Here is a 144,179-nt window from a genome sequence, read left to right on the forward strand (position 1 = left end):
TGAATGTGAGAACGCAAATTTCTGAGTGAGCGCCTCCAGACTTTCTCTGTTGTATCTTTGGCCGGCCTCCGAGTAAAAACCGATGGGAAAATGATGTGAAAACACAGCAGGAGGTGCTCCACAGGATTCATCAGCAGCAACTGGGTGTGTTTCGACGTTTCAAACACGTGACAGACTCAAAAATTAAAAAAGACCCAAAAAGAACACAAATATTTCAGGAGGAAAAAAGTGATGAAGACACAAATGAAGATATGGTGGAAACAAAATTACATTATTTCTATGTTGTAAATACGTAAATGCAGAAAATCTCCTTGTGTCGTGTGTGAAAGCCAAGACAAACCCCAGAGAAGGTCTGGACCCAATTGTGTGGCCATCCTCTAAAGTTCATGTCTGAACATGGATAAAGATAGCATTGCCTCCCTTGAATCCAACTCAGCAGTGATCCCTCACACAGAAATGTCGAGCTGCTCTGTATGTTATGTCCGTTGTTTCATCACAGGCTCCAGAGCAAGATATGAATGTCTCGTAGAGTCCTACAATGATGTTTCAATACTTTGTGCTTTGTTAGTTTTCCACAGGCCTTCCTCATTCCATCATGTTTTTGTGATTCTGACATCGATTTCATAAATCAGAGGTTGCTCTTCCATTCATATTTTTGAATTCATCACTGTAACAAATGTTATCACGGCCTCTGTGAATAAAATATCAAAGTAATGAAAACGTGCTGAACCAAAAGCTTCCTCTGTGTTTCTTGAAGTGAGTTCATGCTGAATTTTGAGGGTTCTGCCTTGGATCATTCCATCCCTCCCTCTATCGGTCCACATTTCCTGTGGCACTGGCTGGTACGAGACCCCGAAGCAGAATATTTCCACCCCCACATTGAACAGTCAGCACACTGTTCTTGTCATCAAACACGGCTGCTGTTTTTTTTTTTTCTTCAAACACATCTTTGCTGATTTTCAGTCAGAAAGCTCAATTTTAACCTCATCTGTCCACGGAACTTGTTTGTACAACATTTCCTCTCATCCAGATGTTTCTTTGCAGACTCCTTATGAATTTTATGATGAGGTGGCAGGTAACGTTTCCCTCTGATGTCTGTTCCGTGCTGTTTATGCATCGCTGCTGTACAAAGGAAAGGTGCACCGCTGCTCCTGTATCAGCCAAACCTTTCAGCAGCCGTTCGCTTTGCCTGTCGGTCCAACTTTGTCTTGATCTTCTAGGTATCGTCTTGACTTTCCTTTAATTACCACATCTTTGCACGTTGAACAGTGGAATTTTGAAGCTGGAAACACTGATATATTTTTGTTGCATTGTTGTATATATGTGTAGGCATTGTTCAGCTTCATTTCCACACCTGACAGTCAGTTTCTTCTTCCTGTGGATGTTGAGGGGTTTCACAAGTCTGAGAATTTATCAAACTCTGAAATTGAAAGTTCCAAATTTCTATTCTTGACCTGTCTACCAAGTCTTAATGAATCAAGTAAGGCCTCAGGAGTGTTTCACGAGTAGAAGGGTGTCCAAACTTTTTGCATCTCAGCACTTGAAGTGATCAGTGAAGGAAAAGTAGATGAAGAGAAAGACTCTCAGCTGGCTAATGTGTTTTCAAGCAGTGATAACTTTCAGAGAGGCCCGGCCACTAAGTTCTAACTTCATCAGGTTGTTTTTCTGACTTTATAAAATAAAAAGTTACAGTGCATTATCACATCTGTGTCCCTTTGCTGCAGCGCTGGTGTTTACTTCTTCTCACCTCAAGGAAAAATATGCAAACCTGCCCAGCAGTGCCTCCAAAATGTTTGCAGTCAACTGTTTTTGGACAGAAGAAATGTGAAGACGGTGGGATTGAACATAAAAATAAAATCTGTAGCTGAACATCTGAAGCTTGTGCATGTTGCTATGAAGCAAAGAGACCTGATATATTCAAATACTGTTGATTGAAAGCTTGAAAAAGGCGTGCAGTGTGTGTGTGTGTGTGTGTGTGTGTGTGTGTAGTTTGAATAAACACACAGTTGAACTGAATATGGAGTGTATTGTTACTGTCATGACAGTTTGTGATAAAGGTAACATTAATCCAGATTAATTCAATCATTACTTATACATTGTTTCAAGGGCAAAAAGGATTAGTCACAATTTGCATCATAAATGGGCCAAATAAACAAACAAACGAAAAACAGAACAAAAAGCCGCGCTAAACAAACCTTGAAGTGAAGTCCTTGTCTGCTTCTGTCTGTTTTATGTACACTCTTTATTAATCAATATTTGTTGGCCATAATTACAGCTGCTTCGCCTGTTTCTGAGGTAATGGAGATTAATTAGTGACCTGCAACAAACGCTGTACGCAGAAAGGGCTAATGAGCTCTGCTCTATGCTTTAATTTTAAGTGATATGCCAAGTCATCTGAGAAAGCAGGGAATTAACTGCAGACTCTTTAATTGTATTTTTTTTTTTTTCTCTGTTTATCTGTGTATGTTATTTAAGACCCCTGGCGGGTCCATCGTTATGGTCAGAGTCTCTCGAGCAGCAGAGCAATGATGAATCAGGTCCAGTCGTGTGAATGGCCTGTCTCAGTGGGACTTTCCATAACTTAAGGTGACCTTCCTCCGATAAAACAAACAGGATGAGGTGTCTCTGTCTGAAATCATGTTGTATATCAGACGCCAGGAGCTGAACGAAGAGGCTTTTACACAAAACTCCATAACGAGTCGTTTATAATTATACTTAATTCGCTTGTTTTAATAATGAATGCAGTCATTCTGAGGCTCCATGTTGTATTTCTACCTTCTTCACATTCACCTGCTCTGTAGATTAAAGTAATAGTTAAAGAGGTAGTTTTTCTTTCAACTGCTTCTTTTCACTGGTGGAGGAACCATTCCCAGCTACACACACACACACACACACACACACACACACACACACTCACACACACACTCACACATACACGCACGCACACACTTAATCTGTGCAAATGCAAACTCTTCAGTGAGAAGCAGTGTTGCAAAAATGCAAAATGTTAAAATATAATGGTGAAAAGTAAGTGTATTCACTCAAATACAGAACTTGGAGTATTTTGAGATACTTGTTCTACATTTGAGTGGATCCCACTGTACTTCAGAGGGAGAGATTGTACTTCTCCCTGACAACCGTTGTTACTGGTTACATTTCAAATGCATAATATGTAACTGAACTTTAAAATAACAGCCTCTAAATCATTGTGATGGTACAGTGACTTGTAACAGGGAGAACGGTGCCTGTGCCATCCCCACTCTGTGCCCTGGAAGGCCTGTTCTTGAACTGTGTTGGGCACGATCTCCTGGGAGAAGTGTCTAACTGAGGTTTAGTCAGCAGCTTAAACAGCTCCAATCAAGCCCAGCAGGTTCAAGCTAAACACTGAGGAATAGATAAGTTAAAAGAGTGTGAAGTCATTTAAAAACAACAGTGTCCATGTCCAATATTTATCAAGGAGGCTTTTAAAGTAGGCTATCAATACTTACTGTTTGAGTTTGGTGCGTTTGTAACTGTGAACACATCCGGCTCAGAAAGCTGGAGATCATGAGTACCTGCTTGGACTCTGCAGAAATTTCCACTGTGCTGAATTAAGTTTACAATGGAAATAAACAAATACAATTCAAGACACTATTAAACATTCCTTTGTTCATGTAACTGAGTTGTTTGCAGTTCCACCGAAGAGATATGTCACAATAAAAATACAAAACAACAGCAATACACAATTAACCACCAACGAAACGGACGAGCCGGCTCATATGCAGAACATTAATTGTAACAAGAAGAGAACAATAGAGACGAGGTGGGTTAAGGCAGTGGCATCAGTAGTGTGCATGTGGATGTGTGTGGAGAATGTAGTGCAATGTGTTATGCTGTGAAAAATAAGGTAAAGACTGAACAAAAGCAGTGGCTGGCTGGGGCGGGAGTGGACCGCAATTGTTTAATATTTCACAGCAGAGCAAAGATTAGAGAAAAGAAAAACTCATTTGTGGAGCAGGATTTTTTTTTTTCCCCTCTCCTCCTCTCACATGAATCATCTCGTGCCCCCTCAGATTTACCTGGCGACAGTTTGGAGGGGGTGTAAACCAGCTGAGTGGATATGAAGCAGTGAAAATGAGCTGCACACAGTAAAACTGCTGCTTACACATCACTGTTTACAATCTAATAAAGTCCCATACACAGCGTCAGTGACTGGCTACATTCTACATTAAGTTATTTAATGTTTATGACCGTGAGAACATTTTGCTGATATCACATGAAGTAGGATTTTGAGTCATGGGTTTTTGTTTTTAATATAAGTTTTACTTTCACTAAAGGACATAAATGCACTCACTTCAAATAAAGGCTTCGGTTTTCACTGGCTGCTCATCACATCTCTGGAACATGATGAACGAGGTTGTGGAGATCATGTTTCTGTTTTTGTCTTGATGGTACAGATGTCTGTTTGAAATAATCAAAGCCAGTTTTCTACTAATTATCAGTTGCCATTTGAATGTGTTGTTGGTATCCAGAAGTGCTGCCTCGGCTCGGATTCACAGGTTGGCCTCTGCCATCAACTCCCTCCTCCTCCTCCTCCTCCCTCCCTCCCTCCCTCCTCCCACTAGGGGAAAAATCTGTCATTTACACAATGCAGAATTTAAAAAGGGTCACTGATTTTTTTTAAACATAAAGTATGTGAGAAAAATATAATACTAAATATAAGACGATATGAATCTCTGCTGGAAATGGAAAATGCATTTCAACTGGTGTCTCTCATGGGGTTGTGCGTCTGTTGCGAAAGACACACAACTCTTCAACTCCTGACAGAGATGGGGAGGTGAGATGGACTTCTGGGCATGAGGCTGCACAAAATACCAACCCACATACAGACTGTCACTGGCTATATCAACCCAATATTAGCCTAAAAAGCTATTTGACATTTGATATTATGTTTAGAATTGTTACTCTGATCCTTATTTAACACTGTCCTCCTCTGTCTGCACACATTTGATATAATCTATCCACCTATCTGTCTGCGTGTCTGTGTCTCTGTCTGTCTAATGATAGACGGATGAACTTTTATTTTACAGGGGTGACATGACAGGAAAATAATCGTTTGTCTGTGGAGCTGTTTCACACATCTCTGCTGCTGTGTGTGTGTGTGTGTGCGTACTGGAGCATCTCTTGGCCTTTTCCTGGAGAAAACCAAAAATATGTGATCCAAGTTGTGACAACACTTCCTCCGCCGTAACCCCCCCCCCCTAGCTCCTGCCTCCCACCCTCCGCGCCCAGTGGCTCTTCGCCTCCGTGACGTCTCCTCCTCCGGGCTGCCATTGGCCCGTCTCTCCGCCTGTGCCAGTGACTGACATGAGCGGAGCCACAGTCTCCTCCCAGCGGCAGCAGACGCTATTTGAGTGGAGCACTAGCGGGCTGTTGTACACAGAGCCGGGCTTGGTGTCGTCAATGGGAAGCGTGCGAGACAGTGGCAAAGCGAGTTACGGTCTAGAGTGAAATCCGCAGGCTGCACCATGCTCTCCAGGTCCATCCCGTGCGTGTGGATTACAGTTTGCCTTCATCTATGCTGTTACGTTTACAGCGGGGACGCACAGAACGCGAAAGAAGGTAAGTTCCCTAAAGTTTAGGACTCTCCTCCATCCCAGCGCGTTTGGAAGACATGCGTCAGAAACGACAAGAGACGTGTCCAAATCCAGAAGACAGTGTCCGCGTTTCCTTTGATTTCATCATTTATATTTGAATCCCAAGTAAATGTAACAAACCACAAATGTGGATGTCTGTTCCGTGCCGGGATGAGGCCGGTGTGCGCGGGGATGACAGCGCTGTGTTGTCTGTTCGCGGGCTGTTTGTCAGCGACCTCTCCGTGTTTTTACGCACCGCAATTAGCAGCCGTAGGAACACGGGGGCAGACGCAGGAGCTGCTGTTTTAATTTCACCCCGGTGCCAGCGGTGAGCTGTGGGGATAACTAGCCTGTTGGTTATAGATTAACAATCTATTACTGCAAACCAAGGGAATATCAGCGGATCGATCGCTCCGGCAGCCTGGAAATGAGTGTGCCGCGTCCGAGCTTGGACGCAGTTTCGTGGTGGTTTACTTCCTCCCGGCCAGTCCCGTTCAATGGACGCATTAAATACAGCAAGGCTGACGCGGGGTCGTTAACTGCTTCGGACGCTCAAGTTGGCAAGAAAACAATAAAAACACCGTTGAATTAAAAACTCCAAAAATGACACTTTTAATTAGTCGGATTTTGGCTTAAAAATCAATGTCACGCCATGCGTAAAATCCGAAAAACACGATAAGTATTTTCTCACCAATAAAACTACAGTAGCCTGCATTGATAAATATAATGCTAATATTAATAATAGTAAAAATAAGGGAGCGCGGTCAGGATGTGATTGCGGATATGAAGTGAAAAGCCTCGGTGTTAGGGGGGTTTCCGCAGACCTCCATATCAGACAGTCACCTGTAAGACATTATTTTTTACGGCGTTGCGTCCTGACTCCTGCACCCCCTCCTCTCTCTCTCTCTCTCTCTCATAATATTACACACAATTAAAGACAACTTCATTTTAAAGCCGCCGCTGCGGTGCCGCTTTGCGCTCTCGCTCGCTTCCAGAACATAAAACAGACTGGTGTTATCCCCCCCCCCCTCCCCGAAAAAAAATATCTTTAGCTGATTCAAACCGCAGAAACATGCCGCCTGTTAACATAATTTCACTGTAATTTTTATGGCCGCTTTGAGCCGAAAATACACTCGCCCGTGTTCTGCAGCCAGTATGCGCTATGGAAGCAGCTGCTGTGGCGTTAACGCACAGCAACTTCCACGCTTCTCCCTTAAAATGAGTTTTAATAAAACTGTTGCGCAAAATAAACGAACAGTAGGTAGATTCAATTCGAGCAAATCTTGTGCGTAATCCTTTCCACCACATTCCTATACGTGTGTTACGCTTTATTCTTAATTTCTTCTTAATGCGCACTGTCGTTGTCTTTTTTTCCAAAAAGTTCCCTCCGCAGACAGCGCTGCAGTGTTTGTATATTCTTATGTCTTTTTTTTTTTTTTTTGCTTTAGCTGCTACTGCTAGAAATTAGGTCATGCATATATGCGCTATAGATATAGATGTGTGGCCTGTCACTAACACCCAGCCCCGGTGCCCCGGTGAGATTTAACCACCTGCCTCTTGGTTTCCTGTCACTAGTGATTCTGCTGGACTCCAAGGCACAGCAGACAGAACTGGAGTGGATCTCCTATCCTCCCAACGGGGTAAGTTTGCAGAATCTGCACGCCACAGGCACACAGATGTACTCCTTATCTATATTTATATATATATTTCTAGCTTACTCTGATGTCCCACATCAGTTATAGGAATAATAATATTTAAAGAAGGTTTGAAATGAATACATAACATCCCCATATTTCTTTGCTCACAGAATTCCTTCCCTGAGCACGAGATAAAGAATACAGGTGGAAGTTTCTGCCACTAAACTCTCCGGGCTTTTGACATTCAGAGCACAGAGGCCTGAAGCAAAGCGCTTCCAACCTGCTAGTCTGATTAAAAGCAGGCTGGGAGAAACTTTTTAAATAAATTATGTGTGCAGAGGAAGATAAACTGAGCACAGTCGTCCTCTGAAGATGTGTTTGTGTGATAAAGATGCGACCACTAATCTCCCTTAATTCACTGCAGTGTATTGTATAGAGCACTGCCTGAAATGACTGTATTTCATATACCTTTGTCATTTTCATTGCGGAGTAATCATCTCCCGTTGGGTTTGATTGCTGATCATTAGACTTTTATGCTATGATGGATAGACGTCTCTTACGTTTGAATGCAACATGGTGAAGCCTGCTGATGGATGTATTCATCAAATTGTATGTTTTCTTCTCACAGTGGGAAGAAATCAGCGGCTTGGATGAGAACTACACACCTATTCGCACGTACCAGGTTTGCCAAGTCATGGAGCCCAATCAGAATAACTGGCTTCGGACTAACTGGATAGAGAAGGGCGATGCTCAGAGAATTTTTGTAGAACTGAAGTTCACCCTGAGGGATTGTAACAGCTTACCCGGTGTGGTGGGCACTTGCAAGGAGACGTTCAACTTGTATTACCAGGAAACGGATTCAGAAGTGGGCAGGAGCTTACGGGAGAACCAGTACGTCAAAATTGATACGATCGCTGCAGACGAAAGCTTCACACAGGGTGACCTGGGCGAGAGGAAGATGAAGCTGAACACAGAGGTGCGCATAATCGGCCCCCTGTCCAGGCGGGGCTTCTACCTGGCCTTCCAGGATGTAGGGGCGTGCATCGCCCTGGTGTCTGTCAAAGTTTACTACAAGAAGTGTTGGTCTATCATCGAGAACCTGGCCACATTCCCCGACACCGTGACGGGATCAGAGTTTTCCTCACTGGTGGAGGTCGAGGGCATGTGCGTGAGCGACGCCGAGGAGGAGGCCGACAACTCTCCCAAGATGCACTGCAGCGCCGAGGGGGAATGGCTGGTGCCCATTGGGAAATGTATATGCAAGGCTGGATTTCATCAGAAGGGAGATGCGTGTGAACGTGAGTGCCTTTTTATTTGCATGATCAGAAAGGAACATATTTTTAGTAGTACTTTAATTTACTCATTAGCATTCCCAGAGTTGTTTTTCGTGCTGAATTAACTTCTGGCAATCTGTCAGGGGATTCCTGGATTTCACACAACAACAACAAAAACAAAAAAAACAGGCGAGTTTGTACGATTTGATAATGCAAAGCAGGGAAATGACAGTAAAGGCAAAGCTGACTGAATAGATGTGTTGGCAAATGGGATTAAAGAAGCTGATGTGACAGCAGTAAAGATGGATAAGTATTCAGGACAAACATCCTGATTATTATAATTGGAATCCGTGATAATTGATTACGAGGCTCTTAATTTATAGCCATGATTCTGTTGACACTGGGATTAAATAATAACTGGAGTTTAGCTGCTTGGCGCAAACACTGCTCTGTTTCTTACTGGCAGGGGGCCAAGACAATCACTAGCAGAATACACTGGTCCTGAGGACGTCCAGCCGGCCAGTCAGTCAGTATCTGACTGCCCCAGCCAAATGACCAGGACAGGGAGGGGAACAAATAGTTGCCGTGCTTTGGCATTTAGGCCTCAGGATATTTATGAAGGAGCCTAACAGGAAGGTCAAACGCAGCCTCGCCGTGGCTCATTTATACGACGTTGTGTAGCTGTTTTGTGCAACTGCCACTAACAATAACATGCTTTCTGTCACTCTGAACGCTCAGAGGATTATTTTTTAGTGGCCACCTGATTTCAAAGATAAAAATCACTATGGATTAAAAGGAGGTGACTTAGGTCACAGAACTTAAGTGGCCTGCCTTGTCAGCGAAGCAAAGCTGTTTTTTTTTTTTTTTTGCTGCAAAGAGGGCAGCCTCATTCTAAGCAGCTTATAGGGAGCAGCAGCCAGTAATAATTGAACGGAATGCGTCTAAGAACAAATTAGTGTCCCTGGCAGACAAGCTTTTATGCCACGCTGTCTTCCATTAGAGACCCCTCTGAGGGAGGTGTGTTAATGAAATATATTAGGCCATGTAATTTAGAGCAACACAGCCCACCTCAAGTTGTGCTATGTCTCCGGTGTTAGCATGCTATCGCTGATTTAACCCCATGGAGCTGCTTTATTGTTCTTGTTGTTTTAATATGCATAGATGTAAGATCCAGTTGTGCCCCTAGGTGGAAAGAAAGCCCCGTGATTTATTTCCACAGGGAGACTGATGCAGTGTAACAGCAAACAGCTCCGGCTTGTCAAAGTAATTTTAACTACCTTTTCTAATTATGTCTTAATGCAAAACCCTCAGAACAGAAGACTGTTGCGTGTCTCTATTAACTAATCAGTTCACGTGTCAATTAAAACAAATGCCTGCAGATATAATGATCCTACCTTTCTGTTGTTTAAAGCCTGAGGAACATGGTTCCTTTATGTGTATGTGGATGAAGTTCCGGTCTTGATGCTGCACCTTTATGAGCTTTATCTCCACTGAGGCATGAGAAGCCTTTGTATTAAGGGGTAGTTAATCTAAATAAAATGAGAATCACGGTGCACCATCAGCACTTCTTCCAGCAGCTCCACTGACATTAAATTGTCCATTCAGTAGTTTCTCCCAGAACAATCTAAAAGCTATTCAGACTATATCTACCAGCTGAACAGAAGAGCAATAAGTCCAAGTGGCTGTGACCATTAAAAATGTGAGATCCACGCTTTTGGACAATGGGCTGACTTGTCTCAGTGCTGTAAAAGCCCATCATCTTTCAGCTAAGGGGATTTTGTCTAATGGCATGTCATGGTGCATGATGCCGCACCTTCACTGTAGAGGGTTCAGCCTGCTTCCAACACACTAGGCTGTACAAAGTGTCGTCCAAACATGTCTGAAGGCAAAGATATTTATACTGATTCCGAATGGTCAAACTGGGAAGAATAATGATAAACACTTTTCAAAAGCATTTGTGTTGTTGCACTAAAAAGGAAGAGGTTTAGTTTTGTGACAAAAAAAAAAAAAAAAACGATCGAAAAATCCCAGCTGATTCTCACACCCAGCCACCTGGCAACGGCTGCGTGAAATGGACATGCTTGTTGGATTGTTGGTTTCAGGAAGTAACAAATATTTTCCCTAATCCCCTGATTCCGATGCTGGAATGAGGATTTTAGATCCTGTTAGAGGATCCGACAGGCACTTTGTTTGAAGCATACAGTACTGCGGCTTTTAGGGATTAGTGCCACATTCGTTTAACTTTTCAAACAAATTTTCTGTTGCAGTGTTCTCCACGACCTCATGTATAAAAACAACTTTCCAGATGGAGGCGGAATGTAGCCTCACTAGTTCATGATATCCAAAAAGTTTACTTGAAATGCAGTTCAGCAAATTTGATAAACGACTCCACTAGACAGTCCTTAACCAGCCCATTATTTATTGTTGGCAGTTTGCTGTGGTTGTTAAAATGGTCACCAAATGAAATATTCAGAGGGTGGGTGGAGGTGGAGTAAGCATGTAGATGTGTCTGTCATGACATTTGAGGAGCTGCCTATGAGGATGCAAAGGCCTCCTCTGAAATGTGTTGTGATCCACTCATTCATCACCGTCAACGAAGAGGGACCCCTTGTCTTTCACCCCTATGCCCCTCACTCCCCCTGTCCCCCTTTAACTCTTTGTGTGGCAATCTGTGGCAGTAAATGTCACTCATCCTCTCTGCCTGCTGTGTTCGGCGGGCCTCAGCGCAATGGGTGCTGAAAAAGGCCAGTTGAAGTGTCCCCGCATTCTGCGCAGGCTTCATTTTGCGAAGAAGTGCGTGTTGTGAAAATAGTGTCCATTCATTCGCTGGTCCTGTTTAGCGCTGGCCACTGGTTGCAATGGAGCCACAGAGTCGTTAAGACAGAGAGAGGGCCCTTGTGGGAGGACACTGGTCTCTTTGTGCCGCTCAATCCCGGGAATGTATGTTGTCCGATTTTTGACACATCAGAGCATTGTGGTGCTAAATAACCAGTGCCTGTGACATGATTAACTATTGACCCTCACCCCAAAAAAGGGAGAGGCCTGTGTCCAGGGTGGAAAACAGATAAAACAGGCCAAATCGTGCAGCTATCATTGCATGCTAACAAGAAAATTAATGAGAGGATACAGCATCCTGTAGAAGCTGGCACCATCCATCTTGGCTGTCAGGGAGCTGGACAGAAGTTAGTTGGAGACTGATTGATGATCGAGCCCCCGAAGGGAAGGGGCCGGGCAGTAAGGGTCTGACTGTGGCAGCTAACGTGCTTGGAAGCCACCAGGCGGCTACCAGGCCCAGCGGCGGGCTGGAGACAGAAAGCTGAATTTAGCATTTCAAATGAAGCCAGGAGTCAGGAGGTCCTCATACATCCTGACGCTCCCTTGATTGATAAGGTGTGAATTTAATACACCAAATGGCTGTCTTTTACAACAGCTCCAGAGCTCAATTATGCAAATGACAGGTGTGCACGGAATCCACAGGAGACCCAAATGGACTTAAATCAGTCAAGACTGAAATAAAGTGTTGATGAATGGGAGCTCTTCCTGTCACTGCCAGTGTCTGCTTCCTGTGAATGGTAGCATTCTTCCACAGCCCACGGCTTTTCCTCCTTGTTGTCTTGGCCTGGCAGGTAGCAGTCGGGCACAAAGATGAGCCATTCTCTGCTCAGGATGTTGCTACCAATGCAGCTGACAGGCTCCTGAAATTGATCGCTCAGGGGAGGACTTGAGACATGAGATTGGGAGGGACTGAAATGCTTAGTGCGAAGATGATTAATGGATTGATCGTTTAAGTCATTCGTCTAAGTAAAATGCCAAACACTCACTGGTTCCTGTGTCTCAACAGTAGGATTTACTGCTCTTCTCTCTTGTTTTATTGGAACTGGAATATCTTTGGAATATCAGGTGGCCAGACAAAACACATTTCATATTTGATAACATCACCTTAGGCTTCTTATAGTCTGAGATAACATCTTCAGATGTCTTGTTTTGCCCAACCACTAGTCCAAACCCGGCAGATATTAAATATATTATCACAGAAATCCAAGAAAAAACTTTGCACTTGATTGTCTGGTACCTGTCTTTTTTCTTATTTTAAAATTACTTGAATTATCAAATGATTAACAAATTGTTACAGAATAAGTTAACCAAGTAATTAGCTTAACTTAATATATATTGTATATATATATATTGCTTATATTTGAACATGCTACAATTGTTTTAAAAAAATAGGGTTCCAACTTTTTAATTTTTATGTTAGATTTCTGCATTTCACAATTGAGCTTATCTCTTTACTTCCTCCAATCACCTTTTGTAGTTATTTCCTGGATTGAAAGAGTTTTAGTATCAGACCTGCCCCCCAACAAACTGTCAAAAATAATAATTATACTACTACTACTAATAATAATGATTGCATGGTAGGTTTCTGCTGGAGAGAACAATTGCTGTTGAAATTACAAAAAAATTGGGCCAATCAGAAGGGTGTTACATTTCAATGGAAGTACCACTGAGATCAGATGCAGACTTTTCTTCATGAGTGTAAGATTATTACTGTATTCCTGTGCAGATCCTTTGCTCTATCTGGTTCCCTCTCATTAGTGGAGACTAAACCACAGCTGCTCCCTCGGAGGATGAAGAGAAAGGCACAATGTTTGAAATCGTGATTTGGCAAGCTGCGAGGATGAACATTTATTTTACTTCCACATCCAATGACCCGATTCAAACATACACATCCATATAGGAGGCAAAAAGCAAGAAGTTGTTTCCCGGGATACGCTCACTTGAACTGGTGCCAGCAGTGCTTTCTGCGGGATCCAGCTGCCCTGTCAACACGTCAAATTAAGTACAAATAGCTCATTTTGCTTAAGAAAAACATGCACTGGGAGGCTCATTCACAAAGCCGTTGGGTTTGGTGAATATTTGTCTCAAAGTTATACTCATAGGAACTTCACTTATTCACATGGTGAAGCAAAGGAAACAAAAGGGCTGTCATTGCTAATTATTTGCTCTCGCTGGTTTTCTGCATTTGTAGATGTCACACTGAGGGAAAGATGGATCTAAAACCATCTTCTAAGCACAGAGGGTTCAAACTTAGAGAAGGACTGGAGGCTGCTGGGGTCTGGTCACTGGTAATGGGGTTTGTCTTTCCCCTCTGCTAATAGACTTCAGCAACTGACTCATGCATACATGAATATCAAGCAGGTAATGGGAAAGCTAGAATCCACTCAACTGTTGGAGGCGCACAAACCTTGTTCAGAAAACTCTACTGTGAACATCTATACTAAAAAAACATCCTTTTGGAGTTTCCAAATACAAGCATCCCCATGTTTCTTTACTCTTAACTTTTGAACATTTTTGCTCATTTCCTGAACTCTATTTCCAGGCAGACTTTATTTATGGTATAATCACAAGTTGTCTTTACCAGGCATTCCATAAACTACTGCTATTTGTGTACTCATTTAGCACACTCAGACACAACAGCAGTTGGCATGCCAGTGTGACAATAATTTTTTTTTTTTTCAGAAGGAATACAAGTGATACAAAAACAAAAGGTTTGCATCCCAGGACCAACATCTGTTTATTAAGGGACAGAGGAGAGTGATAGAAGAACATGTTGATAGGACTTTTAATGCCTTAAACCTGCTAACACTATGGACGTTCAGACAAAAAATAACTGGATTTGTTTTGATACTAAGTAAAAAGGTTATGGTTTCTGAACAGAGGTATCGACAGTTACCAAATTAGGGACACTGATATCTCCAAATATGTTGAGTCCAGGAGGAGGTTCACACAAGTAGAAGAAAAGCTGTGATTTAAGATGCAAATTGCACCAAGTAGCTATTTACTGCTGTTTCAAGACAGCACACAGATCATTGTTAAGGGCTTGGAATCTGACCTGCCAGTCCAAATTTGAGACCCTACGTTGCATCATTTGAAAAGACAGAATCCAAGTCAGAATCCCTATGTCTCATGCAAACAATGCCATATGGTCAGTTGCACTGGTACGGGACTTTGTTGACCCCCTAAAAGGGAGACCTTTGTGACTTTGTGTCAGATAGTGTTATTTCCAAGGTGACATCAGGGTCCACATTAGAGGTCAGTGAATATTAACTTCATTTACACATGGCTGCAGACCAGTGCAGCGCCACAATAGAGCCCTGCCTCTTGTGTTTAGTAACGTGAGCGCCCGGGCTGACAGGACACTGTCAAGACGGAAGATGGATGATTGCAGCAGTTGACCCTTGATCGCCAGTGGAGTCACCTCTCCGCCCCCCCCCCCCCTCTCTCTGCATGACAAAAGAGCCCTCCCCATGGTGCAGCGGCCCTCGTCTCCACTTGCACTAACAGGTTCAGACATCTCCATCGATCCCTGCTTCCACGTCTCTTGCAGTTCTAAGCTTTTGCCCTTTTTAACTACCCAAACTGTGGCACAGATGTCTTTTTTTGTAATTGTGTGCCAGCTGACTGCTTGAGAGGGATGTGATCAGACAGGCGAACTCCCCGTCACATCAGAAGACAATGCCGGCGGTGTTCTGTGTGGTGTCCCCGTGGTAGGAGGGTGAAAGTGATATGTGAGCGGGGGTCCAGGGTCTCGCCACCTAAAGAGGCAGCAGGGAGGGCCCTGTTGTCAGTGGAGCTGCTCCTCTGGGAGGCCTCAGACCACTGGTTCTGTCCTTCAATCTTCCTTTAAGAGGAAAATCAATAACCTGTTACATAACTCCAATTTCTTTCTCCACCACTTAAATCTGATGCAAAAGGAAGCAGAACTTAGAATGTGTTTCAGATGGCTCAGCTGGCAGGAATTCTAATGTTGCATCCAGAGAGAGGAGTTAAAATGAATCATTCACTGCAGGACAGGAATGCCAACGTGTTAGAATAAATAACTTTAGGGTTGGGGTTATTACTCTCCTTTACTGACTTATCTGATGATGATGTTCTAGATTGATGAATTGTTTCGGTGCATAAAATTTAAGAAAAACGAGAAGATGAGAAATTCCCATGACAAGTTCACATTAAAAAAATGACACGCTGAACTCTCTATATTTTCAATTAGGCTTGACACCATTTTTCATTTCGTAATTTGGATGGACTGAACCTTTAACATGAGTGCAGATTAGCGCCAGCTCTCATGGTCATCAGTGGCCAAATGTCAAAGTGTCTTTTGTCAGCAGTGCTGTGTGGCAGGTTCGACATTGTTCTATCTCTTTCTGTCACAGCTCTGCAACTGGAGAGGCCGTGGTGGATTTCAATGGGCGGGGGCTGGGTCAGGAGGGTTTGGTAGGAGTTGGCACAATTCGGAGATAATGCTCAGTTGCTGACTGGGGACATTTTCAGTGCCGATTTTGCTTGGGCTGCAGGGGGCTGTGGATCGGTCAGACCTTTGGACCCCGTGCTTTCATCCCCAGAATGTAGAGCCCTTGCTTCATCTGCAGCGTCTTTTAGCACCGCTCCCTTTCAGAGCTGACCACCTCATCCATTAAAGGAAGGTTGCTGCCTGGCTGGCCTTAAGGGCCATCTCTCCTGTTTCCATGTGAGTTAAATGAACTAAACAAAAGACGATTAGGCAGGGACATTTTCCATGTCACAGAGAATCCATTTCAGAATGCTCACTCTGCATGATAAGAAGCAGAGGCCTCTTAGTGCACAGACTTAAGATACAGCTCAAGCGGAGTGAGAGGCCGTAAATTCTCTGATGTAATGAGTTTAATCTTAAAATGCCCTTCATTTTCCACCTCCAAATCCATGCAGTAAATCAGCAGGAGAGCTAAAAGCGAGAACAGGTGTTCGCGTTTGTTGTTTGCAATTTGTATCGCTGTCAGCGCCGACTCTAATGCAGCTGACGCAGTTGTCTTCTGTGAGATCATGTTACCTCCTGCTTTATATTTCACTCATAACCTTATTAGATGCGTTTGTTTGATGGTCCTAAGTATTAAAGTTTGCAGGATTACGCTGAGGTCGTTGCATATTTTTCCTGTCAACACCACATTTAATCTCTCTTACAATACTGTGAATTCACTATTTCTGTGGTGCTCAGCTCGAAGCTCATTAGTTCCCACTAAGATGAAAATAAATCATTAAAGATGGGTCATAAATAAATTCTTTAAATTCTTAAAAAAGGGCTCATAAATTTCCAAAAAAACGCAGCACGTGGCAGTTTTTAGCAAGCATTGCTCATGCAGCAATAAATAGTGCATTTGTGGGGCATCGTTAATACACATTTGTTTCTCTAGCGAGTAGTTACAAAAGCAAGATGGTGTACGAGTAGGACGGCCTGGGGTTTTAGTCTTAAATAGGATTTGTTGTCAATAAAGGTTGATTATCTCCAGCCATATTCTTTATAGAGTCAGTCCACCCAATTACAAAAGAAATTCTTCATTCATATCTTATATCGAACCGTGCAAATAGTGTTGGGTTTTATTTCTTCTGAAGATTTTGGCCTCCCTGACTGAATATCTGTTGCACTCAAATTGAAAGAGGATGTAAAAAAAAAAGTAATAATGATTTCTTTTTCCTTTAACATTGAAATGATTATTCTCTGAAATCCACAGAAGAACCACAAAGTTGAAACCTAGTTCATCAGTATTCAGTTATTCCTTCACTGTATCATGTTGGAGGCAGAAATCGTACTGGAAATTGAAACTGAAGTAATGTGATAAAGGGGGTGAACTGACCCCTTCAAAGTGACTGTGCTCATTAACAGTTACTCGTTTCATAAAGAAGGCGATCAGAAACAAATAGCCTGTAAATGATTAGTGCATGTGACAGTAATCTTGATTTTGGAGCTGATCGCTGGTTTGCTGTTTAATTCCAAACTGTCCCACTTAGAGGGTAAACCTACCGGACTGGCTGCAGCATTGCTCTTAGCACCACAGCAGGAGCATTAGCTTCAACTGGAGTATAACTTAATCAGTGTGGGGCTTTGATCTTTGCTGTGTACTGCCAAGCAGGCATTTCCTTCAGGTTTTCCCTGCTTAGAGGGCAAAGCTGCATGCCCTCCAACATGGTGTAAGGGAATGCTAATCTTCTCTTTGTTTCTCATGGAAAGCTACTTATCTCCTGCTAAGCACAGGTACCTCAGCTGAATAGGCCGATTGTCTGCATGTGTAGGGTGCAGCAGCAGCAGCCAGACAGTCATTCCAAATATGTGTGGGGTGGAGGGAGGATCCAGCACAATATGACATCAGACTCTTGAACTGGTCAAACTTATGTTTCAGTGGTGCTCGTCTTTAGCCTCATTGTAACCATGTCCGAGCTTCCCTCTTCCTCTCTAAGCCCCGCTGGAGGTGTTGGCTTTGCAAATGTTTGGGATTGAGAAACTCTATCTCCGTCCTGTGAACAGATTTGCTGCACCACCTCAGTTCTTTTTTTCTTTTCTTTGTGTGTACTGCCACTGTATCCCAGAGCAAGGTAGGCGCCGATGCTTCTCATAAGTGGAAGATAAACATGTCTGCAGGCGAAAACTCAGCTTCTCTATTTTTACAAAGGAGAAAAAAATCGATTAGTGCAATGTGCTCAGAGCAAGATGGAAAAAACAAACCAAACACCTGCTGCTACCTTCGTTACTCCAGTGATCAGGCTGAAAAACAAAACATGTTGCAATGTGAAAACTTAAAAGTATACAGACCAAGATTCTTTTTTCAGCACGCTATTAGAATACCCTGAATACACTTTGGATGATGCAAAGGTACAAGTAAAATGTTAAGCAAGCACTGCAGTAGGGTTAAGAAATAAATTCAAGGTGGATTTCTTTAAAACCCGTTGCAAGCTAGAAGAGTCCACACATCACCCGCAAGATGAGATCAGTTGAGCTGTCCTTTGGCTTTTCAAGCAGAAGAAATATACTCAGCTAGAAATTTTCCCAGGTCTGCCTGCCCGTGTTGCTCTGAAATTACTCACAAGATGTACTGCCTCTTACATTGCTGGGGAAAACACCACAGGCTCTAGTCCGTAAAAAGCGATGCAGCCATAGTTCAGCATGCATAAAATGCCAGTAAACACAGCCTGATGAATGTCCACACCAGGCCCTATTTATTGAGGCAAAGAACATAAGTCACATCTAATAAAAGCAACACACGCAGGCCTGCGGCTACATTAATGCATAAGAACTAAGCTCTGTGTGAGCTATTGACATCCTTCTCTATAATCGTAACACACGGTCATGGTCCTAATCGTATGCCCTGAAAGTAAAACTGAGAAACACAACACAGGAGCTGGGTTTTTAAATAGTATTTCATGGTTGTCTGAACATCCAGCGAGACACAGAGCATCTTGAAATAGCAGACAGAGAATGTTTATTGCAGTATTAACGTTGAATTGCAGAGTAATAGAAGTGAGCAGACACGTTAAAGGGAGAAAATGTCTTCTTTTTTTTCCCCAAAGCTAGCACTGGATAGCAGGGATATTTATTTTGGTACCAACGAAAGTGTTTCCTCTGCTCTATTGGTTCTTATTAATGTTTCCTGTCATCACGTTGTTGCTCACTAAAATCCAATCATTTCCATTTAGGACACTGTATTATTTAAGCACATTTACATTTGGAGCTGGTTGTGTTTAGACAATTTTAACAATCGACCCTGGTTTATAACAAGGAGCACTCTCTGCCCACCCTCTGGGCTGGAATACTACCTGGCCACTGCAGCTTTAATGTACTACAGTTTGACACTTTTCATGTCAGGCTTCAACAAAGAAGACCCACTTTAAGGCCACTTTATGGTCCATATTCTCAAATTAGCACATCGAGCTGACACACATGAAGACTTTCAGGGCCCCTGGAGTTTTGAGGGCCTGGGGCACTTGTCCCCTCTGCATGGTTGGTAATCCAGCCCTGCATTGGAAAAGTTTCACTTCTTTTGTTAAATGAAAAAGAAAATCTATATTGTAACATAGTCTGAAGTCAAGGTTCATCAGTCGTCTTTGTCCAGATCTTTTGGACTCATCCGAATACCAAACCTTAGGAGGACAGTTCTGCACTGGGTGTCAGTATCAGACAGCGTCACAGGAAATAGACTTAGAGGAAACATATTTAAAAACACACAGATGAATGGCTCTTCATGGTACCAGACCATTGTTTACAGTTGATACATACAATGACATGCTTCTATCGGACTAGCAGCGACCATTGCAAGCGTTTTATTGCAAGCAATGATGTTTTTTTGGAAATAAGAAAATAAACTGTTTCCTTTATCACGCTTGACCCGTTCCACCTGGCATTCATCAGCGACTGGGCCTGCATGTTGGTCCTGTCGGCTGCTCTCCTCCCTCTGCCTCTTTTATCACTCTAATGGGGTGCTATCTCCAGGCTGCTCTCTCCGGGTTTCCGCAGCCGCAGCTCGGCTCCCGTCAGCGCGCATTCTTTCCACATCCATCCAGACACATGGGCGGATTTAACACATAATCAGGCTGGACGGGAGGGCAGTGGGGGGGTGGCTGGCCCTGACAGGACTCATCATGCTAGGACTGTGGAGACAGAAAGGCCTACACAAGTCAGTATCACTCTGGCAGTGGTAAAAAACGTAGCGAATCTCCCACATTCCCTAACTGCAGCTCACATTGACCCTCCCGTCTGCGGCAATATTGAGACAGATGGGGAGAAACTCAATATCAAAGCTGCCCTACTTGGACAAGCCAGTCCCCTCCATGCTGAGTCGTAATAGGGATTGCAACCTTGATTGGATTTGTAGGTTGTAAGCGGGCTAAGACACCCAGTCTCCAGGTTCTCGAAAGACAGTAGTCATCAGAAGCTTTTTGACACGGTTTTATGAAAACAACACTTTACCTTTACCTTACCTTTCTTTGTGATAACTGAAGCTCAGACCATACATTCTAGATAATCGTTGCCTCAAGGGTCTATAAGAGAATGATGCCGGGCAGAAACTCAATATCACCGTTGTAATAAGGATTTCAACCTTGATGGGGTTTGTGGGTCACAAGCGTACGAGGACACAAAGTCTCCAGTTTTACCAGGACAGGTTATCATCATCAAAATGTTTTTTGATACCAAGGACATTCGATACCCCAAGGACTGTCCATTCCAGTATCAACATATGTGCAGGGTGATCCGATCACAAGTGGACAGCTCTGAGTTAGTCAGTTCACACTCGACATTAGAATGCGTCTCCACATGTGTCTCCAGTGGCCACTAGTGATTGGATCTCACTACCTCGCTCTATATGCAAATAAACATGTAGCTACATAATTTGTGTTGTAGTTAGTCTGACTATGAATGGTCTGATGTTTGTGTTAGTGTGTGTGTGTTTGTGTGTGTGTGTGTGTGTGTGTGTGTGTGTGTGTGTGTGTGTGTGTGTGTGTGAGAGATAAAGAGCGATAACTGGGCTGCACACCACTCTACAATCAACAAAAAAAAAAAAAATCTAAAATCAATAGTTGAAGGTCAGCGTTGATACTGTGGAAGTGGCCACGTATAAATCAATGTATGTGAAACATTGAGACATGTCAAAATATTTTCTGTTTTTTGTGAAACGGGTCAGAGGACGTCAGATGAGTAAGTGGTCTTCCCGCGTCCCATACAACAGAATGCTTCCTCAGCATGCATCTCAGGTGCATCAGTTTCTGGACCAATAACAAAATGACAATTAACTTACTTATGATTAAGCTTAAATCTTTTTCAAATACTTTGCAAATCGGCATTGGCACAAGAGAAAATGTTGTCATGTGTCGCCATCCATGGCTGCACGCACCCAATGTAGCATAAAGCAAATAACATGAGAAATGTCAGAGTAGCAGTTAGATCCTGACCCAGTACTCTCGGTCAGGTTCGATAGTTTAATCTTGACAGTTGATGCGATGGAAACCTCAACTTTTTTCGAGGTCCACCGACATCCGTCAGCTAAGGCACAGGATTAAGATGAAGTTTGGTGCACAGGGAGAGAGTAACTGTGATCAGATTTGTGGGTTGTAAGCAAGGAAGTTTGGTTTTCAGTGTCTTTGATATTTTTTAAAAGCTCAATATATACTCATCTGTACTTCTACTAAGATGTTGAGCGTTCCTATGGACAGACCCTCGGTTGACTCTTTTCTTTATTAACCAGCCCCGGGATATACATAGAAAACTGGAACACTACACAGAGAGCGAAAAGGGCACATTTGGAATCCGAGGGCACAAGATTAACTGAGGGAAAAAAAAAAAGAAGTGCCACGGCGTCAGCTTCAGACAAGGAAAATAATTATTTTCTATTTTGGCCAGGAAGGGATATGTCAGGCTGTCGCATAAGGAGTCATCGCCGCCCTCCCCCTCCCTCTCTGTCCCTCACCCACAGTGTCATGACACTGCCAAAGCGTGAGAGAAATTGGATGTAATTCAAGAATGTTAAGAAGCTCAGCTCGGAGGAAAAAGAAATAAACCAAGATCTTACAAAAATACAGAAATCCGTTTCACCCCTTTTTTTTGTGTGTGTGTGTGTGTGTGTGTGTGCATGTGTGTCTGCATAAGATAAGGAGACTTTGTTTTACTCTCCGGGCCAGTGTGTGTGCTGTGATTGAGACACGACAGTCACAGTTTTGATTATCTCTATCCCACTACTCTGAGGTTCTCTTTCTCAGGCTCCTCTTCCTCTTTCTGTATAAAATTGCTGACTGCAGCTTGAACCCCCCCCCCCTGGAAGCGTTTGACCACTAGAAGGGAAATTACAGATGCTGGTTCTGTAGCCTTTGCAAAGAACTGGCTGGAATAAAAAAGACTTGTGTTTTTTCGTCTTCTCTCTTTTGTCTCTGCTTAACCTCAACCCATTTCTCTAAGGACTGACTAATTTCTCAGTGTCGTAAATACGCCGGCTGTTGTGTCTGTGACTGAGCTTTGTTAACAGGCCCATGTCAACAAGCACAAGCCATTAGTCGCTCGTTATCTGTGCCTGAAGAAGACCAGACTTACACAAACGAGATCTTTTTTTTAAGGAGTCACACTTGTACCCTTCATCCTTTCAAATGCAATTACACATTGGACTGTAAGTTCCCTTGTTAAAGTAGGCTGCAGAGAGTCTTGGGTTTTGTTCAATCTTTCAACATGTTTGTGTGTCAGTGTTTGTCAGTGAGGTGTCAGTCATGCTGTCAGCTAAAAGGCTACTGGATAAACGGACTCGGTGTAATTGCTTTGTAGATATTTCCACTCAGATGGGAAGTGTTGCTGCAGGGACAGGCGACAAAGAGCCTCTCACTCACCATCGTTCCCATCTCAGTGTCTCAGACTGAGAGCATGTCTTTGGCATCTGGTGCCAGGGACGCGATCTCGCCAGCAGCGAGTCAATGTGCAGTCGCTGGGACAGGAATGCCGGGGCCCAAGTATAGAAGGCTGTGTTTGTACTTGTCACTCACTGCACTGCCAGTTGTGGGGAGAGCTGCAGAAACACTGAAGTGCCCATGTCATACAGGCATTCCAGTTTTGAGGCCTCATTTGCCGCCTTGTTGCTTCTGTAAACATTTCCAGGTGCCAATGGCAGTCGGACGCGCTGATAAACACATGAGCTGTAACTGAAAAATGAACTGCGCTTTGCTCGTGAACATGGAGGAGAAGAGTTTATTAGAGCAGGGGCCTTTTGGTCATCATGGATTATGATAACACTGAAATTACCAAAGTAATTAGTCCGACTGGTGGATGTGGCATCATGGCGACAGGCCATTTGAGCAGAAATTACAGGCAGTCATTCAACTTACAAAAGCCAACAGTTACATTAGCATCGGTGCTACTACAGAGCATCAGGTGTTCTTTCCTGTCCATTTGTTATTTAATATTGATTAATAAAGATACTATAGACAATGCCACTTCCTGCATTAACATCTAAAACATGTCTAACTGCCCAGTAACTGCAGATGAAGATACTTTAGTAGCTAGGTAGTAGTTGTAATAAAATAGTTTTTCTATATTTAGATTAACATATTGTAGGGACAATGCCCTGAAACATTAAAGGGTTTTATTATGTCCAAAATATTTCATATATTTCAAGGGAAATGGATCAGTAAACAAAGACTGTCATTGCATCTTATTTATGATGAAATTCTTGGCATCAGCATGAGCGAAACCTTTTTCCAAGTGCCGGATCTGTACATTGTGGTGGTATTGGAAACTAAATGTATGTTACTTGTCCGTATTGCAATGTCAAAAAAGCACTAGACCTATTTTATATAGTTTGGAGAGTTGTGTACTCATCCAATCATCCAAAATGTTTGTAGCAGTTTCCAAACCAAGAGAAATCTGTAATCACATCACAGTAACATTTAGTTGTATTTCAGTGGCTTCATATTGTCAGTGTTTGCCTGCCAGAAGAGTAGAAATTAACTTTTCATCCAGTTTTAAGTTGCATTTTTACAAGACACATTTTAGTTTAGGTTTTTCACTGTATGTGATGAAAGTATTTAGTCATTGGACGTATACATTTTAAGAAGTAAGAAAAACAAGATGAGCAAACGATGGTGCCGACTCAGTTTGCAGCTCTTCCCAAACATCCTGTGCCCATCAAACAAGAAACACAGATTTTTAACATGAATCTCATTTAGTTGTTTTACCAGATTGAATTCATTGTTTTGGAGAGGAGGAGATGTCTGAGCATAATTTGGCTCCTGAGCGATACAGAACATTCAAACCGGTAGAGGCTGACTGCAATCACAACAATGGTGGTAGAGGCAATAATTTCCATGATCTCACGCTAGTTTACCAAACCAAGTCTTTTGTTCTTGTTTTGATTTGAGGTTTTGAGTTTTTGAGTTTTTGATTGGCCGGGGGAGGGGCTTGTAAAGGGAGGAAAAGCAACCTTAACCAATACAAATCCTTACAAGGTCGTCGCCCTCCCAGGCTTTGTGCTCATCTAAATCTTCACTGTGGATTCTCTGGTTTGCTGGAGTGGAGGATGCGGTGAAGATAGCCCAGGACCCTGCCAGGCTGTCCCCCTCCGCACACTGGCCACCCAGCAGATGAGCTCGGAGAAACCCAAAGGCAAACAGACTGGCTGGCTTATCAGAATGTTTAAACAGCACGGCATGGTGGGAGAAAGCAGTGTCTTAAACGGGATCTAGCCAATCTTTAACCTGCTGGAGATAGCCCTGCAGTGTCATTATCAACATCCATGGGGGGAGTGCTTACTCAAGTATCACGTACTGGGAATAGACATGGTTTTCTTCACTGATCAGTCCAACATTATCGCTCATCGGAATTGTACATAGAGTCCAAAGCAAAGAGATATAATGAGTAAGCACTTGTAGAATGAGTGCTTCGCCTGGTCAGCATTCAAGTGTGCAGCTCTCGCAGCCTCCTCTTGGCTCTGTTTTCAATTACTAGTTCAAAAAGGCAAAGAAAGATTAGAGATAAAATCTTGTTTTTCAACTTTTTTCCTCTTGGGGGGGGGGGGTGAGTTGTTGCAGGGCCATGAATGTAGAGTGACAGGGCTTTCTTGTAGCTGAGGTGGGGATACCCTGATCCTCAGCTTCCTCATCATGCTGCCCTGGAAGTGTTAAAATGAGAAAATCTGTGCTTTTCATTCCTGACCTGTCACAAGAGATGGTGGTCAAATTACCTAAAGAAAAAAAAGTGCAGAGCAGAGCGGAGAGCTGGAATGGCAGGAACCCAGTGTGAAAACCAATGCTCCTCTTCCCAAGTGGCTCGTGAAAAATGCACGTGTCAGTTTGTATGAACAGCTATTTAGTGTTTTAGAAATCATTGCAGTTCTGCAGCAGTTTTGCTGAGGTGCCGCTGCTCTGCTCGGCACACACAGCCGGTCAGTGCGAATTAACTGACTTCAAGGCTAAAATAGACAGACCCAGAATAGACATTTTACTCCCCGCTCGTATTTAATCATTAACTCGACAAACAGATGTGATTCACACTGAGGTTGTTCTGTCTTTGTCTTTACGTGCGTTCACGGCCCTTTTGGGAATTTGCAATCAATAGTAACTTCATAAAAATAACAATTGTGCTAACTAGTTGTTTGTAATTGTAAATCTGAATTTATAGCGATGGGTCTTTCTTGATCAGTCGTTGCAGTCTCAGGTTTGCTGAACATTGTTTGTTAAAGGTTAAATGCTGAAATGATCCATGCACATGCCTTCGATAGGTGCACTTATCTCTGGGCTCGGCAGAAGAATGTTTCCTCTCAGAGACAGGACTGGTTGTTCTAAACATGCCAGAGCCCATTTGCTGACCTGAGAATTCATCGGAATAAAAATAGCCTTGTTATTTTCCCTCTCAAAGCCTCAACGTGATGCCATTTCACGGCTTTGATGAGGGGGCATCTTCATTCAAATGCTGGCTGCTTCATGATGTGAAACATGGGTCGTGCTGTCGTGCCCTCCTCGTGATGGGAATACAGGAACGACTTTTTTCAAAATGTGTTTGCACGAGACTAATATCACCCCGACACACCGTGATTGGTTGTAACTGCTGAAGTCACCAGTGGATAAAGTCCTGTTTGATCCAGAGTTAACTGAACAAAAAAAATGCTGTTAGAATTGCAGGTGCCTGTTGAATTTGGCGGTGATGACTTTTGAAAAGATTTGTTTATAGCATGGTGGTAATAACACATTAGAGAGCCCACGGATGAAAAACATGAGTTGTATCGGCCCCGCTGACTGCTACACCCCCCTGGACATTTTGGCTGCCACTATTTTGATTAAACATTGAGTTTAATGAACAAAATAAAAATAAAAGATGGTTTTATTATTATTTTGGCTGTAACAATTATTCAGAGAAGTTTTAGCAGGGAATTCGCACTTCACTGGAGCTGAAGTTTCATTATGCAGAGATTTTGTGGTTCACTGATAAGTTGCATGAGATCCCCACATTATTCGCTTTGTGCAAACAGGGTTTATAACTGTGTTTTTGTTTTTGTTCTCTTTTTCCTGGGGCCTGATTCTTATGTTTTTTTTTTTCTTCTTTTCCTTTTTCTTCTTTCCACAGCATGCGGTCGTGGTTTCTACAAGTCTTCCTCCCAGGACCTTCAGTGCTCTCGCTGTCCAGCGCACAGCTTCAACGACCGCGAGGGCTCCTGGCGCTGCGACTGCGAGGACGGTTACTACCGAGCACTCTCTGACCCTCCGTCTGTGGCCTGCACAAGTAAGTCTGCCATGCCGTTGCTAGGTAAACACAGCGCACACCACTTGCTGGGATCTGAATTTAAACAGTCACACATGCGAGGGAAGAAAAAAAAAAACACACACACCCTGGTCCCCCCCCAGGCCAGTCCTGCTTAGTCAGTCTGCAGTGGCCTCATGAAAGCCCCAGATGTGTTCCATAGCAGTTCGTCTGCCTCCCAGTATGTCATTATAATTATGTTTGCAGGCTTGGATGTCTGTTTTCTGTCTTAGCTGGTTGCTAATGATGAGAGGAGCAATTTGCCATTTCCCGTCTGAAAGATTGCAATTACAGTCAGCGGCGGCAGCCCAGGCAGCACCCTGTGTCTTCATTTGTCCTGGCCAGTGTAACAGCTTTGTGACAGCATCGATGGCTTACTTACGCAGTCGGACGGCTGGTGCTCATTTGCTTCTTAATCCAGGTTCAAACATATATTTTTTTAAATTAATTTCAAGGTGCTTCAGATTTTTTTTTTTGTTCCGTTTGCCTACGTGCACAGGGTGTGGCACAACCCAGCAGGGCAATGTTAGCTCCCTGCTTTATCTGGAGGTAGACAGCACCCCTAAACAGGATCTCGGCACCTTATCTGTGTGCCTTCATTCTGCTGATAATGTGTCAGAATCCTGGATAAACCTACTGGCTTCTGGCTGCGTGATAAACCCTTTCTGTCATCCTTGTTTTGATATATCTATTAAGAAAAGCAGATAAATTAACCTTTGGGGATTCCGGTCATATATTTTGTAGCATTTTTCTGCTGATTAAAAAAACAACAAAAACACATATGCACATGGGGGAGAATCAGCAGGCCTGGTTCACATCCAGAGCAGTGCCGCTTTTTTCCCCCTGAACACCCAAAGTAGGCCAAGTCAGAATCTCTAATGTCTGAGTTGGTGTGTGTGTGTGTGTGTGTGTGTGTGTGTGTGTGTGTGTGTGTGTGTGTGTGTGTGTGTGTGTGTGTGTGTGTGACAGGGAGAGCTGGTGAGATATTATGCTAATATTATAATTTTATAGGGCTGCATTGGCTTGTTGTCTGTGCATTAAATCAGAGTATCAGAGAGGATTATATGGATTTGAGTTTGGATTTGATGTTGTGAATTTCATGTAGAAAAAATGTTTGTCATTTGTCTCCAAAGCAGAGTGTTGAGCAACGTCTCTGTCTCTGCCTGCCCCACAGCTCTCTCCATTTATTACAGCACATTCTCAGTGCACAGGTGTGTTTATGCTGCCAGGCGTGTGTGAGCATAGGTCATGAATTATTTGGCAGACGCCTCAAATGTTAATATAAAGATTTTTTAATTCCACTCTTGTGGAAGAAAAATATTCCTGGGGGTTCTGGGCTTATGATGTAAGTGATTACATATTAAGAGGAAACATATATTAATTAAAACACAGGGTGAGATAGAGGTTTGCCAGAAAAAAAAAAACTTGAAAATTGCAACTCGGATAAGCAAGTTATCTGCCTCTCTTTATTAATGAGCTGATTTTCCACAACCATCATCTGTCTTCAAAACATCAGCCTTCTGTTTTTACTTTTCAGTCGGCTGTTTCTCGCTATCATGTTGAACAGATAAGTAATGGGTATGTCTCCAACTTCAGCGAGTGACCTGTCCAGAGAGTCCGACATTTTCTTTTTGTCCTGGTGCTAAAATGTTTAAAGTGGGCTGGATTTACGCTCTAAACATAGATCGTGCCGAACTGACAAAGATAAATACAACATAAAATCCTGGCATCCATTAAAATTGATTTCTGGTATCCTCATCCAGTCATATCGTGTTAGAATATAGACGAGAATCATGTAGAAAACAGGAAGTACATTGGGACATAACAACGTCTTGCCATCCCCTTTCATGATTGACTTCGATAATTTTCAACAAGCAAGAAATGCCTGTTTTTAAAAGCTTTTTAAAGTTATTGAGCTCAACTCGAACCTGTAAAAGTTCTTAACCAAGCTCAGATTTATCTGTTGAAATCCATTCCTGTTGTTGTCTGAAACAAACAAGGACATAACTCAGGCTAAGCAAATCTAAGGTCGGCCAGCGACCACAAACCACCATCCAACCATACAGATCTTGTTCTAAAAGACAGGTCCATTACTCTCTTCTCCAACCATCCTAATCGGATGTTAACACTACACTCCAACATCTCCCACTGATCAAGGGCAGTGGATAGAACCGGAGAAAGTTCCCACTTCTTTGCAGTGTCCTCTGACTGTTCCCTTCTGGGTAATCACCTTGGCCAAGTACTGCAATAATTACTGAAGCTGGATAATGCACACTTTCCATTATTCATTTTCATTAACTTGGGGTCTACACTTGATGACCCCATTATATGTAAATATGTATTTTTAACTTATGAATAGCTCCGCCATCCTCCTCATTCACCCGTTGCAATTTTTCTAAAGCTTTCTGTACGTGCATTTCCTCATTCATCACTGGATTAAGTCAGTGTGACCAATAGTCACTGTGATTTCCTTATTCAAGCCTTATCCAGACCAGGAAAGAATAGTAATTGAAAATGAATTTGCACTGCCTGAACAAATAGCTTGATTGACAGATTTTTTTTAATAGGGGTTTGTAAAGCTACCATATTGGAGGCCTTAGCAAAACAGTGAGAGGGATCTCTGCCACACAGAGATTAAGAATGTGTCTATGAGGATTTGAGAGGAAATGAGATGAAGATGTAATGTAGAGACATGAAAAGTCAAATCCACGCTGAATAAAGATGAGGGAAGAAGTTCCAAAAACATAATTCCAAATACATTGTTTCCCGAGTGATATGTGTTGAGAGGGGGTGGAAAGAAAAAAATGAGAAGTGCTTTTGTCTGACAAATATTTGTCCAGGCCATTCATATGCAAAGTTGTGAGAAAATTAGATATACAGGGACGACTGTGGGGCCGCGTTTTCACCAGGGCCGAGGCACAGACTGGAGCTGTTGACAGGCTCGGGAGCGGACATCAATCATGCAACAGCTGTGAGCAGTGCTGGAGCAAGCAGGGGGCTGAAAGCAGCAGTCGCAAGTGGTTGCCCCCTCCTCCCAGACCCGGCCGCTAACCCCCCCCCCTAAAAATGTGCCACCTCAACAAGTTGATATCCGTCAGAGGGCTCATCGTGCCTGGAGTGGTTGTGACAGGGCTGAAGAATGTAGGAGCTAGTGTTGCCAACAGATCACAACTCGTGCTAAGCTCATTATCTAAAAAACAATTTTTTTTGCTTCAGTTGCTTTTGCCAAAGCCAGATTTACCAGCAAGGTGGCCCTGGGTCAGAAAAAGAGCTGTGGGCACCTTTTTTTTTGGTTATACTTTAATTGAAAGCAGCCTAATAATGGAATGTAATATGCATTGGATATTAATCTAGATTGGCCATGGGGCTGATCAAAACATATTTCTTGATTCCCTGATTAAGAGACAAGGCCATGAGATAAGGCCATTCAAAGGGACTGAGATACCGACAACTCGGAAAGATTCGGTCATTGTTCTCTCATTGGCTGAATGTTTCACTGCCTGGCAGCTTGTAGCATATATTTCCTCTGTGAAATCTCAGACCTCTTAGCTTAAGCAGCTGAGGTGCACAAACGTGTGTGCATTGTTTGAACACAGTTTCTTTAATCTTTTATTCCCATCCATGTGCCATCGTACACCCTCCAGAGAGTGAGGCTGAAATGGAATTTCAGCCTGCGGCCCGCATTTTGTGCGAGTTGCAAATCCAATATTGAATTCACTGTGGTGTTGAAGTAGTCTTGAAATTTTAGTTATCATGACAACAGCAGTCAGAAGCCCTTCAGCTAAAAAACAAAACAACTCTTCTTCAAGCCCTCCTCTTCAGCCTCATACAGGTTCTGCTGCAGCCACATCATTAGAGGCTAGGTCACGGGGGCACAACACACATTTGTAGAGTGAGGATTACCTCATGGGCGATTTGAATACCACTCACCCCTGCTGCCCTTCTCCCCATAGTCCCCCCCAATTAGAGCACAGTCGGCTAATAGGCTGTGGAGGGTTAAGGCAGCCCTGAGCGCATCTCAAGGCCGATAAGCGCTGGATTCTTCTCTCCTAAGCTTGGATTTAGTCAGGTCTCACAACTCTGCACAGAGTAGAGATAGGCTTTGAATAATGACCTAAAAACGACTGGTATGTTTCCTATATGGTAGATTATTAGATTTAGTGGTTACCTCTTTTTTTTCACCACTTTTACACATGCAAGTTCTTTTTCACAGATTCAGAGTTCAAACGGAACCATACAAATGATGCAACATGAACCATCAGCTGCATGTACATATTCCATATGTATGCACAACAACAAAAATACCAACACACACATGCTCACTCATGCTTGGTCACAGCGGCAGTGTTGGGAGGAAGCTAGCAAGTGATTGAGACGTTTCAGGCTGTGGGGGCTGGCTGGCTAATCCGTGAAATGAAACTCGACTGGGAGGAGGGGTGAGAGGAGCGAACACGAAAGATAAGACAGAGTGGGTAATGGGGGGGGGGGGGGGGGGGGGGGGGGGGGGTGAGGTAGGAAAAAGAAGAGGGAGAACGACAAGCCCTTGAGCTATAAGAATGAGCAGACAGACAGTGGAGGGCTCAGGATGCGGCGCAAATCTGTGCTGCAGGTGAATTGGGGGCAGAAGAGTTTCCTATTCCGGAGTTCAGACAGAGGCTGTTTGGAGAAACAAAGAGGCGCCAAGGCAGACGACGAAGAAGAGAGAGAACTGAAGGACTCAGTGTACTTCAAACAAACTGGGTTGTATGATATGTCATATTTTTTGAAGGGAAAAGAGTGTATACCTCTTTGTGGGCACACTTGTGGCTGGGTAGAAGACCTACTTTCTCCCATTCCCTTTATCTCTCTCCAAGACGTTTGTGTCTTTTAGGTTTATAGTCTTCACATAGTCTCCAACAGCAAGTCGTCTATCTCTACAGCCCTGGAGAATGGACTGGCTACACCCATTGTCATTCTGTGACAGGAGAATAAACTATTCACGATCATCTTGGGTGGCGCTAAACCCAGGATGCAGTGACTGTGCCGCCGCAAATCAGTGAACGAGGGTGAACTTGTATTGAGCTGCTTTCAGACACGCACTGAATCTCCTGACACTCGTGCCAGCCCCATAATAAAAACTCTAGATAATGTCAGAGAGAGCTCATGTGAGAAAACAGCAGGAGATCTTAGAGGTTTTAATGCGAGCGAGTGGGCGCGTTGGTGTCGTTCCTAACATGTAACAACTGAAAATAACAAGAATATAAATCTATCAGGACAAAAGAGTTGCCATACACAAAGAAGATATTGCAAAGATGTCAACTTAGAAAGACAGACAGATTTGAGGGGTTCAGCAATAAGGGTCGTCGCGTTGATGTGCTGCAAACAAAAAAACGCAGTGGAATTTTTACATTTCATCCCACCTCTGCCTGATGCACCCCCTTCCCCTGAACTTGCAGGGTATAGTGTTCATCTGAAAACAAGAGAAAAGACAAAGGTTACACAGATCAAGGAACTGTCTAATCTAATTTCTTTTTGTCTCTTGTTGCTGTGAAATCACTGCTGTGATCTTTGGCACCTGAGACCTAAACGTGAGTGGCACAAGAAATTGATGCTATCATCACTAACTGTGGCCATAGAGATGGCAGAATAAAAGATCCCTGAGGCTTGGATTTGAGGTGTGTGTCTAAGTATGTGTTATGGGCACACCTATTGTCTGTGACAAAGAGTGTCAATGCCAAGGCTGAAGTCGAGTGGCGCTATCGGCAGTCACTCTTCTCCACTTCACCTGCCACAGGTGGCTCTTTCATCTTCCCCGTCCACAGTCTGTCTCTTATCTTACCCGATAATCATGAATATGGATGTCTCCATCGAGCCCTCACTTCCAATAGGGGGGGGGAACAAGGAAAAACAACCAAGTGTTGCATTAATGAATATTGTGATAGCAGCTTTGGCTCTGTGCATATGCATGACCTGTTTTGTTAGTTAATGTGACAAATTTAATGAGTTGAGACGGCCCTTCCCAGAGATTCCCTCAAAGAATATTTCCTGAGAAAACAGAACAATTTCAATGAATCTCCCAGAGAACAAAACCAAGATGTTCTTCACAACCTTCATAAACAAAGAATACAAGTCATATAATCTTTACTGTGTTAGAGGGAGTTTATTTATATCAACATATGGGTCATAAAAGCCAACAGCCTGGAATTTTGAAAGATCTAAGCAGCAATTTGTTATTCATCGTTTTACGAGATGAGCTAATCTCCCTGCCGTTACGTTTACAGGCAAATGGTCCGTGCGGTCGTGTTCACGTTCGATGCCGTAGCGCTGGTTGTTTTTGTATGTCAAGCGAAACTGTATATGGCAGTTACAGGACGGCGATCATCCAGGTTTAAATCCCATGCATAAATTCTGCGGATCAGGCACTTCTTTTTTTGGGAGGCATTCATTTTAAGTGTCCTGCTGTCAACATGATATACAGTACCTTTCCAAAGAAAACCAGCAAAGCCCCTTCCTCCAGCTGGGGGATAGTTGTATATTTTTGGAGGACAGGAAGAATTCGAGAGTGACTGTCTGTGGCTTCTGATTCCCTGCGAAGCATTTGTCTGACCGTGTAACCGTGTCTCAGTCATTTCCACAGCAGCTGCAGATTTTATGCTGTTAACAGGCACTATGTAAGCAAAGCCTTTATAATCTATCTGGATGAATCACCAGCTAAGTTTGCATGTGCGAGGGCACTGTTAAAACACATAAGGTTGCTTCCAAATCGAAATATGAAGCTGCTCTAATCATTATTTTTATATTAATGATAGCTCTTGTTAACATGACAGGAAAATTATAGCAACCATCAGCTCTATAGAGCTATTGGTTCACTCTCACTGCTCTCATAATAATTATAGATAATATGTACAATTGAATTCCTTGATCCATCTATCTATCTATCTATCTATCATAGACAGTTACATAAAAACTACTCTGACTATTAAAGTTATTCTCCCTTTGAAACTCTGGGCTCCACTGCTTGATTTCACACCCTTCTTTGCACTGACCTTGGTGTCTGCCAGAGCCGGTTTCCTCTCTGTGTACCTGCACCTCTTTTTTTCTGGATCTGAGTCTTATTATAATTGAGTGTCAGTGTTTGGCTCTAGGGCTGAAGCTGGCATGTCCCGTACTGTTTTTTTTTTTTTTTTCTTCTTACAGAGAACAGAGAAAACACAGATCCAGTCAATGCACAGTCTTGGCTGTCACTTTCCTTGGCACTCAGTTATTTAATTCTGGTTTCCTCCGTGTCCACCTCTGACAGGACCTCCCTCGGCGCCACAGAACCTGGTCTACAACATCAACCAGACCACTGTTAGCCTGGAGTGGAGCCCGCCGGCCGACACAGGCGGTCGCAATGATGTCAGCTACAGGGTAATATGCCGGCGATGCAGCTGGGAACCCGAGGAGTGTGTTCCATGCGGGCCGAATGTGGGATATTCTCCTGCACAGTCAGGATTAGTGGACACTTACGTGACCATCATGGACCTGCTTGCCCACGCCAACTACACTTTCGAGGTGGAGGCTGTCAATGGGGTCTCGGACTTGAGCCGCACACAGAGGCTGTTTGCAGCAGTGAGCATCGCTACTGGTCAAGCAGGTAAGGCATGTTTATTGAAAATTACAATATCGAGGATGACAATTTCTCTCCAATGTTCTTGTGTGGGGTAAAAGCACTTATTCATTGAAACAAAGTTTCTTTTAGTTTTTGTAAATTCATATTTTTGTCTCAACCACTGTCAACACTAGAATGGCACTCGGTATAGCACATTAACACATTTTAATAATCCTGGATTCCGTTCCTTTTATCCCTGCACCGAAATCGAATGGGTTCTTCGGTGGCCTGTGTTGTATCCTTCTACCAACTTTGGTGCAAATCAGTTCAGGATCTTTTGCATAATGCTGCTGATAAATAAACTAATAAACCAACAAACAGACACAGAGAAATCATAAACTCCTTGGCAGAGGTAATAAAAAGATTATATTATGAGAAGGTCCTCCAGGTCCCTAATACTGCTTACCCAGATTCCAATAAGTTTTTGTTGTTGGGCATTGAATTGTTTCTTTCATTTTGAAGAGATAGTTTAACATTTGGGAAATATACTTATTCACTTTCTTTCCAAGACTTAGCTAATAAGATTGATAACGATCTCATGTGAGCTTATTATAAGTACTAAGGTGGAGCCAAGTATCAGTCAGCCTGGCAATAATTTAAAGTCTGGAAATGAGAAGACACAACCAAGTTTTGAATGTTATACACTTCTAAAGAATTATAAATTAACGCTGTATCATGTGTGTTTAACCTATACATGCACAGAAACAAAACGACAATTAGAAGTGTGAAAACTGCCTTGAAACAATATCAGTATAGTCAAAGTTACCTTTTTTGAAATCTAGAAATAATTACTTCCCCAAAACCTTAATCTGTTTTTAATTTCCATTTGATGGATTAACCAACAAGGCGAGTCATGTTGATAAGTGAGCTTTAGAGGTATTAGCTACTAAACTAACCATGTCCTGATGTCAGTTTAGTATATTATACAGACTCTAGACATTCAATATTTCCTTGGGTGTCTCCTCAAAGCTGAAGTTGACACCATGGACACCAGTCTCTGTTCACTTTACAGTTTATAGAGGATGCTGCATGATAGCATGGGGCTCAACCTTTGCTCCAGCTGAGAGATTATTAGGCATTAGCAACATGGTGGTTTCATTTTGAAAACCTCTCCATTAGCATTAATAACCACAGTCTGAAATGAGCCATAATATTTCCAGTATGCATATCACCCAGATTAATTTAATGTATATATCACAGTGGTAAACATTATTAGCTCGGCAATGATGCAGACTCCCAGTGGCACCTTAAGAGCCAAGGCTGTATTTGCAGCTCAGTCTCGAGGGCATCTACCCTAATTAAAATGGCTAATTTGCAAAACCTTTTGTTGTTCAGTATTTCTATGGATCCACCCAACAAGAGTCCTTTATCATGCTCCAGCATCCATAACACAGTTAAAGAAAAGAAAGCTACAAACAGATCATTAGCTGGATGTATAACTTCTCTTTCACTTTCTGCTAACTACACCTGTCCTGCACCATGTAATGGTTAATTATGTCACAGACAAGTATTCCTACATCTTCCTCATGGTGTAGTCATTGACATTCCTGTCATTTTAATCGTGTAACAGTAGAGGAAAGGTGCTCACGTGCCAATTTTCTCTTCAGCAACAATAGGTTGTTGATTGTTAGCAAGAACAGTTTATGACGCAATAAATATGTCAGTGTATTCCCCGTGTGCGTCTGTGGGAGGGACAGATAGAGAGAAAGAGGTGCACTGTTGAATAAATGTGTGTGGGATACAGTGTTAAGGATGATTTATTTCTCAAAGCTCGGTTCATGACAGTGACGTGAGCTGGAATGTGCCGAAGGGTTTCCCAGCCAAGGACACGAGGACATTTGCAGGAGGATGACCTGCAGGAAAAAAAAACAAAAAAAACAATTAACACATGCTCTTTTAGAGTCAGTCATAATTATACTTGTCATGACAACAGCCAATTACCCTGTTAACCCAGCGGAATATTTAGTCCTTAGTTTTTTTGAATGAGAGTAGCATGCCCTGCCAAGACTGTCATGTTTATCATTTGAAGTAAGTACCATTTAAATTGCTATACCACTATAATCAGTGTAATTGACCCAGAAGGAACAGGTTGCTTATAATTTTGTTTATCGATTTCATTAAGTTTTGATACATTATAAATTATGCAGTCATCAATACATTGGATCATTGTCATTTAATTAATTGGGAACATGTCTTGATTTTTTGGAATTATTTTGTGGTAAAAGGGTGGAAACGGCTCCGAAACAGTATTTAGAGCATGATGCAAAACTAAAACTCCTCTTTGAGACCCAGGCTAATTAAATTCCTTTAGGGTTAGCAGCTCTTCAAGTCAGGGCAACCCAATCCATCTGTTCAATGGGACAGAATAATACATTTAAATGAAGGCTGAAAGTTCAGACCGCATTAAAAAGAATAAATTGAATATGCTGAAAGAGAATCAGCATTGGTACATAATGCTTTTTTATGCATGCCATAACTGAGTTTATCTGTACCGTAGCTAATGCCAAATAGCAATTAAACCCTGAGGGATTCATTAATTTTTTACTGGTATGTACCACATTTCTGTCCAAAAGGTTAGCTTGTATGAGAAGCATGGAGAAGAATTACTCAGTTTCTAATATAAAATAATTTTAATCTGGGTTATACCACTTCATGGTATTTGAATGATGAACTTAATGACATTTTGGTTAGGTTTCAGAACACAATGATTTGGTTGGGCCTTCACTCAAGGAATACTTACTCTCTTTCTCCAGAGCTTTTAGATCATATCACACAAAAATGCCTGATGATGTGAGCTGAATATTTATCAGTCATCTCATGAGGTCAGGAAGGACTTGCTTTTGATCGGGGTCGGGGAAAAGTCAGGATTTGGGTTAAAATAAATGCTTCAATAAAGTTAGAAAGCACTTGTCGTCATGGTTAAGTGGTTAAAAGTTGAGGGAACATTTGCAGCCATAGTTTAAAACAACTAGTGTTTACATTCAGTTGGCTTAGCTGATCCATCCATCCCAGCATTCTGTACATGAAGCTCTGTGGCAGGTCAATAACCAGCAATTTGATGCTGGTTAACGTGACGGCGTTTTGATCGTCATTACATTGACGCTGACGTCTATGTGATGGTCTCTCTTATTTCCCATGTTGAGCAGACATTGGCAGGGCCCATTGTCCCGCTCACTGGACCATCATTGCGTCCAGCGCTCTCTGGTTGTTATGGAATGCTCGAGCGCTTTGTAATTGGTAGGTCGGTTCGTCCTAAAACAAACGTTTCTTCGTGAGTAAGATTGCAGGACCACTCATTTGAAAAAGACTGCATTATTAAAGCTTTTATGGCTCATCATTCAGAATTGATTAACCTTTGTGTGGCGAGGCACTGGAGCCCCATTGCACTGAGAGAACCTTAAAAGAGAGAAGCCCTCTCCTCCTTCCCTCCCATCTTCACCTCACGCATGATAATCAGCATGAACGTAGGGCTTGTAGCTGGAGACTGAAGGAATGAACATGCACTGTGTGAATGCAGATGGTGCTCTATCTAATGAGGAATCCACACCTCCCCTAATTACACTAAAGGAAATGTCTGGAGCGAGGCTGCAGCTTCACAAGGTGCTGAGTGCTTATTGTTCCCAGAAACCTAATTACGCCTCAGCTCTGTTTTAAATGACTTTAAGTAGAGGCTGCGAGTTCGCAAGCTTGATTTCTCCATCCTCACTGCGTTTGAATAGAACTCCGTCACGTTGAGGATTTTTGCTGTTTTCGCCAATGCCATGCATTGGAAGTTAAGAGCGCGTTTCAGTCAGCACTCCATTGTGAGTCAACAGTGCCACATAGCCACCCTCCGAAGGGCCCTCCCCGCTTTAGCTTTCCTCAAGCACACTTGTAAACAAGGCCTTTTGTTCTTGCGGCACACTTGTGAGTGGGCACCGCTCGTAGAATAACCATTAATATTTATTCAAGCGGGTGTTCACATCTCTGAGCCAGAAGAAATCGCTGTGGAGAAGGGCACAGAAATAGGATTTGAAATTGGTTATGGGAAAGGCTAGAAGACCCGTGTGTGTTTGCGTGTGCACATGCTGTGTGCGCACATTCAACTTGAGACCAGAGGAATGGGGTTTAGGTGCAATCAGCAAGAGGTACAAACAATGAGTGAAAGGAAGAGTCTGTGGAAATTGATTTTAATGTTAACTGCTTGTATTGGCCCGCAGCACAAAGCCTGTTACACTCAGATAGCAACTTTTACAAAAGTTAGGCTAGGCTGTGAAATATTCCAGAGCAAAAAAAAAAAGGGGAATGTAGCCAGATGTCGCTCTTTAGATTGTGGCGGGTTTGACTACAAACGTCTTGGAATGCCAAAAATGCCATGACTGTCATTTGAAAAATAGATCTGGTAATATAGACACCATTTCAAGTTTCAGATTATATTTCTGACTATATCTATTTGTTACAAATATTTAAGGGTTTAATAAAAATGGCTGAAATATTCCACTGAAACCTTCTACCTACTTTTCAAAAAATCTATTGGTCACATGGGAAAAAGCATAATAACTCAAGCTTCAAGCATTAGAAAGTTGGATGGATGAGGATGGAGCTTCCTCATGCAGATACGTTAGCTGGCTGTTTTTAAATCAGGTGTTATGTTGTCTTTGTTGAGCTGTGATACACAAACTGCTGTTTGCAAAGTGTCCGCTCAAATGTTTTTCACCCACTTTAAGAGATGCAGCTCGAAGAGACTTCTTCACCATGGTGTCACTTTGTTTGGAGTCGAATCAAAGTAAATGTTAAGAAAGTAAAAACCTTGCAGTCCTCATTAGGTTGAGCAAATTGAAAGTAGTAGTGGAAGTCGCCGCCAAAATTAATGGATTATTCCTGGAAGGCTATTGATGTAGTTCTTTCCTCCTTAAGCATGTTACACCAGCAATTGTCTGTCCAATGACAATTTGTTTCTGTTTGTTATCCACAATTTAAATGTCACTAAGAGGCATTTATGGAAAGAGCCAGACATCTAGTAGGTATAAAAACTATATTATGACAGTATATTTGCTGATAAAATAATTACTTTACTTCCTGTTCTAGCTATAACACCTCCCCTTCACCAATTAAAAAAAAGCATTTGACCCGCCAGCACTGTGCGACACAGACACTCCAACCCCCCTCACAGCTCCGCTTGTTGCTCCATTGTCTGAACTGATGCATTTCAGAGATAACATTTGATTGTCATTCGAACCTATAGAATCTTAGTTATGTATGCAGCAGCTTATCAGCTGGTTTTTAATTTCACTCATTCGCCTGAGGCATCTTTTATTAACTTCAGACGCTGAGAGCAACATGTAAAAACTGCCATCGCACTCACATAACGGGAGGGGTGTCTGGAAAGAGCGGTGACATTGACTGGATTCTCTCTGAATGCCAGGTCATCAATCCAAACCATCTGATAAGACACAATATGGAATTTTGAATCAGCCTTTGTGTGAGATACAAGCGTCACACAATTGACACTGGCGGAATGTGGGAATCAGCAAACGGAGTTATCTTCTGTTTTTATTTTTAGCAATTCTTTGCCTCATTTGTTGTGCTACACCGACTGCAGAATGCAGGGTGGTGTTACAGTCCCCCTCAAGTACAAACCTACTTACACATTCAAAGAGAACAACAGGATATTCCCTTTGGTTCAATCTCTCAGTTTTTATGGAAGAGAAGAAAAAAAAACACAAGAATGTAAGCTAAGCATTTGACTTTGATGTGAAAACCCTCGGTGCCCTCACATTGCATGAGAAGCGAATAGTTTCCCTGCCTCAGTCAAAGTCTGCTCCGCTGTCCTCCAGCAGTTTATTGTCTGGAGTTCAAACAGAAGGAGAGCTGAGCGAGATCTTTAGTCGCATGGTTTGATGAGTATTTACTTCAACAAGGGAGCAACTCATGAAGATATTAATAGATCTTTGGTGTAAATTGATCACCCAGCTCCTTAGTAGTAATCGATACGGCCACTTTATTGACACCTTATCGTCACTAAATGGATATTATTCATTACATTTGTGAAAGTAACACTTGGGGAACAATAAGGCCATTGATTATCCCTTTTTGTGTTCTGATCTGCCATGGTGGCCCTAAACAGAGGGATTGATTGATTCCGAGGAGTCCCCAGTGACCAGTGGCAGCCAGTGTAATTTTCTAGTTAAGCGGATCCTCCTTTGTAGCATTTGTCCCCCGGTTTTACGTTACCTGGGAGCCCATTCTTTTCACCGCAGCCACTCCACCACCACCCACCACCCGCTCCACATGCTCGCAGTAATTTGATGAGAGCCGGGCAAAGCAGTGAGATTCAACAGCTGCAATAAAACTGTGGTGGTCTCAGAGCAGCAGCTCGGAGCACTTAACCTGTAGCTTTTTCGTAAATGCCTCCTGATTTGTCTGTCACCCAATCCGTCAGCAATGAATAATTTTCATGGAAGGTGCACTTTAATTACTTTCCCATTTAAATGGCATTATCATGGCCTATCTAGGTAATTAATCTCACCAAGTATCCTGTTTCAGCCTTTTATTGCTGGCAGACGAGCTCCCTAAATCCCCCTGAATCTGCCGCGCTTGAATGAGTCCTCCCTCATAGAAGCCGGTGTTGTCTCTTTCCCCTTCACTTGGTCCCTATCGCAGCCGTTGGACAGTCCTTTTCTCTCGGCGCAGGGAAGCCTGTCAGAGCAATGGGCTGTTTCACCACCTTGGAAAAGGACACAGCCAGACACATCCATGCAGGGTTGTAGTCAAGAATAGACCTCGACTAATACGGGTTTAGAGGGCTGATAGCTGCTGATATGCTGGTGATATTCTGCTTTTCTTACTGTCAACAAGTCTCATAAAGGAAGTGCACCAACAATAAAACAAGTATTGTGTTACCATCCAAAGTTTTGTAGGAGTGTGCAGTTATACTCTTTTTAAAATGAAAGTATACCATGGATTTGTGAGCCATTTAAAAAGCTTGGCATAGTCATAGGATTTGTTGATGTTGTAGAAAAATATATGATGAAACCAGCCTCGTACCTAAAGATAAGCGTTTTTATACCTTAAGAATTCCGTGTGCGCATGCTTGATTTTATTCCAGCCAGTCCCATAAATGTCATTAATGAGAACTCTTTAAGTTGTTAAAGTTGATATTTTAGTGTGACAGCATCATTAGAGGAAAGGTCAAAGATTCTCTTTACCATTGACCATGAATGTGATTAGTGAATTTTAGAGGAATCTGCAGTGGGACTGTAATGGTTCTTTTATTGTGTAGTTGGACATTTTGTGCATTTGGAAAAAAACATGCAGCCATCTTAAATAAGTAAATGACAGTGGACAAAACAAACCTTTATCTAAAACAAAAAAACTAGGGTTGAAATATATATGTCTGTACTCACATCAGGGCCCAGATCTAGTTTCCCCCAGCAGAACAAATTGAGTCTAATTATTTACCTTTTGGGTAAATAATGGAAAATAGCTAATGCAGATGTGTCAATAAATATAACGGAGGACCTGGACCAGTTGTGGACCAAAAGGAAAAACACAACATTAGCAATAATAATGAATTGAAAATCTGCAGTTCACATACACACAAACAGCATGTGCTTATTTCTTTGTTCCATTGTCTCCTGAATAACAGAAAGTTGGTTGTGTTCCAAACTTAAAGCAGGTCAAATAATCCCATAAATAATGTGACTGTTATAAAAGTATTCATACATATATCATTGCCTACTGTAGATGGATATTCATAATTATCATTGTTATTGTTATTATTATTATTATTATTATTATTATTCATGGAACCACTGTTAATACAAGAATTCCATTTACTGGATTTTGTGTTTATCTGTGCCTCGTCCGTGTGTTTGTGTCTGTCTCCAGAATCCTGTCTCCAGTCCTGTTTATTGGTGTTTGGATGCAGTGTTATTAATTTGAAACATTTGTAGCGAGCGGTATTATTTCATAGTGAAGACTGTCAGAGCAAGTTGCAACATTGTGATGTTTTTGGCTCGGCTGGGAATATGTGGAAGTTGAAAAGGGAGCGCTGATTCTCATTCAGCCTCATCCTATAGGCAATGTTCCCCCAGAACAGACACAGACACGGCTTTAATTATTCAGACCTCTGCGAGGCAGCAGAAAGAGACTCAGGCAACATTTTTTTTTTCTTTCTTTTTTTGTGGTTTGGCAGTCAATCTGGTGTTTACCTTGCACATAACAGCTCAACTTTTCAGTCAGAGCTTCACCTTTCTGAAATCATTACTTTTTCTCTCACAAACGTCAGCCGATCTCATTTTTCCGCCCAGACATTTGACAACTCATTCTTTCCAGAAGTTGGCCGCTAAACAAGTTTCCCCGAGCTTTGTTGCACTTATCAACATTTTAGGATATTAAATTGGTTGTGTTTGTGTGTGTCTGTGTCTGTGTGTGTGTGTGTGTTCATGACATCTTAAACTGCTCTATAAACAAACAAGGAGTCTCTGTTGGAACAAACCAGGAAGCTGAGACATTGAAGAACGCTGACTCCACTGCAAGTTTACATGTTGGTGACCCGGCGGTGCGAGTTATGTGGGTGACAGCCCAAACGTGGCCCTGAAGTCACCTCACAGAGCCGTCTGTTAATCTGCCGCATAAAGTGAGGAGCCAAATGCATTAAATGTCCCAAGTTATCAATGTGTCAGCAAGTCGGAGATTATTACGATCCCTCTATTAGTAAATCTCTCTTTACGAGGAAGCTAAATTCAACTCTGTGAGAGGGAACGCTACAGCTGAGCATGTGTCACTCTCTGCTCCGGACTCTTCATGTTACTCAATGATATAGTTGTGAAAATGCAATTAAATGCTCCAGCACACAGGTTTTTAGTTTTGCTTTGTCACTTTATGTGAATTAAAACTTATAACAGATACTAGAAATGTTCTTAGTAAGAAGGTTGTGTTAGCAAGTATGTTAAAGGGACAATTCACTCAAATTGGGGCCCATATAGTGTTGGTTTTATGTGTCTTTAAGATTTCTGTTCCTTTGACACAATTCAAGTGTGTTTTTTCAGTTTTAGTGTTGAATGCATTTCATCATTAAAATGTCAAAAATAAGATTAAAAATAACATGATGACAAAAGTCATACCTGCTTTATGGTAGAACTGATGAAAGATGTAGACAGCAGATCTTATACATCTGTTATTTTTATTATACATTTTCTAAACTTTGAACATAATCAAACAAATTCCATTAGCTTTCATTGTATGGGGGCTGAGGTGCATATGAATATACCAAACCATTGTGACACAATATGTTATTTGTTTTTATAGTCTGGGTGAACCAGCCTTTAATATATTTAAATTAGCCTGCAGTGTAAAGAAGCATCAGCTAACCATGCTGCTGTCTGCATTAGGATTGTATTCTCCATATATGAGGGAGCAGCACATGAGCAGATTAAGGTATGAGTGCATGAGCCCTCCCCACACCGCCACCACAGGGTGACAGATCACGGGCAGAGAGTAGTCGCTCAGTGAAATTACAGACCTGAGGGGAAGTTGATGAGAAATGTCACTGTCGACAAAAATGGAACTCTAATATATTCCATCTCAGGTTTGTTGGACACTTATTAATGTCTCCCCGTGAGTGCCACTAATTGAGGTAGTCAGTCTGGTGCAGCAGATGAAGCGTGGGACAAATAACAGTGCGACCTGCAGAACAAAAGAGCTGCATTGAGGATGCACATATTTAGCAGCGCTGCGAAGCACTCGGAGCACACAGTGTTCTCAGGTTGAGCAACAAAGACCACATTGTAGCACCGGGATGCTCCTGATTAGTCATCACGGCTCCTTAAATGAGATTGTGTTTTTTTCACCACTTGCGAGCGACTTTGAACAATAATAGAAAAATTCAGTGAGTCGATGAAGCTGCTATATTTAGTGTTTGACATTGTAAATCAGAAAAATGCATCAGCTGCAAAGCAAACCAAAAACACAGAATGTTAACACTCTGTTTGTTTAATATCCCCTGGGAACTAGGAAGGAACCTTGTGTATTTCAAGCACAGGGACGAAGTTCTGGGGAAATCTTTTTACCCCCCGATAAGTCCCTGCTGGGAGGGTACGACTATAAAGGAACCTTTGGGGTGGGGCTTGCAGCAAGGAAGATGCCTGATTGGTTGAGGACTGCCACTTTTATATGTAGCAGGTCAATCTTCTCGATAGCTCACAAATCCTGTTTCCTGAGAGTAGGTGTCGCATTTCCAATGATTTGAAAAAGCTTTTTCATTCGTGCTTCCAGGTTAACTTTCTATGGAAAATTACTGTGTAAGTTCCATGATTTTATAAATTATCTGTACTTGTGCTAAATTTTGTAAAGATCTTTAATACAAAAGATAATTCAGTAATGCAGTTTATTACTTTGTATGTCGCATTAATTATTTCTTGTGTATTTAATACATAACACAAGTGTGTATCACCATGTTGTGATTATATAATACATCTACAATGACTGTGGGAAATAACCTTATTGTTTTGATCTTGAAAATATTCAGTTTGCTTTGGAAACAGTAGCTTGACAAAAAAAAAAAGACTTAAGGTCCAGATAGAGGTTTTTATTGGTGCTCAAACTTTACCAAGTCATAGTGAACCTGCTGAAATAGCCAGTGAAGCAAATACGTGATCATCAGAAAATGATTGCTATTGATTTGGATAGTATATTTGTCATTGAAGGAAACAAAATTCCAAACATTCATTAGGTTAAGCTGCTCAGTTGTGTTGATTTTCTGCTTTTGTCTGTTGCCTGTTGAATATCTTGTGACTGCTTATCACACAAAACCACCAATGTGAAGATGTCACCCTGACTGAACTTGTTCATTATACTTTTTTACTATTTGCTTTATAGAATAAATAATTAATGAAGTAATCAGGGAAGTGATCAACAGTTACTCGATAATATAAGAAATCTTTACTTATAGTCCTGCAGCGCCCGATAAATCACAGGAAACTCAACAGTCATCGCCCTTCCTCTCCTCTCCGACACGTTGAAAATGAAAAGCACACTTCAGCATCCATTTTAAAAGTCGCAGTGTGTGTTTTCAAGTGTTGACCGGTCAGTGAACGCAGCTGGCTTTATGTTGGGAATGCAGCAGCTCTCCGTTTTCAGCCCATGGGTGAATGTAAGGCCTCAATAAACACCAAAATACTTTCTTTCCTTCTCCCTCTTTATCTACTCACTCGCTTGCCCTCCGTCTCTTCTCTCATGCACATTCATGCAGACGCACACCCACATACCACACTCACCCTGTCAGCGTGCACCTGTGACTCCCACAGCCTCTCTTGATATGGAACACATGCTCGGGAATCTCGCGGCCCCGGCTGCAAATGGCCCCGGCACTTTGCAATAGGGCCATTCGAGTGTTTCATTTCCTGCCCAAGGAGTTAAAAGGACTTCCAAGGGTAATAAAAAGTTGAGCGAGGTTGCATTCCGTAGATGCACGAGAGCAGCGAATTTCCCCTACTGGACAAAACACACACACACACACACACACACACACACACACACACACACACACACACACACACAAATCCCAAGTCAATAGCTAAACTTTGATCGCTGTTTCCTGCAGGCAGTGGTGTTTTGTCTGGTGGTGCAGATGTATTGTTTGTAGCCCAGACAGTGTTAGCGTGGGCACGTGTCTCTTATCACACACAGGAAAGCAGCAACATCAACTGCATGCTGGTCATGGTCATTGGTGTCTGAGCATCGGAGGTGATACATCACCATTATTCAAAGTTATGGTTTTGCAGCCCCACTTTTAAAAAAAATAAAAAAGTTCTGGGTGTGTGGGTGATGGTATCTGAGCAGCCTTCATCACAGGTCATTTTGCCGTTTTCAGCAACTGACCTTTTGATCGATCGGAGCAGACTGACAGAAAGACGGACACATACTCAATGAGCAGTAGAAAGTGACTTACTTCAGTCTGTACAGACTGAATTTCACTTCTTTGGATATCTTTTATATTTAGATTTGAAGATGCATCATTCCATTTAATGATCTCTGCTTTCATCCAGCAGCTCCGTGCTGAGCTTTCACTTATTTTCTCATTTTCTCATAAGAGTAAATGGTGCAAATCAACTGCAAGGGCTGGTTTCACATTGAGTCCTCGACTGAAATCACCCGTAAGTCTCTTTCTGAGTTGTACACTAAAATCATACAATCACAAATTAAATAATAGGCTTTTGGCTTTATGATTATTTGTTTATGTGAGTTGGTAAATGGCTCTCAAAGCGCTTTACAGTAAAGTTTCGCCTATCATTCTTAGTCACACGGAATGAGGGAGACTGGGATCAAACTGTTTTTCCTGACTCTTTTCAAGATCTGACGACAGAGGATGTTGTAAATACATTTGATTGATTGATTAATTGAAGCACCAACCATCTGGTTAGCGGACGACCCACTCTACCTCCTGTGCCACAGCCACCCCATGACATTGCTACTACAACAACTAGTGATGCTATGAGAGCAGCTGCTGCTAGAACCTGTGTAAAATAAACAGGTGGCACTGGAGTAAAGTTGTTATGAGGCCATTACATTTAAACAATCTATACTTTTAACAGTTGTTAGACTGTGAAGAGGCTTTGTAAGTTTTGAAAATATCAACCCTCAGGTTTAATATTGTGTAAGTGTAAGCAAAATTCTCGGATAAATCCACAGGTAGAAATAAATATCTATTTTATCTGTCAATAGGACACAATTACCAGTAGAAATAAACACTAATGTTGCTTGGTGTCTGTTTAATGTGAAAATAGGGAGCATGTTCACTTTAACCATTCTTCAACTTATTTAGGGGACGCTACGTTGTGTTGCCGGTGTTGAGTTGTCAGTTTGTTCAGCTGCCCACAAGTGGCCTGAAAAATCAATTACTTCATTTAAAAGAGCTTCTCCGAGTTTCAAACCTGGCGTCCTGCATTACTGTGGTATGAGCACACACAGTATAGACCCTCATGAAAAATCTTAAGCAGACGCCCCTGAATTTCAGCTCCCATCGTGCATATTGCTGACTTCATTTGCTTATTAATCAAATGAACACAATCTGTTTTACACAGAGGACTTGGACTGTGAAAGAGTTGAAATGAAGCCAGTTGCCCACATTGTCCTTTTGGCAATGTAGCCTCCTGAGACACACATCGGAGCGGCTTAATGACCAGTACAGCATTGGTCCTTTGGCCCGATGTATTTTCTAAGCAGCAACATGTATAATTGAGAATCGGATCGTTTTAGCTGACTGTGTTGATTGCAACTGTGAAAGATTTCAGTCTCATGAAATTACTTTGAGGAAATAGAATGAGCGGCAGATGTTTTTTGAATCTGTGCGTGTGTGGTTGCTCCCCCCCCCCCCCCCACGGTGAGAAAAGTACATGTAATTAATCATGTGATCCGATGGAATAGTTGCATGATGAATGTTTCTTATTTTACACTAACAGTGTAGAACCTCTTCTCTGCGGAGATGTGTTGAAAGCATTCTTTTCGAGTTATGTTTATAAAAAGTGAAGGAAACTCGCAGCGGTAAAACATTTTCTGATTCCAGCACTTTGACTGAACACGACCTGGAATTTGTTTGTTGGAGAGCCTCCTCTTCCAAAGCGCTTTGCTCTTTCCTCTCGGTTGCCGACGTCTATGAAACGGTTCGTGGTTGTAGAATTGGCAGAGCTTTGCGTCTGTGAGCATTACTCACTGGAGCTTTGTGAGATGAAAGATTCGTGAGGCGAGATTGACAGCTCGGCTTTTTTCACTCTTTCATTGTCTCATCAACATACTGTCTCCTGCAGTGAGGAAAACTAATTATGTCGGCGACCCCCTGCTTCACCCCCCCCCCTCCCCTCCCCTTTTATTCAGATCATCATCACACTTTGAAATCATAATGAGTTTGTGGCCGACCACTTTGGCTTCGGAGAAGGGGGGGGGGGGGGGCTCAGAAAGTTCATTTGCCTCCACTCAAACAGGCCGCTGGCAATTACGGACCACCTTTTGGGAAGTTGTGGCCTCAAAATTCTTTCGGGCCCTGACCAGGACTTGGTTTTGTCCTGCACACCTGCAAACTCCCTCAGCTGTACTTCCACTGCTTTAAACCAGTGCTGTTCCGAAACCTTTTCCGTTATCAAAGCAGAGAGAGTGTGTGACAGCCATCTGGTGGGCTTCTTTTAATTATTTGGTATAAAACAACCGTAAAAAGATGATGGCAGCCGAGGATCTGAGAGGACGTTGGTGTTAGACGCAGAGCAGATGGGCTTCACATCTGGGCTTGAGGGAGTTAGCGAGGGCGAGAGGGAGGCTGTGACAAGGCAGCGTGGCCGCCGTCTCTCAGTCCCTTTGTGCTGGATGATCTCCGTCACCCGTTCGTCCTCTCCGCTCATTCTGCCGCAGCCTCGGACAGCTGGGACAAAGAGCTGCCTTGCAAGTGTTCGGATCGGACTGAGGCGCCGCGAGTCCTGCTGGGAGAATGTGAACACTCATTTAACCTAAAGTGATTCAGGGTTTGTTCACAGTTAGGGTTCAATATATACATACAACTAGAAGTTACCTTGAGAGAAACAGGAAGGAGGACGTGCAGGAAAAAAAACATGGTTTATGTCTTAATTTAGATGAAAAAACTTCATCCTTGTCTGATGTTTTTTCAGGGTCACTTATTTGAGGTGTTCCTCAACGTCTCCTTTCATTGTTTTCTTCCTGTAAATGGAATCTTAAAACTTTTACTGAGTCTTTTCTCTTAAAAAATTCAGGATTTCTTAAGCTGAACAAAAATCTAAAGTTTGCTCCATAAAGATGTCACCGTGGGCTTGAGGAAACTTTGTTGGTTGCAAGTTTTACATTTTATATATTAAATTATACATACATCAGATTTGATAATTAATAAGTACAGAAAGAAAACATAATCGTTAAATGCAGCCATATAGCTTACTGTTGTTTCTAAAGCTTTGGCAGTGGAACAGTTGAACTGTATTTTGAATGTGGTCAAACATACAACTCTGCATTATATAAATGAGAATAAGCTTCACTCCAGGAATTATCCACTGCCCTGCCAATGCTCTTTCACCAGAGAGAAAAAAGAACAGCAGAATTGTGGCGCTACAAAAATGTACCAAAATGTAACTGTGATCCAGAAATCGACTTTTGTGAATTTTTCATGCCAATGCATCTCTTATTCATTTACATTTTTTTGAGGTTTTGTTCATGGTGGATTTGTGTATTTCCTAACGCTTCACTCCCTGGAACTAAGCAGCCACTGTGCACTGCATGTAGAGAAGCACCAAGGCCGATGAGAGCTATTCTTCTGTGTTGAAATATATTCTCAGAAGAAAGATTACATCTAAATGAAAGCTGGAAGAGCTGGTATCCTTAGAGACCGAGTTAATTAAATTTGTAAATTCCTCCCAAATCATCTCCCTATCACACTGGTGACTCGCCATCGAACGCTGCCAAAAAAGTGTGTCACAATGTGTTAAGACCAGTATACTTTGGCAGCAGACGTCTGGATGAGAGATGAAATTAACGGCCTGCAGAGACCCCCGCCTTTCCAGCAGGTCTGGCTTTTGTGAAAACACTCCTCCAGTGAAGAGAGATAATCACTTATTAATGTCAAGACGTTATTTGATTTTGTCTGCCATGCAAAATTAAATTACATCTCGCTCGTGAGATCCAGTGACTTAATGCACCGACTGAATGTATTTCAGCCGCGCTGGCTTGTTAATCAGACACATTACGGCTAACATCCTGTGCTTCTGGCTTTCAATCGCAGCTGAAACCACAAGGTGGATCCAGTCGAGAGGTCCGAAATGTGGCAGCTGCCGGAGACAAGTGCAAGCTGTAAAGTCTTTGCCCCCCCCCCCCCCCCCCCCGACACACTGAAAGCCAAGCAGGGCGTGCTGCAGGAGGGCAAGACTCCTCCCACACAATGTCAACACGCTTTTTGTTATTTAGTCACCTCCAGCCAACTCAACGGTAGCTTGCTTTAAACTGTGTGAACATGCCCGGCATTTGCATCAGAATAACTCGCTGCTCTCCAATTAACTGGTGACAAAGTGGATTGGAGATACGCTAAGTAAACACACCGGACGTCTGACACAAAGAGGCAAAAGCCGCTGTCTGTCATTGTTCCAGGGGTAATTGGGAAGCAGTTTTGGGAGACGGAGCTCGGCACCCTGAAAAGCAAACGCTCGCATCGCCCACCCCCCCCCTCCCTCCCTCACAATACGTCTTAAGCCTCGTCTCCTTCGCTGCCTATCAGACAAAAATCACCAATTACAGTAATGGCAAATCCCGTAAGCCAATACACAAAGGCTGACGATGATGTGACACCTTGCTGGTCTTAATCAGGACGTCGGGCTTCATCTCTCAATTTGGAGGCTCTCCGTCACTCTCATTGGTTTTACATAACTTTTTAAGTTTGGCCCAGTTTCACACGCTGCTGTTACACTTTCAGGACGGAGTTAGGAGAGAAACTTTCTGGAAAGAAGTTTGTATAATCACAGCCGGTTAACCCATTCATTACTGCGTGGCTGTTACGATACATACTCATATACACAAGGCACTTTTTAAATGTAAATTAGCAATTTGTTCTCGTGTAAATCAAGAACTACTTTATGAAATAATAAATTGGATTATGAATCAGTTTAAATCCTGAACCATGCTCCATCACATCAGCAGGGAACAAACTCACTGGCTGATAGATGACTTCTGCAAGGCCCGATATACTGACAAGCCTCCTCAAGTAACGTGTGTGTGAGTGTGTGTGTTTGTGTACCACACTGCTGGTGGTCCCCCTCTAGTAGGGCATCTGCATCACAAACAACAAACTAGCCGCCCCACCACCGCCTCACCCACTCTCCTCACCCACCCCCTGCTGCTTCTTTCTGAGCCTGAATCCACACAGCTCTGCACAGCGCAGCCGTCTATACAGATATGAATGGTCCCACCAACTATTCTTGAGTTTAATAGTGAAGGATTGAGGCAATTCAGACAGATTTACAAAGGGCGGACCGGGGCAGCAGTTTTTTAATTGTCCACGTGTGACTAATGGCAGTTGTGGGTATTAAGGGAGACAACACAATGTGTTCATGGCATCGGCTGCTGATTATTTCCATGTGGAGGCTGAGAATTTATTTGACCAGAGCTGAGTATATGTGCAGCAGGGATAGATTAAGAAATGGCTTTTTATTCCTCCTTATAATTTAGTCTCTGTAAAGAACCACTTTGTCAGCTTCTCTTTGTGCCCTACCTGCTTCCTTCTCCGTCTCAAAGAAAAATAGAAATATGATTCTGAGCAAAGGAAAAAAAAAACAGTTAAGCACAAATTGGGCTTTTTTCATTCTGTCTGGCCAGTCTCTAAACTTTAATCAGTTTGCTGACTTCAAGGAGGTACAATACTTTCCAAAGGCTTCTTTCTTACCCGGTAGGGAAAGTGATTGGTCTGTTCAGGCCCCGGTTTCATGTAACCGTTCCCTGCCTCTGCTGCTTTAAGCTCACAACAAAGTCATGAAAGAGCCAGAATGAGAAAATATTATACACCTAATAGAACTGTTACAAAAACCCCCCCTAGATTGCTTAATGCCACAAGGTGCCACCTTGAGCATGCTGGGTGTATTATGTTGCTCCGCTCATAGCAGTGTTTTGAAATCCTTCTCAATATCACCATCATTTTCCCTCCCCGGCTCCGCTGATGATCTCTGACATCTCATTAGAGTGTCTGTTATTCGTATTACTCGCACTAAGGCAAAGTGATCGCTCTGGATAGTGCGAGGTAAATTTCTGTAACCAGCCAAAGAAGAAAAGAGTCATTATCAAGTCCAATATATAGTTGGCACTAAAACACAGACACTTTGCTCGAAGGAGAAAGAACAAGCTATGAGATTGTTTCCCAAGATACATTTTCAAGGCTAATTATCTCCCAATAATGACATCATTATAATAGTAGTGAGCCAGGGCTCAGGCTGCTCGAGAAAGAAGCTTCTCACACATGAAGCCAGTTGCAACACTTTCTTCACCTGAAAAGTAAAATTCAAAGAAGCTGTAGTTCTGTTTATTTAAAATTCACATTACTGCTGAGATTTAACATTTCAATACGAATACCTCCCGCAGATACTCCACCAGCACTCACGTCCAGTACAGCCGCTTCATTTATTCTATGAATATATTTGATGAAATGTTTATTTTTGGATATTCGCTGTTAAATTAGTTATTTCCTCACAGCCCGCTGGGATTGGGTGTGAACTTCCGCTGTCAGCTTCGGGTGTCAGGCACAGGTGGCGAGAGCAAGTCGAGTCGAGAGAAAGTAAAGTCAGTCATGACCCCGACTGAAATAGTCTCGTGTGTGTGTGTGTGTGTGTGCGTCTGTGGCTGCAGAGAGCGGCACCTCTGTCTCCTCTGTGATTGAATTTCTCCACTGGGTCATTCATTGACTGTTTGTGCACAATGACAGCTTTTCATGAGGAGAAATGTTTAATGCCCACGATGCCGGCACGGGCCGGTTTTCTGTTCATGTACAAAAAGTAAACTAGAATAAAACTAGAACTAGAAGAGTTGAATATGGCTGCATATAGAGTTATTAGTAAATATGTCTGTGTCAGTTTTGGTATGTTGCTCATTAAGAGGACAGTTTTATGGCGACTTTAGATTTTTATTTGATTTTCAGGTGTTTTCTTCACTGGATTAGCAAAAAACAAACATTAATCTCTGGACATTTTATGCATAAATACAGATGAAGGGGAACTTTATGGGTCCTGAAACTTTTTTCACTGCCATTGAAACTGGTTCGTGTGAAACCAACACTTCCTCTCAAAGCTGAACACAGGGCTGTTTTTCCTCAGGTCATTAATTCACTAAATTAAAATTCCCTGCAAATGTAAATATGCAAAATGTAAATTCACATTCGCAAAACAATTGAGGATTATATTTGTTTGCACCCACAGAACCCTGTGATCACAATGTAAATAAAAAATCCCTAAAAAACAACGCCCTCTCCAATTCTCTGTCATAGGTCAAAGGTCATATATGGCAATCTTTACAAACCCCGGTAAAGATTCGGACAGAGGCTTTGGCTCCCGCTTTCTCTCGGACCCCTCTTGTTTATTTAGTGCAGGTGTTACAGCATTATAGAGTGTATCTCTGTGCAGCGAGTCTGACTCCGTGCCCAGTGACCGGGCCAGTTGCTTACAGTGGTGGGGAGGGGGGGGGGGCAGGTAGGACAAAGGACAGTGAATATGGCTTTGTGGGGCAGAGGGAGCCGATCTGTGCCGGGCAACCTGAGAGCGGGCTTTGTCTCTGCGTGCAGGCCGTCACTCAGCGCAGTTTCGGTTGAAGGCCGTCGGGAGGGGCGGTGGGCCCACTGTGCTGGTACGAGTCTGAGAATACTCTTGTTAGACTCTACAGCTTTTTAGCACTGCAAACAGCTTTTATAAGACGCTCCATAATAAATCATAGTTATGAATTTGATCCTAACAGAATGTTACGCGCAATGACTTGTGGCAAACCATCTCTGAAATCGTTTCAAAAGCACCATGTATATATATTTTTTAAAAAACCTACAATTTCCACAAGCCCCCGTAGAGATGGAGTCCCTGCTCGTCTCTCTCTGTGTTTAGCAGTCATTAATCTTCATCACTTAGCTGCTTCCGCAAGTTAACAGAATATAAAAATGAAAAGATGTGGCTCAGGAGGGCGTTCATTTCAAGGATCGACACTTTGGACACAGCGGTGCGCATGAGCTAACACCGCCATAAAAGTATTTCTCCAGGACAGATATGCCTGATGTTTGTGTTAGTCGAGTGCGCAGCGACACACCCAGTCGTGCGCTGCCGTCTGGTTCCCATCACGTCCTGTCATTTGCTTTTTGTCTGGGCATAAAGAAGACATCAGGCTGCTCACTGCAGACAGATGAGCGATGGAAGAGTTCACTGCTGATGACAGACATACGCGCACAAAAAAAAAAAAAAAGCCAATACCCAGAACTACAGTCGGCCACTAAGCAGGCCATTGTTGTTTTTCCTCTTCCGCATGCAGTCTGGCTGGAGGCCTGTCTGGAGTGTCTGGCCTGGGGTTTACTCATCACGAGCGCAGCTGCCAGCATCAGGCCGTCCTCTTGATTACAGGCCTGCTGCTGAGTCCACTGGGCGTTCTGGTCTTATCCCTTATCACCAGGTGCATGTGCTCCGGCAGCCGCGCTGCTCTGTGTCCACACTTTCGTGCGGTCGACTCAAACCGAACGGCCATTAAAATGAGTCATATGCTTCTTCGTGTAAGGCCATTATCACCGTCAAGTTTCTGTTCTCTCATGCAGAGTTGGGTGTTGCTAGGTGGAGGTTTGAAGCAGGCTTTTATTGGATCAGTGTGGGATTTAAAAGATGTCTGAGTGTATACCTTATGACTGGCAGAATGTGGTATTTTTATTCAAAAGGCCATGAAGAGTCAATGCTTCACTGGAGGTGTTCCTTCCTCCTCGTTTTTCAGTATTTATTTCCTCTCGAGTATCTTCAAGTCTGTTACCATAATGTTTCTCCATTTACTGTCTGACATTTTGGATTGTGGATGGGAGCGCATGGCAGGATGACTTTAGTCTCTTATACATATGCACATATATATATATATAAACACAAAATAATATACAAATAGATATACAACACACATACAGATGCAAAGTTTTATACAAATACATGTACAAATGCCTATACATATAAGAAACATACACATTTAAATCTTAACATGTAGGTTTGATACATTTACATACAAATACAAATACAAATATTGGAGGCTGGAGTCACAGAGCTTCATTAACAAAATGCAGAAGGAACATTTCCAATGAGTTGCTGAAAACAATGGTGTTTGAGAACATATATATAATTAAGATACAAAGTAAAATACAGTATAATACCCTTCAGATTTGTGTAGTACTCCTAATTTGGAATACTGCCTTGTCTGTTTACTTTGTTATTGTTTTAAGACTTATTTAGCTTTTTGCGCTATTTCAAGATTGTTACACATCCACTCATCCTGTCAGTAGATTTTGAGTTTTAATAGCACACACTACAGATGATCACGAACCAACAGTGCCTGGAGCAATTAACAGTTTTAAGATTTTCACGCAGACTCTGAAACTTCCACCTGTTCCAGAAAGATGTCTAAGCTGCGGGATCAGTCGGATCACAGAAATGTGTTTTCTTCTTTTTAATGTATCGTCTCAGTGCTGTGTCAGACTGGACCTCTGTCATTCTGACGCAGACCTGGAAGCGATCAGGATAATTTCGCAGCCCCTCGATCGGATGATGAAATTCTCCTTGTTTCTGTCGGCCTCTCAGGATTAGATAGACCCAATCTTTTCTTTCTGTGTGAGAGGACCACAAAATCATCCTCACTGCTCGACTCCATTTGATCTCCCTCTGCGAATTTCCGTAACAAACAGAATGATAAAACACATCAGACTCAGTGTGCAAGGTTTCTGTGCCTGACGTCTGTTGAGAAAAAAATAAACTGAACACAGAATATTTGTGATTTCTTCTCGATATTCAATGAGTTTGAACTGAAGGGCCAGTGCAGCTGTGTTTTTGTTTGTTTGCCTTTTTTGCTTGTTTGTTTCTCGGTTGTCATTTCCAGCGTGGCTCGTTTTTACTGTGGGAATGAGGGGGATCCTCTCAGTGTGAGTTGTGTTTGCACTTTTGCAGATTCATCCCCTTCATGTCACCGATGAGATTGTTTTCAGTCTGAAATATCAAAACATCCGCCCAGCGCTGCGATGACCAAACTCAGAATGCTGACACTTCATCTGGCGGCGCACTGAGCTTGTTGACAGCTTCAAGGTGCTCGGCAACCCGACTGTGGCACTCGGGGAGAGGGCTGCACCTTCAGCACCTTCTACAGCTGTCCACAGCAGTTTGAGCTGGGGTCATTCTCGGTGCTTGTTGGACTCGTCTCTGATTCAGACTCTGATCTGATTTAACTGTGCAGTGTCTTGGAGAGCTAGAGGCCTGCCCCAGATCTGTTGGCAATCAGCAGCGTGTTGGACTAGACTGCTCTGTGCTAAATTACAGAGGCGGCTGGAGGGGCCCTGGATATGATTTCCCTGGGATGGAGCCTGTCCAAGACTGTGATTAAAGAGCATATGAGCACTGATTAATATGATCATCTTCCCTGATGACAGAGATATTCCGATAATAAATGGATGTTTATGATGCCAGACCTCAGTGATCATACTATGTACCCACATTCTGCAAAATGGCGGTGGTGGGTTTAATTTGGAATTTTAATATTTCTCGTGTCGCGTGCCAGACTTTAGATTTATTTCCTGATGATAAGGGAATGAGAGCGGTGTTAGGAGCAGCTGCCTCTGTGTGAAGCTGCAGATAAGTGTGACTATAGGGGTTGAAACCTCAAAATAATAGCAGTGCCTCAGGATCCCGACCCGGTGCGCGCGGCACAGTGCATTTTGTGAATTATCTCACTTATCAGTCCCCGGTGAGCTCAGATGTCCAATCATGGTTTCAGATTGGAGCACGGGGCCCTCAGGCTGTGCTTTGACATTTAAGGGAAGCAGAGAGGTGGAAGGCCATTTGGCTGCTTGGCAGCCCCTGTAAATATCCACAGTCACCGCGCCGGGTTTGTGCCGTAATCGCCTCCGTGCCTTTTCACTCCATAGTCTTTGTTTTATTAAGATAAACGATAAAAGCCGCTGTGTACGCACACGCGTATCTCTGCTTAGCCTGGTCATGTATTTGAAAAGACATGCCTTGCAGCTGCTTGTAGCAAAAAGGTCAGTGAGGCAGCGGATAAGCAAAGCCAAGCGTGCACATTATAACAAGTACCAGTGCTTTCATTTCTCATCTGGCCCGCGCCTGTTTGTTTCACAGTGTATTCTCTCCGACAGTCCATGTGCTGAGCTGGAGTTAGATAGCATCATTATAACACAGCTCACCAGCAAAAGGGATTTGGACAAGCATGGCATGTTTTTATGACTTCATCAGGCTGCACAGGCGATGAATACTGCACATTTCAGGAAATTCAGCAATTAAGGACAAGGATATCAGGCTGTGCATCAAGCAGCCAGGCACTTGGGGATTTGCTCTGATTAAGTGGGTTCAGATGAACAAAAAAAAGGTTTATTTACACTGTCGCAGAGCTTTTCCTCTGTTTTTGACCTCCGTCGTTTATTTCCAGCGACCCCCCTGAAACTAGTCTGCATCTCAAAGCGTTTATGTCCGTCCTCCCACGCCACCTCACATCAAATTATGTCCTGCACACACATGCTGGCCTGCTGTGTATTGTCACAATAATTATGATTGCCAGAGTAAGTCAACAAATGTTCTTATTTGGCAGCCAGGGATGTTTTATTACAAACAACTGGGCTGTGTGTTTCTTATGTGAACAGTTGAGCATTTTAAATTAAGAGGCTCAGTTTTATGTCTGTGGTAAATCTGTGGTTTTGGCTCAATCAAGCTGCAGTGCACATTTAGTTTATGTTCCATGTCATTGTTCTTCAAGTCTAATGCTGTTTCCCATCTGCCCAGCTGATCGCGACCTTCTACAACATGCCCTGGTTTCAGAAAGACACAGGAGGAAATTACATTTCACACCTAGCTTTATGAGAATAGGTCTCATCTGATTGCCAGTGATCACATTTGCTTCACAGCTCATCTGTTATGCTTTCTGTAGAAATACTGTTAAAAGAGGAAGACATACATATGAATTGGGAGTGAAGCTAGAGGGAAGGGTTGCCTTGGTTTTGCTGTAGCCGACATTGTGTGGTCACATGAGACCAGCAAGAAATAGTTTCTTGTACGACGCTAATGTATACCACTTTGATGCTGTCATCAAACACAGCTCATGTGTCGTTAAGCGGTTGTTAACTGCTCTACGTTGATGTCGCAAAATACTGCCAAAACTCAAGTAGGACGTTGTAATACCATTAGTACCTATACAGGTCTATGTAATACGACTGAAGTCAGAATACTTTACATGTCTTAATTAACTTACACAGCAACAGAATATTGCTTCTTTCTATGTTCTTTCCAGCATTTAGAGATTAAAACTCATGAAAATAGTTTGTATGTCTTTTGAGTGCATTCACCCCAGTATGCAGAGCTGCCTATTTTGGAAATGCTCACCTCAAGTTGCATTTCAGTGCCCGGTGTGAACAGGCCCATCATTTATCCAGCGCTGGTATATGATTATGTAAATGTGGCCCACGGTACAATGAAGTGGAAATGACTCCGTTCTTGCCCCACATGAGGGAAAATAAATATGGCTGCTGCAGAGCCAATTCTAGCTGACTTGAAGAAATCAGGGAGTGTGCTAAGAGGCACTGATGATAGGCTGCCAGCCCTGCTCCCTAATTTGGATACTGACACAGGAAAGCCGAGTGCTTCTTAAATAAGTCCCCGCTGGCTTAACAATTATGTAACAGAGCTGACCAGTGATTTCTGCATCTGTTCCACTGCTGAATGGCATTTTTGATATCATACATGAGCATGCAGCGTGGAGCACCACTGCACGTTCAAATGAACTCACTGTCAGGAGGCATTGGAGGAGCAATCATGCACAGTGGTGCCTTGTGTATTCATGTCAGTGTAGCATGAATGCAATTTCCCCTCGCTGACCTTCCACTGCGATTCTGATTCCTGGCTTCACCGTTGCGAGCAGGGCTATACTTATGCTGTTAAGTGTGGGTGATGCACTCCGCAAATCACTCACCAAAAAAAAAAGAAAAAGGAAAAAAAAAAAAGGCTTTAACTTGGTTGAGAGCTGGGAGAATTCAAGAAGGGATTCAATCAACTGGAGGAATTCTCACTGACATCTGATGCGCTTCCTCTATGGCCAAACACATCTCGGCCTCATTTGATTAGCACATTTCTGTCAGACCTCACTGTTGACTGTTCCTCTTCAGAAAAAAAAAAAAATTTGGGATTTGATACCTCTCTGCTGATCTGGAGAATTGATGTGGATATATGATAGTGGGGTCCTTGAACTGGAAAATAATGAGGGGGAAATTTGATGGCTGTGTTGAGCTGTCAGCGGTGAAAGCATCTGAATCGTGTTAATAATCATCTCATCACCTCTGAAGCTGTCAGCCCTATAGAACATAACACGTCCCAACCTGGTCTCCTTCAAATCAGACCTAACTAATTGCTTTCAAAAAAGAGCCACCTCTGACCCCCCCCACCCACCCACCCTGCATGGTCACCAAAGGTGTCCCTGCCATCGCCCCGCATTGCTATGCAGCAAGCACTCCGTCCTCTGCCAGGCGTTTTTTCAAACACAGTTGGTTCAAGGGTATTTCACGCCCCTCGTCTAAAGTACTGATGATTTGGAATCATCAGAATGATACCACCATTCTGTGCTGGGAGAACAAAGCCTTTGCTGTCTGTATTCATTATAAAGGAATTACACTGACCGGGTGTAAGTGTGGTTTAAAAAGAGATTGGAACAGAATTAGGCTGTAGCATTTTTTAAACCTTTCTTGCTGATAACAAGATCTTAAAACAAAAACAGAAACTGATATTGAACGACCCCCTCTAGCAACATGCAAGCTGTTTTCAGACATGAACTCCTGAGGAACGTTTGCAGAATTGGGTCTGGACTTTCTCCAGAGGTTGCCTTTCACACATGAACACCGCAGCAGGAGATCTTTCACTCAGACACAATCACAACAACACAGAAGTCTCTGGAGCGTTCAGGTGAGGGGTGGTGCAGCAGGCAGAGGCAGGATGAAATGTAATAATTCTGCTGCAGAGATCACATGTTTTTATTTACAGCACATCTGCACCGTTGTCAGCCCTTATCACCGAAAGCTCCCTTGACATCTCCGTCAGTTTGAAAGCCGCAATCCCCTCACAGTGAAGAAAACTTGACCCAGTCCGCCCCTTTTCCTCCTGTTTGGGTCCAAGCAGAGGTCACTTGGCAGCGCCTGGTAGTGGCAGGTGAACTGCAATGCCTCAATACCCCTGGTGAGACACTGGCTCTGTCGACCAGAGCAAGAAACTTCTCAGAGCGATTTTGACAGTTCCCCCACATATTCCATCAGAGCCTGGATCTGTTACCGTCCTCCATCCTTTACTCCGAGTGCACATGCAGGATAGTAAAGCTTTTTATACAAGCACTTACAACTAATTCTTTAAAAACCAATTGTTATAAAATAGTAATAATTGCGAGCCTGTTGGCAGGTGTCTTAGTAACCCTTTCCCTGAACTGGAAAAGAACTGGACTTAAAAATCTAAAAGGTAATGAGCTGGGTTTAATTCATCACTGCAGTGATATGCAGTAAACAAAATATGTGAAACTATATACAGGATGTAAAAACACTGACGGCTGTAAAAGGGAACAGAAAAGAAGCATGATATAAAGCATGATATAAAGTCGTGTTACCTTAGCAGTACTTGTTAATGAGCCTGTTGATTTCCAACCCTGGGCGGGTGTAAAAAAGGTGCTGTCATTCTGGGATGCTTTCATATGTCGCTCCGACAGAGCATTTCCAATTTGCACAATTTGTGTCCCTGTCTGAAATAGTGCCAAACCCATGATGAACCTGTGCGAGGTTTTATTGCTGCAGCTTTTATTTGCAGGGAATCTTTATTCGCCCAAAATCAACAGTTGTCGCAATCAATGGCTTTTGTTACCTGCAGCTGTCACACCAGCCCTTAGTCGAGTTTCTCAAGAACTGCTTCAAAATGCAACTGACGCTGCACTTGTTTGGATCCTCAGTAATACACAGAAGGTTGAAATCTAAAGTTTAATGTCAGGAGGATGAGGAGCTGTGGAGACAGAGATATGAATGCGCAAATACATACATTATAATTACATTCTCAAGGTACGTTGCCCAATGAGTGGGTGAATGGCCTTCAGAGAAAGTACAGGACAGTATGGCCATCTTCACAGTCAGACAGGTGCACAGTAGCTGGGGGGGAGATAACTTCCACCCACTCACACAAGCACATGCACATATTTTCTCCTGGTTTCACACAGGCATGTAAACACCCACTCACCCACTCACAAACATGCCCAGGCGCTCCAGCTGTAAAAAAAAACAGCTGAGGTCACATGAAATTTGGCGAAGTGATTGCGCTGTCTTAAAATGTAAATTGCATCCTCGGCGCAGGGAGAGAGAAGCGTTTTCCCACCATGAGGCGATTACGCGGAGAGCGGACGACAAGGAGCAGGCGGCGGTTTGACTCTGAAACACAGTGGCGGATATGTGAAAGTGGTGGGGGTACACTTGCCTTTAAATCCAGCGACCCACGAGCAATTCTCAGCTCACGCGAGAAATTTCTCCACTTCCAACCTGAAATGGTTTTTCATTTAACCATGAGCACAACTTAACTCAGCTGCCTGGCCTTGACTTTAAAAGGGAAATTGCATCAATTGTGCACATACAAGTCAGATAGCTGTTCTTCTGTAGCCACTTTCCAAGTCTGAGGAAAAAAAGAAGAGAACTCAACTTGATGTCAATAGGATTATCTTGGCTGGGGCTTGGAGACATACACGAGGGCAAAAAGATGCTCTTGCTCTTGGCTGCCACAACAAGTATCCAGCATTTTGAGGCTATCAGGAGGAGACCGCTCCTTGAACATTTCTCCTGAGTGGCCAACGTTCGACATCAGTCACTTTCTACTCTGTTGTGGGAGTCACAACATCAAGTTGAAGTAATCTTGATTATGTCATACCTCGTTAGTGTCAGCCCAGCCCGGGACCAGACCGTCGCCACGCTTTCTTCTTCCTTTCTCAGGCTGCCGTGAAATATATCCAGACTCCGCTGCAGCTGTAAATATTCAGCTCTGCTGTGCTGAACCAGGAAACTGACTGGAACCCTACATGTATGCTAAATGCAGAAATAGCTTTCAATGTATAAAATACTCGATGTAATGAGAAGGAAAAGGAGGATTTTAAGGATGTTAACATAGATTTTTGTTAAAGACAGAACTGCACAGCCTTATAAAAAAACTTTTATTGATTTGTGAAATTAGCTTTTATTCTCAATCCAGAAAACTCAATTTCTAAATGAAAAAAGACCCCAGTCCGTCCAAATGTCTGCTCTGCTCGCTTTGACAAGTATATTTAATTTCTGCAGTTTTTCACTACAGGCTCTACCTGTTTGTTTATGTGCCATTTGGGGCTCACAGAATGTTTTTTTAATTATTATTTAGACATAGAAATGTCTTCTTCAAATTAAAAAGCTGTTCATATGAAAAGAAACCTCTAAAAACACCAACAATCTTTTGCACCTCAACACAGATGGTTCCGTAGGCGTTAACATACACGAGCGCATCCTGAAAATAGGACTAATTCATGTATGAGTTTAAAGCATCGATACGGTCGGCGAGGCGAGCACGGAGGCGGAGAAAGGCACTTATGTAATGAACTACCTCCTCTCTGCTTTTTCGCCTCGGAGACGAATCAGGCAGCTGAGTGAAAGAAGGGGATATTAAAAAACGCACTGTCTAATGTATTCATAAGATATTCTAATGCAACGCACGGTGGAGACGGGCTTCTGGATCAGTTAGCGTTAAAGGAGGTGCTTTTCAGGGTCACTAACACATTTTCTAATATTGCAAAATGAATGCACAAATGCATTATCCAAACAGTCTCTTTAAGACCTGCATAACAATTATACAGTGGCTGGCCTGATGTCAAATCAGTCATTAATGGCTGTCACACGGTGCAGGCAGAGACAGCCAGAGAATTAGGTTCTTTGAGAGTGAACCCACCACTCGGGTCTTCGTTGGCGGCCCCTGAAAAATGGAGAACGACTGCTTCTCCGTTCTGAAAATCTCCTTTGTGGAATGAGCCCCCTTTTTAGCCTGTGGAACAGCACGTCTGCTAATACTGTTCACTGATCTCATGATCTCTGTGGAAACGCAGGGCCCCGGCTGCCTGTCACCCATGGAGGGGTAAGGGAGGGAAGGAGGGGGCAGGCGCTGGGCTGAGCCACTGCTTCTACAGCTGCAGGCCAAAGGGGGGTAAATGGGGCAGCTCTGGTGCCTGAGCCTGCGTCACACTCTTCAGAGAGGAAGCTCTGTGGGAAAGTAGCTCATCTCTGGCAATAACACTGCTGCCACTTGAATCAGTGAAGGGTGCTGCCGAATGAAATTGGAAAGAAAAAATTAATTTATTAAAGTGAAGTGTACTAATATCTCAAATTTCTCAGGATATATATCTCATGGATCGTTAGTTTGAGACAGTACCAACTTGCTTTTGGGGTCTAGCATTTTTGGAACTTGTCCTGTAGAAGGGAATGAAAGTGAGGTGATCTCAGGGTAATCAAAATGCCACAACTTCTCCATGGGTCCACACACTAAAGCATCATGGGAAGTGTAGAAACCAGTGTCTTTGAAGCCTGTCCTATGTAAAGGACTAAAAGTACGGATTTCACTGCCTCTGCTGCATGACATTTCATTGAGTCTCTTGTGAGTCCTCCAAGTTTATGGGAAGTTCAATACTAAATAGCTAGAGTGTGCCCCTTTCACTTCATAGTGATGTAATAACATCAGAGGGAATCATTTGTGTCCACAGATTAAGATGTTAGATTAAAATGAATTTTGAAAACAGTTAAAGGCAGTTGGAGGGAGAAAAAAAAAACTACAACAGTAACAAGTCCACAGTGTGTTTTATCCATAGTAAGAAAAAATGGAAAAGCTGGATTTGGATTTCATCATCAATCAAAAACAGCATGTGGGTCATTTTCTTTCCATCTAATTGATCTGAGGAAGAAAAGTGAAAGAAGTTCCTAAACACTGGGGGAAGAAGCAGCATTGTATATCAATGAGTCCAAGACTTCTGAACAGGGTAAATATATACCCTGAGCTAGTGTCTCTTTATGCACATGCAGGGTAGAAAAATACATCCGCAGGGCATGAAAGCAAATGTCAGATTAAAGCAGTAAACACAGACAAGAAGCAACATTTAGTGCCTATATACCCGAACCAGAATTAGATGCTGGAAGAGAAAGGTCCGTATTTCAAGGGCATGGTCTGGATGGGGGAAGAGAAAGCAGCCAAATTGGATGGAGTTAAGCTGCAATAACTGCTTGTTATGACTCTGGAGAGAAAACTCAATCGTCCCTTTGACCGGCCGCTGAGAAAGGAAACATTGTGTCTGTGTTTTGGGTGGATCACAGGGGGACATGTCACAACAGCACGTTTTTGACAAGGTCTCGGGGTTGTCCGCTCTCGTGCGCTTCACTGTCAGGAATGCTGATGAGGCTTAATGAGGTTTTAATCCAGCCGGAGTTATTAGTGGCAGGCCATCTTAAAACAACCAGGGGTCAGGCCGCGTGAAGGTCCACTCCCGGTGGATCACTGAGCGTGACGCTTCCGCGCGTCAGCAGGTTGTGCTCGTCCAGGGAGAAGCACTTCTGTCTCCGGTTGGTTGTTGTTCAGTAACAACACAATTATAGGATATCGCTGTCATGTGACCAGTGGTACAATTTCAGGTTTCGGAACATGGCACTCTGCCAAATGGTGCGTCAGTGGTTCCAAGTAAGCTGGATGTTCCATCTCATCATTTGTAAGTTGCTCAAGATGAGATAATGAACTGAAGTCATGTGATTACTGTCATTTAAGGATCCAGAGCTTCTTTGGTGCGAAGTCTTCATTAATAATCTTCTCTTTTCGTGTGAAAGCACTTCTGCTGATTCGTGACATGAAGTGGTTTCTACCTTGGAGTTCAAGTCGTTCCCGGGACAGCTTTCCAAACTTGCTAAGACATGTTAATTAATACGTTTAGCCCCCCGAGCGGCATGAGTCATCACGTTTTCACAGTGTGTTTACAGAAAAGATTTTGGGCTGTTTCGAGTGCAGATCTGCAGTAAGCATATCTTTTGAAAGCATAGTCTCCTCAGGGTGAGGTTTACTAATCCAAAAAGCTTGGCATCTTTTTCCTCACTGGGATCCTTAAGAATAGTGCTGTACAAGTGATGCTGATTATAATTAAGATAATGATGGTAATGATGTGAGGGTAATGGAATTTGTTCTTGAAGCAGCAAGCACAGCTGCGAAACAGTGATGCAGGGGCCAGATGCACCAACTGGTTTTTGGTCCTAAAAGTCTTTGTTTAGACTAGTTCATAGAAATGACATATTAAACCTTAAAGGGGAATTCTGGTGTTTTTCGACTTCCCTGTCCCCATGTTTATAAATGTGGCTGTGTTGATACGTACATAGACTTTCGCAATCGCTCTAATAGATCGTCTCTGCTGGCTGCAACAGCACGACAGCAGTGGCTACAATGCAATCTTATGGGGCAACTGTGACAGTCCACAAAATGTCAACTAAAAATTACCTTTATTCTGGAAAATACTTACAAACTATTTGGCTCTCTGTCTTCTGATTTGCTACTGCAATTGTGGATTTAGTAGTAGTTGTGAGAGCAATCGATTTTGTAATATTAATAGCGGCAAGCTTAGGAAGAGCATCAGTAGTAGCCGTGTTATTACCTCTGCCAAAGAGGTAACAATTAGGCTTTGGGTTTGTTCGTTAGCAGGATTACACAAAAGTGCTCATATCCAGCTGTTTTATTGTCTTTCTCTGAGTTTTTCAAACATTTTCATTGATTTCACAGAGAGTAATTTATGGGTCTTGGAATAAAATCAAGCATATTTAGGGAACTGATATTTATGAGTGTGTGCAATTTGGTGCAGATCCAATATCCGAGTGCCATTCTAGTAATGATTCAGAATGAAATCAGGAGTGTTGTCTCAGTAGCTGGCGCTGCAGCTGTGCTAGTACAATAGTTCTAACAGGTGTTTTTGCAGCAGTAGCAGCAGCTGCACTAGTTGTTGCAGCAGTAACATTAGGATGAGATAAAATAAAGGACATTACATGACACAAATGTGGGTTTGAGCATTGTTATTAAGATCAGGACAATCATTTACCTTTACAGCTAAAACATATAACTTTGTATCTGAGCTGTTTGGCAAATCTAAATGTGATAGCACTTAATCTGGCAGCCAGACTAAAGTGAGTCATTCAAAGAGCCTTAGATAATTGGTGTGCATAAGACTGGTGTCACTGGGTTACAGGTACACCCCTCTCCCTCTAACAGGTTTTTTGAATAGCTCTGTCATCAGGGAGAGTAAGTGTCTGCTTGTTCCACTGGAAATGTTGGAATTAATTGAACTGAATTGTCATTCATAATCCACATGTTGCAGTTTTCCACGGCCTAGGGTAACGCTATCTTCCGCTGTGTGCACTGTAATTGAAATTTCGATCATGGGGGGCAAACCTTTAGAAGCATCCCATGAATATTCATGCGCTCGTGAGTGTCTCCGAGCGTTTGTGGCTGCTAAGAGGCTGTGCACTTCGCTCACTGACATGTTCTTGTCTAAACAGCTCCGTCCCAGGTCAGCGAGGTCATCAAGGAGAAAGTGCAGCAGCGCAGCATCCAGCTCTCCTGGCAGGAGCCGCAGCAGCCCAACGGCGTCATCACGGAATATGAGATCAAATACTATGAAAAGGTGAGTGTGCAGGAGATTTGTCTGTGCCTTTGTTTCTTTCTGAAACCTTTTCCCTTCCATCTCTCGCTTCACACACACTTCTGCAAACTCTTCATTTTGTATTCTGTCTGCATGCTGCTGTGAGTGGAATTCACAAGATTCTGCAAGTACCGTATTCGTCTCATAATTGCAATAATGAATGAGATGCTCATAAGATTTTAATCAGGCTATAGTCCTTCGCAGCCATCCCCTCGCACAGGTTAGCACACACACACAATCCGTGGCTGCTGCACTGCCAGAATTAGCAATCTGTCACTGTTATCACCTCTCCCCTCCCACATAGATTATACCACTGCTTCCCTGTGTTTCAAGTTTGAACACATCAGCTCTTTACAGCAAGGTTTAATGGAGCGAATTTAACCCAGCAAATCAAAAGCAGGGCGATGCCAGTCTTCCTGGCCACAGCCTCTCGCACACACTGACAAATCAGTCTCCTGTGTCACACACTGTGGCTGTGGTCCGCCCAGCTGTAAAAGTGGAAAATTGGAAACAACGACTACACCCCTAACAGACCCTGGCATTCCATTTGGGCTCTGAGCCGAGCAAAGCATTTACAGTTCAACAACAAAGTACACAATGCATGTGGCCTGAGCATCCAAATGGATTCCTTTATGGAGACGATTTTTTCCTGCATGCTTATGTTCTTTATGTGGCAGGGCATCTAATGGTGAGACAGATAGTTTGGGTAACATCAGAGGTTTTCTGCAATCTACAGTCTGTATCAAGCATAATAAAAGAAAAAGAAAATACAAATGTAATGTCATGCATCTTTTTTAATTGATAAATGTTGAATCTTGAAATCGAAGTATAGATTATAGCTATTTTCAGCATAATGTGTATTTCCACAGTTATTATTCTGTAACAGAGGTACTGGTTTCCTTTTAGCTAATCAATTCCAACTGATTCAACTATGCTGTTTTTAGTTTAATCTGTAGTCAATACACCTTTCTTCCTAAAGTCAACCAAGAAAAGGCACAACTTAAATACCCACTGGAATTGTTTTGATATTGAACATCAATGCACGAAGCCTTTCGTCGCACTGATGGTTGCTTTAACAGCAATTTAAAAGAACCAGCAAAGTAGGAGCAACTTGAATTAACTAGTGAATGAAAACAGTAACTCCGTGTGGCAGTGTGCACGACATGACTCTCCTGTCGTGCAGGTGAAATTAGTGCTGTAGAAATACGTGTAGATATACTGCATGTTATGCTTTATTCATCACAACAAGTAAACACAGGGGAAGCGTTCAGGGTGCATCCACAGCAAATTACAGCAGGAGCTGAGCAGGAAACATGGATGCATCTCACTAAAGTTTGAATAATTCTGGTAAAACAGGGAACATTTGGAAGAAAGGCCCGTCTCCTATTAAATCCTGTCTGCAGCTGCCTTAGATAAAGTATTAATAAGCTTTGCACTATTTTAGATGATACAGTATACAGACTGAATGTTATAATGTATGTATTCTCATCTGAACTTGCGGTTCTGTGTATCTAGTTGGGTGAAATACTGTTAAGCCACACACATTCCACTTACAAAGTGCAGGTAATTACATCCTCTGAAGTCTATCTGCTGTATTTTTGAAAGCAACAAGATAAAAACACTTCAATAAGACTCAATTATTAGCTGGACGTTCACAGCATTTTGGAATAAAACAATGATTTATTCTCTTCACAGGATCAGAAGGATAAGATTTACTCCACAGTGAGGTCCAAGTCCACGTCGGCCACCGTGAACAACCTGAAGCCCAGCACGGCCTACGTGTTCCAGATCCGGGCCTTCACTCAGGCGGGTTACGGGACCTTCGGCCCCAGACTGGAGATAACCACCAAGGAGGAGGCCACAGGTAGGGGACTACACAGAGGCTCAATATGCAGGAACACACACTTCTTCCTTTGCTGCTGCCGCCACAGTTTTGTGTTATATGCTTCATGAGACAAATATGTTCAAATATGAGCAGATGTAAACAGCATCCAGCATCTGTGTTATGATGTTCAGTCCAGATCCAGATGTTGCGCCTGGTTTTGTCCACAATAACGTTCCATTAGGTTTAGCAGAAGATAAAAAGACTGATTTTCATCTCAGGATCCGGGATGATCCAGCTGCAAAATCGGAGAGACATAGTTTAGACACAGGAAGCAGTGTAGCATTGTCCTGCTTTTAAAGTCCCTTAATGTATCGTATGTTTCATCGACAGCTTCGCTGCTGAGTACTCGTTGCTGGAAAAGAGATCAATGTGTTTCTTTTTCCACTCTCACCAGTCAAAATCAATTTAATGTCATTCTCAGTCTGGCCATCTTTTTTATTGATTTTCTGTCAGGTGTGTTTCATTCATTTCACATGGCTGCAAAATAAACTAATGTCTGCATATGTGATCCAACCAAATGTTAGGAAGATGATCTGCTCGTGTTATGATGTAGTAAAATGGTGAGAATTAGCTGTGAGAACTGATGCGTCATTGTAATGCAGTCTCACTTATGCTTCTCATTTCACCGCGTTTCACCTCGTCCCACTTTCCTCTGCGAGTTTGCACCTTGACCGCAGCAGTATATCAGCACATCACTCTGGAAAACAAACTGTTAATGTCTCCACTTATTAGAGTAACAGCCCAGGGAAATTATTTTCTCTGAAGCAAAGGAAACACAAATTGCTTTGACTTTATGCTGAGAAGACGTCATGGGAAAAATCTCAAAACATAAGGACAAGCTGCTGTAGCGTCGTGAGGATAAACTCATTTAAAACCAATCAGTTACATTAGCTCTACCCGGAGTGTCTCAGTGTGATACTGTGAGGCACACTAGCCTTTTCTATATTCATATAGATACTTTAAACACGGACACACAAGAGTTATGACTGTCAAAGTTCAGACTTCAGTAAAGGAGGTGCTATTCCTCCCTTTATTAAATGTTTTGGTAATAACATGACATGTGTTAAGATGAGAAGACCGACACACACTCACTTTGTGTGTTATAATCAGGACATGGCAGCCATAGCATGAGAGAAGTTAGTGTGATATATATGTTCAATAATTTAGTATGGCCATGGAACGATGTTATGAAAAATTAAATTGGCCCATGATAGGAAAAAGGTTCGTCACCCTTGCTATAGGGTAAACTCTTCAGTGGAAATTATAGAGGAAGTAGGAAACGAGTGAACAAGGGAATGATTCACAGCCCAAGACTCTGGGGTGTTGTGTCACTGTGGTCAGCTGTTGGTTGGAAAGAAAGAGTTCCTGATTGCAACTCATTCCAAAACCACAAAATGTTCATGTGGGGGGGTCAAAGACATTGCTCATACAGTGTTAATTTCTGAGATAAACAGGCTGTATATGTTGTTCGCTCAGCACAGACCCAGGCTGCTTATAATACTTAGTAAATGTTAGTAAGTTGTCTGCAGTCACAAATGTTAAGGATTCATTAATACAGAGTTTGTTATAAATGTAATTGAGTGGGTAGTGAATAGGTTTTGCTCCCCTATTAGTCACCTCTTTAATCCGTTTTTCTTTAGTGTAGAGGCCCACTATTCAACCTGCCGACCATACTGCTCCCCCCACCCACCTCCCAGCCAACAGTTCTGCACAAAAGGACACATTAATTACTCATACCACACGCAGAGTGTGCCCTGTAACAAGGTTAGAAGTTTGCAATCTAGTCAAAGTGTCCTTGACCAGCACGGGCAACCAGCAGTCTCCTCCGTGACAGCCTCAAGAGTGAAACCTGCTCGTGTGTGCTATGACAGTTGAGTCCTCGCACTTCCTCCCAAAATAGACAGTTGGTGAAACACTGAAGGTTGATTGAGTAACAGCTGATCAAATGTCACCAGGTTTTTCATCCCCACTCCTCAGACAGACAACAAAAAAAAAAAATCATTATCTTCCCAAGTATTTCCTTCGCCTCAGATCCACTCGATTTAAAATGCATGAATTTTCCCCCACATACACCGCTTGCGTTGACTTTATACGTCGAGCCGTTCCTCTGAGCAATCGGCAGCGTGTCAATGCAAACAATCTGAGCACTATGAGAGCTCTGAATGGGAAACAATCCAACCTCAATGTGTCTTTGTTTGAGATGAAGGGCATCGCCGTTGCCGTCTGGGACTATTAAGCCCACTTTCTGAAACAGTAGAGCCGTGTGTATAAGGACGGCTCAAAAATAGAAGCGTCCCTCCTCCACTCTTCGAGGGAAGGAGAGGAAGGCGGGGGTGGGGGGGGGGTTATCAATCTCCATGCTGCTCATTGAGCTCAATTATGCCCTGTAGATTGTGCTCTTTGATGTGCTGAAGTTCACACTGTGCATTTCTGTCTTTCTGCATGTCTGTCCGTGTGTGTGTGTGTGTTTGTGTGTGTCCGTGTCATCAGCTGCGATTGTCTCCAGCGAGCAGAACCCCGTCATCATCATAGCAGTGGTGGCCGTGGCGGGAACCATCATCCTGGTGTTCATGGTGTTCGGCTTCATCATCGGGAGAAGGTACGCTCTCGCGGGCCCCATTGACTCTCCGCTCCTGTGAGTCTGCGCTTGTCAATTAGCCTTTCTGTCACTCACAGGCCTCCACGTCTGTGGAGTCGTCACGTGCACACACACACATGCACACACGTGCACCCATCATCTCGTGGCATGCTGTGCTAATGGGTTGTGATGCATCTTTCTTTTTTTTTTCCCCCTCCAGCCCCAACCAAATTTTTAAAGCTGTTTTTTGCAGAGCCATTATGAGGCAAGGAGTCCTGTGTGACTGTGAGAACCTGAGGGCACTGATCACAAAGCACCCTGCCCATTGTCATTATCACCATTCCCTCTCATCTGTGTTTTCATCTGCACGAATAGCATTTCATCAGAGCTTGTTTTAATGGTGGACTCCTCCAGAGTCCTCAAATGCCTCCATTTGGGACATTTTGTGTCAAATAATTGTCTGTCTCCTTCTCAGAGTCATGACTCAGTCAAAACAGCTACGCAGATGTTGTACACATCCCTCTGAATCAGTATTAGCACTATCTTTAATGGAAAAGATCCATAAATCTGTGTAGAGATGATGTAAGAACAGAAGATAAACTGTAGCTTGAAGCAGATAATGCCAACCACTTCTCCCAAAAGTACAATACCAGTCAATCACATCTTAATTTAAGCTGTGTTAAGCCATATAAATCGAGACTTTCCAAAGTAACGTTATCTAAATGTAATATTTTCTCTAAATTGGGCTCCTGCTTGGCATACAAAGCAAAGCATACATCCCAACATGATCTGTAAATTCCCATCTGCCTGTAGTGGAGATGTTGTGACCGTGCCTCGCAGGTTGTGCTAACTTTGCCACCTGTGATGTCATGGTTTAGGGAAACAATGGCTCGGACCAACTTGCATATATAGGTGCTGACGGAGCCTCTTAAACTTTTTATCTGGTAAATTTGGGTACTTCTTTTGGTAATTTGTCTTTTATCTCAAATCATTTCAATTACTATTTATTTCCTGATTTTGAACAAATGTGATCATAGACTGTAGCTGCTCCAAATAGGCCATTATGCTAACGGTTCTACATCTGGGGCTGACCTAACCTGATCCACACACAGTAATTTGGTTACTGTGTAGGTTACAAGTTATACTGTCCTTGAAGGGAACTGAGGAACACTTCTGCAGAAAAAGCTAAATGCATTGGTGGATTTAGCCGTTGACGAGTAAGGGGATGAGTCATTTCACAGCGATGGCTCATCGTGTTTTTATGAAAAGTAGAAAAACAGATGAGGGGATAAACCAAACGGTACTGAGAGACAACATGCCTCAAGAAGCTGCTTGTGTTCCTGCGGTTGCTGTTCTCCACAGTCGACTGAGGAGGAGAAGTGTTGCTGCAGAGTGAGAAATGTTGTTGACTGTAACTCCAGCTGCGAGTCCACAAGAAATGCTTTTGCAGTGCTCACCAACATTGTCGTCGCTAACACTTTTATTTCATCTCCTGAAAATCGACTGAAGCCGTCTGAAGAAAAAGCTCAGCCCTCAGTAGTCTGAAAATTATAACAAATACAACACGTAAAGCGCTGTAACACCAGCAACGAACACTAGCATCTGGTTATATTCCTTGGATAATTAGCCCCAGTTAAAAAAGATAAATCCCAAAATAAAAAGAATGCGACAGCTCAGAGCGGTGTTAAAGGGTGATTAGCTCGACCAGCAAACCAGATCTATGAGGATCCATACGAGTTTGAGCTTGATGACCGAACCCAGCAGCTACAGTCTGTGATTACTTCTGGTCACGAGTGTTTGGAATGAATCAGGTTAATTTGGAAAGCTGTAGGAGGCTCGCTCGATTACCCACAAGTCCTTGTTTCCCCCGAATTTCTACAACTGAGGTGGCAAATGCAAAGTTACCACTTGTATGGAAAACACACCATGATTAGCTTTCAGGGCATCAACTTTCAGATCGTAGATTCTGTAGTTATTGTATATGACAAACAAAAACAACAGGGGAGACAAATTAGCTTTTTTGTTTGTCCTACATTGTCTTTTTTTACCTCATGAGACAAAAGACAAGACACTGTAAAAACAAAGAGGACAAGAACAGTGTATACAGGACAGTCAACAGAATGTAATAGTGTTATAGCATTATTATTATTATCATCACCATTTGGTGGGGAGAATAAGGAGGGAATTTCAAGAAAATATATTATGATACTGATAATTTATACTAATAACTGCAACAATCTTAATAATCCATTGTGATATTAGAATAAGAAAAAGAGAATAAAATGTGTATTATTAATAATTCTTGTCATGTCGCCACTTATAGTATTTATAAAAACAGTGAATAATAACCAATCCTATCATTAATTACAATCTTTGTATTCACAGGACACATGTAGTCAGATCTCTAAATAATTTTATAATTCAAAAAAAACATTACATTAATGTTATTTGATATTTCTTAGTAGTCCTACCTATTCTGAATAAAACATGGTCTGGTAATATCATCTTAACACACTTCCTGTTAAAGGAAGAGTAAAAGAATAGCCAGTGAATGCATGTAGTCACTGTGGCTGTACGTGCAGGCTTTAAAAACAGGATGGGGCTGTAAGAGTTAAAGAATGCAGCATGAACACATGCTTTTTTCTTCTTTTTTTCCTCCACAGTAAGTGCATATCCATCACGTGTGTCTTGCCACCTGCTCGAGGGAACCTTCAACACATTGATATTATAAATTCATATTAAAAGACATGTTGAACAGTCCTTTGCAGTTGATATGTTGCATGATGAGATACTCGAGCTACTTTCCCAGGCTGCGGCTGCTGGGTTCACAGCCTCTTGCTGCTCAGCTGGGTGTCTTAAGAGATTTGTCATGCACAGCGTTAGTTGCCACATTAAAATTCTTGTAATTTAGGGTGTTTATTTCTCCCGCACCAATCAGTTGATTTTTGCTCCTCTCTTCCTCTCCCCCCCCCCTCCATGCAGGCACTGCGGGTACAGCAAAGCGGATCAGGAGGGAGATGAAGAGCTCTACTTCCAGTGTGAGTGCCTGCATTCATCAGCCCAAACACACACACACACACACGGTATGTCTATGTATAAGAATGTGTACACACACACAGAGACAGGAAGGGTGCCTTTAAACCCATTAGCACCCACAGGCATGACTGTTTTATCCCAGTTCATTTGAATTGAGTCGAAGCCGGGAACAATCCGGCTGACGTCTGCTGCTGATTGGCTGGATTCAGTGTGAAGAGATGAAGAGGTCAGGAAACTACAAAGACCTGAATGTGACAGCCGTCAGGGAGGCAGTAAAGGTCTGACCCATGAGGAAGGAGTGTTCTCTAAAAAATGTAAAAGCCACAACTTGGATGGTTTTAGCGAGTGACAGAGTTTATGGTGTACACTGCTCCTAGGCAGCTTCTATCAGTAAGAGAGTTTTTTTTAAACACTCACACACCACCCCTAATGATGCCCCTGGAGAGACAGCTTCCCCGAGTGGAGCCGTAATGATCCACGCTGTAGGCAAACTGCTGATTTGGAAACAAAGGGTCAGGGGTGTCACGAAGCGTACAGCTCGAGCAGAGGCAGCGCTGGCGAGCCCAGGTTGGCTGCTGCTAAGTGTCTGACAGAGCCACCTCAGCGGCTCACCACAGGCCTCATCTGCTGAGGAAAGAGAGAGAGACAGGAAAAGAAAACGGAGAAAACACAAACAAGATGTGTGTCGAGCTTAATGGAGGGATCCGCCATGCAATGTCGAATGAGGGGACGCCGCCAGGGCGACAGAGGCTAGATAGCGCACACATTCAACACATAGACCCAATTTGTCGTTCATGTAGCGGCGGGGAAGTCGTGATAAGACGTCTCCTATCAGATCTGCTGACATCTGGAATGGACAAAGCAATTATGGGAGCAAGTGGAGTGAAATCTCCCCTCGCTGCAGCGCGATACATTTGCTCGATTTACGCCGTTGGTTCGGCCACCATCACGTCTCTCCTACATACAGAGGATCGGTTTCTTCCCAGCTCACTCTTCAGTTGTGTTGTTCTGTCCAGTGCGCTCTGGCTGCACTCTTTTCTCTGTGCTCATTAAATTTTAAAGTTGACAGGTAATATTGTTATCAGTGAAATTTAAAACGCACAGTGTAATAGGACCCGTGGGTTGTGTGTTCAGTAAATAGTGCATAATACTGTAATTTGCTGTTAATTTGGGGAACTGTGCAAAAATGTTAACCCCCCTTAACCGTCTCTGGCCTTTATCTAACCTTGTTGGTTTTTCCTTCTTTTCTGCAAACTGCTTCCCCCTCTCACCTCATGGATATTCATGAACCAGTCCCATGTCTGTGTTGTTTGAAATGGCATGGATTTCCTTTTTAGAAAAATATCCTAAATGCTTCGCCCGAGGCATCAGTCAAGCAAGAGAATTAAAAATACAGTCCCTCATTCCCACACAAAATCTCATTTAGTTTCATTTAGTTACTTCATGAGAGATAATGCAGCATCTGTACCGAACAGACCACAGTCCTTTATTACCTTATCTGTCACCAGTGTTCAATTCCAGCGTCATTGTCGGATTATAATTACTTATTGCCATCTGTAAATCAACATACACTATAGAATAAACGATTTTATGAGGTATTTTCCAGCTGTAATATTGTCTGCAGTCAACAACCTCCACCAGTCAGAGTATTTTCCTGTTGCATCCCCATTACATCTTAGGATTTGAACTTACTGCTTGAGAGGGATCAAAACCAGTGACCAATTAATTCAGTGTTATGAAGGTGTAAAAGACCTTGAATATGGAAAAAGGCCCGAATGCGCACATGAACACAAAAATCCAGCAAAATGTGATACAATAGATTCTGTACAACAGAACAGGACCCAACCAGCTCCTGTTTGACCACAGGAAATGTGGACGGGTCCTAGGGTTTGGTGGATGGGCCTACAGAAAAACATCAACATTAACATAATAACTTCATAGCTTCATTTAGGGCATTTATTTATTGTATTAGCTGAACATTTGAAACCATTTTTCATCTTTTAAAGAATCTAGAGGGTCAATTTAAATTAGACAAATTCCAAAACATGATTTTATCTAAACACACGCCACTTTTGGGTTCACAAACTTCAATATAAGAATCCACAGTAATCATCGAGCCTTAACAAACTCATAAAAAACATATCATGTTTTCAATCACATGCTTCAATTCTGAAAAGTAAAATATGTCATTATTATATTATTACGTGCATTTCACATTTTAATATTTAGAATAATATAATGTATAATGTTTTACAAGTTCCAGTTGTGTATACATGTCACTGTTGCTTGCCCGGTTTATTTCCTTGAGCACAATGATATTTTATCATTATATTTTATTATTATATTTATAAAGTGCTCCTTTGTGACCACAGACTGTGAATCAAACTGAAAGTGGGATTTAGGAGAACAGCTCTGTATCCCTGAATGATGTCATGTGGTATAAAAACTACTAAGTATGACGAGTACATGAAGTAGTAGCTTCTTCTGCTTCAGTGCAGTAGTCTCAGCTGCAGCAAGGTGAAAGGTAACTTGCAGCCTCATAAAATAGCCCCCTCGTACAGGTTACTCAAATCTTTGCTTCCCTTTTGTGATGAATTCCCCTGTGTGAAAGCCCTTCTGACACCGGCTGCTTACTGCTCAGCAATTCCCTTTGAATCACTGGTCTTAGCAACCGTTTGCCTGTCAAGTGCCCGATGGTGCACAGTGTGCATATTTAATCGTAACAGTAATCCTCTTACCTTTCTACAGTCAAATTTCCAGGCACCAAAACCTACATTGACCCTGAGACGTACGAGGACCCAAACAGAGCTGTCCATCAATTTGCCAAGGAGCTGGACGCCTCCTGCATTAAAATCGAGCGGGTTATTGGAGCAGGTGAGCCCATCCTGCGTCTTTCAGCTTGTGCTGTTTAGTCACTCCGCGCTCTCGTATATCACACTGACAGCCAAATATTTACACCTTGAGTAGGGACACAGCTTCATGCATTGTATATTGATAGTGCAATTGCAAAGAGGAGAAAAAGTTCATTGCAATTAATGTGTGTCTGGTGGAGGCAGTCGCGGAGATTCCCGCTGCTGAAAAATTGCTGCCACATGGGTTTTACGGAGGCGGTCAATGACAGTATCTATGCATCTCTAGCATGTCTTATTATAGGTCTTGGTTACACTCCCCTGAGTATAACAAGATGTCGCACTCCAATTTGTATTCCACCACAGCCCAGCTCCTTTGTCTCAAAATACGCTAATGCATTTGTCATCGTGAGGTGCTTGATTTTTCTTTTTTTCAACCTACCGCACCAATCGCTCACTCACAAATGGTTTCGTCCCACACAGGGGAGTTTGGGGAGGTGTGCAGCGGCCGGCTCAAGCTGCCGGGAAAGCGGGACGTGTCGGTCGCGATCAAGACGTTGAAAGTGGGCTACACGGAGAAGCAGAGGCGGGAGTTCCTTTGCGAGGCCAGCATTATGGGACAGTTCGACCATCCCAATGTTGTTCATTTGGAAGGTGTTGTGACAAGAGGTAAATACAGACATGGATAGAAAATGTGAAGTCTAATCTAATCATCAGTGCATGTTTGTTTGGGAGATAAACGCGTCAAAGTTAGACTGACGTTATGTCTGATTAAATTAGCCACACTCCCTGTTTAATATTTTCTCATTTAGACACTGTAATAAAAGGAGCAGATGGTAACTTTTAATTAAAAGCCGATGAAACATGCACCTAAAAATAACTTGGAAGCCGCTCCAGCCCAGTCGTTTATTATAAAGAATTTTGTAGACAAACAAAATGGAGTCATCATTAATTAATTATCTCCTTTTTGTCTGGTTCTTTCTCTTTCTTTGTCTCTTTTTCTCCAGGAAAACCAGTCATGATTGTCATCGAGTACATGGAGAACGGCTCATTAGACGCTTTCCTCAGGGTGAGTGTCACCATCGAAGCACAGGAGGCCCAAAGCAGCATCTTTTATGACTTTTCTTTACATTTCCTAGAAAGTGTCCCAGAGAGCAGGCGGTCTGCAGTAGGATCTGTGCATCGCATAAATATCATAAATCTTGTGCTGGAGCTGCTGCAGTGCTGTGACCTACATTTCCCCCATGGTCAGCGAAGATGGCTGACCCGCCTGTGCTTTTTTGTACCATGCAGAAACACGATGGTCAGTTCACAGTCATCCAGTTGGTGGGGATGCTGCGGGGCATTGCGGCAGGAATGAGGTATCTTGCCGATATGGGATACGTCCATCGAGATCTGGCCGCGCGAAACATCCTCGTCAACAGCAATCTCGTATGTAAAGTGTCCGACTTCGGCCTGTCGAGGGTGATCGACGATGATCCGGAGGCTGTCTATACAACATCTGTGAGTCAACTGAAGCTCTTACCCTCTCAAATAAGTCACAGCCGGTGCATGAAGATAGGGCAGGAGTGCGATTGAATGCCCCAGTAGTCTACACCGCCTGTATTTTAGCACAAATCTCTACTAAAGGGTTTCTAAGTTTTAGCTAATGCTTTACTAATGATAGTAGTCATTTTCTAATGATCAGTCATAAGCCATTAATAAAAAATACAGGCAACACTGAGTTTGTTATAAATGTCAAGTTTTTAGTTTTCATTTTAAGATTATATGAAGCCATAGACTGCAGGAGTCAGTCACCTGATACAATACAGTATTAAAAATAAATTAAATTTAAATAAATTAAATTTTTTGTGAGAATCGAGGAAAGCAATTGAATTAAAAATAAAGAAATTATGTGGGTCAATATTAATTATTGTATCAAAACTGTAAATATCTTCATAGCCTTTAAAGGAAGGATACAATTATTTTCACAGTCATGATATGGATATAGTATCTTATTTGATCTTTAATATAATAAATTATGAATCAATCAATCTAGAAAACAATGGACAGATTCATTGATATTCAAAAAACATAGTTGCTGCTTTGCTAATGCTGTAAAATAATTAATTTTTGATAAATGTCTTGAATCATATCAGTGTAGATGTCAGTGCAGTTCATCAAGATGAATATTAACAAGTAGAATCCTTTGTCTTTAACTTACTGACAGTGTATTCTGTGTCACTTGCTTTCCAATAGTTCAGTATTTTAAAATGTTTAATAATTCATGATAAGCCAACAAGCCTGCGGTTGTAAAGATTTTCAAGCTGTTAATTAATGGACTTTGTTTTTTACCCTGTGTGTAATTTCAAAATTCTCTCTAATTGATATTCTAGGGGAAGATGCAGGATGTTATGAATTTGATCTTTGCTCCAGCCACTGACCTGCATTTTACTGAACAGGGTGGCAAAATACCTGTGAGGTGGACCGCGCCCGAAGCCATCCAGTATCGTAAATTCACCTCCGCAAGTGATGTGTGGAGTTATGGTATTGTCATGTGGGAGGTGATGTCCTATGGGGAACGGCCTTACTGGGACATGTCCAATCAAGATGTGAGTTACTGCCTAATAGAAATGAATTAAGATACTAACATTGCAATGTTGTCACTCTGCCGATGGACCACCTTGTCACCAAAGACCATAACCTTAGATTACAAAACCATCCTCATGTAAAGAAAAACTGTGTTTCTTCTCACTCAAAATCTTTCTTAAGTGAATTTAGGATTTTACCAGATTCTTTGATCTATAGAGATATAAACAGATTTATATAGGTGTTACAAACTGCAGATACAATTTTTCCACTTCAACTTTTAGCATTGAATCAAATAGTTTATCGCCATACAGCATATTTATTGATATCCAAATAACTTGTGATCTTTTTGATTGCATCTGTTCTATATCATTGAACATATGATTTCTTTGCCTTTTGAACTGTTGGTCAGACACAAAGATGCATGGTTTTTTTTCTGTCTGGGAATTTGAAATCTGAGATTTTATTGTAGGAGTAATTCTAATGACAGATTGAGAGATAATGGAAATAGGCATTACTTCCTGCTCTATCCAGTGTAACTGTGGAGTCTCGTGTTTCTGAGTTTCTTTAAGAATCTCCAATTTCAAAACCATCAATAATGTCTTGCTTACAAACAACAAACCAGTATTAGGAGTGGAGGATATTAATTACCTCTGATCTGCATCTTAACTACCTACTTCTGTCTAAACTAAGGATAATGAAGGGGGCCGGAATTACAAGACTACAAGATTATCTGAAACTCTCCCTGATGAAGTTGTCCCAGTAAAACAGAGAATGTCACTGACAAAAACCCAGTTTGTGGTTTTTCTTTTAGACGTGCAGGACTCTCTTGAGAACAGCTCAGTGGGGGTGGTAACCTTGAGTTTAATTAGTTCAAGAAGTCTTGCTATATTCTTGCAGTCTAAATCCATTTGAGGGAGAAAGAGTCCTGAAATGGGACAGGCATAAAAATGAAGTCCTGAGAACGTGGGTTTGATAGTGCTATTAATATGAAGAACAGGAGTGGAACGCACTTGTCATGCAGGATGCTTCAGATTCAAATTTAAGTTCATAATGACTTATGGTAATGGCAACCAGTGAGAGTGGCAGCGTTGAACCAAGAACACACAACTCGTGCATATTTTCAAGTTTACCCGGACTTTGCTGATTTTGTTTCCCTTGAGGATTTCCAAATGTGTAAAGTCATAGATAAGCTCTGATGTTGAAGTGCTTCTTCGCAGATCACGTTTACTTATCAGGGTACGACACGACCTGTCAAAACAGCTTTATGATGTCCTCTGTGGCTGCAGATGAGCTTTGTAAAGTATACGCAAAAAGAATACGCAAAATATGACCACTTTAATAGAAAGTATGCTTCAGATTGGGTTTTTAAAGCTACAATGCTATAAGCAACAATATCCTTCTCTGCTGCATTCATTTTGACCATTATTTTTTAATCTGGCCCTTTTAAGTCCCCTAACTTTAGGAAGGTGCAATACTAAATCATCCAGTACCTCTTTAAGTACCCGGGTTATAGTTGTTTTGACACCTTTTAAATGAAATATTTATACTTATTCCCTGCAAGGGAATTCGTTTACATCTTTCTTGTTGTACGTCAAACATTGCAATCATTGCACAAGATTAATTTTGGATGAGTACGGAACCTAAAGATGAGTCAGCAACATCAAGTTGCACTTGTATCAGTAATAAGATAATAACTCTTATTGAAATGTTAGAATTACTAATGCTTGTATCTCTAATACAATCAAAGCACAAAACAGTGCTGCTGCTTGCATTCCTGCCAGCTCCCACTGAGGGAGTCCAACCGTGCCAGACCACTCCAAGCTTTTTCTTATCGTCGGACTCTTGACACATTTTGATTGATGTTGGAAGGCGAGTGATTCTGGCCTTTAAGATTCCTACATGGCGCTCGGTATTTAGTACCCACAACGTTGGGGCTTAACATCATTAAGATTCTTTGGTGCTCCAAAGCAGTGGCGTGCTGATTGAACAATCAGATGTTAGAAATGCTAAACAAGATGTCTGGGCATTGGAATGGAGTATGTGGTGTTTTGCCACTCCAGTACTTGACAGACATCAATGTCAGAAATTTTTGCGCTTTGTCAAGATGTCAGCAAACATCCTCCGGGGATGCTGGGAGAACGTTATTTGCATTTTCCCCAACAGTTTCAGTGTTTTGACACCTTTTCCCTCCATGACTCATTCTTGTATGCGAGGTCCTGACAGGAATAGCTGATGAATATACAGTGTGCACAAACACATGCAGCCCCTCATCCTCACAGGAAGGGGAGGGGAGGTAGGGGCTCAAATCAAAGTGTCCGCTGCATCTACTGTTGTCATGGTGTTGACTTTTAATGAAGTCTCTGCTAAACTCCCTGCATTATGTGGACTGAGAACAGAAATCGTGGGTCAATTATTTATCAGAGCCTTTTGTTTAGACATATAAACAATGTGGGAAATTAATCTCGGGTAAAACATCTCTTAATTGAAAGGTAAAACAACTCGGGCACTGTGACATATATATAGTATCTTAGTAAACATCTCCACAGTATTCTCACCAGCCTCATTGATGATATATGAGGACATGGTGGTCAGACAAAGCTTTACAACAATGTGAATTAAATGTTACAACAAATTATGAAAATGACCATGATCATAAATAACTTGGGTAAAACGAGGTCAAGATTCTCTACAGAGCATTGTGGCAATTTATTTTTACACTTGTTAAAGACAGCAAGCTAAAACAACTGTCACCTAAAAATGCATGTTCTAAAGTGAGTTCTGACTTTAATAGGATACCTAGAATGGGTCAAGTAAAACAAATGGCTGGACACTTCCCATGAATTAGTTGTGTCTGCATCTTGTAAGGCCCATGGTGCCACCACCTGAAGTTCTCCATCTCAAGCTGAAATAACTGGGTGATGACTCATTCTCTCAGATTTGAAATGGACACTAGTCAGTAGTTTTTACAAGCTGGGGAGTTCCATTCTGAAGTGACATGGACATAAAACATAAACTTGGTTAAGTGGTTTTTTTAAAACAATATCTTTCAGGTAGTTTTGTTTCACACAGGACTCATAAACAGAAATGGAGATCATTAGCTATAGTCCTAGCAGGGGCACATGCAGTAGAACGATCCTCACTCAGGAACAGAAAACGTTTGGACATACTTAGAATGTCATTGGTGTGTTGGTGTGAAGGGATCAGGCATCAATAAATCAAATTTTATTTGCATTCCCCATATTCACAAATCATAATTTGCCTCATAGGGCTGAACAAGGTGCGACTTCCTCTGCCCTTAACCTTTGACACGAGTAAGGATCATAAGATCAGAGATCTATTTCTTCTCAATTACTCCTCTAACTTATCAGTGCAGCTACTTTTACTTATTATAAAAGTGACCCATAACCATCCATTCCAGTTAGGCCAGTCCAGTTTGGGTAAAAACACTAAAGGTTTAATCTTAAGGGGTTGGAGATAGCATGACACTAAATGCTGATACTTAATGGTTTAGGGGTTTGGTGATTGTAAAAGGTTATGGCTGGGGATTAATACCTTAAAAGTTTGGGATTAGGGTTATACTTAATGCTGACACTAACGGTCCATCTGTTTTGCATCCCCCAGGTCATAAAAGCGATAGAGGAGGGCTACCGTCTTCCAGCCCCCATGGACTGTCCGCCAGGCCTGCATCAGCTAATGCTGGACTGCTGGCAGAAAGACAGAGCTGAACGGCCCAAGTTTGATCAGATAGTTGGCATCCTCGATAAGATGATCCGTAACCCTAACACCTTGAAAACCCCAGTGGGAACGTGTACAAGGTAAGGAAATAAAGCCTGGCATGATTCATTTTTAAAATGTGGTGTCATTCAAAAAAAAAAGAACTTAAACTTTTATTTTTAAGAACATTAGTGGACGATCCAAAGTGTCCACTTTATGATTTAGCCTCCGTAGTTCACAGATGAAAGATAAATCCCCAGGGATCGATACCCCAAAGCAGCTTCCCTGGCTTTATGGTCAATAGCAGGGCTTTTAAATCAATCTCTATAATGAGTTCCTGGTACTTTAAAGTGCAGCCGGGACTCCAGACCTCGCTCTGACGTCTGTCAAATGAATTCTATTTGCAGTCAGAACATATTTTTCCGAGGTGAGATTGAGACTTGGAGGTTAGAGCTGGTTAAAAAGGCACTTTACAATATAGAGACTGTATGAGGGGGAATGTAAAAAGATATTGACCAAAATATTTATCAAGCAGAAAGGTGACATGCTTCATCTGTTTGTGGATTTCGTATTGATAGAATCCTCCATTCCGCTACCTCTCCCCTTCTTGCAATTGACCGCACAGTTTGAAGCCTTTGGTTGTTGTTTTGTCTGGTTTGACTGTTGTTCCTCTCCCCTCTCACTTACGACAAACATCTTTCTCTGCTCATCCCACAGACCAATTAGTCCGCTGTTAGATCAGAGCGCACCAGACTTCACCGCTTTCCGCTCGGTGGGAGAGTGGCTGGAAGCCATCAAGATGGAACGATACAGAGACAACTTCACAGCGGCTGGCTACAGTTCCCTGGAATCTGTGGCCAGGATGTCAATCGAGTGAGTAGATACGAAGCCCTCAAGGGGTTAAGCATCAGTGGAGAACATTAATACCAGGGATCTCACTTACACGTTCCCTCTAAACTTTAGTAAACAGAATCTACTTTCTCTGTTTTACATTCAATTACAGCTTCATGGATGACTTGTAGTCTCTGTAACTCATTTTCATTTCATTGGCTTCGGCCTTTATTTACCCAAAGTGCAGAGAGAACAGGCCTTTATTAGAGACATGCCTTTTTATTTTCCCTGTTTTATTACTTTACTTAATCATAATTTAGTCATGCGCCTCCCTGTTTATTGATCCTCCTGCGCCTCCTGCTTTAATTTGCTGTTAATGCAAACTAAACACTTTCTCCATGTTTACTTGTGTTGATGAATTCAGTAAAGTGAATGTTTCCACAGCATTAATGCCATCTCTTCAAAAACAGAGTCAAGCTATACCCAATGCTTTATAGCTGTGTCATTGCTGCATTGATTGTCACCGAATGACTTCACACAGTTCGTTGTTCACTTTCTTTGTTGACATTTAAATTAAAGATTTACGCAAAGTTAAAAAACAGAAGTAATTTTCTATTGGCCACAAATAGAAGAAATCTATGATTTATCAATTTACAGATTTTCATGAAGGAAATGGATCACACTTTCCTTTCCATATTTGAAATTGGTGTTAAAAAGCATTATTGAAATTCATAACCAAACCGGTGTGATTGGCTGCCTTTGTCTGTTACCCTTACTCACTATAATGAAAATCTTGAAGCTGTAAATCTCACTTGTTTCGTGCCGTGGTCCAGTGCGTTGATTGATGTGTTGTCCTCTCTTCCAGGGACGTGATGAGCTTGGGGATCACGCTGGTGGGCCATCAGAAAAAGATCATGAGCAGCATACAGACTATGAGGGCCCAGATGCTCCATCTCCACGGCACTGGCGTCCAGGTGTGACTGGGACCGGCCAACGCGGACAGGGGCGATCAACGAAAACAGAACGTACCCGGAGCAGCGCCTGGGACGTTTTACCGGGATCTTCAAAGTAAACAGACATCTGTTATGTCTGACTCTTCCGGCTGTGTCCGGAGTGAAATCATTCCTTTGTTCCTCAGTGAAGGATTGTGGTCCGCATCTAAGGGCACTAAAGAGGAAAAGGGCAACGAAAAACTAAACAATAACAAAAAAAGAAACTACCTGGACGAGACTTTTCTTTGTTTTCTTTTTTTGTTGGTTTTCGAGGCGCTTAGAAACTCAACCACATATCAAATGGCACATCGGAAAGAAGTTTGACACTTATGTTCATTTAACTTAATGAACGATTGAAGTGCACGCCATGGCCATGGATTTCCTTTAATGAGAACAAAAAAAAACGTCTCGCAATGGTTTCACTTCTTTGTTTTTCTATTCGTTCATTTTCTTTGTATCTGCCACAGTGACATGTTGTTGCGCATGCAGCAATGCTTTCTGCTCTTCTATCTGGACTTGACAACAGGGTAAACTCCTCTTTTATCCAAAACGGAGGGAAATCTCTCGGCACAGATTCCAAGGTCCCCGTCTGTGCCGAGACACGCTGGGCTGTTTGAACTATTTGCAGTGGTTGGTGTTTTCATGCTATCCTCACGTGCTTTTGCTGTTTGCGTCCGACAGGAGTTTTTGATGTGGTTTCAACCTTTCGCATTTTTGTATTAAGGAATTTTCCCAAGCGTGCATCACTTGAGGAGACAGAAGATGTGAACTCTTCTTTGAATCACAAGACTTTTTTCTTTATCCGAGTAGCAATATCCTTTGTCTTAGTGTTCACTACAGGAAACACGGAAACCATTACTTGGTTATTGAGTAGAATGTTTTAGCACTGTTGGAAGATTGTATTGAAATTGAAGCCAACCCATATAGTTTTGCCATGATTTTGCCCAAAATGTTGCACACAGGAATTTGTAAGGGTGGATCCAAGAAAGGTGTAGACGTAATACTGCCTTAAAATACGTTACATTCATTTTGCCAATATTTTAGGCACTTCAATGGCAAGGCTTTTTGTGGTTTATTTTGAGGGTGGACAAGCTTCCTGTTGGTTTTTTTTTTTCTATCTGGAACTTGGACACGGTTTAACGCCACAGGCACAGTCAGTGAGGAAGAGATGAACTAAACAGAGCAATAATTACCAGGTAGAAGTGGTCCTCACCTGAGATTTTTTTTTTTCAAGGTGCTAGGTATAAACACATGTGAGTGCTGTGCTGAGACAAACCCTTTGGAAAGATTCAGTCACCGCTGGAAAGGAATGTACCTCCTTAACTTTAAAACGGTTTTGGAACGTGGTCAGACAAAAAAAAAACACAAAACTGCTGTGCCAAGTCATCAAATGAAATAATCATGTCGTACTTTGCCACTATGATACGCTGAAGGTTTGATGAAAACCGAACATGGCAGGGAAATGTTTAACCGAGTGGCTGCAGAGATGAAAGAGGCAACATTCAAAACACAAGAAAGGTGCCAATTAGCCTTGCTGATATTATCTAACACCAACGAGCCGCCCAGAAATCAAAGCGCCCCTTCAGGGTTTGGGTGTTAAAGTGCAGGAACGTGTGTCAAAACGCCGATCGTGCCGTTTAAGTCCGCGGCCCTGCCTCTGTTGGCAGCCAGTGCAGCCACCTTTGTTTATTCATGCATCTCCACCGCTCATCCCTCACAGGCATAAACGGAACATGCATTAAGGTGTCTCTTAGGATTGGTCCTGTTTTCTTCCACACGCTGGTGTGTATGGAGAATACAGATGAGGCGGCTCTGCAGAAGACGTCCTAAAAGCCAATCAACCTATTTGGTGCCATCTGTCTCCACTTCACATGCAAAAAAGGCATGTTTCCATGTTGTGTGTGTTTTAGTGCAGTTTGAGTAAGAAAAAACACTTCACAGTAAACAGACAAAAAAACATTAGCATTTTCTTTTATTGCTACTGCAGCCTGAGATATGAATCAATATTTTCACAGATGCAGCCATTTTCTTAAAGTTTCTCATTTGATGCATAAAAAAAAACATTCGTCTCATTTAAAAAAAAAAAAATCTTAGAACACCTTGCAAAGTGGGTAAAGCTGAACTAATCTGAATAAAATAGCAAATATTGTCATGACAATAAATGTGTTAGTTTAATGTGTACTGCACAAATGGGTAATGCAATCACGTGACGTTTTCTTGATCTCTCAGCTTTTTACCTGTAAAAATTTAATTTTGGTGAACTTCGTCTAAATTCTCTCTCGCTTGTGTCGTTAGAACAAAATATGGCTGCAGAGCTGATGCAGTGTAGGTGCTGGCAGTGAACCACCACAGTAATACACAGTGTTGTACAGGTTATTAACTCTCTTTGACTTCAGTGCAGTATTCCCCTGACTATGTGTAGATCTCAGTTAATGTTTAGTGTCCATGTGTAAACTGTGCTGTCCAGTGATGTTGACTCTTGTCCTGTGACAGTAGGGTCACAGGTTGGAATCCAGCTCTGCAGCTTTGGTATGTGAGCACCTTCCTCTTGTCATATGATGTGTACATGTCAATCACCGTGCCTGCAGTATTCACTTAGGAACCATATTCAAAAGGAAACCAGCTATTAGACCCCACCAAAAAAACATTCAGCTGTTCTATTGATCAAGTGTTTTAGCATGAATGGCCACCACAAAGGACCTGAACACACTTGAACGCGCGTCCGTAAACTTCAAACTGTATCGGCTTGTCATGGACGCACGTTCAGATCCATTCCCACCGTGGGACCGAGCGGCTCCGAGCCCCCGTGTCACACACACAAACACACACACACCCTCACTCTATCCATACAGCAAAGCTCAGCAATTGGGTCTTAGCCAAACCTTTGAATTGAATACTGGCGTAAAGTCATTCAGTCAGCACAAAACTCCCCAGTTCACAGGCAGCACTCTGTCTCACCACCCCCCATCCCGGCTCTGATTTTCAAACCGGGCCCCTGGAGGCCGCTCACACCCTAAGGTATAATGCCTCTGATCCTCTCCTTGCTCCCCCCCTGTGCTGAGAGAAACAGCAGTTTGGGCCAAATTGAGATTAAATTGATTCATCGTCCAAATCACCTGTAACCTTCACCAGCGAAGTCACTTTACTGTCTGTTTTAGCCTGTTTCATCCACATTCTCCACTTGAGCTTACTCAGCTTTGGACAAAAAAAGGTTTTGCTGTGGCTGTATTTCAGCAAAACACACACACACACACACACACACACACATAATCACATAAGAAGATAAAACACAGGAACCTGCAGGATGTAGGCCGTTGGTTGGAATCAGGAATCGCAGATAGAGTATGAAGTTATTTTTCAAATCTTGTGGTACAGCAGTTGGAAATGAGTTTCACCGCTTCGGCGAGGTGGTGGATAGTTCCAAAGAGTGCAGCACTGATTGTGTGAGACAGAGTCGAGATGTGAGGGAATCTTTGTATATGTTCTAATTGTAAAACTTGTACATTTTATTTATATTGTTTTTTTACACATATTACTCAGTAGAGAGCTCTGAATACATTGAAAATGCACTATATTTTTATATCTTGCTGATGAATTATTGTCACCCACAAGATTTCAGTTGTACATAATTTCTCATTTAGGACCAAAGACAGTTGATAGGATCTCCATCTTTACTTTGACTTTGTCTTTATTTTTGCCTTTTAGTTTGTTGTACAGTAATACAAATTGTCAATGTATTATTTATTTTTCTGTGATGAAAGTATTGAGAATATTCACTGGTCAAAAGTATTTTCCCCGACGGAAGAGGATCATTTAATTAGACAATTTCTTGTTACATAGACAATTCTTTTTGCTTTGTAACCTTTGTAATAGACTGTACATATATTTTTGGAAATATAATACAATCTCTATAGAAGCTGTGAGTGTCCTTTGCTGTGCTTCTTACAATCTGGGTGGTGCTAATTTCATAAGCTACTTTTAGGCTACATCTCCCCAGCCACACTGGCTGCGGTTGTGGCGTGCTTCTGCTGCGTCCTGTGGTTCTCTGTTGTTAACACTGGCAGCGTGTCTGCTGTGGTTCTGCAGAGGAGATACTGGTATAACCACTATTGCCTCAGATAAAAGTCTGTTTATGTGCTCTACCAGGACACAATGGCATGAAGCAATCCTTCAAATCCAAGCTTTGTTGAAACATATTAATGGACTCAGTCAAAAGAATGCCTCGAGTGCTTTTAATTTGAAACGGTAAAGTGTTTCATTCATTTAAGTTTGTTACATATTCAACGGATAAACATTGAAATTGTCTATGTTGCTGAAAACCACAGTGTGCAAAGAAAATAGGAGAGACCTCAAATCTCCAGAGGAGCTGAAACACAGGCAGTGTGGCTACTCTGTTAACATGGAAAGCAGGGCCTTCTGTGGCAGCGCTGCAGCCGGTTTCCGCGGAAGGGTTACAAAATGGTTTTCCGGAAGAGGTCTAATGTGACAGGAGCCTGAGAAATCAGTGAAGGCTATATTGTCCCCAAAAAGACCCAAATAGAAAGCAGCTACGAGTGTCAACAGCTTAGTTTTCCCAACAATGTTTAGGATTTTTCAATTGAAAACGTAGCACTGTGGATATAGCCTCAGATTCCTGATCTTGAGATGAGAAGTCCATACAAGTATTTATATCAAATAAGCATTTGTTTGACATAGATGAAGTTTGGATGCATTTACATTTAGGGCATTTAGCAGACGCTTTTGTCCAAAGCGACTTACAATAAGATACAGTTAATCTGATCAGTCTGATACCAGAGGCTGCGATTTATGATTCAGTTAATGTATTTGATTAATTTACTAAGTGTTGTGTATTAAGAAAGGATTCATGCAATTACTGAGAATCAATCTAAGATTTCAAGTTGATTCATAGTGTTTCAAATGGACAATGGTGGGCGAGGATATCAAAGTATGTGTATATGCCTATACTACTAACAGATGCTGAGATGTCTATGAACAAAATGTGTGGTTGACAGTGACTTTACTCTGGCATCATCTCATAAGTCATGAGTAGAAAGGAAGATAGATGTACCTACTTCAGCTGGTGTTGAAGGTGTTTTTCACAAACTGGCAACCTTTTCATTGTAGAGGTTTATACATTAAATACATAATTATCATTAAAGTCAGTAAATTCAGCTTATTACCTTTCAGAAAGGACGTCTTAGTCAGAAACAGACACCACTTAGAAGAATACCTCTCAACAGCACATATAACAATAACGTAGGGGATACTAAGAGCATTCTCTAATTCAGTAAACACCATTTAAACAGGGTTCAGATGAACAAGAGCTACAGAGATTTTCTTGGAAATGCTTAAGCCAGAAATCAGTAGTTGTTTTCTAACAAACAATTTTTGCACTTGTGTTCTGTCAAATTGAAAAAAACTAATTGTTGAGTTTTATTGAATTAAACGAAGCACCTTGAAGAAACCGCTCTAATATTCTTTCAGAACTACAGACCCAAATAATATCCCACTCCCCTGGCGATCTTTCCCGACACCGCAGCACACAACCCATTTTTTTTTTTTCTGCCGAGCTCTGCTCTTACTGTGATTTATTCATCTGCCACCTTCTCAATTGGCCACACGGCTCCTAAAGGATGTAGGATGCAGCCACTCCGTAGCTCCAGCGCTGCACTGCGGGTGTGCAGCTGCTGACTGACAAGAACATTGATGTTAGACGGTCCCGCAAAAGCCTGGATTACATTCTAACCTTTATAAATTCCAACTTTCTACATTGTCTGTGCATAACGACTGCACTGTAGTCAAGGTAGGAACATTATTATGGTTGTGGCAAACTAACTATGGATAAGATGTGGTCACTAAGGATGAATTTATCTCACAGCAAATTCATGATGTTTCTGTTTTGTCTTTGTTGTGGATATAGAACATCCCACTTACCATCAACAAAATGAACAGTAATCCTGTTGAAGTATTTCCCATCATTTATCCCACAGCTACAATTGAGCAACAATTGTGTGGACAGGCTTACAAACTTGTTCGTGCACGCACACATCAAAAGACAGTCAGAACAATCTTTACCATTTGGTAATTGAATCCACTGCTTTGAAGGAGCTTGGATGGATTTCTTCTGATCACATCATTCAGCAGTTCTGATATTTATTTTGGGCAAGTCCGTGGCTGTTTCCGAGCCCGCTCAGCTGTCTCTGTGAAGCAATGGCCTGGCTCTCGCATGATGCTGGCTTCTTTCCATCCTGTTTCTGTTGCTACTCCACACTTCCCATTAATTTAAGCTACAAGCCTGATCCTGCTTAAATGGTGAGATCATCTTCAGGGGTATTACAGTGAGGAGGGAAACATTCTCTGATGCGTTGTCTTCGAGCCTGGCTTTAAAATCCAAAGCTGGATACTTAGTTTAATAGTCAGTGGTTAACCTTGAACTGGGACTGCATGGGACTCACTGATCAAATGTCAGGATGAGAAAAGTTAGCTGCAGCTTGGTTGCCAAGAAAGTTAAAGAGTCAGTTCAACAAAATGAAATACTGATCTTCATTGGACTGGGTAGGCCACAGAACACACTTTCAAGTTATAAAAGGGACAATAGTCTTGTTAAGAGAATGCAAAGAGGTGCATTCAAAACATCATGTGATCTACGCAGCACTTCCTGCCTCTGCCTGCCGCCCCTGTCTGCTCCACCACTTGATGCTGTTGTGAATACGTTGTGCACATGCGAAAGGCAAACTGGCTGAACTCCAGACCCAGTTCTTTGGACTTAAATTGCAGTTCATGTCTGAAAATGGCGACAGAGAGAGCGTGCAAACTAGCCAGCCGTCAGGTAGAAACCCAGAACCTTCTTGCTGTGAAGCGACAGCTGCACCTCTGTGCTGCCCAAAAATAGAAAACAATATTCATGATTATGTTTTCATGAGTGTATAATCACATGAGACTTAGACCAGTTGTATTTTTAATATCTTTAAATGAGCCCTTTATAATAACATTGGCCCTATGGGATGGGGCTTTCACAATTTTCAGTGGAAAGTTAAGGGGTACTCAGTTCGTTAAGAAACATGCAACGTCACCACTAGATGTCACTACATTCTACACACTGAACAGTTAAGGAATTGTAACCAAACTGTAGTAATGATAATCATTACTGTAGATATATCGTCTGCAGATTTTCAAGTGTGGATAAAAGTTTTGCCACGGACACAACTTTTTTTTTCATGGCTAACAAGGCTTGTTTCAGAAACAACTTACCCAACCTTCATTGTGTAGCGTCAAATCATAATAAACATTATCTCTAGGCACTTTACGCAGAAGGCCTTAAAACTGACAGAGAAACCCAACGGTAACCGCCATGTAACTGAAAGCCATCAATTTAGATTTCAGTCAATTATATTAACATCTTTTTTTTTAAAGCCAATATCCTCCCTGCAATGCAACACTTATTGGATCTTCATGAGTACAAAATGTCTTCATCTACATCTCTCCAATACAATGATGCACGGCCACAGAAAAAAAAAGAAGAACCCCGGCAGACTGCCAGAGGATGACAACAGGGAAAGAAATCATTTGTATTTGGCGACTCTGCAATAATCCTGAGCCCTGCTTCAACGTTATTACAGTATCTGACATTTTGCATCTAATATAGAAGTCAAACAGGGATATGGAGATGAATGGTTCTAAAGTGTGTAAATTGATTAGGAGGAGTGCGGAGGCCTGACTAATGGTTTACCTGTTTGACTCCACAAGGATAACAGATCATGGCCCATTTAGAAAAACAAAGGCTTGGCTTTTCACAGTGCAGATGTATCCTCTGGGGAAATATAAAGAGGTATTTACAGTTCCAACCATGTGTACTTTTCACGCCTCATCTCCTGCTCTCGTCTTGAAGAGAACTAGAGGTGACTTCTGGGGAAAGAGGACCTGTATTGTAAAGGAAAAGCAGTCGGTCCCTTAGCAGAGGTTGAGCCTGAAGGAAGGGATCATAAATGTGTTAAGTTTGTGGATAACGGCTGGTTAATTCAAAGAAAATGAAATATTGGGCCTTTAAATCCTGTGTACCACATTTCCACAAAAAAACCCATCATTAAAAAATAGCTTTTCTCGTAATTCGCATCCTCATAAATTAGATCAGAAAATCAGTGTTGTGTGAGCCAAAAATATTGAATCCAGATTGAGCGCCGAAGACTCACAGATCTCAGTCCTTCTACCTGGGCCGTGCATCCTGCAGGACAACGTAGACTGAGACCAGTGCGGGACCCTGTGTGAACCAGATCGTTGACATGCATGTAAGAGCCACAGTTCAACAAGTTCACGTTGCAGTTCACGGTGTCATACAAAGTTCCAAGTGCTTTATGATTGTAGGACACGTGAGCAACATGAACAGGAGATTTATTTTCAAGGTGACAACGCCCACTGTGCAGCCCCTACAGCATCATTACTTACAGCCACGAGAGCAATATAGCTCTCACCTTGAGCAGCATTATGCGTGACTGTAACATTCTGCATAGCTAATATCGTACACACCGAACAAGAATATGTATACTGTTTTATAGCCTGTGTCATACTGATAGAAGAAATATAAAATGACGTGTCAGATGTCATGTCGGGACAGTTTCTGAAGTTATTTTCAAGTGTAGCCCCTCCCTTGTTAACTGTATAGTCATTCCCAGGTAGGAAAGCAGAACACATTATTGTAATGACCGTAAACAATAAGCATTAGGTAATCAATTCATCCGGGACAAAGAAAATGATTGAGGTTTTTACAGCCCCACAGTTTCCACAGATGACAGATTTTTGTTCCTTCTCTTTATCGTCAGAGCTCCTCATTCACTCATTATCGTCGGAATGTAAATGGTCTGTACTCATATAGAGCTTTTCTGGTCTTGATGACCACTCAAAGCACTTTACAATTTCGTCAATCACCCATTCACTCATACATCTGTACAGCACACTATGTGCAGCACTTTCTCTATCATACATTAATCACACACTGCAGGCACAGCCGTCAGGGGCAATTTGGGGTCTTGCCCAAGGACACTTTGGCTCACAGACCAAGAGGGAGGGCTGGGATTAAACCGCCGACCTTTCAAGAGATAAAACGAAAAAAAAAACCGCTTTGGAATTGGAGCTTACACTGCGTTTAACTTGGTCCCATGCATGATCAAGTGGTCCACTCGTGGACTCAGGTCATGTGTTTAACCCCCATGATCACTGATTGGTGTGCTGAGAGCTGAACTCCATGCATTAGTATCTTCACTCAGTTATATCACAGTATATTGATACACCCTGGTGTTTTGACTGCCTTTATTGGACAGCTGATGTTGGGAAACCCGACAGGAAACTATGGGAGAGATTGATATCGCAATATATGGTGCTATGACATAGACGTTAACTACTCAGCTACTGACACCCCTTTTGTACATTATACAGTAAGATTTAACATTTTAATATTAAAGTTTGTTATGTTGGTCATTTGATCATTTAAAGGAAGAAAGACTGCAATGGTTGTAGGGGAATTAGGCCCCGTTAAGACCTGATATTAACATCTGTCCTGAGGGATCTGATCACAAGCGGAAAACATTAAATGTGTTTACACCTGGTAATAAAGTGCATCCTTAATGTGTCCCCTGTGACGAGATCTCACCTCCGTGCTCTATATGTAAATAATCATGCCGTCATTCTGTCGATGTGTGAGTTTCCACATGTGACCCACGCCACAGTGTGTGTGTGTGTGTGTGTGTGTGTGTTTCGGTGCGAGCGAGAGAGTCAGAGAGAAAGAGAGCAAGCGGAGCCAGGAGGGACTGAATGAATGCGTTTATCTACGAAGAAAGATTTGACCAATTTAAGATTATGTGGTGATTAGTGTTGATATTGTGGAAGTGGCTACAAACAAATCAACGTGCGTTTACTGAGAAGCATACATTTGGATGCATGCGGGCGTGACCAGCTCTGAATGTGGGTCCGAGATCTCAGGACGCATTAAGGTGCATCCACAGCTGTAGTTAATGCTGACCACTTGTGATTGGATCAGGATGGATGTTAATACCAGGTCTGAACAAGGTTTCACACTTCACGCAGCTCAACCCTTGTTAGCTTGTTTTATTTGTGTCTCCAGTGCTTCACAAACTTTCTTGAAACCAATTTAAGGATGAGATTCTAGTTATAAGAGTCCACACCTAAAATAACAATAAATCTATTGCATTATAAAAATGTATTTATAAAAGTAAAGGTCTCTCACTTTGACAGTGCAGCCACTTTTAACAGAGCTGTTGAAGCTTCCTGATTCAGCAAACAGCAGAACTTTACCATCATTTTCCCTTTAATGTTGTGTAATCCTGAGTAAAGAGCCACTCTGGCTTCATGTGTCAGATGTCAACAAAATAATCTGAAAATCAAACAACATCTCGTGGCTTAATCTCCTCTCCACTTTCATCATTATGAGGGTAAATATTATATTTTCAGCACAAAGTACTGGCATTCCTCTGAAGCCACTCTATCGCTTACTCAACAAGTCAGGATGCATGATTATGGCAGAAGTGATTAAGAAGCCTGGGTGAAAGTTACAAGGACATCTGAGCGGCAACTCAAGATCTTAAGAAACATGAGCAAATAACAGGCTGTGGTGTTAAATCCAATACAGCCTGGAGAGAGGAAATTGGAAAAAAGATTTTTATTATTGTATTAGATTTAGATTTAAAAAAAACTTTTTTACAAGAGTAGATATTTCTGGACAAGAATCTGAAATTTCAGTCAATTTTCCAAACTAACCATGGATTGCACTACATCTCTTTACATTTAATCACAGCATTTTAAGACTTGCTTGCTTTCTTTCTGGAACAACTCCAGGTGGAAACTACAGTACGTTTGTTAAATAAATGATTTAAGTGGCGATAGAAAGCTTTTTTGCTTTATCTTATCATTATGCAGTAAATGTTATTGCTGGACAGTGTAAGGGCTACAGAATAATAGAAGAATACACCATCAGCATTTATCCTGATTCCCTGTAGGCCTCACTTTCACTGTGCCCCCTACGAAATCATGTGGGAAAGTGAAGGCTTGATTTACTGCCACTGTGCAACTGAAACAGGAGGAGGATGGTGCTTTTTGTTTTCCCCAGGTAGAGGAAATGGTGGACAGCAAAACAACCACAGCAACTGTGGGACCTTCACCAGGCAAAAGAAGAAGAGCCTCTTACAGACAAAGATGGAGAAGATGGAGAGTTAAAGAAGACGAAACACTCCACCTTGGATGAGCAATGGAGAGAGAGATCTTGGACATTAAACTTAGTACTGGATCAGTGAGTAACAAAACCTACAAATGCAACTCTATGTTTTAGTGTGCCTTTGTCAAAGCTTTCCAGTAGGCCGGCACCAATTATATTTCATTTTATTAAAAACATAAGATAACATGATAACAAGAGCAATACTCAATATGAAATGCTGCCAATTCCTATTACCTCTACAGTGAACATGCTTTTCTCCTCTTCTACTTGCAAAGTGGTGTTGTTCCACGGCTCTGCACTCAAAAAGATATTTGGCCAAAAATGTTGACTTTATATATTTCAATTACATATTAAAGTTCCATGTGACCTCGATAAAATACATTGTGTTGAATGTATGTATGTAATGTGTAATTTAACTTTATTTAATCAAATCTTTTGAAAACACTTCCTTAAAAGTGACACATTACATTGAAATATGTGATACAGTTACTTGGAACTTAAATATGAAATCTAAATACATGAAGTCAAAATTTTAGGCCAAAAAGGAGAGCAATCCACTCTTCAGGAAAACAGCACCAACATTTGTCGCACTTGACTTGGGGCAGTTGCGAATTTAAGAAAACACGTGTTAATCGCAGGAGGAGCTGCAAACTTCTGTCTCAGGTATAAACGTTAGAATTGCTAAACAGTCGTCAGCTCTTTCCCGTGCTACACAGAGAAGACACAACTTTCTGCAATGACTGAAAGAATGTAGACATAATTCACGAGGAGCTGAAATCCTTTCTGTGACTGCATGTTATTGCCAATCTGACCAAATCAAAATAAATTTAATAGTATTGGGATTATATCCAGATTACGTTTGGAGCTAGCACAGTGATAAAACCTCATAGGTTAGGTGTCACTAAAAGGTGGATAAGAAACATGGTCGCTTCCTGGTGGGAGACTTGACCTAAAGTAGACATTGTTATTCATGCAGGCTCATACAGATAAGTGCACCACAACTTGATTACGATCATTTGTTCCTGGAAAATCAAGAGATAATGTCGTTGTAATGCAAATCTGACCGCCCTACCTTGAAGAACACTACAGTCCCATTTTTCTTCTCTTCCTGAAACTGAATTCCATCTTGATTAAGTGTCGCAGCTCCAGTCAGATTCATCACATGTCTGTGTTCAGAGTGTCTCAGGATGCTTTGGGCTGATTGAGAGTGACCTGGCCAACTTTTTATGGCCGGGCCCATGGCACTTTCCTGCATCAAATATTTAAGAGGGCTGTAAAATATGGCTCCCCCTGCTATGGTCCTCAGTCCCCAAGGTAGATGATCAGTTTCACAGGCTGGCAAACGCCTCTGTGGGAGAGGTTGATGGATTTGGCAGATACAATGGTTTCTTCAAAGACAGAGCAGAGCGGAATGAGTGATGGTGTTGCCGCCATTAGCTCGCTGCTTGCTGAGAGAATCTCAGCTCTGTTTCCAGCTCATGAGAGGCTCCTGAAAAACAAAAACCAACATTCAAAATAATGGACTACATTGAAAAATGTTATCATATTAAAAGCTATTTTTTCCAATCAGGACTATTGTGTAAATGCGTTTTTAGGTGGTCATGTTTAAATTTTATGGAAAGCATCTTGTTATGGTTTCATGCCTTTTTTTAAACTGAACTGAAACTGACAACTCCCTGTAATAAATCACTCAGCATGCTGGGATCGTGACTCTCCAGAGGAAACACTATTTGGAATTTCACTGAAAACAAAAATGTGCTGGACTCATCATGAACATCTCACTGCAGATACGGCGAGTCACATTGTGAGAAACAGTTTACCTGTTTGCTGTGCAGAAAAGCATCCAGGTCGATAAGGTTATCGTAAGATCATACTGTCACGTCAAAAGGTTTCAATAATTAATGAGGTTAAGCTGCTGCCACATGCCTGTATAGCCCACGGCAGTTTTCTCAATTTTGAAGACGAGCACATGGATCCTGCTGCTGTGCTGTGGCCACAGTCATTTAACAAAGTCAGAGAGAAGGAGGAAAATGAAGGATCTTTACACCCCAGCTACAACAGCACATTTGGTTTGTAGGAAACGGCTCTGTGTTCAGAAGTGTAAAGAAATGACCACTGAGCAGCTGGAGGCAAGCAGTGAAGGCTGAGGCAGAAAATGGTGCAGACCGTTTGGTGATTTATCCACCAGGGAGAAAACGTAGAGTGGCTGTGGAGCTTGTGTGGCCTCCGCCAGCAGCAGGATGGGAAACAGGCCGATGAGCCAAATTTACTGCTACCACCACAGGGAGGTGTCATCTTTTCACAGATGGCAGTTGAACGTTGTCACACATCTCCATTTTCTAATACTTGCAATCTGTAAGCCCCAAACTAAACACCTTATCGACATGAATCAATACGTTTCATGTGGGTAATGCCAACGCTTTGTTTTACAGGCAGATGAAGATAGAGTAACCACTGCAGCATCAGATTTGCTAAACATTCAAATCTTCAACTAGAACATCACTAAGTTGAGCACATACAGGCTCCTTAAATTTAATCAAGCTGCACCAAATTCATAGGAATCAGTCTTCTTAGTACGCCTTATTTCTCTCTTCAAGATAGATTAATTATTCCCTGAGAAATAGGTGAAAATGTAAACAAAAATCTTGGGATGTCAAACTAAAAAGACAATTCTTGGATCTGCCTCTTTGCCCAGATCCATGGTAAGATTTGTGGGTTCTGTCTCGGCCCTTGTCCCATCCGTCTACCATGTCTTGTGAAAATCTGTATAGGAGTTTGTGCGTCATCAAGCAGACATACAAACAAACCAACGGACTAGGGTGAAAAACACTGTCTGATTGATGCCATGCAACTTTTAAAGTTCAGAGTATATTTGCTTTTGCAGTTAAGTTGAATAGAAATATCATTTCTAGGAGACAGGGTTGACATTCCTCTTTTGTTTAGTCGGTGTGATACTGCGTCTGAAGGTGGATGTTCGATGCCAGCTGTGTCAGAGTTGGCAACGCTGTGATGCTCAAGGAGACGGAGCTCAGCTCTGGCAGAATGCCATTTAGATGTCAGGAGGCAGAGCTCAGCTGCACTGGGCCTCAGCTTCAGTTCAACCTCTGGCTATGTGTGTGTGTTACCAAACTTGGTGAACACTAGGAAGTAAATGTTTTTTTCAAAAAACTCAGGGTTAGGGTAAAATCAAGAATCAGAATAATTAGTAGAATATATTGTGAGCAGCAAAATAAATATATATATATATACACACACACACAAGTCACACCTGACAAATAATATAAATGTGCAATTCACTTGTTTTTATGTTGATGTTTTCTTTTTTAACGTTGTTTATGAATATTTAATCTTTTATTTTCTTTGTAAGGTGACCTTGAGTGACGTGAAAGGCGCCTCCAAATAAAATGTATTATTATTATTATTATTATAAACCATACAAAAACAATACTGCAAGAAATATAAGGTGAGACAAGAGGAATCCTGCACACTGTCCTGTACTTTATTAAGTGTGAACGTTTCATCAGGTAGAAAGTGAAAGAAAGGACAAATTAGATAACCATAAGCAACGACAGGGTGAAATGTATCAAGATGAAGGGATATCAAAGCAGGGGTGATGAAGACCATGTACAAGCACCAACCAACTGAGATACAAAACCAGGGATGGTGTCATAGAAAATAATGTAAAGATCATCCACTCAAAGCTTTAATACCTGGACGAGTAGAAACATGACAACATTAGTGGATGACTCTGAGAAGCTAATCAAAAATGAAAAGTTATCCCACTTTAATGTGTCAAAAATACAGAGAATACATTGTAGAATTAGTGGTGTTGTTCATTAAAGTGCTCAGCAACAGGAAGGTCGGGGTCATTTCTGCGTCTTGTGTTCACTGATGAGTTGTTTCAGCTTTCTGGTGGTGTTTATCCGTGTGTGAGAAAACACAAGGGCAACACAACAGTCTGGTGTCGTCTTTTCTAATGAGTTAAATGGAAACAGACTGTGGGTCTGAGAGCTTGATAGTTTCTTCTCTCTGATTGGTCGCTTTCAAGGAGGTGTAGCCTATATATGTGTCTGAAAGGCCTTTGTTTCACTTTTTTTTTTTTACCTGATGATGGTAAACAGGACTGAAATGTTGTACACTTAAGTTATTTTGCAAGTGCAGGACAATGTGCTGGATTCCTCTTCTCTCATAGTGCGTTTACAAGGTGTGACATCCTCTGTTTTTAACCCTCAACAAGAGTGAGGAGAAACTACAAAATAAAACAGGGGGAAAAACATAGAAACCTCGGAGAGAGCCACATGTGAGGGATCCCTCGATGGTTAAAGTATTAGACATACAAACAATGATAGAGGTGAAGGGAGCAGCAATCACAATTAAAATGGAGGAGTTATTGTCAGCAATGGTAGATCAAGCAGTCTTATTTTAATCATAGTCCATGATCCAACATTACGATCCATGATGTGGCCGCAGCACTGATCCTGGATATGCGAACGATAGAGCACAAGGACTCTGAGGGAAGAAGTCAAGTCAGTAATATGTATTGATGAGACATTAATGGGATAAAGAGGGAGAAATATCTGTATTTAAATTAGACGTGTGTGTGCGTGTGCGCGTGTGTGTGTGTGTGTGTGTGTCATGCGGCCAAGGTTGAATTACAAACTGAGCGCAGCGGACAGCCACCTCTCTAAACACACAATGTCCATGATACAGGTCTTAAGTTAGGTCCTATTTCATTACCTAATCCTGAAACCATGATCTCCAGGTTCACTCCCTGTGTCAAAATCTAATTTTAAAAGCTTCACTAGTTCAGCGTTATGCTTTGCACTTTTGATCAAATTACTACACAGCAAAACTGGGGCCAGGTCACATCCCATCCACTGACAAACCGCACACACTCGACGGAGAGGAAAAAGGAATGCTGGGTGTTATGGGGGCTCAGCAGCTCATGCAGGTTAATCCCACAATCCAGAGAGCAGTGTTAGCTGCATCCAAAATACAATTATTTCACTTGTAGCAGCAAAACAGAAGTGTGTGAAAGTCAGTGGTGCCGGGAGGTCAACAGCTGGACAGTGGGATTGAGCGATTTGTGTGGTTAAAACAATTATACATCTTGTACTGACACTCGGTGCAAATATTTCTGCCTGTTTACCCGCTGGCTTCCAACAGCTTGAGAAGCAGCAGTGTGTGTTGATCGTGGGATTAAGTCACTTTTGTAATAACAAAGAGTGATTTTTGGGAAAGTTCAACTGATTCACTTGGGTGGCAGTAACGCACTGACATTTGGGAAAACTAAAGAGATTTTGTGTTGATATTTGCTCTAATTACAATCGCTGTGTGTTTGGTTTGGTTCAAACTTTAAGTGGACTGAATGAGTCTTGGAAACCCCCTCCTCTGCTGAGTCAGCACTCTCTGTCACAGTCACAGAGTCTGTGTGGGAGAGGGTACACTTTATGGAACAGAAAATCAAGAATAAAGTCACATAAGCAACACAGGAGTAGTTTAGAGGTAAAACTACTAAACATCTAGACTAGAGAGTATCCATACTCCGTAGGTTTCACAGTTTCACAGTGTATCACAATGTGTGGTGCTGGGAGGAACACATTAGAGAACACTTCAGATCACATTATGCGATGTGACAAAATTTAGGTGAAAGGGATCTATTGGCAGAAATATAATATAATATATATAAAATAATCCTAAAGGTTTTTTTCTAGTGTGTTTCATCTAAATTGTATGAATTGTTCTTTATCATAGAATGAGCCCTTTATTTTCAAATACTTTATATTTAAATACTTTATAAGAGTCTTCTCTACGGAGGCCGCCATGTTTTCTACATTAGTCCAGACTGGACAACTAAACACTTTATGGGTTTTTATGACAACTGAAGCTACCACAGGTTCTTTTTCATGTTTGGAAGGGGAGGGTGAGGTGAGTCAGGTCCACTAGCTGTAACTTAATTCTACACACTGTACCTTTAAGGCTACACTGAATTCAGCATCTTGCCATCAGATCGGCGGGGAGTGAACAAAGCCGTCCAATCAGGAGGGATCAGTGGTCAGAGGTCATCAAGAGTGATGTGGCTGAGCTGTATGCCTATGTAAGGTGACTACGTGCTTCTCTGCAAATCACCCTCTCACTGGGCAGCTATGTGAAGCACGGAGTGGCAGAACGGCCCATTGTAAATTGTGCTGATGAGGAGATGTGGGGCCAGCATTGTGACACTATTATCTTTCCATCTGACATGAGATGTGCCACATTATTCACGGCGAATGAATAGATGGAGGATCCCAAAGGCTTGGGTGAGTGGAGACAGGCAAACAAAACAATAGATGAGTATTTATGCAGGCGCTGAAGTGGTAGAGCTGCCTGGGGATAACTTACAAACTGATATGTTGACGTGCATGATATGCCTTTGTTTCAGCAATGATTAGACAGTGCGGATCTTCAAAAAGAGGAACAGCAATTGTTAACATCTGTCCCTTCAGTCCTTTATTTTGCAACAACACATTTGCAGATAACGTTCTGACGCCTCTCAAATCAACCCCAATTCATTGCAAGTCTTACACTGAATGTTCAATAGTCTGGCCCTACTGGCGAACAGCTGCTTGGCTGTCCTCTCACACGGAGCTTGATTTCGATAAACACAGCTGATAAACGCGCCTCACAAAGTATCCAGTAATTACTGTTATAATAACTGGGCTGCAGTTAGAAAGTTAGTAATGCGTGTGATGCACCTTGAGTTGTTGGAAGAGATGGGCAACAGAAGCTGAAAGGGCCCATATGGTCATTTCACCGGCTAGGGCTGGTGGGTCGATGCTCCGAAGCCAGATCCGGTAGGGGGTCCATAATGGGGCCTGTATTGATCCTAGCATGGCGTTCACCATATGAGCTTAATGGAAACGACTGCTGAAAAGCACTTTTCCTGAAAAAAACAGGAAAAAAGTGCTCTCCACTCTCGGAATTCGGGGCTGAAATGTTTATCATGCCCTTCAGACAGACACAACTTTTCTGGAAGGTGTTTATCTGAGCAGCTGAGAGCACAGACGCTGCTAAGAGCTAACATAGTAATCGAGCGAGTGAAGAGGCTCACGGTGGAAAATGCTGTCCTTGAATGCCTTGCTCCCTCCTTTGAGTAAGTGCTCACAGCCACCAGCTACTGTATGATGTATAGCCTACACATACCCCAATGACCTTGATGCAGTTTATTGAATGTAAACTAGATTTCAGAGTGTGGTAGCCATGGTATATGGTGCTACAGGGTCATTGTCAGACTTAAGGCCTGATAAACAGGCAGCCTTGTTTTGATATTGATTAGTCTTGGGTGGCAAATATGCTCAGAGCTGAGGCATTTCTGCTGCTGTGTGGCACATATCACCCCAGAGCTTCATGTGACAGTTCTGCAGTGCACTATTTGTGCCACTGCAGGAAGTAATGTGTCCCATGCATAGGGAAGCAGGGAGTTTGGATGCAGTCACAATTTATTGTTATGTGTTGCTTTTTATATTCACGCTTTCTTTCCCCAAACAACAATAAAAACCAGCTAGATTCACAATTAGCCTCAATTCCAATCACAGTGTTCTGGGATTAAAAACACTTTGTTGATGAGAAAGGTCAGAAGAAAATTGCCAGAATGGTTGGAGCTGATGAAAGGATACAGTACCTTGTCAAACCTACAGGTGAAACAGCCATAAACAGACATGTGAGGCTGCAGTGACACAGACTCACCAACACTGGATGGTTGAGGACTGAAAGACATAGCCTGGTCTGATGAATCTGGATTTCTGCTGCAGATGATACGAATCAGAATCCGGGTTCAACAGCATGAATCCTTGGATCCACCTGCTGGTGTTGTAATGATGTGGGGGGCCTTAATACCAATCACCAGGTTTGAAGACCACATCTATCTGTATCATGTTGCTGACCATGTCCATGGCCACGGTTCCATCTTGTTATGGATACTTCCTGCATCATTATGCACCGTGTCACACTCCTTAAGATGTGGCCGCACAGGAGATTGGCAGCATGGACATGGAGCAGAACCTTAAAGCAAAGTTTCCAGCATCTGATGGAATTAATGATACAGAGAACTGAGGCTATTATGAGAGCAAAGGGAAGAACTACCCAGTATTTGTATTGTGATCCTAAGTTAAGTGCTTTGTTAATGTAAGGAGTGATGGATCTTTATATTTTCAACATGGTCAAGGTTCAACCAACCTTTCTATTCCTATTTGGAATATTGACTGTTGGAGATAACAGATGCAATCATAGATACCATAATTAATTTTAAGCAAAAAAAACAACTATATTTTATTTAGTATTTACCTGTTTAATGTTTTATGTTCAGTTTTAAATAATTGACATTCAAGTAACATTATTTTATTTTGATTCAGTGATAAATGGCGTTCTTTACTGCAGCTATCATTACAGCCGATTCCCTGATTACCAAATTAACCTTCAGATCACTATTCAACTGTAATTGTTAACAGGAGATGTTTCCCTGCAATCGCTCATTTTTATTGCAGCCACTGACACAGCTGTCAGCTGCAGTGCACATCTGCAAGGAGAAAGAACAAGCCGCAGCCAGCAGATACTTTCCAACACACAATAAAGCCTCATTGCATCACACTGCAAACTTTTCCACATCCTGCAGAGTTTGATCACTCGGCTGTGATTTATGCGGAAGGTCAAGTAAATGCAAATTTCTGCCAGCAGGTTTCACTACAGTGTGACTGTCACAGTAATATCTTTCCACTGCCTATCTCACCACAATGCCCAGACACTGGTGTTGAAATGTTGAGTCTTTCCAAAAAAACAGTGATTTGTTATCTGGGAATAAAATTTGACAATTGTGAAAACCTCAAGTTTGAAAGGGACAATTTGTTCTGCAGTAAAAATGGAACTGAATGTTGTATCTAATAAAATGTATTTTCACAAATTTTAATATACTGTTATATTAAATTAAATGATTGCTGTTAGTCAGATCTGTTGCAAAAGCCAATTTGCAGAAACTTAATCTGCACTCTTTTCATTCAGTGGAACTGCTCACTGCCAGTGAAGAGGTAGTGTAATATTAATACTGTGTAGAAGGTCAGGGTGTTTTAAATGTTCCAAAGCCAGAGTTCCAGGGCCCATATCAAACTGTTAAAAATATATTTTTCTTACAGATAAGAGGAAATGGCTACCCCTTCATAATGTGAACTTTTCAATTCCTAAATTGAATCTAGATCATTCTTTAATGTAAAAAAATCCCTGTACCCACTGGTAGAAGTAAGGGTTCTGAGGTTGCAGTATCATCCCTGCCCCCAGGGGGCTGAGGTACATCTGCCACATGGCACCCCTCTTCTCTCTTTGTGTCCCCCACCCTTGATTTATGACTGTTTCGGGTTCTCGTCACCTGTGGTGTGAACGTTGGCCTGTCGCACTGTTTGTAGCTCACATGCTCCACCCCTCCCTGGCTGTTCCACGCACAGCCATACTGTATGAACAAGGGGTAACCAAGCCATTGGTATCTGAAGTCCTCCATGTCCAATTACTTCCGGTTATTTCATACCTGCATCTAGTAGTCAACTACCCAAAGACAGACACCCCCTTGAGAAACGTCATTGTCACTAGAACAAGTGCTAATCTGAAAAATAGACCTGCTGATTCCGTCATGTACATTCTATGATATCAAAAGACAGACTCTTGATTAGCATGACTCTGAAGAGCAGTACACGACAAAGGTCTTGGGATTGTGCTCTTGTAATGTAAGCAACCTGGTTAAACAGTAATATCTGTATAGGATATCACATCTGCAAAAGTCTCCACCTCTGTCTCTGGCCAATTTGAACTATTGGCGTTAAACTGATCAGTTCTGAATCTAAATTGTTAAGTTATTCCTCTCTGCTAGATCTCATTCCTTTTAACTGGGTTTCCCCAATAGTCTGTTTTACTTGTACAGCAGAGCATCATGGTCCAGATAAGACATTTAGGATTAAAATAGATGTAACCTTTGGTTCAATAATGAGTTAGGTGAGTTTGTCATGCAAAGACACACAGGTTGGCTTAATGCACTTGTAGTGATGTGGACTGGCAAATTTTCAGACGGGGCTAAATCTGCTATTTAAGAAATATGTCTGACTGTGGTACCAACTCAGCAAAATTTAGGAAGTGTCCAAATCTCTTGAAGACATAACTTCACCCATCCTCCCTCAGCAGCTTATACTGGACCCCAAAGTTGTGAAGGATAAAACCGAGATGTGAAATCATTTTAATGATCTCTTTATCAAATCATGCTCTCGGTATGAATCAGCTTGGTGTGGCTGTGACACTAAAGGCTCATGATGATGTCTCTACCAATAATTCAGAGAAGGAGGGAGATTACTTTGAAGAAAAAGCAGCGGTAGTGTCTCCCGTGAACTCCTCGGTACTCTCTTTACTGTAAATTATAGTTTAAACCCCTATCTATCTATCTCTCTGGGTTAAGAGATGGCCACTGCACCATTACAGCAGTGACTGTGCTTGTAAACTACGCCATCTCTGCTCTTTATTATAGGAAACACTGTGCAGTTTTGTTTATCTATTTATCAACAGCTTTTGACACTGTTGATCACAGACTACTTCTGGCCTCTCTGGGGTTTGATGAAACATCAGGACACATTGCAGGGATGCAACAGCAAGAGTTTCATTCAGGCGTTTGAGGATGGGAGGTCCACTGTTGTTTATTTGGCATGCTGATGATACATGTGCCCCTGAAGCATATTTTGATGCAGATGATACAATTCTTTGTACGCGTGCACCATCTGTGGAGAAAGCTGGGACAAATCTTGTCATTAGTTTCAAATTAATCAAAGGTCAACAACACGTTTCTCTAGTATTTTGTCCGTGAATGGTCCAAAGTTGGCTCCATGAGAGGCTTTCATTTAAAACAAAGGTCATGCTTCCTCCAAGTAAACACATTGACAGTTGCAAGTCTGATATTAGTCTTAGATTATGGGGATATTTATACGCATGCAGAACCCTTCACACTTTTAAATTCCGTATGTATTATTACAGAGGGCGGTTTTAGAACTCATCACTGTGACCACTCCAAACCTGCCTGTTTAAAGTGGGCTGTTCTCTTGTCCTGTGTTAATGCTCCAGAGCTGCTTCAGGATTATCCCTTGTCATTAGAGACTCCTCCTCAAACAGTTCTACAATACACTGTCACTTTTTATTAACGCTGTGTGCAGAGCTTTTTATAAACAGTCTATTGTGCAGAGTGAAGTTAGAAGACTTATTTTCATGCTACCTGGTTTAACTGCAATGCGGATTTTATTGTCAATTTATTGTTCCTGTGTGGTTTATATACAAGTTTGAATTATTCACTCAACTGCTGTTATTTGTTCATACATTACACGTCTGCTGAGGTCAATGGAAACAATGTTCAGACCCAAGTTTACTAACTTTTTAAAAGAAAAGCTCTGTTATTCAACTCAGTATAAAGAATTGCAGCAACAAAACAAATGCACTTTCACTTTCGGGGCACCTGTTGTTAAGGGAATCGAGCGGGTCGCCCTCTCACCGGAAAGTGCCGGTTTGATCCCAGTCTTCCACATTCCACACACTAAAGTGTCCTTGGGCAATACTGAACCACCAAATTGCCCCTGATGGCTGCCTCCTCTTGGAGAAAAGTGCTGCTCATAGACGCAGTGCATGAATGGATGAATGGCAAACAACTGTACTGTAAAGCACTTCACGTGGTCATCTAGCCTGGAAAAGCACCATATAAATACAGACCATTTACCGTTTACTCCGAAGACAAATTGCCAAACAGGATTCTATGAATGCTGTTGCTATGATGAACCTGCTATGGACCTCAGCACCTGCTGCAGCCGTGACGGTCTGTATCAGGCTGATAAAAAAAATAAAATCTAAATCATCTGATGGCGATTTTTGACCCGTGGTTTGACTCAGTTGCCGACTGCTGCTGTAGATTATTTTACAACGTAGAAGAAGATTGAAGTCAGTCCACAGAGTCAGACTTTCAGACTTGCATATTGATCGTTACAGAGGTCGCTTCTTTGATCAAATTTGTATTAATATTGAAAGTATCAAGAGTCCAAACTGCACCGAACTCAGCCCTGCACTTCCGACTAAGACCGCTAAGAATGCACGTGCCATGTGTGAAGCCGAGTACATGAAAGGACAAACAGACAGCCGTTTGTGGAATCAGTAGGTAAATGGCATTGCTGGGTGAGCTTAAGACTCAAATCCATTTGTCATTAAACACACTCAGGCATTTTTATCCCTTCAGAGTCTTCAGATAAATACTGAGCTGTAAACCGATGTACAGAATTCGTGCTTTGAATGATTTGAAGACATTTTTTTGTTTGTTTCTTTTACAGTCGTATAAATGATCTCCTCGATGGACATGCCTTCTGGTAATTTCTTATATTTGACTATTTTATCGTCTTATCATTTTGAACAATGTAGTTATCATATATCAAATATTGTATATCCCTCAAGCCTCTGTGAATTCCAGAGCACTGCTGAAAATGAGCTCCAAGCACAGTTTAGCTGAATTAACAACAGCAAATAGAATAAAAATAAGATCAGTTTTATGCACCGCAGTATTTTATACACTGGCTGTATTAATCTGTATTGGAAGAATGTTTATGTATAGGACTTGAACGACATCTGAATTACCAGCATGAATATATAGTTTGTCATTGCCATGTGTCACTGTGCCATATGTTTTTCTTAAATTGGGGATTTGATGATAACATGTCATTGTTTAGCTGATTGTGATTGTGATACCCACAATGTCCTGCTGTGTTGATCCGGCACTAGTTTTCCCTTTAGTTGTCTTGGTCCAACATATTAAACAAATTAGCTTTTACCCTATGAACTTCCTGGAACCCGTCAGGTCTTCCGGTCGTGGCCTCTTAATTAAACCCGAAGTCAGAACAGGAATGCATTAATATGGTTCATGTCTGTGGCACTGCCTCCATGAAGACCAACTCTGTTAGTCAGGCTTTAAGTAGATTTTTAATTGTTTCATACATGCTACTGTATTCTATTCTTATTGTTTGGAGTGATTTATTTCTTCTTCTTTTAGTATTTTGATATTGAATATTAGATTTTTGTCTTTCAGGATGTTATTATTTTATCTTTTTAATTTATCTTGATAATATTCTCTCTTTAATATTGTATCTTTTTCCTCTCTCATTGTCTAATAGATAAATTAGACAGTGCTTCCTCAGCTCCTGTTATTATAATTTTGCTTTGCATGTGTTAGGGTGGGGAGTGGGTATTGTTACAGCTTTTAATCTGCAAAACACTTTTTTTTTTAAAATAGTTTTTTATAAAAAATGCAAAAAAAGTCTGATTTGTCTATTGATTAAAGTTTATTTGATATTCATTTATACCTGAAGGTCGGTCAGAGCACACATGTTGCAGCTAAACAAGCATGGGTTCATGTCTCACTCTCACACCTACAATACTTCAGTTGCCACTCAGGAAGAGCCAGCATACAAATGTAGCTGTAGATGTATAGTAGAAAAACATAATCCAGGCAGCATTGCATTCCCCCTGAAACAGATTTAGCTGACACAAAATAGTTTTGCACACGCGTCACTGTTTGCATCTGTTGCCAAACAGAATTAAAATGTCACCCTGAACTGCAAAAGCATAGGGGTGTAACCACTGGAATAATTTCTTCCTCTACTCGTGTACTGTTTTCAGACATTGTCCTGCAGAGGATCTCCGTAGAACTGGGTCCGGACCTTTTTCTTTTTTCTTGTTTCACACATGCACAATGCAGCAGGAAGTTCTCCGCTCAGACACGTTCCCAACAGCAGCAAATGGGAGGGGTGAAGCAGCAGGAGGCAGGATGTAACATTATTCTGCCGCTGGGATCATGCGATTTTTGTTTATTGCACATTTACACCACTGTCAGCTCTTATCACCACAAACTCTCTTGAAACTCTCGTTGTTTTTTTAATTTATGCGTCTGGAGTGAGCGTCATCAACCCTCCCAGCTCGTGGTAAATCCAGCGGGGGAGCTACTGCTAATCTGATTTATTAAACTCGGTGCTGCTCTCACTGGACAGTTAGTCCAGAGGCCCCAGCTCATTTAAAAATGGCGTCTCATCAGACACACAAGCAGCACGGGCCTCTAAAAATCAGAAACATTAAAGTCTACGACCAACTACGTCCTTCTGAACCACATGGATAATCAGATTACAGTTGTACTCATTCATTTTTCATTATAATGCTACAAATATTATATATTTTATATTATTCAACTAGATTCATGTCGGTTCTACTTGAATACAACTGAACCGTGATCCCATACTTACGTATGGGATCACGGTGCCTTGATCTCCATCTGTACATGAGATGATGGTGACATCTCTCTCAGCACGTGTTGGGACTGCAATTAATCCTCTGGATTTCATTGTGTTCATTTGCATAAGTGATTACGTTAGTCTGCAGCACCCTTATGTTCTACCTGTGTTAATTGCTTAATGATAGCACACGGGATGTGGGACTAAAGACAAAGCTTCATTCTGAGGGGAAGCACCCTGCAGTGAGAGCAGTGTTGTCTCCAATCTAACATGGCAGGTTTTTTTTGTTTCGTTTTATTTTATTATTATTGTTACGTCTGGAGCTGAGAGCAGAACCGCCCCTCTCTGGAAGAAGCTGTTGACCCTTTGTCAGACTTTATATACAAGGTCGCTCCAGCGGCGGAGCCAAGATCAATTGCATTCATGTCATTTCCGCTGATGCTGCTGTCTTGTCGCAGGTCAGTCCTCTCACTCGAGCTGTCACCACACACTAACTCAGCTGTGTGGAGGATCCTCTCCTGCACATTCACCCACGTTATTACTCCTGGATGAATCCAATTGGTTTCTGATAACCACTGATATTTTCACCTTCACATAAACAACAGCAACATATTATGTCCCCTCTCAGTTCAGATATGTATACAGGACAAAGAGGCTGTTTCTAACTCATTTACTAATTGTGTTGCATAGGATCTCATGATAAAAGTCCACAGTTAATGAGACCCAATTGGTGTTTGTGGGCGTGGAGGGGGCTGGGAGAGCACCTCCACCTGCACCAGAGGATCAATCGGTGCAGGTGAGAGCTGTTAGCTGATTGATCCTCAGGCTTAAAAGACAGCAGCAGAGCTACACACAAGGGACATAGGCTACATGGGAAGAGATGCACGACGAGCCAGTTTATGTTTAGCTTGGACTTCATGTTTCCTCACCTGTGTTGATAAAGGGTGCTGAAAGGCACCACGTTCGTCTCTGGCTGTGTGTGGGAGACCCCGGCAGCATGGTCATTTGCCAAAGTGTTGTTTGGTGGAACTGTGTGTTGTCCTCAGAGTGCAAGTGAGCCTTGCGCTGTATGGGTAGGGTGGGATGTGCACATAGCTGTCTGCTAATGGGTAACTCAGAGTTCGAGCTGCAGTTTGAAGTGACAGTTAAGTTATATGTTTTGCTGTGTAACACATGGTTTTCTGTAAAGTTGGAGGGAGGCCTCTCAGGCATGGGAGCCAGAACCAATTGTCTCACAATATGTCTACGCAAACGAAACCTTGTAAAGCCTCTACCTTCTTTTATATTAAGTATCCAGTGACCTAGTGACAGTTATTATAGTGATTCTTCTATTATCCTTTCTACTCATTATTATTTACATCCTGGTTTAAATGAATTGGGGGACTGTTTATTTCAGTTGATTCTGATGAAAAGCACTTTGTGCATGCAATTTATTATAAAGTGCTTTGGGCTGCATTTAACATATAAAATACGCTGTAAAATGAAAATTGTCATGTTTGTTACTCCAGGCAGATATCTGTACAGTGCACCCTACCAGCAAAGCACATACAGTTGGAACAAGAATGCAACATTACAGGACACTTCCTCCACATCCATAAATGATACAACACATACAAATATAAATTACAAATTACAGATAGAAAGTGGATTAAGATGACTGACAGTATCTTGATTGAACATAAGGTTGCTTCCCCCCCTGCAATGGTAGACGATGGAGTAATTGAATAGTTTCTGAGCTAGCATTTTTCCAAAGTTATTGTATTGTACAATTGCCATTTTGACGTCAGCAGTAACCATCCTATGCTCTTAACACAGATTTAGAATTTGAATTGACATAACGCTATACTACAAATAAGACATTTAAAGTTGTTGCTTGCTGGTCAAACTTGTTGCATGTGGGCATGAGGAGTAAATCTACAAATACAAAAATACAAAATCTAAAAAAGATGGCGGCCTCTGTAGAGACGACCCCCTCCATGTAAATATGAAGAACATGAATATAAAGCACCTTTACTGGGATAAAGAAAACTACAATTCATACAATTTAGATGAAACAGACTAGTGGAAACACCATGAGGATTATTCTACATTCAATTTCTCTCAATAGTTCCCTCTCACCTAAATCTTACACACTGGACCTTTAATACTTGCCGTCACTCATGTACAGTATGTCTTTGGGTTGTAGCATTCATTTCTTTTCAAAGGGTGCGTTTCTCATTCAGGAATGATACGCTTCATTTTTATGAAATGATGTGCTCACCTGATATAAATGTGGCCACATGTGCTCGGCTCAGATCAGAGAGGTGGAACGAATCAGCGGAGACACTGAGGAACTTTATCTTCCACACATGCAGCCAGTAAATGAGAAGTCAAACATTACTCATTTGATTGAAAGTGTGTGTTTGGATTACAGGGAAATATTACCTGACCAATCTGTTTGTATTTTGCACATATTATTTGGGCTTGTGTGAAAACACTTCTCATAGAAGGAAGTTTTTTTTTTTAAACAAGATATTTCCTGTGGATTAATTTGGACTTTTCAAAGAACAGGAACGTGAAATGGGTGGAAATGCTTCTTTTAGCATGTTGAGCTGTGAAATTGTATTCAGTGCTGGGATATTAGAAAGAGGACTCTTAGTAGAGATAAAAAACAACCAACTGATCTCAGCGGGAGGTTTGTATCTTAAAACCTCAGCTGGGATCTGTGTTGATGAACAGTGGAAGCAGTTGAAACATGGAACTCATTCCTCAGAGGGTGCAGTCAGTGAGAGAGCACAGATGTGGGGAAAACCGCTACAAGCCCCCTTTCTTTCTCCCATCTTGTCCCATTGAGGATGCACACATGAGAGAACAGATACCCTGTTCTCTCTTTGTCTCTTTTTCCTCATGGTCTCTCATTTGTTTTTAACTTTTCCTGTGGTGTGTGTTTATGTTTCTCCCTGATCATATGTCAGCCAACAGAATGATGAGTGTAAATGCAGAACTGACATGTTTATTGTAAACTACTCATAAGACTATCTTTTCAGGTGGGTTTACACCACAGCTCAACTCACTGTTCATCATGGCAGCAGCACTATTGGCTGCGCTGAATTCCCTTTCTTTGCTTCTATGTAACAAACCTTGGAAAGTGCAGCAGAGCAAACTTTGTTTGGAGCCTCCGGGTTCAAGTCCGGCCTGTTATCCTCTCACTGTCTTTGCGTGACTCCATTGTCAACTGTCAAATAAAGACCCAGTGCCAAAGGTAAATTTGCCATTGTAATGGCTTGTTAGACCAGAAAGTGGCACAGCAAAGTTCTTCACAGAATATACAGAGCTAGTTCAAGGCTAAGCAGTAATCGCTATTTGCAAGGCAGAATGGTGAACTACTGTGGCTGGCAAGTAAAAGCTGATAGGCTAACCTTAAAGTCAACATGATTTAACAGTTATAGAGGAAGACACTAGCAAGCTACTTGAGGGTCGGTCACAAAGTTTATTTGCTAAATGCACATTAAATTAAAATAAAGAGACATTTAACCCTGGTCTCGTAACTCTCTCAAAACAACATAAATATTTTTATACTCCAGCATACAAGCATCAACTGAACCTGTAGGGAACGACACAGCTAATAACATATGACAGCATCCTTAATTTCTCCCTGTTAATAATCCCATAGATTATTGTTTGCTATAATTTCCCCAATAATACAACAATTTATTTGAGGCAAACAAGGCCGATGACATTCACTGAAGCCCTGCAGGTTGTGTTAACAGGTGGCGGCCGACAGACGACATCGTACATGAAAAATATTTATTTCATTGCAATTGCAGTTAACACAACACACGGGGCAGCTGGTTATTGTGCAAAGAGCAGTAAACATGCTTCTAACATATATTTTAGTCATCTATCATTGGACATAGCAGCCACCTATTTTCTGTCCTTTCCTGTATACACATGTGCAATTGCTTGAGGTTTACTCGTGCTATGTTTCCATAAAGATGACTGGAAGCACATTGTAATGCTCTAAATCAATCGTCCTGTGCAACAATGTGTTTTGGACTCTAAGCGCTTCTAAAACATGGGTGACCTACTCCTCAGGCACTGTGCCTGAACGCAGCCCGTGCAGGCACACGGAGCAGAGGAGCTGCTGCCGATCACGCAAAGCCTTCTGTGTAGACATGCTGTACTGACTGTCAAAGCTGCAACAATTCAATACCCCTTACACTGAGGGTACTGAGGTCTAAAAAAATTATTGTCACAAATTTAATCACCGATATTTATCAAAGATGAACTGTGAAAAAGTCATGAGGATGGATGAGTTCTGATTTAGTAAATTTAAAATTTCTATTTTATTTAAGAGAGAGATAAACGGCTAACAGCTCAAGCATTTTCAGCAGGAAAATGTTCGGGTCAGATGCCTTCACAACAAGACAAAATTCTCTGGAGCGTTTAGATGAGGGATTGCGGAGGCAGGACATAAATTCCATTGCAGAGATCACATGTTTTTGGTTTCAGCTCACTGACACCAGCATTTACCCGTATCACCAAAAGCTCTAGAGTCTTGTTGTCTTTCAAAGGTTGACATCTTCATCCGCACCTTCTCCATGCATAGCACCTATTTTTCATCCTGAGATATTTGCGTTCTTTTTTTCAGTTTTGCTGTCGCATGCTACAAACTTCATCAGCTTATATTATCCTGCCGTGTTCACACACAGGCTCACTCTGACACTATCCAGAGTTTTTATGAAAGCCCTGGCAAGAAAGATCCTGAAGAACATCTGCAGCAACTGACTCATGTGCCTTCTCACATACAGCTCCTCCGTTTATTCTCAGGAGATTATCTAAAGTGGACATAAGATTTAAGTTAGTTGTGGTTAACTAACATGGATCTAAAGCGATACCAGCATACCCATAAAACTGCTCTTAAATAAGAAAGGACAAAGATTATCAGAGATTGTTGGCCTGAGTAAAGCCTATCCATTTTTTATGAGAATACAATACTGTCAGCTCAATCAGCATTCGGCACAGCATGCAGGAATGCATGCTGCTGATCTCGTTGCTATTTCTGTCTTTCGCTGTGTCTAAAGCTGACTTTCTAAAGCACACCGTCTTCTGCGGTGCTGTGTGGGTCAGTCACAGTAAGAAACGAGAGAGTTCTAAGGTTTATTAAATCCAGTGACACTTCCTGAGGTCATTGTTAGATGTCAGATGTCCACGTTGGATCTTAATACATCATAAAAAAAGATTAGTGTGTTTTCTTTTGCCAGGACACTTCCAATAATAATTGTACAGAGTGTATGTGAGCATGTGTGTGTGTGTGGCGGATTTATGGAGAAGAGCAAAGCAAGAGGAAGTCAAAGAAATGGAGGAATGTCAGCCAAATAAATCTGTCTTGCTTGCAGTCTAAGGTAACTCTCATCTGAAGGACTTTTCTCCTCCTCCCTTAAATAACATCAATATACGTGGCATTAATAGACTGCAATTAAAGTCTTCATCTGAGGTAAGGGCTAAAATACTGCGAAGGCCGAAGAGGCTGTTGGAGATGTAGTGAAAAGGAATCCATGTCATTTTTTTTCTCTGAAAGTCCTTCATTGGATGCACACAGTTTGTTCTGGACACAGATGCTAATTGCATTTTAATGTGGCATTAAAAATAAACCCATAAATCAACCGGTTGCACAGTAATTGGGCTTTGGAGAGTTAGCAGCCCCTTAGGAGACATAATTCCTCTTTCAGAGGAGGGGTTGTGAACAGGACTGGGTTTCAGGACAAACATTCAGCTTTTCTATCTGACCGCTGCATTTTCATTGAGGTGCTATTCAGCATTGAGTCTCCAGCTGATGAAAGGGGGGGGGGGGGGGGGGGTATGGTAGAAAGAATCGGTGGAGAGAATCCAGGATCCTACCTGAACACACACAGTGAAAATGTTTCCATCATGGGAGAGGAACCAGGATGCCAGGAGCTGAGAATCAAAATATGGATGCAATCAGTTAAACCAACAGAACACATCCAGGTTAATCCAGGCTGATTTCATGACTCTGCGTGTGTGTGTGTGTGTCTGTTTGATTTTTCTGTTCTAACCAAACAAGGGTTTAATCACCCCTAATACAAAAAAGAATAAATACATAATTTCTTATATGTTTTGCAAGCCCACAAAGGCATTGAATGGAAACATTTGAAAACTCATCAGTGCCACAATTTAACTAAAGACCTCACAGTGAACCACTGTTTTTTCAAAAGGGGGTACCAAAAGATACCAGTATTGATGATACCCCTGATATAAGAAATAAATCAATTATCTTGACCAAGAGTTATCCCTAGCCTCTTTACACTCATTGTTTCCATTTTACAAATTACATCCATCCCTGTAACTGGAGAACACAGTGAAGTATTTAGAAGCTATTTGTTATTTGCAGGAGTTGGTGGAGGCCAAAAGAGAGATACAAGAAGAGTGTTTGACTCGACTTCAACAGATCTGTAGACACAACTCTAGATAGATGCTTGCGTTGCTCTGAGTCGGCTTATGTGTAAACATGCAACACCATTAAGCGTATGGTTGTGTTATCAGCTTGCTCTGCTGCCTCAAGGTGGCGAAAAAAATCTATTCATCAATACAATGTGTGCTGAACTTGAAAACATGGAGACTATATGTGAATCCCCGCAGAGAGGCATACATACCCGAACAATACGAAACAGGCAGCAATGCATTTCATCCATCATAGGAAAGTTGGAAGATAAGCTGTTGAAATCTTCCCGTCAGACGTGGCTGCCCTGATCTGTTGTTTTAACAGAATTAGGAGGATCTGAGGTGGATTATTGTTGGGGCTGAACCAACACCGTGTGGGACTGCCGGGCTGTGCTTCGATGTTCCATGCATTTTACACTGTTGTCAGAGTGATGTGACAGGGAATGAAAGGCTTTTCTGTGCACACAGGCTGAGACGTCGGGAGGAGGAATGTAGCATGCTATTGAACTCTGCTGGAGACACAATGATTAAGGAAAAGACGTATTACTATTCGCCCTATGAATCAGGGATTAAATAAATTCCAAACTGATTACATTTTGGGAAGAGAAACTTGTGTTGCTTTGGCGCCGTGTCAAACTAACCTTGTCATGTGACTGCTGACTGATACACTGCTTATTTGGCAGGGCTGAAATGGAACCAAGACTAATCTGACAACTAATTGCTACTTTACACCTGCACCTGCACACTGCAGGAGTTAAAGGACATTTCCAACCAAAGCTATTTGTGTTTGATATTAACACTTTGAGGCATTCTCTCCTCTTTGACTATAGCAGGTGGAAGTTACTTACTATACTGTTTGTCTGCACTGCATCAAACAAAGCCCTGTCTGTGGGTGCTTTCAAAAAATCATTCTTAGAAATGTCAAAATAAACAAGAGGGAAGTGGGACACACCCAAAGATAACAACAATTATGTATCACTTTCTAAAGATAGGCATTATATATAGTATATGAATAATGTTTAATGAACTTTATTTAATTACAATATTTCATTATGTATGAGTTAAACTATTGTGATGTTTTGCAGTGGCTTCATGAAGTATTCAAACCCCTTCAGTTTTTGCACACCTCATTCCTATGTTGCAGATTTTTTTCCCATCAACACACATTCAGTAACCTGTAATTAAGAGGTATAGAATGTTTTTAGAATGTCAGTTAGAAAAAACAAAATCCAAAAACATATTCAGACGCGTGTCTCTCCAAATGTGATCAGGTGCATCATGTTTTGCTGTAATTATCCTTGAAATGTGTCTTGGACTTGATTGGAGTCTAACTGTGGCAAATTGAAATGACTGGACATTCTAGAAAGGCTTGGATGTGTGTGATTAATCCAAACCGCTATTTCTAAGAAATTCTGGAGACTAAAGATGTGTTCAGAACAAATGCAATGTTTTTGCGCAATGACATTACATACAAAGTCAATACAATGACCAGGCTGTGGTCCCAAAGTTCATATTTATTTGCTTCAGCAATTTTTGCAGTTTTTTTTTACACTCTCGAGCAAGTAATCCACTAAAACCTGCGGGCACACTTGTGCAACTGAAAATTTGCTTTGCATCTGTTCTGAATGGCAAGACATGAATCAATGGTATATATAGTGAAGGATAATGTTCAGAAGTGAGGGAATAGGATGAATGCTGCCAAATGCACATAAAGGTCCTAGAAAAGAGCCTGCTGAAGAGAACACATGACCTAAGACTGAGGCATCGGACCACTTTTCACCACAATAGCGACCCGGAGCATACAGCCAAGATTACACTGGAGTGTTGCAGGACAACTCTCTTTACCCTCCTTGAGTGGCAGAGTAAAAGCTTAGACTCAGTCCCCTTCAAACATCTGTGGAGAGACCTGAAGATGAGAGTTCACAGATGCTTTCCATCTAGTTTGATGAGAGAAGCTGCAAAGAAAGAGTGTACAAAGATGGTACGAGCATATGAGAAGCATCAAAATGTTTATAAAAAAACATTATTTACCTCTGACTCATTGTTCACCATGGTCCACCCACACTGTTGAAATTATTGATATTTGGCTTCTCAGAACTCTTTGTTAATTAATTTATTTTAATCAGGCATAATAACAGTGTTGCATGTTTGCATGCTATTGTTCTTGGGTGGGAGATGCACAGTGAGGGTTTGAAGCTTGGCTATGTTACTGAGTATCATTTGAATCAGGAGTTCAGTGTTCTGTAGAAGATGTAGAATGAAGCCATACAGGTAATGCAGGTCTGTTAATTGGTTGTATTACTTTGTTGTCAGCCCTGCGACTGGGGGAGGGGTTGTTTTCACCTAATGTGTTTATGTGTGTTTGTGAGCATCAATGCAAAATGTCTTCTGAAAGACACCTACTGTACCACAGAGGTGTGAGAAATGTGTTAGAATAATGATAAAAGCCTGAATTTATATATAGCTCCTTTCAAGAGGACAATAGAGAGGAGAAAAAAGATACCATGTGAAAGTGTGTTCTAAAAGTGTAGCTCGGGCTTGAACACAGTTATGGCCTGACCACAGTGACTCACCTCTGACACATGCAAATGCGAGCATGCACAAAAGTACAGTGGAAAGTTTACAAAATAGTCATATAACTGAGCACATGTTCAAATGATAGACACATTTATAATACCTTTCTCATATCGAGAATATTATGCAGCATTAATCCAATCATCTGGGTTTAATTAGTACTGGGCCATACCATAGATGTAGTAAGTAATTAAAGTGGCATTAAGTAATGCAGGCAGTGAAATGAAATGTAATCAAATGAAACTGTTTCATTTGAATTACTTACTTGTGCCAAACAGATAATGCTTATGTTTTAAGGTCAGGCTCATCTAATAAATAAAAAGTATGGTGTTTCTTTGTACATGTATCATGAATAAAGAAAACGTCAGAAGAATAGTGGACGGACGGAGACATTTAAACACCTGCCACCAAACTGCCACTGTGCAAGTTCCTGCTACGATAGATGTCTCTCTCACATACACACACACACACAGACACACGAGTGCAGACAAGGTGAAAACCATGCTGTCGTGTCTGGTAACAATAGGATATAACCTTAATGGAGAACATTCTAGGGAAATGTAATGATGAGTAAATGGAGAATTTATGGAGGGTGGATGAGTGAAAAGTAGTCGTCCGTGAAAGAAAATAAGCCAAATTATGTCTGTGAGAGGAAATAAGGATGGAATCATTCGCACAGACAGAACCTTAATGTCTGTGTAATTTCCTGTCCTCGACTTATTTATGTAAAATTGAAGGAAGAACAGCAAGAACAAACTGACACAGAAAGAAGAGAGGGAGGAGAGAGAAGGGTGGTGGGAAGAGTCAAAGTGTGTTTTAAAATTCTAGTCATTTTTGTTGTCACCCCATAGCAATGTGTCACTGTCAGATGCTTTATCTGTCAGCTGCACTCTTGCCCATAGACAGCCCTGGGCCCTGTGGGAGACTTCACGGTGGCTTTTTTTTCCTTTTTCCCCATGTCTGCCCGTGGCAGGTGTGGAGTCATCACAACTCTATTAGCTTCACCACGGCAATATAAACACATTAACCTGCAACTCTGAGGAATGCGCTCATTGCCCCACTAGAGGCTAGAAAGCAGCTCTGTAGACTGGAAAAAGTGTGTCTTCTAATGGTGGCCAGCCAACATGTGCACGAGGTCAAACTTGACCCAAACAGTCCAAAAAGTACATTTACTGTGTAATTGTCTCAGCTTTGTGAGTGCAAACCTTTTCATTCACACCTGAAGACCTGGAAACATCTCAAGCTCCAGTTTCATTGGCCAGTAAAAAAATTATATCCAAATATCACATTTTAAATGATGCATTTTCTCCTGGGGTTTGTGCCCCTGTCTCTCTCTCTCTCTCTCTCTCTCTACACCCACTTCTTAATGATGATGATTATTATTACCTTATAAATAGTTATGATGATTATAATCATCATTATTACTCCTATTAACTGTTGCTGCTATTAATAATAAAATCTTAATGACCTCCCAACTCTCTCCCCCCTTTCCACCAACCTCTCGTCCCATGTATTACTCTCCTCTCCCCCAACCAGTCGGGGCAGATGACCCCCCACATTGAGTCATGCTGGAGGTTTTTCCCCTTTAAAAGGTAAAGAATGAAAGAGTTTTCTTCTTCTTTCTTACGATGCTGCATAGTTAGCACCTGGCATTAAAATGAGGGAAGCAAATGGATGTTGAACTACAGATTCACTGTTTTAAGAAAATATAATTTGTTCCTGTAATGTAAAAATCAAAGCAGATAATAGTAAGATAGCAGTGGAGCAGAGTGGATTCTGTTCTTCTACTGTAGTGGGAAAGAATGGAGAGGGTGAGACAGCCTCTGCATCTCTGGTCATCTGGAGGATGGGAATTCACTGGGTATTTGTAAACAGGAAGTAAACAAAATAAAAGAGTACTGTCTAATATGATAACACAGAGTTGCTCCTGATTTGTGGTCATGTTGTTTTGAAGCCATATCAGAGAGGGGAATGACAGCTTATTTTATTCTTTGTGAGCTATCAAGCCAGTGCTTTGTGTTAACCAGTAAAACACATTCCTACAGTGCCCTATGGTATATTTAAGAAAAAATAAATACATTTCAGCAAGAGTATTTTCACTGCAACTAAAATAAATAAATGGCTTTTAACAGAAAATGAATGGTAAAGGCCTGAATCATGGCCTAGAACAAATAAGTGCTTCACCTGCTACCCAACTAAAACATACACGGAATGCTAATTTGTACTCACAAGTCAATTAACCGTGTTCAAAGGAGATGGAGAACAGACGAGGAGTAGTGGTGAAAGGCTGTGGGTGGATTTCAGGCTCTGGAACAGTCCAGCGTGGTGCTCTGGCTGCTGACAACAGTTCAGACTGAGTTCAGAGAGAGTTAACTGTTCCTCTCTGTGCCATCAATTCAACTATCCACCCACTCAGTCACTTCAATCGACCAAGATCGCCAAACGCTACCACACAGAGCTACGCCAATGTTGCTAGTGTGCTAATCCACGAAGCAAGAGTATCGTCCTATCACAGTAATTTGTGTGTTATCATTTTAATCATAGTCATAGCTTTTATGCAATTAGTGCAGCGTTTAAGACACTGTCTTTAATAAAACAAACAAGATGTTCTGCTTCTGCTTTGCATATGAAGCCTGCATCTTCACTATGTGGTGTCACCTCTGCAACTTGGCTAAAAGTGGGATTACAATAATGCAAAACAATATACCTGTGCTAATGAGAATGTAATTCCTGGGAGATCCGGTGCACAACTGACCTCAACAATGAAACTGCTTTTGGCTGGTAGTCATAGTGGAGCTGTGCCCAGGTCTACTCCCTGCTTCCGTGTCTGTTTTTAGTCGCCTATATCAAGACCTTTAACCATACAATGTGAAATTCCAGGCACTCTAAAGCACAAAATAACAAAAGCCTTTGTTAAATAAAACATGGCAACACTAATCCACAACAATTCTGAAAGTTCCCTCTTAAAAAATTTAAAGTTATGGTTATAAAATGCTACATGAACCATTGTTCATCTAGATCCCCTTCCTGTGGGTCTCTCCAGTCTTGTGTGATTCTCAGGGCCATTCAGAACCAAACCTGGATGTGGCCTGTATTAGATAAGTCACCAGTATGGACTTCTCTATGCCTCCAGTATCAAGTATTAAGTAGAGCAGGACCACTCTCTGCTGTGAGAGCTTGTGAGGCTGTGTTAGAAAAAGATGAAATCCCCCTTCACTCTCCCCACCAGTGGCATCTTTCAACAAAGGGCCAGCATAATAGGGAGCCACAGCTCTCACCCCTCTCTGCGGGCATTTCCATCAGCATCCTGATAGAGAGGCCTATTGGTGGATGTCTGACTGGCTCACCACGGGAGGTTTGTCCACCTCCCTTGCTGTCCTAACTAATCCCTAACAATGTCGTAACAACTAGTGAGAGGACCAATCAGAAGATGGCTGGCAGGTCCTCGAAATCCTCCCGGGTCAGAGATAATTAGCCTGTAGATTTCTCTTTCTATGCACTGTCTGAGAACAGCACCTTTGCTGGGTCTCAGTGGAATTATGGAGGTGGAGAATGGTGAGGGTCAGCTCCTTGTGTCCGGGCATTCAGGCCTCTCCATGAGATCAAATGTGGGCCTCCTCCCCTCTCTTTTCACCCCTGAGAATCCTGTAAGTCTGCCTGATTTGACAAAGATTAAAAGCTCTGCAGCTCTGAACAAGCAAAGCTTCTATTAACTGTCGATTTAACTACCATCCATTCTCACTTATGTTCCGTTAACGTGTATTGTTTTGAAAAATCCAAATACAAAGTTGTTCAATCAGAGAGGGGGCTGCCTTGTGAGTACAGCTTTGGGTTGACTAAGACATTCTCCAGCTTTTTTCAATTGCACTGCTAACACAACAATGGAGTTTATTAGCATAGATGCCCATTGACGTAAGGACACTAGCTTTCAGCCTTGGGCAAGTCAACTCATTTCACCTCTTACCAGAATGATCACTTTTGCTAAGTTTACTTGTCAACACTACTCCATTTTCAAGCTCCTAACATGGAGACTTTTGCTGCTGGCCCCGTTTTAGTAAGGGTCGGGGTTGTGTTTTGTTTGGAGGGGTATAGAAGCAGAGTCTTTTTGAACCAATGCTGTAGACACCCATGTTTGATTTCTGATTTGGAGTTATTAGTCTCCATGAGACTCTACTCTGCTGGATGTTAGTGTTAGCTGTCTGCAACAGTTGCACTTTGTCATTAGTACAAGAACAGAAAACTTATTTTAGAACATAGCTTCTAACCCCCTTGTAATACTTGTAACCCCCTCCATCATATCTATCTAATCATATCGATTAGTTCAGTTATTCTTTCCTCTTTAACTGCCATTTCGCCTTCTCTCACACTTCATTATTTCAGGTCCAACTACTGCTTTCAGTATTTCAACCATTCAAATGTTCCTTGTGCATTTTTTGGTTTCATTAATTTTAGACATACAGACAGTTTTTCAAAGACTTGAGCACAATGCTTACTCAGAATTTTGCTCGATGACAATCCTTCCCACAGACAGTGATTCATCCATTTATATTCTGTGTGTAGTGTTGTTGAGTACCTCTTCAAAGTTTATTATTAGTAAAATGTACTTTTATTATTATTATCAGTCCTGTGTAGGCAAGTAGCACTAAGGGGAAAGTTATTGAAGCTATTGTACATTACCATCATTGATATTACCCAACTCCAAGCCCCTTCCTCCATTCCCCACCCATTCAAGAATCACATTAAGGATGCGGAGAGCTGCTTTATTGCTTTTAGCTTTTCAATTAGCCTGGATAATTTGTGTCCACCTCCTTTAGATTAGATTTTAAATGGGAAACATGTTGTGCCATTAATTATCACAATTCCTATTTCATGGACAAAGCTCTTTAACTCAACTGAAAAGAGAAGAAAGGCGATGCAAAAGATGGAGAGGAGAGAAAAATGCAAATTTGATGAACAGCACGGGAGACTGCTGGGTAGTGGACAGGCTAAGTGATTAGCTCAGTAACAGCGAGAAGGGCTGTGACAGTGATATGGCCATTTTAAGACTACATTGTTTAGTCCAGCGGGGGCTGTCCATCAGACTACCTGATACGCTAATGTTTTCCATGTTGTGCTGAGATTCGGGTTCATATACAGTGCGTGTGTTTGGTTCTGACCTGAGGTGAGATTGGTGAGCTACGGAGGATGTAGGTTTGTTTTTGCCTTTGTCCAGCACCACAGCACCCCTCCCCTTCCCACCCAGCTCTGAACACTTCACTCCTAGTCAGCTCGAAAAGTGGGTCAGGCCTCTGTGTAGCTTCTGCCGCTGCTGCAGTTTGTCTACAGCACTGCTGTTGCCTCTGGAATCCGTGTACAGGAGGACGTGCTTCTGCTGCATGATAGACCTGAGGTACTGCAGGCGCTCACAGCAGCAGACTCAGCGCTGTGGATATACATAAATACACATTGTATGTAATTGTACTTTGCGTTGAAAATAAAATCTTAAAATCAAGTTTCTTCATAGCGCAATCGAGATGTACCCAGCTTCAGTGGAGCTACAGAACTAAAACCTCACTACCATAATGTCTTTAGCTGTCATGAAAAACATAAGCTCGGCTCCTAGAGCTTTCTTGTTGCCTGAATAAATTTAAGTAGGATGAATATGTCACTTGCTGCTGATCGGTCAGGACAGTCAGCAGCAAGTGTTGTGGCTGTATAATGTGCAAATTAGTGAGCATTTGTGCTGATTGTTTGATTTTGTTACCTGATCAATGACCTTATCTGATCAATGAACCACATAACGATCAGTATGGAAGAAAAGCACTGCGGTTCGATACCCAGCTGTAGAAACACGCCACAGAAAAATTCCAGAAATTGTCTAAAGGTCTTCACGGTTTTAGCTGATATTGTGAGTATTCACAAACAAATTGACAATCAATTAAAATACCACAGACCACACAGAGAGTGTGAGCATAAGATACAACAGAATTCTTCCAGGTCAACCCAGAGTTGACTTTGAGTTCAGATTATATATGTTGGCATTATAAACCTGGTAAAGTCTATTTTGTAATGCTGCAATCGCAGATCCTAGCATTAGAGTAAATCTGAGATCCAAACACTACACTGCAACATACGTCTGCATATACATGTGCATATGTGCCGATGATATCTACATGCTGTGTGCACGGAGTTCCTCTAGAGTCCCGGGCTGCTTAACATGTGATAATGACCCCGCCGGCAGAATTGAAATCAGATCACTGTGCTCCCTCGGGACACGCCGCATGTGTCTCTCATGTCAAGAAGAAGCCAGAAGCTGCTTCCTGCTGCAGGAGGGGGGAGCTGGCGGGAAGTAGCGCAGGAGCTTTTAAAAGAGGCAGGAGCTCTATTAGCTGCGAGGTGTTTTTAACCCACCTCTGAGGAAGGGACTCGCGCATGTTTCGGTTTGACAGGCAGATGCGATGGTAAACCTCACGAGCCAGAGCAGGCTGACAGTGTGTGGCACGCACATGCCAACCACCTCGGAATTAATGGTTTGAACTGCACTCAAGGGCACAGTTATTGCAGCACTTCTTTGTTCTGCTTGATTGCATATTTGACTGAAACTACATTATAATAAATCTTCTGTGGCATTTTCAGTTATTTTTAATGAATTCCACTTTGTTCAATAAACAGAAAAGGCTATTAGAAACATTAAAACATCCCTTTTGTTTTAGACAACATTATTATTATACTGTAATATTAGCTATTCCAATTTCTTAACAGAGCAGCCTCTATTTTAAAAGTGCTGCAGTCTCAAAAGAAAACACACCCTCAGGGTTTTTTATTTCACATCTCCACAATTCCAGCACTCTGACCTAATTGTAACCTGTTTTTCACCCAGAGATATTTGAGCATTTCCTCCAATGGCTTTTGAAGTGGCAGCAATATAAAGCTGTTAACTGATATATTCAGATAAGTAAATACCTCTACAGAATCCAAAAATGCAATATGTAATGAAGGTCTTACACTTTAAAGTCCTCATTTCTATACCTGGAGGCATATGCTAACTACATTATCACCTTAATAACAGTACTTAATTCTGTTTGAAGATTTAAAAATCTCCAGGTGCAGTCAGTTTGATGTCATACTGAGTTCATTTAGCTCGGCTCTATTGAAAAGGGGCTAGAGGAAGAACAAGCCAGAAACAAGACCAAACCATTACAAGCTACAATTTGAAATCGCTAACAAATACCTGAAACAGGCGAGGGTATCTCACAAAGACAGAAAGACAAGAAGTACAAATGCTTATGTAACAGTACAGCCAGTGGAAAGTAGTTATAGATGACATTTTAATTGGCTAAATATACAATGAATATTAGCACTTCCATTGGATATTTTTTGAAGGAAATATACAGTATAATGTATTTTTAAAATGCTATTTCAGCTCCATAACCTAATCTAGCAGGATCTGTGTCATGGGATTCAGGATGAAATATAGAACAGCATTAACATTACACAAAATCAAAGGTAGCAGAGGTGATAACTGGTCAAATAATAATGCTTGATCAATGAGATTAGTGTAAAACATTCTGCAAAACACATGTTACAAACTATCAGACTGAAAACTGCACTATTCAAAAGTTCCATGATCTATGATACAGTTCTCGCCTGGACGAGTTGGCATGGAATGACCCACATAAGTGTGTTACACGAATAATAAATATAATGTAATTGAACATTTACATTAAGATATTTCAAAGACCACGATTTTAGATTCTTCCCCGGTTCCCTGTTATAAAGGTAGAGTCTCTGAGCTCTGATGACATTATCAGAGCTGTTATCTCCGACCTGACACAGCTCCTCCACAGCCACTGACTCTCCATCAGGAATGAAAATCATATGACCTTATCTTAAGACAAGCACACAATAGCTGCTGAGTACACTACCTATCATACCACTATAATTATTATGCATCATTTATTTAGAGCGGTGCTTCAACCCATTCGGGTCAAGAGACAGCAGCTCAAAACTTATAAATTATAGTTGAATGCAAATAGCTGGACTTGCACACTTGCAGGCACATTTTAGAGGCGCAACACAAGTATTCAGAGGTGCACTATATAGGGGCCTTCACACAGGGTTGGTTGGCTGCAGGGTTCACCAGATCCTGGGCTCTGTTACACTACGTCAAGCAGAAAACCTTGCCAATGTCGATGACAGCAGGAGCTGTGCCCATTGAAATTAGAGATGTTTGAATTCCTGTGTCACCTAACACATTTTACTCCCACCCTTTCATAGTTGACATGACGTGAGCCCGTGACTGAAGCTGTTGAACTTTCAGTCCTCAAGTCCAGAATGTTTCTTGGGATAATCAGCTGATCGAACCCACAGTGGCCGAACCCATGGAGCATGAAAACAAACTACAGAAGTAGGTGCATGTTTGAACGGACCACAAACACACACCTGTACAACTCCCCTGCATACACTTGCTTTAGAGACATTAGACCAATTGAATCAGTCTTAACAGCCCCTACACTCCCATCTAGAGCTTAAGCAATTTAATCTATGTTTTGCACCTTTTGTAATTCCGCCTTCACTCAAACACCCCAAGATACTTGTAATTACTGACAATAATTGGGTTTGTGTCGCAGCTTGGGCTGGACGGGACTCGGATTCGAGTGCATTTGTTGTGCTCGTTTGGCAGGATGACAGTGATCCAAAGCTGCAAAGACAACAAGCGCGGCGCCTATTTAAATGTTTGGTGAAATCAAATTAAATGTGACACAAGGAGAGAAAAGGGGAGTGGACCCCACAGCCTCGATGTGGCGTGGTTGTAATTGACTAGTGTGTGACTGAAACACCATTAATATACAACAGTGTTTGTGACAGCATTGTAACGTGTAGCTTCATGCTCCCATCAGTCAGGAGGGTTCAACGGTTCCTCTGTGCTCTGATTGCAAAAGTTTAGCATAGGACATTCACCACTGGCAGAGTATTTTATTATTTACATGATGTGTATCAGTCAGAAATAGCTTATAGGAGTAAAGTACAATGCATCACTTTTAATTTCCTAGCATTAGAAGCATAGCGAACAGGTAGTTCCCGATCGAATGATTTCTGATCTGATTCCCAAAATCCGAATGGGGAAAGTGCAACATTTCCAGACAATAAGCCGCGAACTGCTCAGGTGAAAACTGCAAAATAGGGAAAGTGTAAAGCATTAACTTGAGCAGGCAGCTCCCTGGTGTAATACAAAGTAAATGTGTGAGGGCGTAAAGCCGAATTTTGTGCCCAGCAGGACCACAGCCCTTGTAAGTACAGGTTTAAAAAAAAAAACACTATGAGCTTCGTATCTGGCCTTGTCATTGTTTACACCTACATTTACAGTATGTTTGAGAGGCTCCGCTCCGCTGCTACAACATCTCTTGGATCGCTGCCTAGACTGCACAAAGGGTTTCAGCGGTTGGGGAAGCGCAGTGCTGCCGAGTCTGTTGGGAGCGCAGGCAGGGCCACGGGTCGAGGCCTTGGCTGACCACTGCACTGCTCCCAGCATCCTCCCGACTTATCCAGCTGTACAAATGAGCGCCAGAGCAGTACTGCCAATGACCAGGCCAAATCACACACATGCGACCGAGGCAGCGTCCCTACACCTGTTGTGGTCAGTGTGTTTACTTTCAGGCTTTGTCATGGCCAGTTCCCTCTGCCATGTGTCCGTGTGATGTGGTGTTGCAGACACCATCCTCCGGAGCCATCTGTTTGGCCTTGGCCAGCTGGAGGCTCAGGTTCACAAATCTCTGTCTCATTCCCTGCACCTCTGTTGGCTTTATAGAGAGCAGGAGCCGATCAATGAGGGAAACCTGGAAGTCCAGTAGGAATGGATTCCATGGCTTGTATCCAGCAGTCATACCTGAGCTTTTGTGCTCATGTGGTCCCACATCCAACCTGACACCCTGCAGCAAAACCACCAGTACCTACAATTGTGCGTTTGGTGTCTGGAACACATAAACCATTAAATGGTCTGTCTGCTGAATTAGCCTTTGTTGCTCTTTTTAAATCTCTGCACAAAAATGAAGAGTGGTACCTTTAGCAGTCAGTTATAATTAATTTGATTTACTGGTTTAATGAATCAAACCTTTTTATTATAGAGATAATTTGTTATTTTGTAACACTTTTTAACTGGATTATTACACAATATATATTATTTATATATCAGGGACACAATTATATAGAATATTGGAGTCATACAGTCATATAAGCCACAATATAAATATGTAAAAAAAATAATTGAAATCTAATTTAGCTGCTTAATATCTGATGTTCTCCTTTTTGTTTCATATACACTTTCAAACAACACTTTGTCGACATTATTCTAAGAGGATTTGGTCAGGGTTAAGTTTGAATAATATATTAATTGAGTGAAGCCCTTTGAGCTAATGCAAAGTCAAATACCTTAATGACTTTTTTCTCCCCAATGTGAAGATATGAAATAAAAGCCAGAGATTATGTTGCGTCAATATGCTCTCAGAAATTTACCCTGGGTCTGCAGCTGCCTGCACACATCACAGACATCTTAACCAAGTAATAATAATAACCATACAATCATAATAATGCCATGCTAACATTTCAACATAAAAACTAAATTATTAGAAAAAAATAAAATGACTTCATTTCCTTCATTATGGGAGACCATCTGGTATTTTTTAAATAAATGCATGTTAGCTTTAATTAAAACATAAAGCCATCATTTTAAACTACCGAGCGGTATTTTTTATTTGCTGTGTTTTAATATTACATTATATTCATTATCTATTCACAATATTTAGGAGCAGCATGTTCTCTCTTACATTCTCACTCGTATCTCCCCCAGCGCACTTCCTCAACTAGCAAACCTTTGAGATCCTTCTCTGTGATCCTTGAGGACTAACAAGTCTTTGGGCCTGTCATATTTAGTCCATATCCCACGGGGCCTGGTATTTTTTGCCATGTTCTTCCTCGACGTAAGGTATTAATCCTCATTAGGCTATGGTAAGGCTCTCATTGACTGCTCCGAGGTCTTTGAACCTGGCGGGTTTGCCTTCTGTTTTCCGAGTTGTGAATAGCGGCCCAGTTCTGTCCAGGGAGAGCCGCAGCTACCCCGAGGAGAACATGAGGAGCTGAGGAAACTGGAAGCACGCTGTTTCCACTGAGGACGTCTGATCTGTATTACTGTGCTGGTTTTCTCTTCAATCTGTTCAAATGGTGATTTAGTCCACGTCCGCCATTACTTTTGTTGCTTGTTTTAACACGGTATACAAGCACAGGTTATCCTGCCAGTCATTAAATTTAGATTCTAGGGTCACTGGTGTCATAGGATGGAGATAAAAGATACATTATATTAGTAATAATATCAATTCATATATTAAAATAGTAGTATAATATGAACCATGGTCCTCATCTTATTTTGTTTAAGGCTAGAGGAAGGATTTTCAAAACTGGAAACTTTTTTTTTTCCCTGAAGAGAATCAGTCTTACAGTGTTTCTGAAGGTTGTTACTGATAGCAGGGATCCACTTTTTAGAAATGCATAAAATTGACTCTGTTTATGATTTTTCTGACGAGCCATCTCTTGTGGTCATGAGAACAATGGCTGCCCTCTCTGGGAAGCAGAAGAAGGAACATAATGTTAAAGTTAAAGCGTTTCAGGAGGTCACGGCAGGGTTTTTGGCACCAAATTTGAGATTTTCATTTGGCTCCTGCCAACATGTTGTTTGTCTACCAAAACAATTGGATGTAAAAGTGAGTTGTCAGTTTTTGTTTATTTTCTAGCTTTTTTAGGCTTCTTCTCACAGTCATCAGTGAGTGCAGTTTGCTTAGTGTAACTGATTCTGACAGTGAGATGTGGTTGAAAGCCCAGAAAAAGCTGTGTCATGCCACAAGGAAATTATGCCATCAAATTTGAAAATACATTGGTCGCTCCCCTTCCACAACATAGCTGAGATGGCTCAAGTTCTCAATGCATGATGGAAATGATTATTTTCATTGTCATTGCTCCTCAAACAGTTCTACAGTGTACTGTAGAACTGTTTGTGTGCTGGACAATGTGTGCAGAGCTTTTTCCATGCAGTCTATGGTGCAGAGTGAAGTTACCTACCTGCTTAATCCACAATAAACATTTTATAGTCAATGTTTTTGTCATAAAATCAAACTGGATTCGATTAATTACTGTTCATGTGTGTGGTTTATATATAAGTTCAATTTACTGAACTGGTGTTATTTTATCATACAATACATGTCGGCTATTTCAGAGGTCTGTTAAATAATTCAGACATCTTCAGACCCAAGTTCTCAACTTTTCAAAATACAAGCTCTATAATTCTGCTCAATATAAAGCATCACAGCAACAAAATAAACCATTGTGATCAGTACCTGCAGTGAGTCTGTCAGTCTGTTATGGTGAAATAAAAATAATCACATTGTTAAAATGATCTGGTGGAGATTATGACCCGTGGTTTGACCCAGTTTCTCATCACTGCTGTAGTTATTCCGAGGACATTAAAGAAGACATGTCTAACTCAGTTGTTGCAGTGTGTCTTCAGTCTGTGGACTGACTGTGACACAGTGTCGAACTTCTTTCCCTTTAGTTTCTATGAACATTGAACGTATTGCATGTCCAAATCACACCAAACTCTGCACTGCACTTCAAGCGTGAAGTCAATAGGATGAATGATTTGCAAGATATTGGCTTCATATAGACAGATGTGGAATCGGTAGATCGATTTCAAGACACAGCCTACATGACATGAAAGTGTGGAGGGAGCTAACCTCTTTATTCTTAATGTAACCAAATACAACTGTCAGTTTTAGTGTAAGACAGAAAGTTTTTATTAAGGAATCTACTCGTGTTCCATGCTCAGAAGAATCTCATCCTGTGTAATATGGGTCCCCTAAGAACATGAGGAAGGTGGTGTATATGATCTATAAAATAATATTGTGATTACCAGCGGGAACTTGTCTCTTTATTCAGCTGCATATTCTTGCTCCATTACTTTTAACGTTCAGACTGTAAGAAAAAAAGCAAATACTTAGATTGCAAAAAAAGAAGTTGGAATATGAACGCATTCACAAACCAGCCTACCATGCTCATGGTCATGAAGTGAAAGAGAATATGGAGATTTCTATAAATGAAAGGTGACACCAGTCTGTAATGAGTTAGAGGTGATGAGTAATAAATAACTGCCAGTGTCCAATTTCCCAAACAAGGTTATATGGTGGCATTATGTGAGAAGTGATGGCTGGGCTTTATTTCAAGCCAGCGCATGACTGATATGCATGGCTTACTTCTGTAATTGTCTAGGTGCGTTGGACCCAAAGACGGACAGCAATCTTTTCGGCTAGTAATGTAGTATGTGCTAAAATGGCATCAGAAGTGAATTATCACTTCGCTCACTGGCACAGGGATTCAGCGCCTCTAGAGATGAAAATCACAGTCACTTCACCTCTGATGCATCACAGAAGACTAAGTAGTACAGACGTATCATACATTTGCAGTATGTAGGGTAGCAGCCTAGCACAGAGTGAGGCGCCCTACTGAGTGGACTGACCGTCCTGTAAGAAGAAGGTCGCCCTGACCACTCTCGGGAGATGGACACAGGACCGTGTGCCTCAGAGGGACCTGCGAATGAGCAAGTCCCTAATTACACGCTGCAGTAATGGCATTGGAAGCCCTCTAAAGGCCAGCATGGGTGTCATCACTTTTACAGTGGCTCTTTTGAAACAAGTGTAAACAGTAACGTTACGCAGGCTATTAAACACCCGTTAGGCCCTAGTATGCTACAAATAAACTAATGATACAAATAATAGTAATATTCATGATAATGAATGATTTAATGATTTTTTTAAATTGCGGTTTTAAAAATGTTCAAGACTTTTGTATATAGGTTAAAAACTGATGAAAGCAAATATAAAATAGACATCATTAATCACACATTAAAGCAGTAGTTTGTAGGATGTGTATTCAAACTCCTCAAAAAAAAGTTCTCTTCTGAATGTTCAAAGCCTGTTCTGAATGATCTCAATTTTTATTGTCGCAACCTTTTCCAACCTGTGTGTGGTGGTTTGGTTCCAAGTCCACTGCAGGCAATTGGAAACATGAAGCGATCAGAAAAACACAATATCATAAATCCACACATTCCTTACCTTTATCCATCCCAGATAGTGTTAAGGAATCCTCTATTTGGGGATTTGTAGTACTTCAATTATAAAGGCAACATCTCTCATACACAGCCAACAGCAGATGATGTCTGTTTTAATTTTAATTCACTTTGGACATGTTGAAGATCAAAGGATGATCAAATAAAATAGGCCTAACACTTATTTTTTCAGACACAATTCTCAAATGTAATCAGAGCAACCTCTATGCTGTTGGTGATCACAGCAACGTGTCTTGTTTTGTAATTTGATGCAGAGCCCAAGGTGTCGCTTTGACGAGACTTGTTACAAAGAGGATGACGTGTGCAACATTTTCCTCGGTTACGTAAATCCTAAGAGAAGTTTCAATTAGCTTTACAGTGCAAAGAAATCATTCCTGTTCCTGCCTTCAGGTAGGGGAGTGAACAGAGTGAAGATAAGGCCTCGTGTTAGGACTTCTTACTAAGTGATTAAAATTAACGAGTATTTCTCATTGATCTTTACTCTGTCTGGCTTGCATTAAAGAAAAACCCCTTTTTGTCTGACATGATAAGATGTCAGCTGGTCAAATAAAAGAAATTTGTATGGGTGTGATTTCACTGACGAGAGTGACAAAAATACTGAGGAACAAAAGATCGCTGAGCAGTTGACCTGCTCTGAGCAGGTGAGCAGCCGGCAGCAGGAAACACTGTTCCATGAGGAAATCAGTTTTCAGTTTTGCAGTTTTCATGGCACTTCATGAAAATGGAGCCCAGGGATTGGGTAAACAGCCTTTTGCAATTGACTTTCTCCTGCAGGGGCAAAATAAAGTTGCAATGTAATGAAAACCATGTCACAATTTTACCTAATAATAACCTAATAGTTATTTGGTATTAGAATTTAACACAATATTTGCATTTTCCAAGTATGCTTTTCTAGAAATGTACAATACAACACATTTCACAAGAATGTTGGTCTCACGTTTGAAATTAATATTTTGACTAAAAATGATTCAGTGTCTGTGACAATGTCAGGCAGGGGATGGCTTATACTTTTTTACTAATCCTCCAATGGTTGAATCTTTTGTAAATATTCCACAACTATTCGTACTGGGAGAGGATTAATTAATTAATAGTTTTTTTTGTAGTTTGTCCTGACTCTTGTTGAGGGTTAAGGACAGAGGATGTCACACCTTTTAAGCCATATGAGAGAAATAATAATTTGATTCACGACTGATCTTTTTTAGGGCTTTTCTTTTTCACTCCTAATAGCTTCTTATTGGTTTCAGTTATTAGCATCGGACAGAAGCTAATAGGATTTAAGACGATGCTTCCAGTTTTAGCTCAGCTGAATGTCAGGGATGATTTGGGGGATGTGACCATTATGCCTTAATTGAGGCATATTTTCAATGATGTAATTTTTTTCTGAGGTCCCTCCTGGTGTGCTGCAATTGTTCTGCCTTCTGGAACCTCACTTCAGTGGAGTTAATACCGTGTATAGCCATTTTGTTGATTAGGTGACTCGGGTTTGGGGGGTGGGTGGTTGTGAACAGTAGGTCTCCCTCCCTTATTACAGTGGGAGGTTGGGATTAGAGCACATAATAATGAACAACGTTCAGACAAACTCATTAGTACAGTCAGACACTGTAAGTGCACCACCATTGTCTGCAAAAAATCATTAGGAATATAAATTAAAAAAATAAGGAATGCATAAACAGTTCTCTGATTGCTTTCCTCTAACATTGAAGGGCTCAATGACCAATTCAAAAAAAATCTATGCAGCAGAAACAGATGGAATCTTTTTTATTCCATACATTGATCTTGCTTGTCAAAACTTAATGCCTTTATGACCCACAATGCAGCTTGATTGTCACACCCGAGTTGACTGCGTTCCAGTTCAACAAGAAGGACATTTTATTTATCTCTCTAGAAGGTCAAGACTTTATCCAGAGTTTCTCTAGCCGGCTCCCTACAATGACCTCTGGAGACCTCTGTCCGAATTAACCAATAAAACAGCAGGACATCCCCCACACGATGAAGAGAGAGAGTTACGTTACATTCTACCTTTGCATGCTGTGCTTCGCTCGCCTGAACGCTCTGGAGATTTCTGGGTTGAGGAGAGAATCCCCTGCTGTGTTGTTCATGTCCGAAAACTGGCTTCACTGAACTGCCATTTTGGATTTTCAAGACTACAAGGTTCTTCCAAGTCTAACTTCTGTGGGCTTTCCAGTGGAAATTGCAAATGGGATCTCAGAAATTCCAAAATCCCAGTTCAAATATAACCAAGAGATTTGGATGTTTTATGCTAATACATAAGATAAAGAGGACTGAAAATAATGAAATAAGAAAGAATAATACATAAATCTGATAAGAGTATGAGATGGTGTACAAAACTATGGCTGAGAGCAAACAAGACTCCTCGAGCAGACAAAAGCAAATAAAGAAAACATCTCGAACATTAATAACACTAAGACACCATTATGAATCAGCCCTGCATATTGCCAATATATTCTGCAAATACAGAAACTCCCAAGGGAATACATTTGAACAATATGAAATTAAATTTATGAGGTAATAGGAAGGTAAATTGTATGGATACATCAAATAAAGATGTAACATTCTAACAACAGTGGCTTTGTGATTCAGAAATTAGGAGTGGGGACGTAATGAGTTAAAAACTGTCACCTTTATAGACTAAAAGTCACATATCCTCATAATGTATTAGTGTGTATACAGGCAGTGTTCCAGATTACTGAAATCCCTATTCCATAAACTAGAAACTAGACCACTCTAAAGTGGCACAAATAAAAGATTTCCTCTATAACATTCTTCAGACAAACAAAAGCAGTAAAATTTAGAAATGAAATAAATCACAAATAAACAATAATCCTACCATAATGAAAGTCATGTCATACTAACTGTGAGGCTCTTATGAACCCTTCCTAAAATAATTTTCTTTTCTTAGGTACTGACACTGAATGAATGATTTCATTGTGCTTGGTGGGATTCCTGACTCGTCTGTCACACACTGACAATTAGTGGCAATTACAGGGCGCTGGTCTAATTAGGCTGTCAGTGAGCATATATATTCAAATGAAGCGGCATCCATGGTTTGCCAAATGACAGGCTGTTGTGTGATTTTCCAGTGGTTTGACACAGTGTGTGCAGCGCAGACCACCTGGAAGGCTGCAGACTGGACCTCTTTTGTATCTGTCTGTCTCGGCTCTCTGAAGCAGAGGACTGTGAGTGATCGGTTCTGATCAAGTGTGCATTTTAGACATCGCCACAAAGACATATTCTGACCCATACAAAACAAAACACACAAGACACACAACTAGAATAGACCTAGTATATGGCTGGATATAAGTCTGTGGAACCACTCTACTGCATTAAAGCGAAGCTGAAACACTAATGCAGCACCCACATGTATGCATTTCTTAATGATGGACATGCTTGACAAATGACCTTTTCCAGATGTATCTATATATATGCATATGTACAGAAAGGTATTTAAAGCCACAGTCATTTTGAGCTGTGGCTCAGGGCTGAAAGAACTTTCAGTCCTTCTCTTCCGAAGAGTATATTCAAGAATACCTTCCAGCAGATACAGGTTTATCACGTCCGTACACATGTACATCAGTATTCACCTGCATAACATCCTATAAATCTGTGCATACGTTACTCTGAAGTGCCTGCAGTCAGGTGTTCAACTTTCTTACGTGTGCAATGCTCATACATAAAAATGTGACTTTATATAACAGAAATGAGGAAGCTTATAATTATACTATTCTCATCAATTAAAAAAAGTCATACAAAGTATGCCTGCAGTGGGATGATAAATTCAATCCATTTATCCAAATTTGGTAGAATTTCTCCTAGAACAGGTCTGTTCTTCATTGTTAATATAAATCATTTCATACAAACCCTCCACTCTTGGTGATATTAGATATAACTACTTTCTAGTTACGGTCAATATTTGACTTGCTGCCAAAATAGTCTGTAAGCTGAGGGGTAGTTTTGAATCCAATGCACAATGATCTGTGGATATCATTCCCATATAAACTCAGATTTGGACAGTCCCAGAACATATGGAAGTGGTCTGCCTCAATCAAACTACATTGTCTAAACATCAAACTGCATGGTATATTATATTTTTTCAGGTGTGTGATTTTAAATGATCTTATATTTTTCCAGCAGTATTCTAATTAAAATTCGTAAATACCCCTAAAGCATCATCTGAAATCCATATTCCTATTTCTTTTTTTCATTTCTATAATGTTCAAGGTGTTTTGTTCATTTATATACATTGATCTATCATTAATAAAAGTAAAGGGCAATTTCAGAATTCTCAAGCGCTATGGGCTGAGAAAAGCTGTTGACACAAATAGCAAGTCCTCCGTATGCCAGACTGTATCATTTTTATTTGGCATTTGCCATCTATTCAGTCTTCGAAGGCCCCGAATGAGGGGCTACATTATCTGTGGCCCCTGAACTGACACACTGATAATGTCAGCTCTGATTGCCAACTTCTGTCACGTAGATAAACAATTGTTACGGTAAATGGACATTTTCTAGACTTATCGACCACTCAAAGCGCTTAACAAGTCACATTCACACAAACGTTTATACTTTTTCTGAAATGCCAATTTGGGGATTCAATATCTTGCCCAAAAACACTTTGTATTTTAGTCTGAAGGAGATGGGAATCAAACCACAGGATGACCCTCTCTACCTCCCTACCACAGCCACCCATCTTATAAAAAATACTACATAGAGTAAATAACTCTATGCTTTCAATCTTTCCATTGGTCATGTGATGTTAACATTTTACCAAACAACATATATGTTGATGTGGGAACACATCATTTACCACAGTGTGTAAGATTCAGGTGAAACTACTGGCAGAAATTTAATGTAGAATAATCCTCATGATGTTTTCACTAGTTTCATCTAAATTGTATGAATTGTAGTTTTCTTTACTCCAGAAAAAACCCATTATATTTAAATACTTTATATTTACATTAAGGGGACCCTCTCTACGGAGGCCACCATGTTTTTTACATTAGTCCAGACTGGACAAACTAAACACCTTTTAAGTTTTTATGACAACTGAAGCTACCACAGGTTCTTTTTCATGTTTGGAAGGAGAGGGTGAGGTGAGGGGTGTTCAGCTGCAACATGCAACTTCACCTCTAGATATCACAAAATTCTACACACTGTACCTTTAAAGTGATCAATTTGGCCTGCATCAAATGTGGTCACTGTAAGCAGTTTCCACTGTACTATGTGTTTTGTTACCTTAATGGTGCATACACTTAAAATCACTGAGTGGAGTATTCTAACAGGCAGCTTCCTATGAGGAACACACTGATCTGTGACAGCTTACATCAGTGAGTGTGTTGATGATGTCACAGTCACTAAAACCATCAGCTCAAGGGCAAACCAGGAGCCATGACTGACAGCAGAGGTTAGGACGTTGCTGAGAGCCTGAGATCCAGAGAGAAAACAGCCTTCATAACATGAAGAAATCACCTGTCCATCAGGGAAGCATAACACAATCATGCAGAGGATCAACATCCACTTCGCTGACAGCAGAGAATACATGAGGCATAAAGCCCCACCACAGACTTGTGACGGAGATACCTGCTTTCCAGATGAGCTGAACTGCTTCGATGCACAGTTTTACAGATGTGAGCAGGTGATAAGGACAAACCCTCCCTGAGATGACCAGGCTTTCCATGGCAGCGTGAGGAACTGGCAAATATCCTTGCAGACATCTTCCCCATCTCTGCGGAGCAGTCACTTCAAGTCAACCACCCTCATCATCATCACCCTGCGTGTTGTCCAAATGTTTAAAGGCTGTTGCATACTAGAGGATAATCAAGCTGATTTTAGAATCAATATACACCTTCTGACAATCACAGGGGCTTTCCCGACTGGAGGTCACTCAGAGATGATTATTTGCCCAAATAATCCTGATGTGTGAGGGTTTTAAAAAAAAAAAAGTTGAAGAAATTGCATGTTTCTGTAAGATTCTCATGTTCTGGCCAAAAACGTCCAGTGTGTGCGTTTTGAAGGTCATAAGATCTGTCATAAAGTCTGTGGTCTCCAATGTCTTAAATCAGTCAGTTTAAAATGCTCTAGTGTGCAGCAGCCCTAACACATCATAGCACATACACCCATTATGAAACCCTTCAACTCACAAGCAATCCAAACATTTATAACACAGGTCCAACTGCACCAGTTTACCTGTCCCACCAGCAAAAACACTTACTGCATCCTTACTGGCAACTCCCCATCACCACAGTGAGTACGAGCACTCCCCAGGGCTCTGTATTGAGCACACTCCGGTTCACATTGCTAACCCACAACTGCACTGCATCAGTTTCAACAGCATCATTAAGTTAGAAGATGAACTAACAGTAGTGAACCTCATTAGCAACAATGATATCCCTTCTTGCTGGGGTGTGGTTGACAGCAGCACAGTATAACAACATCTCTGTTAACAGAGGGAAAACTACAGAGGTCATCATTGACTTTAGCAAGACACATGCTGACCACCCACCACTGATCAATAACAGCACCGCTGTAGAGGGGTTTCGTTAAATAAGGTTCCCGGGAGTATAGATAATAGTGGACTTCTCCTGGACCACGTACGTGATAGCACTTTCCACGAAAGCACAGCTGGGACTATATTTCCAGCATCTACTGGTCTGGTCTGCCTCCATCCACCTGTCTTCACGGTGTTCTACAAAGGAATCATTGAGAGTTTTCTAACCAACCGAAACATCTGTGACTGTGAAAGACTTATTTGGAGGAGAGGATCTCCCAGAGCTTCTCTCACCTTAATGAACAAAGCCATAAAAACATAAAGCCTCCAACCTGAAGCTGTGAGGATACTTAACAGAAGAGCTGCAAATCCTTGAGAAACAATATTTTATTTATAAATGTGTATGTATGATGAACAGATGGTAATAAAAGGCTAGTACTTAATACTCTCATATACACGGGTCTCGTGACTGATCTGATTTCTTGCAATTTTACCACGTTACCGGTTCTAAGAGAGTGTGAGTGTAATTGTATTATTAATTTAATTAAAGCAAACCTATGAAAAAAGAGCCAGGCTTTAAAACACTGAATTAGCATTTATGTTCCATTACTCTTTTTTTTTTTCACTTGTGTTAATTAACATTAATACAAAGTACTTATGCAAATTAATTGTTTGTGTAAATGTCTCATATTTATTCAAATATAAAATATTGTTTAAAGTACGGCAATGGGTATATGGACCTCTGTGTATTATACTTCTCCAGGCAGTATGCAGCCTTTTAATGCTACTTTGTATAATTACTAATCCATCCTTATTTTGTGTTCCCTAGAACTGTGTGCTCCAGTCAGCGCATAACAGAGTCATCTCAACTTTGTCTGTATGAAATCATTTCAGGGACATTACTGCTTGGTTTCATTCATTACTTTGCACTGGTCTGGCCGTGTCCCCAGGGGGAAAAGCTGGCAGTAAGAACCCATTCCAGATTCTGTTTGTGCTTTAAAATTGATAAGTGAATCAGAAGAGTATTACATATTAATTATTAATTTCACAGTATGAGGCAAAGAAAAAAAAATCACTGGATCAAACTTGTTTAAATGAAGCAGAATGACTTTGTGTTCAGCAAAGGTGCAGCAGTGCACCCCCTGCATGCCAATAGACTGTTTTTAAACCCAAGTCATTTCTAATGGAATGATGCTCCTGCACTCCACCATGCTGTCTTGTCCTCTAATGATCAACTAGATGAGGTAGAGATGACTTTCAAGATTGATCAGGGACTGGTTATTCTCCAGCCAGACCAACACGGTTAAAGAAAAACTGTGGTTTATTACGACTCTGGTTTTATCAGTTTTACTGTTGAAACTGTACTTCCCAAAGTAGGCTAACTGCGGGGATCTTGGAATGTGATGACAGGGCTAAAAATAGCTGCAATAAAGCAACAAGCAAACAGACAGGGTAATATAATCCCCCAGGTTAAAGAAAGAAGAAAAGCTGAATACACAAATAAGTTATAGTTATTGACTATTAGTGTGGTAGCTTTATATGCACTAAAATCCACATGCACGATTTACATGCATCGTTAAACAAATCTGCAGGTTGTGAAAAAGCCAACAGCAAAACTACCAATGGTGTCATTTTCCGTCAAAAAAAAAGGTTTGGTGGCGGTTACTATGGGAGCAGGACCATTTTCTAATGTGGTGTTTTTGTAAGTGAACGTACAACAACCTGATGTACATTTCACGAGAGGCAAATTACAAGCATTGCTTTCACACAGATGCTTGCCAGTCACAAATGGCAGATCAATCTGTCGGGCGGCTTTATGTTTGCTGTATTTATTTTTCTTGGAGCTTGATAGCCATGTTTCTATAACATGGAAAAACAGCCTCTAATGGCCGCTACACAATGTTACCACTGCTGAACACAGCTCAGAAACGGACAGAGCCAAATCCAAATCTATTGTTAGTATCCAAAATATAATATATTCCTCTGTGCCATACAGCAACATTGTTGAACAAAAACACACAGAACCTCACATTTAAAATGGATGACATGTTCCGTCATTTTCATGAAGCCACATACTGTAGTTTGCATGCAGGTTGACAGTTAACAGGAAGGCAGGCAGACAACGAGGTCTGGGGATAGGAAGGGACAGACATGGCCAGGGAGTTGTCAGCAGGAGCTGGATACAGGGGCCAAGGGATAGAGATTGTGACAGGACCACACCTGGAGGGACAGACTCCAGATATCCAGAGACAACTAACAGGGTGGAGGGGGTCTGGAGGTGGGGTCAACGGAGCAGGAGACCTCGGCCAGAAGGCCTGGGGCCTGGACAGAGGCCAGCCAAAGCCACCTGACAGCTTTGATCTACAAATTATTGTCACTGACGAGAGAAGTGTGACGTTCAAACAATTTATCCTGATGGTGGCGATATGTATATTCCCAATAACGTTTCAATTTATATATTGTATATTTATAAACCTCTCAATATAGCAAAAGATGAAACAAATAAAAAAATGCCACGAATGACAAAAACACACAGAATCTGTCAGCCTGTATTCTCATATTCTTATATTCATGCAATTTCTTTACAGTTTTTTAAAATATATTTACAATGAGAGGAACAAGAAGTGAATTAGACAAATATGAATGCTGAGTTGAAATGTTTCATTTGATCACTCTTGTCAGGCAGAGTAAGTTATTTTTCAACTGTCTCCCTTTACGCCCACAAGAATGAGGGTGCATCTTTTTTTTTGCAAGGATCCATCATCCTCGAATCGTTCTGAGACATTAAGATGTAAGCAGTTAGAGATTATAGTGCAAGAGTGGGAGGAGGAGAAAGAGAGAGGGGTTCGACAGGAGGTCAAGGCTGCCGCTGAATGGGGACATGGTTGGTGTGACTGTGCCAACTATTCCTTGAGGGCTGTTGATGCCTGGTACAGCACCAGCTGAGACAGGAGATGGTGACAGTTAGTCATGGTAACAGGAGTTTGCTGATCCAGGGTTTCACTCTTTAATGGTGAATCCATCCAAGCATCGCCCCTCTGGACAGACTAAGTCCTTACTGACTTTGGACATACATGCGGTAACTTGTTCAGGACACTCACCTCTCACAAATACACTAAAGACCGATCTCCTGAGCTGTATTAACCTGAGAGTGGCAGCGAGCAGAACTGCCAGTGAGCAGAGACCACCACTGGGTGTTTATCACTTGTCTCGCAGACGTCCTGTCAGTAGAACTACAGCGAACATCATAGCTCAAACGCAGAGCTGAAGTACAATATCCCTTCCCTCTTCTCCTCCTCCTCTGACTGATCCTTAAAGCTACATGAGTTTTTTCTTCTGTCGTGGAGTGGCAATACCTCCATTTTTCATCAAGGATAAAAGCAATTTGTTTACTTTATATACAATCAGATACAACATTAAACGCCCACAAATTGGCTGAAAAGCGTAAGCTAATTGCAAAAAGAGTAACTTGTAGACCTCTGAAAACGCATTAGACCTTGATAGGTTGTTAAAATTGAATGCATTAGCAAACGGTTGTCAATTTACAAGAACTTTTTGTACTACACCATTGGAGAGAGTAAATGATACACGTCTACAGGCTATGTCCAGCAAATAGTTAGATATCTCAAAGATAATAGCACATCACATGTCAGTTAGTCAGTCTGACTTTCATTTCAGCAGCATCATTCCTAATTTGTTTTTATATATATATAGTTAGGATTATCACCGAAGAGGTCATATAAAGCTAATATTGAGGTGTTCTAGCTGTTGGTCAAATGAGTGCTGTTGTAGTAAAGTAAAACTATTACAATAGTTAAGCAAAGTACAGTTAAATAAAATGTTT

At 41.6% G+C, this 144,179-nt stretch overlaps 1 protein-coding gene across 7 annotated transcripts; it reads left to right on the forward strand.

The window, feature by feature from the left end:
- Positions 1–5,386: 5,386 nt before the first annotated feature.
- On the forward strand, positions 5,387–86,253 carry epha7 (eph receptor A7). 7 transcript variants are annotated; one of them, XM_069514997.1, is made up of 17 exons: positions 5,387–5,601; positions 7,191–7,255; positions 7,881–8,550; positions 26,420–26,575; positions 33,873–34,208; positions 66,541–66,665; positions 68,379–68,547; positions 71,059–71,203; positions 74,129–74,184; positions 76,931–77,056; positions 77,515–77,700; positions 78,039–78,100; positions 78,325–78,534; positions 79,407–79,622; positions 83,224–83,417; positions 84,034–84,189; positions 85,013–85,280. In XM_069514997.1, exons 1-17 carry the CDS (start codon positions 5,508–5,510, stop codon positions 85,125–85,127), a joined length of 3,081 nt encoding a protein of 1,026 aa, XP_069371098.1. In that variant the 5' UTR covers positions 5,387–5,507; the 3' UTR covers positions 85,128–85,280. The 7 variants fall into 7 exon arrangements, with proteins under 7 accessions (XP_069371098.1, XP_069371099.1, XP_069371101.1 ...); XM_069514998.1 differs by having other exon boundaries at positions 76,943–77,056; XM_069515000.1 differs by having other exon boundaries at positions 71,059–71,167; positions 76,943–77,056.
- The last annotated feature ends 57,926 nt before the right edge of the window (positions 86,254–144,179 follow it).

Source organism: Paralichthys olivaceus, chromosome 19 (genome assembly GCF_024713975.1).
Source record: "Paralichthys olivaceus isolate ysfri-2021 chromosome 19, ASM2471397v2, whole genome shotgun sequence".
In the NCBI taxonomy this organism is placed as follows: Eukaryota; Metazoa; Chordata; class Actinopteri; order Pleuronectiformes; family Paralichthyidae; genus Paralichthys; species Paralichthys olivaceus.

What these genes read in the sequence shown, in the direction of transcription:
- epha7 (XM_069514997.1), top strand. Translation starts at nt 5,508, where the DNA reads ATGCTCTCCAGGTCCATCCCGTGCGTGTGGATTACAGTTTGCCTTCAT. An exon ending in CATCGCTACTGGTCAAGCAG is followed by an intron (nt 34,209 to 66,540) that starts GTAAGGCATGTT and finishes TTGTCTAAACAG; the next exon opens with CTCCGTCCCAGGTCAGCGAG. An exon ending in CGAGCGGGTTATTGGAGCAG is followed by an intron (nt 77,057 to 77,514) that starts GTGAGCCCATCC and finishes CGTCCCACACAG; the next exon opens with GGGAGTTTGGGGAGGTGTGC.